We start from the raw sequence: 121,724 nt of genomic DNA on the forward strand, positions 1-121,724 counted from the left end.
CATGACAATCGAGGAGCTATTCACTGAAATTTTCACTGAATGTGAAAAATTCGAAATTTTTGAAAAAGTATCAGGGGAACATGACAATCGAGGAGCTATTCACTGAAATTTTCACTGAATGTGAAAAATTCGAAATTTTTGAAATAGTATCAGGGGAACATCAAAATCGAGGAGCTATTCACTGAAATTTTTACTGAGAGTGAAAAATTCGAAATTTCTGAAAAAGTATCAGGGGAACATGAACGTCGAGTAGGTATTCAAGTTTTAAACAATATTTCGATTGATTCACCATTTACAAAAGAAAAAATTGGAATTATTTTGAAAAAAAAAATGAATGATGGCGGGATCGAACCCTGGCCATCCGCGTGGTAGGCAAGCACGCTGCCAATGAGACCACGCGCTCATTATACGAATAAATTTTCATTAGTAGTATATCTTCAATATATTGAATAATTTTTTTCATTTGATATTCCACAAGATGTTGCTTCTCTCTTCCGCTCGTTCTGCAGTCGACTAAATTTCAGTAAAACAAATAAAAAACAAAAAGCATTCATACCGCAGAAAATAAAATTCACCCCGCCGGCTTGATGGACACCCCAGCATTGCGTGTCGCGCCCTCCTCTTCGCCCTCCTCTTGGGGTGCAGTACTACGATGCCGCCGGGGTCACTCAAACCCCCAGAACTGAGCCTCTACTTTAATCAATCCTCTTTGCTCATTACGGTCGAAATTTGCCCCCATATTCCCCCCACCTCCAAGAAAGGCTTTCTCTTTCAAATGCACTTTAGTCCACCTAAAAATTGGCATTTTTTCAATTTTGCCTCCCCCCCATGGCTGGTGCTGACGAGAGAGAAGGAACAGTTCTTCAGCCAAAAGTTTACTTAGAAACAATATTCTTATTTATTTTATTTATCACACACCAATATACAAAAATGAAACGTATTAATATTTTTTTCGGAATACAATATACTACTAGAATTCAAATATATTTCAATAAAGATAGATCTGAGTATCTTACAAGATTAGAATGATGGTTCGTCAATTCTGATTTTCTCCTTCAATATTTTTGCTCTTCAACTTGGTAAACAAAAAAAAAATTTCTACAACACTATTTCACAGTTGGCACAGAAATTTTTAGTAGAAAAGACCATTTTCTACTCATCGCTCCAGATATATTTCAGTATAAATAAAAGTATTAATTTATAATTGTTTTTTCTTAATTGATATAATCTAGAGAGTAAAATTCTCTATAGTTACTTTATGAGTCAAAATAAGGGCTCAGGTTTGTTTCCTAACTATATATATATATATATTTATATATTGTATGTATAATATAGCACACTACGCCGCTCTCTGTTTTTCACGTCGGAAATGTTGGGAATGAAATCTTTAACATCAAATTATCAATAATAAACTTTCAAGCGCGATCGACCCACTCTGTACTCTCCTGTTTGTAATAAAATAATAATTACACCATCTAATTGCGATAAATGAAACTGTCGTTTCGTCGTATATGACTCAAATCTGAGCCCAACCAATTGCTCACAATTTATTGAAAATCACTAATACCATTTTTCTAATAAAAACATGGAATGTTTAGCATTCATTTAATCCGACAACGCACGATTATATCACAAGAAAGATTCAAATGCTCTGTACATGCTCATTTTCTCCGGAACATCAGATGTTCTCCATTATTTATATAATCCATATTAATTTTTTTCTATTTTTCTCGTCAATTTTCACCAATTTCTTTCCATTCACCTTAAATTTAATCTCCTTCCTTTGTTTGCGTTCCACCCTCATTTTAATTAACGTAAATTATCTAGAGTTTAGTTACAAAGTTAGATATGTTTCAGGTGAACCTGATTAGTATTGTACTTGATACGATTCCAATGCGCTCATGATTGCTAAATTCCAATGAAACCAATGCACATTGTCGTTTTTATTTATTATACAATAAAATCGCATTATCATCGTATTTACAAATACCGATCGCAAAGAGTGATCCTTCTTCTCACTCCTTAAGACTTGTTGTAATTGGCACGAAAATTGGCACATCATTAATGGCAAATATTTTCCATTGGCACAATTATTGTTTACAGTTGTTTATAGTGTGATCCGATTAGTACGTTTTCATTCTCTTGCTGTTGCATTTGATATGGAACAAACGATGAAAAGTAAAAAAAAAAGAGAGAATAACCCGCCACCCAATTATTTCATGGGATTCACCGAGCAAAGGAGAATGACCAGATAAGTAATTCATGGAAAATGAGTAGAGATATAAATCCGAATGGATGAAGAGTTGAGTTGAGTATGTTAACAGGATAACAACATTCGCCATTCGAGTATATTTATCATCACGAGAGCTATATAAATAATAATTATTCAATAGCGGTTGAGTCCCAGGGGCGGCGAATTCACCTCCGCGAGAGGATTTTAAAATAATGATAAAAAGGAATATTTACAAGAGAAAGAGGGAAATATGAATAATTACGTATAACATGTAAAGAAAAATTGATATGGTCCAGGCTGATATGAATTTGTCTGCGCCTTTGTGGACTTGCACTAATTTGCATTATCGATAATTAAAGAATACAGCTGTTGGAGGAGAAAATGTACAATTGAGTTAAATGAGTATTCGTTGGATTTGACCAGCCAATCTCCAATCGAAGTACACAGTTGTGGTCCATACTGAGCAATAACTACACATTCGTATTGTAGGGCCAAGAGTCGCTGATTGACGTGACTACGTTAGAGATAGGCGGGTCTTCTGGTCGTCACTTTTTCATGTCATTCATCAGGGAATTGTCCTTGTTCTTGTTAGCATCTAGGCTCGACTGCTGACTGCTTGTTACTCCGCTTCCATTACCCGGATACATCTTCTCCATGTGATTTAGTGACTCGGTTAGGAACTTCTGCAACAATTACATCACCCTTTTTAATTAGACCTTGTCAATTTACATTGATTATGGACGGACAGTTGTGCAGAGACAAATCGCACGAACTTTATTTAATACGTCAAATGTTAAAACCAGATGAATTTCTTTTTCTTTTACTTCGCCACCTGTTTCTCCAGAGCCCCTCATAAATGAACGAGCATAAGCCAATGTTCATAACGTACCTCTTCATAACTCAGATTTTCCATCGCTAAAAAACTTGGCGATGAAAATTCCGCTATCTCCATTAGTACTAGAGACATTCATCAAAAACTCCACGAGCAGTTGAGCAAGTTCATCTCGTTTTACCACTTTTCTTTTATCACTTCCCTACAGGAATTATTATCATTCTCCAGGAAATAGTTTCGTACCTGAATTGCTGTGAGGGCAGCAACGATTGCTGGACTACCAAACCCATGCGATATCAACGAAAAATTCGTCAAATGTCTTTGTATGCTTGGGTCGAGAATGTGGGGTGGTCGAGTATTACACAGGGGCGATCTGTCTTGGTTCAACAGGTCCATCAGCTCTTTGGTGATTTGTCTGGTTGAAGAAAAAAAAAAAAAAGGTATCGTCAGTATGTTTTTAGCCTGAATGTTGTTCAAAGCACCAGGCTCTCAATGCGGAAGAGACTCACTTGGTGGCATGGAGCAGCTCTTTCCTCCTGTACGAGTCCTGTGGCTCACAATGCTGTCGACTCAGATATTCGGCGACTTGTTTCGCCGGGAACTCGGTCTCACAGACATACCCAAAGTCTCGGGCAAGGTGAATAGCCTCTCCTGTTGAAAATACAAATAAAAAACCATGAAAATAAAATGAAGAGAATACAAGATAAAAAGTGTGCTACTTTCGAGTCTGGTTCATACACATGATTGTTCCCTTTTTTTCCCCCAGCCAGTTCATTCATTTCTCTTTTTACCCATTTTTTTCTCGGGATTCCTTATCGCCCGACATTGGAGATTCGCTTGCTCTTCAGATCATCAATGTGATCTTAAAAATATTACATTTGCGCACTCTCTTCTATCAATTTTCAAAATGTTTTCCATTTATTTATTTATTTATTTATTTATTTATTTATTTTTTGCGGTAATGCTTGATTGTTAGATCGTCCCACGAATGTCGAAACCTCATCTCGTGTGATTTCTTACGCGTTCCAATGCCACTAACGTATATATGCTCCACATATAGAGTACAAAGTGGAGTGACACATGTCATGTTGCCGCGAGCACGACACGATAATGATGCCACTTGGCGAGTGTCGTACTCTGGCATCCTTCGATAAATTTATCCCCCCGCAAATGTTGATACAGTTTCACGTCAATTTCATATTTGTTCTTTCTTTAGGTTCATTCTCTTCCCCGTTTTTATAATCATCAATAATTTTTGTTTGTAAAATACAAAAGCTCTCAGGCCCCAGGCAAAATGTGAAAGTCTGAGATTTATTATAACGAATGAATTCTGTAACGAGCTATTATTTTTGTGTCGGTGACACTCGTCATGAATTCATTGTTGATCACATGATTTCTCTCGCTTAATTGACTTTTTTCATTTTAAGCTGTTAATATCTGGGCGTGGATTGGCAAAACGAGAGCCATGATATTTTTTCTGTTTGAAATTTCCATTAATTTCCAGCAATTGTTGATTATTCCCATTGTCGATAATTTTCAATAAAAATTCTGTAACTCCAAGGACCTGCGGAAAATTCCAAAGAGAAACTTGTACCAGCGCGTAAACAGGGATTAGTCACCAGAGACTATTATAGGGGATAGTATTCGGGGGAATGGAGAATCGAGAATAGCATATATGTATACATATATCCATACATATATATTAATGGCGCGTCATTTGCGGTCTTTGTGAACGTGATCGGCGATCTTGTATATAAACTGCCAAGGGCGCTTGAGTCTTCCCCATCCACTGGAATACAACATTATCCCCCAGGATGATTATCGATTCAAACCGAAATTCTCAAACTTTTGCAATGAAAGTTGAAAAAAATCCACCTATGAAGACTTTTACGAGTGCCCCCACCGAATAAATCCATTTAATATTCCCAACAATTTATGCCTTGTAATTGAGAAAGACTATAAAATGGTGACTGGTCGTTTCCGTGGGCTATTGAAGACACCTCATTGGATGAGACTTAACCGATAGCTTCATCCACACACCCAGTAACATCACTAATATTCACTCCAAGTGGCTGAAATGAGTACGTCATGAATGGTGACGGTAAAGACGAGTGGTTCCCACACTTTCGCGGATAAAAGCGTGGGCGGAGCGTTCTCCATAAAAAGCCTACATTTGAAAACATTTAAATTTCTTTATGTCGCTTAATTGTCCATCACTGACCTTGTCCTGCCATTGCTATTCTCTTTGAAATTCATCTCTATCCAGCAGAAATAGCGTACACATGAATAAACGGAATGATCTTGTTGAGTGGGCGCTAAAAGTGAGCAACGAGAAATAGTAAGAAAATAGCGGGGGCGTATGGCACATGCCATCGATGATGTGTCCCATAAATTGCCACATCACCGACAACTCGAGACATCCCTCTGCATCACTCTCTCAACAAAAAAACCAATAAGAGGGCAAATTAATTATTGAGCTTAACCGATATATTCAAGTACTTGCTCCCTAGTCATTGGTTGGTTGTCAGGAGAAAGAGCCTACATTGAATTTTTTCTTTTTATCGGTGCACAGCTATCATAAATTATAATCAACGTGTCAGGCGTCAGCCAACACTCTGACGAACTTCGATGATGTCGTTAAAAACGTTGTTGCGTGGCGATTGACAGGCACGGAGCACTACTCCTGATTCGCACGCCAAAAAACATTGACGACTCAATCTATTATTTTTTTTTTATCATCGATTTCTACCATGTGCCCCTATAAGACGTATTACAACGAGTCGATCCTTTCCGTCATGTTCAATATTAGATTATCTTCCAGAGGCATCATCCAGTGCCTTTGCAAAGGATCTTTTATCATTTATTGTTTATCACTATTATCAACTTTCCGCTGAATTTAACACAATTTTGAGAGTTATGATGGGAAATAATCAATTTTGATACGTACCTTCAACAAGTGATGTTAACAGCGTTACATTGGCTGCCTTCCTCCGTCCGGCGGGCAGATTCAAGCCAATCTTCTCCAACTTTTCCCTCAACAGTCGGCCACCGTTTTTCGATTTCGCCCTGTAATGATAAATCCACAAAAAAATCTCACTGCTTGACTTAATTGTTGAAATTTAATGAATCAAGTGAAATAACTTTTTATTGCAGCCTCCTAAATTTCGAAAGACATCATCAATCACTGGTTGCCATAGCCACTCGGGTATAATGCCCGCTGAGAATAAAGAAAGCATTCCAGAAATAATAATAATTAGCATAATTTGTATACGCAGTGTCATCGGAGGATTGAGCAAGTCTCGACGGAGTACACGAAGAGTTTCCATTGGTGATTCAATCATCCATCATTCCTTTTGCTCGGTCATAACGGTCCAAAAGCACATCCTCTCACTGAGAGTGCGCTAATAGTTTGTATTAAAATTCCGACAAAAGAATAACTTTTCATTTTTCTCGTCAAACGGATGAGAGAATTATTACGTATGCAGACGTGACGACGAGCGTACTTGTGTCATTACCGATGATTGTCTTGAAAACGGGCGCATTTTCTCAATCTCCAGTTGCGGAGGCTAAGGTATATATGTATCAAGGGTGTATCTCATGGTCTTTCTCACTTCTGATTACTCCAGCAGTCCCCCTCTCGACCCTCGATTGCGGATTGTTAGTCGTCTGTCGACGACGGGCACGATCATCTCGTTTACCGCCATATTCTTCGAGCATCTTCAATCTAATGAGTGGTGGGGACTTTAATCGTTGCGTTACCACGCAAGTGTTTGATGATAAAGATGTCGGAGAATTTGTCTCAATTTTCCACTTTATTTTTTACTCTCAAGAGAAATATCAATCTTGGGATTCAATCGATTGGGATTGCTTTGAGTTTAAAAATTTATCATTACTTTTTTGGTGGTCCAAAATAATCCTCTTAATCACCTCCGCATTCGAGATTAAATATGATTAATTCCAACCTTCGCTGGGGTAATGAGCGGTAGTTAATTTAATCGTGGTATTTTAAAGTAACTGTTTGATGATAAAGATGTCGTAGAATTTGTCTTAATGTCGTAATTGATTTTTTATTCTTAAATTAAGTACCCTACACCGTCGAATTTCATCTGAGAATGAATTTTTGGTCGACTCACTAGAAACGGATACATAAAATAGCCTGGAATTTCGATCCTGATGACTGCTATTTATCAAACCTAATTGGAGCCTAATCCATTGAATAGTTTTTAGATAAGATTTTTCTACCAAGTATTAAAAGATTAATTATTGAATTCCTTCGATTAATTAATCATGATTACCTCAACGACTTCTTCTGGAATTGAATGTAATCAATCAGTTCACAGCACTTTCCTCAGAGATGCTAGCGAGCCCAATTAAACTGTTTTCCCTCGTTAACATCTCACTATGAAGAGAGAGTAGTTCAAAGAAATTCCCCCAATTTCCCCAACAATTCTCCATTTTACATTATCCCTATTACTTCAAAAACTAGAAAACAAGATAATTTCAATAGAATGAACAATTGACTTACATCATGTCTTCAAGGTGTACCCATCAAATTTTGTTAATTCACTCAATTTTTCCAATAACTGAGAAACAATTATCCCGAAATAATTTATTTTATGTTAACATGGGATATTAACAGAATGATTGCATTATCTTCAATAAAATATCTGGATCTCCTTTTCCCAAGAATACCTGAGCAATTACCCACTTGTTAATCCTCGAAAAAAAGCAGCTGAGAAAATAGGAGTGAATGCGGAAGTCGGCAATATGGGACGAAATATGAGAGGCATAATAAGTGCGCATAATAAATGGATCTATATCGATGAGCGGCATGTAGACACGTTAAATTTATGAGATGCACTGTTTCTACGCCCAAGGCAAATCCCTCATCGCAGAGAGTGCAGCATCCAGCGGCTATTCGCCTACAATTACTTCAATTTGCATATCGGAATAAACGCGTTTGATAGAAAAACAATTGATACCAGAATACGGCGTGGAATAGAATAGGTGAAAAAAAAAACATAATAATAATTCATAAAGTACAAGTACCGAGTGAGTGGCTAATTTATCCATGCCTGGTGATGATAAAGGATTGCGTAATGGATAGTTTTGTGGGGCCGACGAGAGAGTGCCGCGCAAACGCTCGAGATCCGAGATAAAAGACACGATGCGAGAGAGTTTCCTCCTGGGAAAGTTATAAATCAGAGGGCTGTCTGTGCACCTTGGGCCTTACACCGTCGGGTGGATACCCAAGGCGTTACAAAAACCCGGTATATTAATTTACCGTTAGATAATACCGTTATCATAAGCCCACTCCTCGGTCCCTTTTTTTTTTAAATAAAATCTTAAGGCTAATTCGTTACATCGTCGTTTGATTTTAATTATAATGAATTGGTCGCAGGATTATTATGCGGATTCCTGCGTATGTCATATCATGGAGGATCTTGGATTCTCTTATGATTCCAGGAATGATGGAGACAAAATTCAGTTGGAGGAGATTGATATTTAGGCATAAATCATTTTTTGATTGACGGACTGACAAATTGAGGGCTCAACTGGAATTTAGTAATCTCGGGATACTGAAATGTAGATCGGAAGCACGTGGATTTTGACTGAATGGGATAATTCTAATATACATATCGTGATTGATATATTTACCTTCGTAAAACACCACCGAGTAGGCTAGCATTGAGACACTCTGGAGGTGACAGCCGTCTCTGTACCTCGGCGACCGTGACTTTGTACTTGCTGGTGCTGCTTAATAACGACAATCTTCCTGGTACCGAGCAGAAGACATCCTGAGGCTGAGTATTACCCGATAGCATTCCCTTCTCACCCCTGTCAGACTGTTTCATATCTGTCGATTAATCAGATTAAATAATTATTAAACTATTTGGATTGTCAAGGGGAATGGATGATTTTGTTTTCACCATGTACATGGGTTTGGTGAAAAATTCTATGAGAAATAGTGCACCAGCAATATTGTCTTCTGGTACGAATATAATCTTGGGGAAGCGATATTGCATCGTCGAGTGGCCAAGGAATGCTTAATATCGAAAGAGCGGGCCTATGGTCAAAGCATGTTATTACGCATTATCATGAAACGACGGAGAGCTTGACCGACTTAAAACCTTGTACATATTCCCTCCATCACGATATATATATATTCGTTGGAGGTCCGCCCGAGGGTAGTCCATACTATTAGCTTCTACCCGCCAAATCCCGCAAACTCAACAAAATACCATAAATAAAGATATGCATAATAATTTCGTCAATTCGAAAGCAAAAAATTTGGCAAAAAGTGTGGAAAAAAGGTTGGTAAAAAATCTGACAAAAAGTATTTCCCACTGCCATGAAAAATCCCTCAGTCCCCGTAGCTCATGATCGCAAATGGCTTCGAGATTTTTCTGAAATGTCTTGATTTTTTGTACAATCAAGTGACTTTTTCTCGACTGAATAATAAATCTTTTTTGTGATTACTGAGGGCTCGTGATTGAATGAGAACACATCCGAAAGCTCACATGATATAAACGACTGGTTTCGCAACAATTTGCCTGGCACAGTGAACTATACGAATGGGATAGGTAACAACCCCCCGAGGCGGATACCCCTGGGCCGAGCACGCGCGCAATTTTCTTTCTATTTTTTTTTTTATCCATTTTTCTATTAATTAATCACAGGCCAATCGATCTTGAGTGGGAACGCGTTATTCATACATCCTCCTGTTTTTTTCACTTTCTCTCTGTAATTTAATGAATTCAATTTCTCTAATATATATTTTTTTTTCCGAGAAAATAGCAAGCAGGTGTCAAAGAGGGAACAGGTATAAGATAATTGGTTGGAGATGGGCATTCATATGGCCTCCGGTGATTTTCATTCACTTAATAGATATCATTTAACGAAATCAGGGGAGAGTAAGAGATAGATGGTGGAAGGGGGGAGGGGGGGAGGGCATTTAAAAGGAGGTAAGAAGACGTACAGAAGATGGGAGGAGCTGTAGGAGCTGTAGAAGCTGCAATGCAGCTCAGTAGCTATTAGTGATTGCTGTAATTTTCATTCCATCAAGCGCTGGCGGAAACACGTTGTGTGCCGCGCGCATCAAACGGTACAACACACCCCGCAATATATAAATAAACACAATCTTGTGAATGAAGAGCCGCTCTTTCCACTTACTCATTCGCCTTTTATAATCATTGAGTTAACGCGCCAACTCCGTATTCATCGCATTTTTCATAGCGTCATTATAATTTTTCTCAACGTTCGAATCAAAAATGCAAAAGTCCCGCGGTGAAAGCGCTCATCGCAAAAATTCTGGTTTACAATAAATAAAGCTGAATTGTTAATCATTTGTTGCGCCAATGTATCGACACGGAATGAATAATAATATTCTTAATTCGAGTGATTTGTTTTCTCTATGAAAGGATGTTTTCTTTATCGCGCTGTGGGAGTGTCCGCTGACCCCAATGATATATGCGGATTTTTTTTTTTCCTCAACGAAAGGAGAGGCGTTTGCTCTCGTGCATTGGTGGTGGAATTACGCCAGAAGCCCCAAAGAGACCCACGGGCCCGTGTGTGTATGACCCGTTAAACTTTCATCGGAGTCCTGCATGACCGAGCAAACGTGTACACCACCTCACTATCCAACGTGGCCATCTGTCTTCGAGGAGAGATGAAATTCCATTTCAATCTCACCAGCCCTCTCACGTTGTCGCCATAATACTTGATCTCATTACGAAATTCTAGATATCACGATGGAGCTGTGAGTCCTCGAAGTTGATGCAAGTTTACAACTCCAATATCTGTTGTTATCATCTTCATCTATCCAGGAGAAGGTGCAATCCAATGAGTCTATTCGATTTGCACCATTGAAATATTTTCCCTTTCAATTCCCACAACGTTCTGACGAATTCCCGTTATATTCCGGTTTTATTGAAATTTTCGGAAATTTCGTAATTTAATTGATTGATAGAAAATTTAATATTCAATCTGGTGATATTACTAACAAATGCATGGCAATTTGAGTTTTTATTGGCAAATAATTTTTCATTTTTAAATGTTCTTGTTCAGTGGAAATTGAATAGGTAATTAGATTAACAAGGGCCAATGAAATAGTGCGAGTGCACAGCCGCAGGGCGTAATATATTTGACGTTGAGGCGTTTTAACTGAAAGGGGGATAAAGTACCAAAAGTCACACCCCAGTCTAGGTTGTCCCTGACCAATCGAGTGCAGTTGTATAAGTCAACTGGTGAGGATTGGCTCCTGGCTTCCGGCTGTGTTGATTGCCAAGGAAATTGTGCGTGTGCTCGATAGAACACGCGAAATATATTCTCCCTTTCAGATTCAATCGAATTTCTTTGAAATATCTTTTTTTCACATTCGATCAAACGAAAATTTCATTGAATTCGCTCAAGCTGCGAGTGTAACGCGTCTCTCTGCCCTTTCACTCGAGCCTCACACCACCGACATTTTACACTAAAAATCACTCGAACATCTGTTGAATGATTATACAGTTGTGTAATTTAATATTGTTGAGATGTCCTTGACAGGTGAGTGATCTTTGACAAAGTGCCGTGGGTGCAGCTCATGCTAGATACTAATTAATCGATACTCGATGCCTCGATAAATCATTGAAATGGCGTTGGCTTTTTATCGCAAGTATATCTCTACGTGAGGTCTCAGTTAGTTCAATAGTTTTCTCATAATATCAACGGAATCTAGGATTGTGGCCATTGAAAATTTATAAAGAATATTTCAAAATGAAGAATTAATAATTCTAATTATTAATTATCTCCGAAGAGAACTTTTTCCATCTTAATAGATTCATCTTAAAGTCCACGGATATGGGGAAAAATGAAAAAAAAATATATATATGTGTGATCCGGGTAAATATAAAGGGATATTATTATAAGAGTACACTATGGAGTTATGGAGGGGCGGGAGAGTGTGTAACGAGGCATATAATAAGCGACGTTGACGTACTCGCTGCATGAAGAAACAGCCATCTGTATGTAATACCCCTGTGGTGAAGGACCACCCCGAAAAACTAGCTACCCGCCAAGAATATTACAATGACAATAGAGAAATCGGATACGCCCGCGGGCACGTACTATTTTTTTGTCGTACGTGTTGTGTTCACACCTAGGAGCCCCGCGCAAGACTCGCACCGAATATTGGTAATTCTATAGCATTTGAATTGAAGTGCTTCCATCATCCATTGTACCAATGGCACTCTATTATACCAAGAGCGATAAGTATAACTGTTGGCCCAGTACACCAGAGAGACCAGTGTCACCTACTGTTTATTTGTCCGATTCTATTGTACATTTTAATATCTCCGATAACTAATTTCCTATCTGGAAAATTATTCTGATTACATGTTTGTGAAACGTGTGATTAACTGACACCGGTCATGCAACAAAAAATGGCGCAGTGCGATTAATTAAAATCAAGATCATTGAATAATTCCATCATACTGCGAGTTATTAACTTGAGGTGAAACATTGATAAAAATTAATTTATCTATGCAAATGAGTTTAATCAATTTCTAGTGTCATTAACAAGCTTATTTACTTCTAATGGAAGATCATGTAAATGTGTCATTAACCTTAATGGCGTAATTAGCATTGTACCATTGGGAATGGAATATTTTGAGTTGTTCTGTACGATGGGATAAAGGTGAATATGAAAACCGTTGTGGTCTAATAAGCGGGTAATCTGGCACCTCAATGCGGTAATAACATTTGTACTGCGATAGGTACCAGCCCCCTCTCCCCCCTCTCCTCCTTTCAAATTGAGTGTTGCCACCCCTTAGATGTAATTTAATGCCGGTTTATGCTGTTCGTATTACTCCATGAGAGTGTGGGTCTCTGGCAATTGTCTGGGTAGAGCATAAATCGAGAGGTGAAGAAAAATAGCTCGAAAAATAATTTTACCCATAAAATATGGGAATACATGTCATACGCTGTGATTGAATATCTGCCAGACTATTTGCCAGTCGGTAGTTGCGCAAGGACTTTTAGCCCCGTTTTAACTTGGATCAGTTCGTACCAACAGTAAAACCAGTTGGCAATTATGTATTCGAATTGCGGGAAACAAGTGTAGCGAGGTGGCCGTGCACTTTGTCGTTACTCATTCAATTTAATTTAATTAATGATTTTTTTCCATCTGTAGTTGAACTTTTGCCATTTTTTTTTTGTGAGAAGAAAGTGTCAAGTCTGGTTGGGCTGGATTTTTATGGTGTACTGGAGGTGTTTCAGTGAATGGAGGAGTGTGGGATTGATAAAATATGCAAATAGAGCATAGAAATTCCCGGTGATATTTATGGGGAGATAAATTGTTCTGTAAATCATAGTAATGAATTTGTGTTGAGGATATCGAAGTGGGGCAGCTACTGCAGTAAAAGGAATTTTTTTTCAAAATAATTTAATAATATTTTGAGAGGGAGTACTCACTTTTTAGGAGTGGAAGGTCATTCATGAAGCCCCCATCGTCGACGTTTGTATTCTGGAAATAAAAATAAAGTTCTAATGAAGCACACAATAATCAAAATTAATCTCCAATCGGTAATTTTAATTTGAGATTGACTGGGAGAAGTTGATTGATCTCGGGAATGAATATTGAGGGAGGAAAGAACATTCCAGGATGTGAACAAGAAAACCAGGATATACTTTGGAATTACTGAAGGGTTCGTTCAAGTATCTGCCGAAATTAAATTCTTCAAGCTGTATCCGAGAGTTATATCGACCAACAACGGTGCGCATATTACATTATCGATGATTCTGAATTTTCCCTTCATAACGGACACGACCCATCACTTCGATATTATTGCATATTTCCTCGGTATCGGGTGGTATATTATTAATTGTATCGATTACCAAATATTCCACTGAGGATGAAATATAATGAGAAAATTAATGAATTACGATACGTTCGAAGGGAAAAAAGAGATTTGTACATTCCGCGAAAAAATTCACCGAACTGAGTGAAAGAGTCATGAATTCACAGAGTCTCATGGTCATTCATTTTTATAAATATTGAATAAATAATTCATGAATTTTTGTCATCGTGGGTGGTTTTGCTGGATGAAAAAGAAAAAAAAACAATAATGCAAGTTGCGATTACGTACATCATCGCTCACCTGGGGGTCGTCAACGAGACTCGTGTGCAGAAGGTCAGTCTGATCGAGTCCTGGTGGTGGTAAAAGGGCGTCGGGACGTCGGACAGCTCCATAAGAGTCCACACCCCTGCCACCACCACCTCCACCACCTCCAGCGCTTCCACGACTTCCGTCGTAGGGGAATGCCGCGTGCATATTCGACTGTAAAATCAAACATCAATACATGTCAAATCATTCGCCCTTCATTAATTACGTTTTTTCTATTTCCAATTAATCTAGCGTCAACATCACACGTCATTGTGTATACAATAATAATTCTCTTTCATGAATGTTTTTTATTTGTACGATTCAATCGATTCAAATCGATCGGAAGATCGACATCTCATCGAATAGTGACAAGTAACTCGTCGATTCACGAAGCGTCATGCTGATGACTCTGAGGTATATCCGAGGGACCAATTTACTCTGCAAATGCGATTCCATTAAGATAAGACGCGATATTATATTAGGAAATTGGCGGATGTATTGCGCGGGGATTGAAAAATGCCAGCAATGTGTGCGCGGTGAAAAAATTTTTGGTAATTATTGTGGGACCATATATGAAGAACAAAGGTTGAGTTGAAAATTAATCGATTTTTCAGTCATGAAAGAAGATTGATCGACAGCAGATTCGATTATTTTGCGGGCATCTCTGCGGGATACGACTAGATAGGAATTTATTCCACCAGAATTCTTCAAAAAAATTTTCCTAGACGTGTGAGAAACTCTACTCTAAACTAAAAACAAGTATCTTTTATATTTAATATTCAAATCATAGTGCCAAGTATCACAAAACGATCAGTCACGTCCGCCAAAATTCATCCGACAGTTTTTTTTTAGTCACTGGCAACTCAAAACTGAGGACTCGTAGAAAAAAGCCTCAGTATCAATATGAAAGAATCAGGCACGTGCGTAAAATAGTTTGAGTATCAAGGGGTTATATCCACAATTGGTTTTCTCCTCGAGTTTTTTAGCAATGTTTATACATCAGCGGCTTCTCACGGTCGTATGTATAATGCCCTGATGCAGGAGAGCACGTTTTCCAGTAGCTCGAGGGCTAGCCAAGATACGCGCAAAGAGCCAGAAGATTATTTCACGTTGACGCATGATCACCACTGAAGATTATCAAATATATCTCACTCGGCAAAACTCAGAAGAGAAAAAAAAGGGGGAAATCTGTGGTTTGAAATACATATGATTTATTCTCCGGTCTACCTTAATTCCATTTATTGACTTTTTCCTTTTTTTTTTCGTTAACATTATCACGATTGCCACAGTCATATAGTCCCGAATAGGAAGTAGTTTGAGATTTTATTGGCAAATCATTGCGAAATGTGCCCCATTAAACGAGAGGAAAATTTCGAATGAACGGATTGGCGCGAACGAGATCATTATCTCGGTATGGAAAGTTGGCCCACTATGATACATTAATTTCCATGGAGACAAATCATTTAAAATGATATTCGCCGAAAACTAATTTGACACCGGTTGTACGAAATGTTCACGCGAAATTCGCAATGGCACGATGGTGGGTCGGAAGATTTTCTTTTGAAATTATGGTAATTCGGTGGTTGTCGTAAGGATAAATGACTCTCCGCGAAATGGCCACTTTTCGCATGCACCCTGAAAAGATAAACTCGTGTGTAAATATTAAGTGTGTCACGTGAAGGTAGAGGAGAATTATGATGATGTTTATGTCGATTTTGATGGGACATGGGATTGCTCGTTTGATTTACACATTTACTACAGCTGTATAATATGAGTATGACGCTGGGGCAGACCGTTCAATCCTAGAAAATTCCCTCGCGGCTCAACATGAAACGAGACAATCGGTACATATCGCCCACGAGGATCAGCGATCGCCTCCTTTTCAAGTTAATTTAATCTCTATATTACTGGCCGACCTGTTTTATTCAACTGCTCATGGAATAAACTCATGGAATGACGTGGGGCAACTGATGGAACGATAGATTCTTCAATGCACCTTGCCCCAGCAAAATCATTGTTTTCCTTACATCAATTCCACTTAATCCATTAATATCCAATAATATTTCCATTTACCCCGTGTCCCCTCAAATATTAACTCATAATTTTTAACTGTTGCAATATTGATACGAGAGAGTTGAGAGATTGTGAAAATCATTGTTTGTATTCGTCCCGAAAAATGATGAAGTAATACACGAAGAGATATCGATCACGTTTAATATTTTTTTAATCATTATGATTGCCATTATTCCAGCATGGTATAAAGACAGAGCCTGTTCCACGAAGGAAACTTTCACGTGATGAAAAAAAGAGCGGCGTTAATTAACCCGCGGGCGGTAAGTAGCCGAGGACTATTCGACTTGCATCTTGCTTGTAGTTATAAATTGATGTAACCAAGTGAGTACAGTGTGTCGACCCAACTAATGAGATGAAATGTGATCGCCTTTCTCTCGTTAAAGCCCCCTCATAGCACAACGAAATAATATAAGCCTATGATACACGTATTTCCACCCGATTATATATATAAAGACAATTTTTTCATCGTTTTATTGATTCAGCACCAGTTTGATTCCAATGACAGATAAAGGCGGATACAATTAATTCCCGATCCATCGAACAAATGAGCGAAAGAGCGTATGTTCTCTCCTCATTTAGACCCCCCGGGGGGGAAGAAAGAAAATGTTCATAAATTCAATAAATCTGATTTTATCGCCCATTAAAGCCTCCTCCATGAATTTCGTTGAATTACAACTTGAAATAATTTTTATTTACCAATCCATAAATTATCACCTAATACTATTGACCGCCGAATGTACACAGCGGTACTCCATCATTATTTTCACCGCCCAAAAGTCCAAGTCGATCGAAACTCATAACCCAAATTTCAAAATTAGAAACTCCCTCAATAATTATCCGGCGGTGGGTGTTTGGTAGTTTGTCGCTTTCAAATCCGTCAGATGGTAATTATTTTGATGTTAGAGATAATAAAATTGAATGATTTATCATCGAAATGAGAACGTGAAATTTCAACAGAGCTGTCACTCGTTGAGGATTTCTGAGATGTATACCGGGGGAATTGAGTGACTATTTTTTGATATTGTAACAGATCGAGTGAGACACGTGTACATCCGGACAATTCGTGAGATTTAACGGAGTGGTGCTTCGGGAAAGAGCCGAATGAATTTTACCCGTTTAAAAGGGGTTGGCCCGACTTTGTTGGAGAGAAGGGGCCAAGCGAGCCAACAATAATTCAAAACTAGAAGGAATGATCCTCAAAAGGGAGTAAGATAGCGCTAGCTCAGGGCATTCTATCCTCTTTATAAAGATATAATACGAAGCATGCACGTTATTCAAGGATAAAGCTATTTGTTGGGGTTCGGTGGAAAGCACTCGGCTGATTGTTGGCTATTGTGCTCGCTAGTCATGACACCACAATGTCCCCCGATGGCCCATCGGTTTATCTATTATCAAATCTCAAATGTACCCCCAAATGAAATCACAACAGTATCACAAGCTCAATGCACTTCCATTAACCGTTAAAAAGACATCGTCATGTGACAATTCTTGTGCATCTCTCATTTCAAATGATTTTTCATAATTTTCAGTCGAGTCGATGCCGATTTTTAAATGATTCACGCTCACATGAGACATGCGCAAGGGGCTAATGAGACATCTCGATGTGTCAATCCCGGTATGAAACTTCAATTAAATCAGATGATGAAACAATTTTTTTTTTACCGTCTAACAACATCCACATCCCGTTCGCCGTGTCCCTCATCCTAACGCGGGCCATTCTCTAGCATTGCGATTCTTGGAATATTTCAACTCAAAGCAAACGTTCCCGGCATCTACCTCGGGGGAATGTCGAAGCCCGGAACTTAATAAGCGAATTACTTGCGGAGACAGGAATATGTCGAGAGGGAAGGGAGTCGGGTTTTATCCAAATTTAAAATCCCGTCGTTCACGTCATCATGATTCCTCCATCGTTTTCACCGGGGGGTCATTATCTTCAGACATGACAGCGTGTATTTACACCGATCGAATCCACACAGATACCAGAATATTATCGGACAAAATTATTAGAGCAATCGTGCGACCCACCGATGGGATAAAAAATCTCTAAAAAAAAAGGACACATCCTCAGTTTACCATAAACTTCCTCCGTTCTCATGGTTAATTGTCATTAGCATTGAATTCTCGAATACCTAAATTTTCCACAAAACGAAATCTTATCTCTCCGTGATGATGGCGCGATAATGGTGGAACAGATGTGGGTATCCGAAAAATTTCGAGGGCAGAGACCGAGTGCTGGGAGTTCTCGTGTGTCTCGGGTTTCCACGGACTCGGGGTGCCTTTTATTAAGTATAAAATTTTTTTTTTACCTCACAAATTTATTTGGCAAAATGGTTACGTGACACTTGGGAGGGCAAAAAATTCCGGTCAAATGTGTAATCCCCGTCGGATTGTTACAGACACGCGCAAAAGAGCGGCGGGGATGCACTGAAGAGCGTCAATTAGAGTGAAATTTTTCGCCACGGTGCGCCACTCTCATTATCATTACCAACCCAGGAAGAGGTGAATGTGAAAGTTTTTGTTTCGGGGCTTGATTGACTTAGGTGGAGAAACGATCGAATGCGAAATATGGATGGAAGGCTGGAGTCATTATGTATTTATTGTCTACTAAAGTTTTAACTGATGGAGAGCAGGTTTGATGTATGGTTATCGTATGCGAGCCAGAAGCCCCGGACGATCATGAGGGGGTTAACGGTACTGGAATTCCATGTCCCCTGCGATATAATTTTTTTTTTCTCTGGAACAACCGCGAGGTACGCATCGAGGGCCAGAGCCGGACATTGATTGAATTTTTTGCAGATACAAATTTTTTTTCAGTGGCTCATACTCCTCACTCGCATTCTATTCGCTCAATTCGTTCTATTCGCTCCATTCGGTCAATTAAAATCCACGGGGGGTAGCTTATTAATTTGGATGCAATATTGAAGAGGACTCACCACGTGAATGCCTTCGGCGTCCCTCCTGAGATCACCACTCCTCTGTCCCGCGGAAACTGCCGCGCTCAGATGATTGTAATGATGCTGATGGAGAGTGTTTAGGGTTTGGGTATATGGATCACCAACGAGGTAATCGAGGTGTTGAGGCTGGCCAAGACCATGCTGTGGACTCGCTGGTGCATGATGATGGGTGGGAAAGGGTGGTGGAAAATAGGGTGGTTGAAAATCGGATGCCGTTGGTAAGGATGCACCAGCGTGATGGGGCATACCACCGCCACCATTGCCGTTTCCCCGATGTCCATGGTGATGGGCACCAGAATAAGGCGATGAATTTCCACCACCAAGGGAGGATATGCCCCCGTGACTCGTCAGACGGTCCTGTAACATCAAACAAACATTCCCATTAAAATTTCATCATCCTCTAACAATTACATCTATTTTTTATTCAATTCCCAATGTGAATGGCTTGTTTCATTTAATTTTTTTTTTTTTGCCGGCTTCACTCGATGTTAGATCATGTCAGATATTTCAGGAGTTACATTTGACGGCGCGAGTCAAAGTACGCGTGTTCCTTCCCTGATAGAAAAAAAAAAGCTAGCACATCCGTGCGCATCACGCAATAATCAAGAGCTTCGGCCTTCGTCGAGTCATCGCCAGGCGTTCAGCCCATAATATTCTCGTTAAATCGACAGTCAGAGATATATTTTAATACAACTTATGTAATTCTCCCCTACCCCTACACCACACGTGAGCGCTAAATGTCTGAATGAATAATCAAATGGCTATTTGGCATCGAATAGAACAGACGTTATGCTGACTGAGCGAAAAGCGCAATAACTTTAACATGATTCAACGTCTCAACTGGAGAACAATTGTACCACATCAATGCCAATCAGAGCTCATGCTTTGGATTGTAAAGAAACATTTACAATTTTCTATAGCTCGAGGCCCTCCAATGGATTTTACAACTCCGTATGTTGGAAGGTGCGCATTATGGATTATTTATTACGTTTCATTTTCCACTCACTGCCTGCAATAATTATCCCATTAAATTAGATCCAACCTGACATTATAATTCCCTACTGTGTAAACACTAACAACTCACTGGCCTGTCCCGTGATAACGCATCAATTCGGTACAAAAATTCCACGTCATTAAAAAAGTATTCCATATTTAGGAAAATCGTCTCTTTACTAATGACATAATGAGCTATAGCAACAGATAAATACCACATTCTCAAATGATTCATTTAATTACCCCTCCGTTAAAGTGTTTATTATCCAACGTATTTTTCATCGTTGAAAACTCATTGTTGCTGTAACACACAATACCTCGACCCGAATGAAAATTCTTCTCTCTCATTTTTATTATATTCCCTCCTCCCCCTGTTCGTTGATTTGTTCTTTATTTTTTCCGTGTCTCATCTTATAAATGAAAAAATGCAATTCACCTCGACCTCGATGACAGTGGTCATATCAACATGAGGAGCGTAGCAGAGTGCCAGCTTGTCGGCAGTAGGCGCCTCTGTTCGCGGTGGAAACATCTCGAGTACCTCCAGTTTGCCGGCCCTACGACGAGGTGGGCCTCTGGCCCGTACCCTCGTGCCACCGCTTATTCGCCCTCAAAATATATTCACTCAACTGATAATTCACCCCTCATATCACAGAGAACAAAACGCCCCCCATCAAATCAGCCAGTAATCACTCGATCAAGTCCCGTTTCCAGATCGTAAAATTCCAGATCTCGAAAAAAAAAGAACCAAAAAATAAAAACCACAAATCACACTAGCACACACTCACACCCGTTCAACCGAAGACCCTTAAATTCCCTCAGTCATTTTAATGTCATTCTCGCAGGGGATGCACATCGTGTCCCAATCATTCCGCAAATGACGAGTAAATGTCCCGCGCACCTCTGATTCTCCACCAGCGTTGGACAAGCTGATGTCAACAGCTGATTTGTGTTATACTGCAGTTGATGTTGCGTCGGCGACTGAGTGGAGGGCCCCGGAGCGACGGAGACGTAGGACACTAGGAGACGCTAGATCAGAGACCGAGACGTGGTATCACCTACCACCACCACCATCACCACCAACCGATACCAATCGCTGAATTGCCACCACCCTGGACACATGAGTCCGGTGATTTTTCGAGGTGTCGATGAGCCACTGCAGACCGCTCGACTACTGAATTGTGTGTAACACGCACGTGGCGCGGCTACACGCTAGATCAACCCAAACCCGCGGATCCCCCCCTTTTTCACGGGCGTTAGGCAGTGGCCTAGAGTGATTGCGCACAACCAGGCCCCATGTCAGACACTCGATGGGGCACATGGAGACGCCCCTCTAGCGAATAGCCCACAGACAAGTTGTACTCCTCGCTGAATCGCACCGCAGATCGCGGTGAGGCTTTCGCCGGTGATGATCGCCTCCGCTCCCTCAGTGGAGGGGATATACCACTTATAAACATTTCCCACGCGCCAATATTTTACTTCGCTAAACATCAATGAATTTACCACTTTATCAGAAAGATATATAAAATATATATTGAAATATATATATTTTTTTATGTATTTCTTTAGATGCATTCGCAATGGGATTGATTGGGGATTGATAATTTTTTTTTTATTTCAGCGTACCAATGAAAAAATGGACACGTGTAGCTTTCGGAATGACTCTTCAAATTTTATACCACTTTAATGAGAGATTACTTTTTTTCTGGGTGATAATATCGAAATTAAATATGACGCTTATGTCTTTCATGTAGTGAATTGATATATCGTGGTGCAAGCTTCTGCTAGTCAGACTGGTTTTATTCGGGTTCATTGAGAGCGAGTTAAAAATCCGGTGGAATAAAAAAAATCAACTCCCCTCTCGGTGATTGGAAATGCGTGTCGGAGGGAGGGAGTAAATGTAGAAGACATTCGTATAGATATGGTAGCCAACATTTTTCATCAAATTTATCGATAATCGATGCAAAGTATCGAGTATCAGTAATGAAGAGAAAAATGGATATAAATGTCTGGACACACCCGCAACGATTATGAGGTTTCACGTGGGACGTGAGAATTAAATGTATACTTGATATCACCTGCGAGCTGGTGTTATCCTCCTGATTTCCATGTGTTTCAGGTTCTCCTCAAATTCCTCGTAAAGAAAGAATTAATTGAGTGAAGTAATGAGATGCGATACAGTAGAAATATAGATTTTCCGACGGTGCCAATTCTTTATCAAATGCTGGAAAAATTTTCCACGCTTTCGCCTTAAATATATAAATTATTTAATTTAATGTTTGACACGTCATCACGGTGTTGTGGGAAATAGAAATTAATCGTTACTCACTGGCATTCGTCGATAGTAATTTGGAGATTGGAGTGGAGGCGAAGGGAAAATATATATTGAACGACGACGTGAAGTGATAAAAACGAAATAGTTAAGATGCCTCGGGTATAATGATTGTAATAATGAGAGTGCCATTAGAATTTTCCGGTCGTTAACGAAAGCGACGAAGGAGATTGACGAAACGACACAGTCGAAATAATTGTGGCAGCGTATAGTCTTCAGTGTTTTTATTTTTTATCTCTACTTAGTTTTTAATGTGTATGTATGCGTCTTGTGACAAGCACGGTTAAATTTATTGCCCGTGGCTCATATACCTCTCTCTCTCTTCTTTCTACACTCAGTAATAAAAAGCACCGTTAACTGTGCGAGTGATAGTTTGTGTATATATGTCTCGCAAAATCCGCCCGTTAGGACTTTGATTGATTTTTTTTCACTACACATGATAGAGAGCACCTAGCTTCATAATTTAAACATTTTTCTTTTGCCATAGACTCTCCTGACAATTTCTACCGGTGACGCTAAAGGGAGACGGAGGAATTCTCGAAATTTTCCCAGATATATACGCCTAATTCAAGGATTAAAGAAGGAACTGGTGATATTTATTTCTAAAATTGACTGGTTGTTGATCAATCGATATTTCATAAAACTCGAGGTTAATCTATCTCATTTTATTATTTCCCTGTTAAAATTTTGAGTTGCCCGTAATTTCCTCATGGCTCATTTTTCAATGATGATGAAATTTTGAGAAAAATTTCGAAAATATCGGAGATTTCGAAATATTTAAAATCTGACAAAGCCGATATCGTTTCGAAACTCCTCATTTTCAAGATACAAGGATTTTAACTGTGCAATTGGTCTGGAAATTTTTTTACGCGTCAGTCGCGCCAAGGAAACACCAAAAATATTTCTGTTTAGATCCACAAATCGTTCTGAGAAGGAGAATAAATTTCTTGAATTCAGAAGAGTCATTTAATTTACTCTGTATTTCCCTCAGTGAATGATTTTCCTCTTAATCCCGTCTAATAATCCACAAACACTTGCCACAAAAAAAAAAGGTAGTACGAAGAGGCACCAGAGGAATTCAACATTGTTGAATTTAAAGAGTGTAACGGGCAACGAAAATTATCCAGCGGATGAAGGAGAACAAGTCCGAAGAAAAGGTAAAGCAAAAGAAAAAAAAAATGAAGAGTCGTCGGCGTTGGTCATTGCAGAGAGAATAAAAGGTGTGGTATTCACGGATGGGACGCGGACGATAATTATATAAAAAATGTTGACAATCGGCCAACTCGGATATTTATCAAATTTATGTAAAAATATTTAGCGAAAGAGAAAATTGAGCGACGTGGGGTGGTGGGGTGCGGGTGTACCTGGGGAATGGGGCGTCATCGACGGGGTGCAATCGCGACCCTTGAAGACACACCGAAAGCCGAAGAGACACGTACAACACACGATTTGAGGAGAGGAAGCGATTGCAGGAGGATGAGATAAATACATTGCGAATAAAAGAGGTAGACGGTATAAGAGAGACGATCCGATGGATTGTGAGGGTAGTGGGAGAGAAAAGTCGCTAAACGACATTCCACTCGACCCATCCACTGCGCCACTCAACGGTAACCAACGTCCAACGCCCTTATCCCACTTTACCCCAATCCCTATTTTCCTCAGTTATCCACCTCCCTCTCCACCTCAACGTACCCCCCACACACCCCCCATTCAGTACCAAGCGCACAATTACGCGGTGGCAATTAAACCGGGGCGCACACTCCCCGCCAGGAATTCACGTGCAAATCCCTCCGAACATCAGAAGAAAAATGGAACAAGTTCTATTGAAATTTTACCTCAGAATGCTGAGATCTTTTCTAAAAGATGCAGCTGATTTGTCATAAAAAATCTGGCGATGAGGAAATTTTTTTGGAATTTCTCACGGTGAATTTTGCAGGGAAGTTCAGGGTACCAGTAGGATACTGTGTATTCTATATATTTTTTTGGATGATCGTGTGGGGCACACTGATCGGTCTGAAAAACGATGAGGACTACCATGTTATTCACCGTTAATTTGGGCTGAGAGTTGCGGTGTGTGGAGGATGGAGCTGAGAAATATATGGAGGGTTCGAGATAACGGTATCGACGTCGATCGTTGCGTGTGCACGTTATAACCATGTCCACATTATATCGACATTGGTATTCTAGAATTTTTTGATTCACTTTCCTCAAGACAGGACGTCATGCAGGCATCCAGGATGAACTCTCCCGTTTGGGAAGAATCGTGTAAATGGGGGGGATAAATGATTCTTTAATGTCGACTGATGGAAATTTCCGGAATACTTTTGACAGTAATGGGCTCATCAGTTGAGTGGGTATTTCACGTCGAATAAGGAATTGTTGAAAAGTTTATAACGGGGCGATGAGGAGAGGGAGGAGAGCAATGGCATACTGGGAATTTAGAAGCTATGGAAGTCTCTCCTTTATGGCAGGCGATAACGCGTAATGGTAGTTGAACACTTAACAGTCTGGGTAATTCGCGGGATATAATTGTCGCGAGATTGTGTATGATGGTTCCCACGTCTTGCGCACTGGGACCCACTGTGTCATTCCAATGGGATATTGACAATTGTTGGGTAAAAAGAGGGCGGGAGAGCAAATTGTAGAAATGAAATTTAGTGGTTTTGCGTTATTTCTAGGCATGTCGATGGCAGCAGTTTGAGGAGGCAACTACGTGGTCAGTATAATTGATGGCAATCGCGCGCGCGGCCGGCGAATAAAACGTGCCGCGGATCAGACGTGAGACGCGCGCTCTTTGATACCAATAGGAGATGATCGTTTTCATCTCTTTGCTGTGTCTCCACCCGAGAAAAATCCCCTATCCCCCCTACCCCCCCATCCCCCTCCCGCCCTCTTGTAACTCTTACGTTTGCTACACAAATCCATAATGGGTAGTGCGTAATTAGTTGAGGGGATCGAGCGCGCGAATCGATGGCAATGCCATTCGTGTGATTACAAAAAAAAAAAAACGTTGGGAAAAAAGAATAAAGGGAAAAACAACTTGGGAAATTGTCGCACGAAGCGCTCCTCTTTTAAGACCGGTGATCGCATCCTTTATAACATCCCGGCGAGATCTAGATCTAATGGACAATCAGAGATAAATATACGTGGGGGAAATTTATGGTTTAATCTTTTTGCTGGCAAATGAGGGATTAAAAAATCTTGCCCGAGATTTCCGGTGCATTTGAATTAAATTATTGTCGTATTTCAGTGTCGCTGAACTAGGAGAGAATTTCGCAATGAATAAGCGTATTGAGAGGCAGATAGGTGGGATAAAAATATTGTGATTAAGAAAGTCATGAAGAAAAAAAAAAACAAAGCATCGTTGAGAGAAGAGAAATCTCTGACAATCGATAGTTTCGAAAACGGTGCCGTCATCGATATCGATCAATCAAATAATTTTGTCTCGTGCCACAATCGCAAACCGAGCGAAATACATTTGCCGGAGGATTGACTATTCGAATTAGCCGGCGGCATTGCTCTCATACGATAGCCAATACCGGCGATATATCGTATTGCGATTTGAGCGGGTCTCCACGTGAAAGCTCACTATATGTACTATATATACTACATAATGTTGCAGAGATGCAGGAGACTCATGCATAAATACATGTCGGGTCCCTGTGGTGGATAAGTAGCGACGTAACAGCCAAGGGGTATAGGCCGACAGGCGTGTGCAGGTGCCTCCGAGGCATTTTTTTTTTTCCCTCCCTATTTTTTCACCCTCTATCACCTATTTTTTTCGACAAATCTAGGATAGATCACTCAAATCTCCATAGAAGGGGACTTACTTCGAAAATTGTGCTATAATAGGCATTTCACTTTGCGGAAATGTCTTGAAACCTGACGGTTGTTTTCTTTCAAGAATAATTAGTCACGTTATCTTTAACAAACCCGACCACAGCCACGGCGCCGAAATGGATATCTTCCCTGTAATATTGATATTTTCGGTGATTCCAGTGTGATGTACGATCGCAGCCTGGAAAATTTCACCCTATTACAAGAGATTTTTTTCCGTGATGCAAAAAATTTTGTTTTCTGTGCAGAAAGTATGATGACTATTCCGATGCTGATCCACCGGTTGGTAAACTCAGAGGTGAAAGTCTTGGCCCATCATTTTCGAGCGTACATTTACAAGTGCACACCTATCATTAGTTATATTGCCTTCATAATCAGCATGTAGATAAGTTTAACTTGGATAACAAAAAGGCCATTAAAAATATTTGGAAAGAGTAATTGCGAAATAAAAAGCGGTGTTGATCATTAAAAGCCATTACTACATATTCATTGAGTTGAAAAAATCCACATAGGTACATATATCCATCCGTAATTATCTCTGATCTCGATGTTGACGTGAAGCCTTCTTTTTCGAGAGAGGCGGTAACACGATAGGTCGACCCACTTTTTCTGACATTGACGAGGATGCTTGTGGTGCGTATCATCGTCATGTGTTTTCTCTCCTCTGGTAGAAATTAATTTGACCGTTTTATATTGCCCCTGCTCCCTCCCCTGCCCCCTCCCCACCCCCATTGTTTCCATCAATCCGCGAAAGAGACGAAAAAAAAAAAAAATGTCTCCACCAGGAGTGAAAACCAACGTCACTTATAATTACAATGTCAACTATCAATTTTCAACGGCGGTTTTCTCGCAATGGAAAAATATCTATACGATGAGGTTAGTAGTAGCACAAGTACCAATGGGAAAAACAATAAAATGTCTTGTCCTCTCGACTATAACTTTTCACGCAAGCGCAAAACGGTAAGAAACGTTAAGAGCGATGGTAGAAAATGTTTTTATGGTCACTCTTATACCTCGGCGTTTATTAGCATGTGCGCGGGTATGTGTATGCCTCCGCATACTTTGCCCCTACTCGCATTTCTTAAGGTAGTGCTTGGCAAATATTCTCCAAGTTCTGCAATTGCTGGTAAAAGTCATTACCGCGGTGCCGTAGAGACAGAGAATAAAAAAATGAGCGATAAAATAAGGGGACGAGAAAGATTGAGGGATAGAGGGAGAGAGCTCTGAAGAAAATACATAATAACGAGGGCATTCCTTTTTCAGAGGATGCTTAAAAATTTAACATCTGCCTTGGAGAGTAAAAAACGGCCCTCAGCATCATAAAGATTTTGAAATTTCCGGCGGATGACCTCTGGGACTCCTGGGGTGTGTGAGCATCAGATACATCATACACCTGTGCCTTTAGTTTGAGGAAGTGGCAATTCAGCGTGGGGGGGAGAAAATGACACATGCGAAATGACATGACACGACGAAGGCTAAGAGATTCGAATCGTATAGAGAGGGAGGAAGGCGTGAAAGAGGAGATTGCCCAGTGACTGGAATGCCCGCAAGCAGCGCGTGGCCAGTTGCCCACACCGCATCGCAAACCGATCCTGCATACTCTATTTCACCACCATACCAAACAAATCTTATCCACATATCACCTCCATTCGAGTTGAGAGCTTTTTTTCCTCTTCATCCACCGGGAATAAGTTTAATGAGATAAGTAAACCGGAAAGGGATAGAGCGCAAGAACTCGGCCGGATAAGGGCCCGCTGCTCCGCTCAACACATTCTACAGCTTCTTATCCCTTTCCACCCTTTTTTCTTTTTTTTCTCCTAATTTTGCAGTGTCATATTTTCCCATCCGCTTTCGACTTTTGTCTCTTAACTCAATCCGCGTAAAAACACGTGTTGGCTGTTTCTCCTTTTGGAAAATCGAGGTTTCACGAGTGAGTGAGGCGCATGCAACAGTTGGAGTCACCGGGAATGCTCATGACCAGTTGCCAACCTCTCCTCATATATCACACGTGATATATTATCGTTAAAATACCACTGGTTGATTAATCCAGTGATAATCTCAGCCCCACAATACTCGATTTTCTCGGTGATATAATCTGAGAATTAAATCTCAAAGAGAAATGATATCTGGTACCCACGAGTACCATCACTGATTTTCCTGAAAACCCGTTTGATGACCTCGTCGAGACATGCGCGTAGGCCGATATTCATTAGAGACAAGGAAAACCGAAGAATGGGTTGTGGAAAAAAAAAAAAAGTGAATAACTCGAATGCGTTCACCACGTGAATGTGAGTCAAAGACAGCGTGTACCCTGAGGGTGACTGGGGAACCCTCTTGTCCTCATATGCATATACAATAGAGGTGCCGATCGAAAAACCATGGTAAAGTATAGGCGCGGGATAAACTCGCCGGTTCGATGTGTAGAATGGCCCGAGGCGAGATGTGTTTCCTCTCCCATGCGGATACGTTTGAGGCCAAAGAAAGCGAAATACGAAAAACGGGTTTTCAACCGAGCTATTCCACGAAATATCACCAACACCTATTGATTCTCTTTGGATTGTTAATTCACCTCTGATTAACCATGCCCAATGATTTATTTATTCAAATCATCAACTTACGTCCGCGATGTCATCCTGGAGTGTGTCATCGGTGTTGTCATCCAGGACAAATGCAACATCATTGTTGTTGTTGTTGGACAGTGGGGGAAGCTTTCTCACTCCCTCGTTGTCATTATCTCGTTTCCGTTTACCAGGACTTCTCTCGTGCACCTGATCATCTAGCATGTCCGTAACCATGAGTTCTGACTCGACACTTGTTGGTGATGCTACTTCGTCAAGTGGTGACATTTCTCTGACGATCTCTCGATTATTACAAGCACCCTCGAGCACCGACATTGCTCCACAACAACGACCGATCTGCACACCGATCCATTCGTACGTACGTAGATTTATTATTATTTCGCACTCGAGATTATCTCAACACTCACTATTTATCAGTATTCATCAGCACCACTTCTCCTCGGGTATGCTCAACATCATCATTGCCGATTACAATTCAGCCGCGAGTCCCGCTGAAAATTTCACCGTCCAAATGTTTTAATTCCGAGGACGCATTCGATTGATGGCCACAAGTATCGATTTATAACGTCTCTAATCTCGTACAACTCATTCGAAACTTCAGATTCAACTTCTGTCGTACAATCTTCGTCATCACTGTCAACTCTTTCATATTTCAATGACAATCCGAGGGATTTCGAATATCTTTGGAGATCATTTCAAGCACCACTTGATCGACGAAGCCCGCGGGCTCGAAATTCAAACAGCTGATGATGATCTTGAGCAATCCTAATGAACACAACACAGCCACATGCATTGCCATACATGTGTCAGCTGATTAAGGCAGATTGGTTGATGCGAATCACTGATTTATTTCACAATTGTCACTGGATAAATCACAAATGTAAGGCACACCGTGGATTACGAACGGAGAAACGAGTAGTCACGTGGTGGATGCTGGCAGACAAGGTGAGGATCACGTGGTGGGTGTTTAGATATTTGAATAATTGATAAATGGGGATGGATCGATAAGGTTGTCAATGATAAGTTGATAGAAAGCTAGGTAAGTGAGGTGAGACGCGAGGGGGATTGTTGGTTGAGAGGTCGGTGAGAGAGAAGTAGCGGATGGTGGAGACCGCGTTGGCGCGCGCGCCTCTGGAGAATGGCCTAGAGGCGAAAGAAGGAAAGAAGGGCCGAGTGGCGCCGCCTGCGGCAGGAGGGGGCATAATCCCTCAAAGCTGTATGAGGCTGTGAGCAAGTGTCTGGACCATTCGACCGCCACCACCTCTTCCACCTCCTCCACCTCCTCCACCTCCACCATCTCCACCATCTCCTCTCTCTCTCTCTCTCTGGATTCAACCACCACCATTGCCTCCGCGATATCTTTCACTGCGTTGCGGGATTAAAAATAAAAGATGAAAAAAAAAAAGGAGCGACAACCGCCCGATCGATACCAATCGTTGGACACTACTCAGGACAAGGGTATCCAACGGAGTGACGTGGAGCCTGGACAATTCACCTGTCAGATGCATTGGCAGGAGGAGACAACCGTGCTCGGGAGTTAACAAATTGTATGGAAATGACGCGATTTGCTTGAATAGATATCAATTGACTGCGATGCATTGAATGAATGCACTTGCACCGGGTGATACTCTATACGTATCACCCCGAGATAGGTAAGACCTCGGACCTTGAAGTGTATGAGGCTTTCACCGCTGGCTAAAGTTGCGGTATCTCCGGTTTTTTATTTATTTATTTATTTTTTCACTCCGTGTCCCCACCCACTTGTGCAAGCACCGCCCGCACCTGTCCCTTGGAATTTTTATCCGGAACACCATACGCTATCTCGCAACACATTTGGATGAGACTGTATTCTATCATCCGAGTGATATTAACGAGACAACTTTTGTTATCCGTTGGGCATTATATGTTGGATAGTCGGGGTATTGGTGAGCACCGATGTTGATCGATTTGGTGAAGAGCCACCCCGGCATCCCCTGAGAAATCTCAGAGCATATTTTTCTCGGCTATTCTGGGGTATCCACTGCCGGATGCAGATAGCACTTCTATCCCCTCGCAGACTAACCGTTTGGGCTCTTTGAGGAGACACGTGTGTGATGGCATTGACAATAGAGTGGAAGGCGTCGATGATGGGAAAGGCCATCGCAGTCACTCTGATAGGACATGTGATGTATGTGAGGAATATCGTTGCTCCACGTCAACAATACCTGGTCACATCCCTTTGCTTCTCTCGTCTTGATAACTGGCACATCCCTCACCAAGATCATCAGGCATTTATGATGGAGTCCGTGACTCGATGGTTATGCCACTGCACTTATAGGACACATTTGGAATCGCGCTGTATCCTGAATTGACCAATCGGGAAAAATGGGTGTGGCTGTGTGAACTGATTTTTCGTCGTTGACTATTTGAATCACGTATCAAACTCAAATGAGGATTTGGAGTTGAGCACGTGTTTTTCACTGGGTCGCCGGATATCTGTCGAGGAGAGCTCTCCATGGCGAGCCTGATTAATTCGTTTTCTCGTTACTTTATCGCTTGGGTTGACTCTCGAGTGCTGCAACTACTCACTGTGTTTATCCTCAGCAACCAGACTCCGCACCAGGACAAGTTCTTTTTCCACAATTATACAGTTGTGTTGGTAATGACGAGTACATGTGGATGTGTACCGGGTATATTTCTTTGCGACTCGTTTCTCAGTTCGATTTCGTCGATGTTCGTTATATTTCAAACCAGGTAAAAGTCAACCATACACCATTTCCTATCATACCGCTATTCCTCCCGAGAATTCTCCTCTATATTTTCCATTTGTCTCTCATTTTATTCTTTTTAACTGCTTTTTTTTTTAATCCTTTTACGCTGTGCTGGCTTCTTTTTTTTTCTGCAGGTGGAGTACGTTGGTAGTTTTCTATTTATGCTTTCTCGAACGACTTCCATCGAGAGGAATCCCTCCAGTCAAATAGCCGATCAACGATCACGTACGATCGCAACCAACTCGCGGGCGCGTCTCGTTAGTGCTTACCGGTTATGTAGACACCGGTAATTCGACGGTTGTATTTACGTTAAATTGTTCACGATCCCGTGCGGTACAGGGATTGGTTATAATCGCATATATATGTATAAACCACAAAACGGTGGATGTAGCTGGGGGGGTAAGGGGGTTGTTTTCTCTCGGCCATTAGGCCAATATCGCCCAGTGGATCGGTGAGTTTATTATTTTTTACTTGCATTTTGTTATTCCTCTCTCAATACTTTGGTGCCTCAACTGGGTGGAACTTGAGTGGAGTTCTGCGGTTTGGTGATCATCGGAGGAAATCGTTACTCATGATATCATATTCCAGTGGGTGAGCGCACGCGTTCTCGTTATATATGTTAACATCATCCAGGTATTCGATATATCGAGGGCCCCAACGTAATGCTGGTGGTTCTTCTTAAGGTTCATTTGTTTCAGCCATTTCCTCTTATTCTAGTTTGTTTCATCGGTATATTATACGAATGATCTTGCATGATCGATTGATCTCGTTAGCCGTCTCGTTGTGGTGCTCTGTAAAATATCGATCGATTTGCCATTAAATATGAAGAATGTTATTTGTGTTTACGAGAGCTCTGGTAATTGTCGGTGAGGGAATGGAGTTGGTTGATACTTGGAGTGTTCGGCGGGATCAAAAGGACAAAGAGTTTTTGGCGTAACGAGGACACACGTCACCGTTGGATCGACGACAGTAAATCAAGTTCCGGAAGGGCAGGCAGAGGCAGAGGCAGAGGCAGAGGCAGAGGTAGAGGTAGAGGTAGAGGTAGAGGATGAAGATGAGGATGAGGAGGGCTTGACAATGTCGGGTGTATTCAGTATACATAGTGGTACGGTGGGTTTCGTCGTCACGCTCCAATTGGCTGGTCATCGAAAGTGAATGAGTCTCTGTGCAGGTGCACACAAGTCATACCTGTGAAGTTTAAGTGCATTATACGTATGCCACGTAACATCCTGATTATTTCCATCTCATTTCACCCGTGTATACATTTGAGAAGAAGCACCTCCTGATGAATAACTCTGGTATTTATGCAGAGTGCCGGTGATAAATAAAATCCATTGAGTTTGGATCTTCATACCGGATGACTCTTCTCTCCCTCTTCTTAGCCATCTCTCTTCCACTGATGCGGCCTTCTTTTCAATCCCGCACTCTCCTCACTCCCTCTTTTATTTTTCTTTTCCGTTCGGGTTTCACTCCTTCTTCCTCACTCCCTCTCACTCTTTCTCTTAAAGTCCCTCGACTAGTGGCATTTTTTTTTTCTCCTCTTGAATAAATTTTTGTGCCTTTTTATTTTTCGTTTGGAAAGAGGCGCGCGCTCTTGTCCCTCCCTTAACCCGAGAGATTCCGTTGTGCTCACACACTCGTTTGGTCCGGACCCAGCGGCATCAGGTCAACGCCCCAGTGACCAGCGCACCTTGTCCATCCACTCTCCACATCTTCCTCCTCACACTCTCGTCATGTGTGATATCTCTCTCTCCTCTCGTTTCCATTGAAATTTTGGAAACTGACGCTGTCGAGACCCTTAATCCAGTCACTACACCCAAAACATTTATCATCTTCAGGAAAATTCATGCAACTCCGGAATTCTATGATAATGAAAATTAATGAGCACGAAGTTGGACGAATGCATAATTTTTTTCAACTACTCTAACGATATTCATGGAGTCACCGTGATAGACACTCCATCGGAATGTGTGATAAATCGATTTCAGTAAATACTGACCATTTTTCTGCAATCGATTATGATTGTGATTTATTGATGACTTTTAATAATGTTGTGATAGCAAGTACTCGAAGCTTAATGAATCCGCCATTCATTCATTAATCGTAGAGAAGTAATTCAGGCTTTTACAAGAATGGACTGATTTACCTGTATGTGAATTTTGGGGAAGAATTACCACTGGAAATAATTTTTTCTCATGGAATAAAAAATATTTCCACTCTGTGCGGATTTTTTCCGTGGTTTGACGATGTCTGATAATGAATGATGCTGCAATGACCAACAGCTATTTATCAAGCGGTGGTCAGGTCGACAGAGAGGCTCGTTATCCTGCCGAACGACGGCCCATTCATAAAGATGATCTGTTACAATGCCAACATACATAAAAATTCGAAAAAAAGAGTCAGAGAATAAAGATTTCTCGGAATAAAAGAGGATAAAAATTTATTCGAGAATATAAAGATCTTGAAATGTAGTTTGTGTTGCTGTATAGGTGGTCATGAAGTCACAAAGGGATCACAGATTGTCCTCTGGATTGAATTGCAGTGTCCAGTTGTCTCGCACGATTCTCCACCGGCCATTACCGATTTCACAATTTTTATGATTCAAACAATTTTCCCTTGACCAAAGTGTCGTACCAGTAGACGTGTCTGCAGCTCGATTCGATCTCTCTGATTCCCTCTCTGTTGCTCCATCACGTATGTAAGAGATTTACCGGCTATTACTCGGCGAGTGACGCCCCGGTAAATAGTAATTACCTCGGGATGACCACCCCCGCGGATCGTGCAATTGAAGAAACACCCGGTGAATTTAATTCCAAAGTGCCGCGGTCCAACTCTGATACGGCACTTTATTTTGTCATTGGTAGATTTTATTTAGTCCATACACCGCGAGAATTATGGTGTACTGTTGGGTTATATGGAGTTGTATCAACTCCCGCACCAGTTGCGTGCAATTCTCGAGGACGATACGCACGTTTCATCATGTGGAATCCCTCCCCAGTCACCGGTGCAGGTCTGCATGTCACTTTTCTCTCACTGTACATCGTCGACAGCATCCGGCTCGTAAATTCCCCCGGCTGTCTTGTACTACTAATAATGACCACCCGTGACACTCAACCCACCTGGGATTTCCTACAGAAAATTTCAACGTAATGACCTTTGCCAGAGCTATGCTAATCAACTTGATTGTTAAAAATTTTATTGATCTTTAATTGCGTTGATAAAATTCTCGTGTGCTTCAGCGAGGATCACTTGTGAAAGGTGAAGCGTTGAATTTTTATCCACTCATCGATAGACGTATTCAATCCGTTGAAAATGCTTAACGGTACGGATTATTTATCACTGGTCTGTTGTATAATATTTTTAAATCATACCTGAAAATTATTTTACATTTACACGGACACCTGTTTTAGCGCCATTCAAAAATTTCTCTCTTTGGCAGTATCCGTTAAAACGTTTATACCCAGCCATTATGTATATTTCCTGCTGGATTTTGATAAGCTACGATAAACAATATGATTAATCCTGTGTTCACATGTACATGCCATACACAGGCTTACTCCTATTCCAACGATTTTACGATGGAAACTGAATAAAATAAGAAGTCAAAAGAATTGAAGAAATAAAAGAAATGGAGAGAAGGCACCCCACGGGGATTAAAGGTCAAATGTTTATCGTCTAGTCGGCATCGTGTAGTCAGTGCCAGTTTCCGTGTGAATCATCGAAGCCTTGGAGATTTGTGTATGCGCACAGGTGGTGGTGATTGCCAGAGTGGGAGAAAACGCAGATTAAACCGAGAATATACAAGTAAAAGGTTGCATTATTGACTGGTTATGGTTTATATATAACCACCGAGATATGCATGTTGAACAATCTCGCCTGAGCTTGCCAGTACCGTTATTACATCCATTACAACAGCTCTTATGACCAACAATAGGCACTCAATTACTCCCCGATATAATAGGTTACCTCAATCATTAATTAATTATTCAACGAGCCACGACACCGTTTAATGAGAGAAAATCGCGGTGTGACTCGACCGTGTGTAAATGATAATTCCATCGGGCTCTGGCCAACAATTGGCTACAGATTCACCGTCATTCATTCAATTCACGTATATATACTTGATTCGCTAATAGTCGCCAGTTTATCTACCTCATACACAGGTACTTGACACGCGTGTGTGCCATTTGAGATTCCTTCTCCCCCTCGTGATTCGCAATATCGAAACCACAGATGATTAATGCATGAGAGATATTTTCGATCTCAAATCCAACTGATAGGCTGTACAACACCCGTCGCAGGGGACTTTCTATCGCCTGCGCTTCCAATCGCGGTACCAACGCACCGCTCTTGGCCCCAGCTTTATTTGATTATACGCGTGTCAGTTGGGGGGGAAGGGGGGCAGGAGGGGGGAGGGGAGGCTTTCCAATCGATGATCGATCGCACTTACCACGGGATACATAATGCCATTCACGTACATCATATTTTTTCAAAAGGCTAATAATCCTCAGCCGATGTGTACTGGAATAATATTGACCGGTCAATCTCCGCGAGTCAATGCAACAAATTGCTCTTCCAGTGCATTATTAAGGGTTTTGCTCTGTTTTTCATTGTCCCAGGGGACTTGGATTTTATGGAGATGTTGAGAGGTGATTGGTGAAAAACTCAGTGACTCTAGGTGATGGGGATATTCTCGTTGATGAGGCTTGTAAGTCGTCAGCGATGAGATCAACACGCTATTAGCAACAAATCAACGCCGTCTTGATTGCGACGGCTCTCTCTCTCTCTCTCTCTCGCTCTCTCTTTCTTTCTATCGGTGATCATCAATGACGCCTTGACTCTGCTACTTTGTAACGGCTAATTGCCACCCGGTAACGAGGGACCGCTGAATTACGTCGTGTTATTGATAGCTTCTCGGTGGAATTATCAGGGGATTATCCGGAGAGAGGTATTCTTTATTAAATGCGTCACCTCGATTTATTATTTCAATTATAGTTGAGGTTCTGATGTAATTGGAAATAGTTTGATATTTTTTTTTTTTTTCATCGTTTTGAATAATGAGGTTGAAGGAGAAAAATGCGAAATACTCGCGCGAGTTGGGAACCATCTGGTGGAGTGCGAATGATGCACTACGTGTTTTCTGTACGGGATTTCTGTTTTACCGATCCCCGTACCGACGCAGTTCTCGTCAAGATGTGATTTTCCTCCGAGGATCCCACTGCGGAGGCTGCAGAGAACCACATCTCCTGGTGATCATTCAATCCCGCTGTTATCTCCCGAGATGCAAACGACTCGACCATCGGTAAAGGCGCATTACGATCTGGTAATAGTCTCGAGGGTGCAGTTTAGTCGATTTTCGAGGCTGATGCATAAATTCTCAGACCCTATAATTTAGGGTCATTAGGGAGGAATGCACGACTGGAGGAAGATATTTAGGATCGTAAAGCAAATGATTACCGCATTGTTGGAGTGCGCGAAATATCTAGGAATATAATGTATGAATTTATTGAAATTTTGAAAGGCTGAAATAGGCTGAGGATTTTTACGCCGTTTTCATTTAGCACGAGCGTTAAAGGGGTATAAAAGTTGGAACAATTAATGGCCTTACCGACACGGATCTTGGAGCGGAGGAGACGATGATTTACAGCCTTGGCCCCTCCTCCAGGCAGTAAGAAAATGAGGGATGAAAAAATGATGAAAACGAGAGTTGAAAAAAATTTGACAGATAACTGCCAGAGCGAGAGGATATGAATAGCATTTCCCGTGTCGGTTGGATCGTCGCTGGAGTCGTTGGAGAAGTTGTTCATGCTCCAGTGAAAGGTAGGGGGAGGTAGAAATTGGTCGTCTATATGGGATGTGGACATTGGTAAGTTGAGAACCCCAGGATGGGTGGCTCGTGCTGGAGGATGACCTCTGACCGTGAAGAGAGTGGAGCGAAGAGGATGCCATGGGCCGGGCACGCGAGGTCCGAAGATCCAACATCTCTTGGTCTTGTGGCCTCAGGCACGCGCTCCTCCACCACTTCTCTCTCTTCAACCATTCCTCTTTCTCATTTTTCTTTACCTCCCCATTCCCTCCACCACTGTGGAATGGATAATTCCATGCGATTGGCTGGGGTGTCGTGCCAATGCAGCTCGTGCAAACCAACTTGGGGATCTACTTTGAATCGGCGTAATGCAACCAAACGCAATCTTATCGTATGTAATACCCCATGATGGTGGGTAGAGGTGGATGATGTCTCGCAAAATGGAACCAATACTTGGATATAATGGGCACTTGTTTCGTGCATGAAATGATGCCACCACCTTCGATCATTTGAATAAACGCGTGCGGAGTTGAGATACTCCTCGTTCTTTTAGCCACATACAAAAGCCCGAATGATTCGACCTCCGGGCGTTTTCACATTCCGCCGAGAATTCCCGGGGGATGGGGTTTGTGAATTTTTTTTTTAAACTCACTACGCAGCTTCTCCTGTAAAGCCTCGATCCAACCACTCAAACGCATATCCATTGCGCGTTTCAAACAAAACCCTAAAGAGATCTGAAATATAGCAGCTGGGCGGTAACAGGGCGGTCCTCACTAATTATAATTGCAAGACGGCGGCATTGGCCCATAGGCTAATTGCTACGTTGTCTGACTAAACTCGGATCAGCCTCCTGAATCGGAGAATCCGAGGGGTCTTATCAGCGTCATCGCTCGAGGATTTTTCCACAAGAAACAAATACGAAATTATCAACAGGAGAGGGTTAAAAGTGACGAATCGGTGAATGAGAAATAAACGCCCTGGAATTTATACCGCGCTGAGAGCAAGAGTGTGTTATGAAAAAGGAAAGGAAATTGGGATTGAAAAGCAATTTATACGTGTGCTCTTTGAGCGTTAACCTGTAGTGCTCTCTTCGTCATGATCATGAATATGATAATTGAGAAACTGGCCTACAGTGCGGGCGTAGAATGAACGCGTTGTACTTCTCTCTCATTGGTATCCCCCTGAATTTTTAGCCTCGTTTTGCGCTTGTCGATCATCCCCCCTCCCCCCCTCAAAGTACTAAATGCACTGGATAAATTACCATATAATTAAATGAATAAAAAGTAGGTGACGGTGATTAAAGCGCGTCAATAGAAGAAGTCAGGTATTTTCCAATAAAATGTAGTGTGCGCATAAATTGGAGTAACAAAAGTGGAACAAATGCCCGTGACAACGAGGATGGATGGCTTTCTAGTGCAACAGGTACAACACCCAGGGCTCTCTATGTAACCTGTACAATTCTGTAAACTGATAACAGTAATTATCGTGTGTATATGGGTATGTTTATGTGTGTATATGTCACTTTGAGCAAGAGCCTCCCGCTTGGCCTGGAGCTAAACAGACAGTGCTGGATGCTGGGTGTGCTGGGTGTGCTGGGTGTGTTGCGGTTTGCTGTAGAGTAGAGCATAACAGAAACAGTGGACACGGTATTTATCAAGTGGGTGACTTAGGTGAAGCTGCGTTGGACCCTGGGCTTTGGCCTCTGCTCGGGTTAGTTTTCGCCTCCGGCGGCATACAAAACCGCGCCGGGCGGTTTCGCCTAATGCACTAATAACATACTGCCGCCGTCGATGATAATTAATAATGTATCGTTGCTCATTCTCCCGTGAGACTGTTCAGAGAGGTGAAAACACAAAAGGCTATCGCGGCCAAGTTACATCCTCCCATATTCCCGAGGTTTCCTATTTTTCTCATCTCACCAAATGTGAAAATCAAATCAACCGCCTAGCTCGGGGTGAAAATGCAATTTTCCTCTTGGCATTTTTCGCCGCTTTGAAAATTTTATAATGATCTAGCAACTGTATGTGAAATCAGCGCTCGTCCCCAGCCGACGGAAGAATAAGAATTTCTCCGTGACAAGTCCATTTTCCTCTGATTTCAATTGCAATAATTTTTAAGGGGTAAGTACTAAAAATATCAGTGTATTTTGCTGACTTCGTATTGATAGTTTTGTTCTTTTATGTGTCACAAGCTGCGACGGAGCTAAACGCAAATAAGATAATCTCCATTATAAACTGAGAAGGTAACGGCAAGTAAACGCGCCGTTGGAGATTATTTACTTGGCCGGAAGACAGTCAGGAAAATAGGTATACAACAATTCAAGCTCAACAATAAAGACAAGGGTGGAAGAGAAAAGGGTAAAAATAAAGAGTACAGGGTTGTCTGCTGTGCGCCTGTGGACCTCTCAACTGCTGCCAGTTTATATTGAAATTCTTGAGCTCACTCTGCAAGTTTGTTTGCATTTTCGTGGAAAACTCCTAGAGCAGGAGTCGCTGCCACTCGTCAGCACAAACTCGGCATAATTTTTCCCAACTCAAGGAAAATAGAGAAAAATTGATGTGAGCCTGAGGAGTCCAGGCTATGATTGAGAATTAATAGATATATAATTGAGGAGAAATTGTGATGATGTATTAAACTCGCACTTAATGACACTGTAATAGATCCGTAATAGATCCGTAATGGATCATTACAGTGAGTCGAAATAGAGGAGATAGTGTACGTAGATACGAGAAAATGGTGCAGATATAGAGGGGTCCGTTGGGCACTAACAATTCATTGTTGTTATCTTGGTTGTGGCTCCTCTGTCTCTGCATCTACATCTACATATATACCCATTATGGCATATGTATTATTGTCCTGGCGATAGAGAGGTGCAGATTGTACTTGGTAGATAGGCGAAATTGAGATGGCGTGGGTGCGATATTCTCTGGGGTGGGTCAAAGGGCGTGACACTCGTTAGGCCGCTTATTAACAAAAACTCGTAGACACGTGCCTCATATTCTTCATCACTCAAGGTATACCCTATTCCTTTAATGAGAATCATCAGAGAAATAAAATTCAATTGGACTGACTACTGTTTGGAAATTTCGAAATTCATCTAACGGAATTCGCGGAATTCGCGAAATTCGCGGAATTCGCGGATTTGGCGTAAAATTCAGTGGAAATTTTTCAACAGCGACGGAACTATAAAATTTGGATCTATGAATTTGATTTGATTTGTATAAATAGTGAATGGGGAAAATAGGTAGCCCCGTGGGGTGATGGGTGAATTTTTTTGGTGTTGTTGTGTGGAATGAGAGGAGAGATGAGCGCGATGGTGCCACGGAAATGAATAATGGATCTGAAAGCAGCCATGCCAGCGCCAACTTGAATATTCATAATGTGCCGCTATGTTCTGCGGCGCGCGAGAAACTCTATATGTATTTCAGTCTCTGTTTCTATATACATATACATGAATGTATAAATGTGCAACCAGAACGATGAGACGAGGAGGAGAGCTACCTGGTTGAATATGGAGCGGTCCGGGCGTTAGCCGCTCCAATGGGTCTCCAATACGTATTTTCATCTCAACTCGCAAAATTCCATATCCACATTCAAACTCCATTCCATATCATTATTATATCGCTACTATTCTTTTTGACTTTTGTCCTCCAGCCACATCACTAGCTATTCCAAGTTGATTGATTTGTGATTGAAAAATTGTTGGCCCAGGGTTCACCAATCCTTTGAAAAAATATTGCAGTGATAAATTCTCAAAAAATCAATTTAGTCAAGATTACATCCGGTCTTCAGACAGTTTGACAACTGAAAGTTGCAGGTCTTGCCAAATTTTTCGTGTTTAACGTTGATGGAAAATTACATCAATGAAAAATTAAAGAAAATCAATAAAATCCGGTGGTGATTTATGTGAGTAGCTTTTCTAACAGTGAATCAGGATGGAGAGAAGATGACATTAAAGGATTGCAAATGAAGAATTTTCTCCTCTCACTGTATGAATTTTCTCACATTGAAAACATCCCCCTTGGGGATGGATTTTACAGCTGCTCCAATTTCCTCAAAACAATTAACAATTCCGGTATTAAAAAGGAAAGCCGGTTTATTCGATCGTTCCACGGGTATTTTATTGTCTCCAGGATACAACTCCTAACGACGGGTCATCGAGCCGCGGTTGTAACCCGTATAAAAGCCCGAGGATGTTGGCCAAGTTTATTCAAAATCATCACCGCAGCACACCACTTGAGCCTTGTAAACCGTCGATCGGTACCATCTAATTGCTCGCGTGATTTGTTGCATTTCTCGGTTTATGGATTGCGTACGTACACCGCATAGGACACTTGGTGTACATGAGGACTCGCATTAGAGGGCGTTCCCCATTTTCACCCGCTTATTAGCGCCTGTTTTATCCCCGATAGTCCGATACTCAATCCAATATCCGCGGAGCCCACTGTCACGCCCGAATATTGAATATCGAAAGAGAAATTATATTTTTCAGTCGGAGTATATCGAGGATTGAAGAAGATTTACCGCCTCAGACAGGGACGAGAGCAAAAAATAAAGATTGAAGAAATAAAAAAAAGTATTGAACGTTGCGGCGAATGAAGGCGGAGAGGAATCGATATACGAATGCTAGTGGTGGTAGCAACCGAACGCGCAACATTCCAATCCGTTACAATTACCGAATAACTCGGATGTTGGCCAACATTGAGCGAAAAAGGGCCAACCTCAAATTAAGTTGATTAGAGGCTACCGGTACGTAACGATGCCCACTACTGGAATTTAACCAGTTATTATAGAGATACCGCTAGCATGTATGCGCGTCGAGGAAAAATGCCCCGTCCCGAAATTAGTTTCTCAACGTATCGTGCACCCCCACCTCAAATAATCCACACCTTCGCCTGGTATTGGCTCTATTTCCAGGGTTTTATTGAGGCAAATGTTTGGTGGTTCAGTGGTGAGGGGGAAAAAAAATAAAGGGAATTAATCGAGCGGTGGATGACCCGCACGAGATTGAGTGTAGGAAGGGCTCTCTGCGGCGATTAAACTATTCCTATATACGGTGCAGGATACCGTCCGACGGGGAGAGGAACACCATCCGCAGGGATGATCAAATTAAAATTCGACCGTGAGGCCCCAAGAATTATGGCAATTACTCCTCGATATAACCCTGTCATTAAAATTCTTCTTTGATTAATTTGTCCGGGTGTTATTTAACCGCACGTAATTCAAGCGGGCGTTAGTTTTTCGAGGTGAATTTTTAAACAATTCACGAGTGATAAATGGTTTTGGTTGGAGAATCACGCAGATGCAATTTTTAGAAAATGGTCTAAAATGGCCTAACCGAGGGAATTCGATAGGTAAGGGGAAATATGACATGAGAAATACGACATGAGTAACAGAAAGACGTCATTCAAAATATTTTAAATACGCGTCGAAGAGGTTTCGTGATGCGTTCAAAGGTTAACCAGGGTCCGGCACTCTGTCTGGGTGTAACGGCTAGTTAGCACGAAGATTGGCTATCGTGGTGTTATTGGAGATGGTCGAGTGAAGAAAGGAGGAGGAGGGAAGGATTGTTATTGGGATCAGTGAAACAGAGCGCGAAAAGGCAGTAAAATAGTGCGAACCTAAGAGCCATGTTATTTATTGCCTTTGCGGTGGCACAGGTGAAAAGAAAACGAACGCATTTATTTTCTCGCTCCTCGAGACCGAGTGGAGGACTGAGTGCATTTTCATATGTTCCATTAAATTTCAACGCCCACATGTGCCTCGTGACGAGCAGCTCGATATGTCCAAAACCCTCTATCCAACCCTATCCAATTGAATTTGTAGAAAATCAATGAGAGAATCGAGGAGCGTCTTGATGGCAAAACGACAAGTTTATTCGCCAACTTGTGGTGGTGTGAAAAGCGATAAAGCATTCTCCCTGTATTCATTATAGCAAACATGCAGTACGAGGAGTTGTATATGAAGTAAAAAGGCTCAAGTTCATGAGTTGCTTGTTCAAGCTAATCGCAGCTCAACTTTAACGATCGACAATTCCTATAATTTTCGCAATAAAAATAACCTCCCACCTCTTGTGACACGAGTCATGAGCAATTTACCGTGTTATTATTATGATTTTTTTTTTTTTTTTCACTGGTTTATCGATATATACGCGCGGATTTATGGGCACATGGCAAACAGTTCTTTATGTATACAGAGGGCATGGGGATGGTGAGTGCACATCTAGAAGTCGTAAGGAGACTCGTGGAATGATTCCATTGTGCCAAGATTTTACGAGTTACTTCTCCCGAGGCCTGTCATTACGGCGTTTGCGGTTGGCCGGGGCTCGCGCCGCAGAATTTCACAGTGATTTACGGCTCAATATCTGTAAATTTATATTCCATAAGGCTTTTAACGTATCTATTTCACTTGTATGACCACTTACGCTCGTTGACGAGATTTTCCTCAAGTTTTTGTCGAATTACGGTGCCACTCTCTCATTATGCCCGGGATAATGCGCAGGGCACGCGTGGATAACGACTCGGAGGTAAATATTTTAGGTGAGAGGTGCACGAATGCCAGACCCCCACGACCACCCACCTGAGCGTGACGAGCTACTCTTCCGTACACCAAGTCAATTAAGCCCCACTATACAACTATATATCCACCGAGAATTTTGGACCTCTGGTGCCTCGGTAATTTGCCCCATGATTTATTATCCACGAGTATCTCATAAAGCCGCATTAAGAATCGCATTAAATACGACGTTGCCGCACAAATCCGCGTCTCATACTATTATTTTACCCAAAATTATCAAGAATAAAGAGAAATTAAAAAAGGGAAATGAAGTTGAGAAGTTCAAGTCTTAACATTACCATTTGGTGCATCCTGGCTGTGTTGTAGTAATCTAGATTCGGCATTTGGTTACTTTCGTTGATGAAACCTTAACCACAAAGTACTATCAACAACTTGTCAATTCGAGGCTAAACGAGTGTTCAATCACTAATCACCGACGGGCCATATTACTCACGAAACAATCACCACAACAGAATTCTATAATCACTGAAACTATAACTGAGGAGTGTCAGATTGTGAATGAGAACATTACGCGAACAATGTGTTAAATGTTGAAATAATGAGTGAGGGAGATCCCCGTTGGGCCCCCCCGAGGTGAGAGTACTTGAATTACCAAAAGGGCTCACTTGTTCTGACAAGCCGGATATGACGTTAACCCGAGTGTATTGTTTGACGATATGTCTCGTACGTTTGAGGTTTTGGTATTGTGTAGGTTGGAGGCTTTAACCGTCGTACAGAAGGACTCGAGGGTTACTGCGCCCGCGGGGCCTTAGCTACCAGAAAGACGGGGCCCCAGCTTCCAGAGCCTGTCCGCTGGGGTGGGGAAGGTGGGTGCGGCCCCCACGGCTTCTCGCGGCTCCCCACGGCTCACCACCAGCTCCCCACGACTTCCCTCAAGCAACATTGAGCGTTGGGATTGGTCGGGGCTGGTGCACCGCCACCCAATGGTTTACCTTCTCCCTGGCCCCATCGAGGGGCCCACAAGACGCCCGCGCCACCGTATTGGATGAAAACTATGGGTACCTCCTGGCAATGTCAGTCTATTCTCGCATAATCCACGATTATCCATTAATTTGTTATTGATTGTTTATGAGAATTTTGAGGGATTATTATGAAATACGTGGGATAAAATAATCGGTGGAATTATTGATTGACCGGGGGTACTGTTGGTCTTTAACTTTTCTACTTTGTTATCTTTACACAGCTAATTGTGTTTGCCCGAGCGTCCTAATGATGAGAACGTCCCCTGGAGCGGTGTATGTCCTCGTTGGAGAGAAATGTACTTTTGTTTTTTACAGGCAAATCATCGCCTTTGCCAGTTTAAATGCACTCTTACCAGGAAAACCATAACCGCAGATTGTTTTTTTTAGCGACCTACATCCTGAGATCGGGGCGAATGGTGCCATCAGGGTGATGGAGTTTTGAAGATTCAAGGGGATTTTTAATGGTGCTGAGCCAATCAGAGATGGAAATAAATGTCGGTGGGGTTACGGTTTTGCACACCCCTCGGTCATATTCGACCACCACCGAGTAGATCATGATCATGGACCGTCATGGTGAAAATTCCCACGAGCCACTCCTACATTTACACTCGACCTTTTCTCCGTGTACTCATGAGCTCGTACACATGAAATATATTTTAAATTGAACGAGAGGAGGCAGCTGCTTTTCAATCGTCAGTCTAATAACTGTTACAACGTCACGTTAAATCACATCGTAAACATTGTTCTCGGTTGTTGTTGGTGTTGTTGGTGTTGTTGGTGTTATTTTGGTGTGAGCGGGGAGAGGAAGGCCGTATGTGTGAAATTGTTACGAGCGAGCTCGGTGGAATACAAAATAGTGTGGTGTAAAGAGTTGGCCGGCTCTATTAACATGTGCAGGTGATATGTACTTGTTGCACCTCTCGTAACGATCGTCGGGCTCGGTTAGCGGCCATTGGCAATCTTGTCAGTAGAAATGCACAGTGCATCCCAAAAGGGGAGACCGCAGAGCAACAATTTTCTCGGTGAATCAACGTCAGAAGGTGAATTGAGAATAAGAGACCAGACGAAAACGTCAAATTAAAGGTAAATGTCGTATCGTGCATTGAGCTTCTTTCTTATGTCTCGACATGACCGTGAGTTATGCACCAATGGCTGCAACTTCATGTCTCAGCTGAGGGCGTGTGTAGAGTGAGTTTGGGCCCGTGAGCAAGGGCGTGAAAGGAATCCCGACGATGAAATTGCTTTTACGAGGAATTTCGGAATCGGTTATACTGAATACCGCTGTTAACGTTCAATCGTGACAGCCCAGGGCACACACGCGAGCTTACCAGAAAATTTACGATTGACCCGCGCACAACGAAAATTGGTGGCATACAGCAATACCAGGTTCAAGTACAGACCTCTCCACCGCACCGGACACACACGGACAACTTTTTAACGAGATGCTACACGCTGCACAGCTCTTTTCACCACTAGAGGATCGATCGAGATAATAAGATCAGCGCTGGATACTCGCTTCACTCCATACCCAGAGATATGAGCTTCAACCACCTTTCTCACCACGTTAATTTTGTTTAACCTCCGCTGGCATCTCTATTCAATCTCGCCACTTCATCCCCTCGCAATTCAATATGCATCATTATTTTTATCGAACAGGTGGATTTTGTTATTGATAACTGGCCAGCAAGTTAAATTTTTACCGGATAAATTTAATTTATCTGTTGTCCATTTATTGTCTTTAAGGGATGATATGCTGAAATGGCGGTGAGACTTTTGAAAATAAGGCTGGTGTTGTGAAAATTTGGGGTGAATTTTCAGGGCGTAACCAAAGAGGTCGACTGGTGGATTATATGGGGAATAGATGGTGTAGGGTATAAGGTATCTTATTGATCTGGTAGCCCGGGGCGTGTCATCCTGGGCTGTTTAGCCGCAGGGAGGACCGCAGCTAACCCTAAAGCAAAGGGGATCGTGGTGGTTGGCGCATGCGTACCTCCTGCAGAGCGTTTTCCCTGCCCGGAGGGGTGACTCCCAATCACCAGGAGCTAGAAACACACTCTACGCCTGAGGGGTTGTCAAGACTTTTTCCAGAGGGATGAGAAAAAAAAGAACTGAAGAAATGAGGGGAGTAGAGCTAGAGCCCTCGCGCTTGCGCCAACACTTGTCAAAAAATTAATCAATTTATTTGTTCTTAATGAGATTTGACGGATCATATCGACTTGCACCTTCTTGGGAATATCATTTGGTCTGTTGAGACGCAGAAGAGATTGAGCAGACGATTGAATAGTAGATGGTAAAAGGGAACGTACGCGCCAGTGAGTACAGGGGGTTTGATGGAAGGAAAAAAAGAAGAGAAAAAAGTGGAAAGTGGGGAAAATGGTGGAATTCGGTTTGGAACGCACAGAATTGCCGAGGAGTAGAGGAGTAGAGGAGTAGAGGAGCAGAGGAGCAGAGGAGGAAAGTGAATTTCCATCCATCGAACGCAAACGCCAACGCCGACTCATGAATGTTCGCATACATTATGCAATTGGAAAAGAGGGGTTTTTCAGGAGGAGATGGAGGCAGCAGTTGGTACGATATCCACTCAAGTTCAAGATTTTTCCTACCTCGAATCTGTAGATGTTTTATTCATTGAAAATGAGAAATCGTACGGACTGGCAATAAAGATTGTTATCCGTCGAATAAACGTGATACAGCTCTGATCGCCAGTCTCGGCAATATGCTAAACTGCTGTGTCTGGCCTGTTGCTCAGCAAGACTAAATAAAGATAATAAAGATTAAAATAACAAAGCGAGAGGAGAAAAAAAAAAGAGAAGAGTTAAATTCGCAACGGAATTTTCGGTGGGGTATTCCCCTTCAGCGTAATCCAATACACGCGCGGGGTGCTGTCGATGAGGATATGAAATGAGGAATAAAATAAAAAGGATGTCGGTGCATAATCGATGATCACAGTCATAATAAATGAAGTATGCCTCGGTAGGTGGTGGGTAGGGTATAGGGTTATGCAGAGAGTACCTGACGACGGCCTGGGGCACATCCACGGGAGGATCATCCGAGGCCGTAATCCGAGGTGTATACGCCAGTATCGCGTATCCCATCGGAATCTCTCGTTCGTCTTCTCCAAGCGGATTCGTTGGATCTCTTGTGCACCTAAAATTCTATCCCCCTCTGGCTCTGGTGGAGAGCTCCACCGAGGGACGACTCCGCCGGCTGGGACGAAAAGTAGCTGATCGTAATAAACGTGAGCGCGAGACGTACGTAAAAAAAACGCTTGAAAAAAATCATGTAAAATAAAACAAAAAAAAATAAAATAAAATAAAAATGAAGAGCCAGGTGCGTGCACGCCCTGGACCGAGACGCGCGATTATCCGAGTTATAAATTTCGATGAAGGTGACGGCAAAATGCGTACAGCATGCCGGCCACTAGCCAATAAAGCTCAGGAGGTGGTGAGGATAAATAAAAAAAATATACTGCTGGTACCAAGGTGCGTATGTAAAAGTTTGAATTGATCGAGAGGGTGGATGGAGGGCCGCCGGCGCAAGCGCCCCTCCAGGCGACGTCACATCGATTCCACCGGGAAGTGAGCTTACAAAATGGCCGACGGCACTTTCATTCCTTGGCGCGTACTGTTCGGCACAAGGGCACAACCACGTTGGGGGCTTCCTCCTATCTGGCTCCTCTTTGTCCTCACTTCCATGACATTTTCCATTTGAGCAATGGATGGGGAGGAGGGGGTATTGCGCGTCGCAACCCTCTCACCCCCTCACTCCCCTTTCTCATATTTCCACGAGAGGGTATGAGTAAAATCGATGCACCTTGGGATCAAGCGTTTGAGGCCTGGCACAGTAGCCCTTCACTGTCGTCACTCTAAAGGAGACAAGAGGGAAAACCTTGTGGCCCTCAACGACACGGAAGAAATTGAATTATTAACTGAACCACAAGGTGGCTACACGCTCCAAACTACCTCACCATTATAATAACACTCTGTTATGCTTGTGTAATCATATTGCTGCATCAATAATTCATAGGCTCACTCAGTCTGACATCTCGGTCGTTGTTTTCACTGGCAGTGAAATTTCAGTTGAAAGATAAACTCTATTCAATTATCACTCCCGGAAATAACAACAGCCAATGATAAATGTAAACGCAAAGACGATAAGTAGTTGGATGAATTCGACGCAGCAATGGGTGAATATATATGTACGGTGGGGCATTTACAGAGTGTATAAATAAGCCATTGGGGGCTTGCATGTAGCACCGATCAAGCGAATTTCCTGTTTCGAGGAACTCTATTGTATATTCACATGGAGTGGTCGAGTGCACAGCAAACCACCACTCAGGGAAACTCAATGGCTCGTCTACTCACTATGAAATTACATGCATGCCTCGCGACAGCTAAATGTCCAGTCGACTACCAAAATCAACCCCCGCGAACAACCCAACCCCGTTTAACCATCGTACCGGGCTCTCGTATAATATATACAATGTGTTTCGTCTCATTTCCTCTCATCAAACGTTATGTATCCGTGATTTTCCATTTCACCCCGCCAGCCCACTGTGTAAATCAAAAACGATACCATGAGAGCGTGGCCAGATGTGACTACATACATTCCACCTCGGCCTCCGGCTCCTCCAAATTCATTGCCTCCAGTCATACAGTCCGATTTTTCATCCATTTTAAAAACTCTTTTTTCAACTATCACTCCGTTGCCAAAATCACCGAACCCAAGTGAATGCAAAATACATTATTTCCCATGGAAAATCCATTCGCTATTCAATATCGCACCTTTCACATATTTTTCCCGCATACAAGAAAAACTTTCTACTTTCACCGACTAATTCCTAATTTTAGGATTGCTGTATTACTCCCATTTTTTCCATGACGACTCAATTAAATTACTAGCGAAACATAATTAGCCGTAATTTCCGAGAGAAAATTTGTTTCACTCACTCTCTCTCTCTCGTCTCTTATCCTTTAAATTTTCTTTGACAAAATCCAGAATAATTGAGGGAATAAAATAGCGTGTTCAGTACGCCTGAAAATTAAAATTCTTTTTGCTGTGTGGGGTTGATCGAGTGTTTTTGTTACATTTTTTTTCTCATCCGGAGATTGACCAGGTGCAATGGGAGCCGACGGTAGTCGCAATACGCTGTAGGCCCTGGTCGTCCTCAGTCGAAAACCTGGGATCGAAAGGATTAGAATCCGGCCCCTCTTTCCGTACATCCCGGGGCTATCCTCGGCTGCGCCATCTGTTTTCGGGTAAACAGACGCAGATCCCAGTTCCATTCTCGTTTTTGGCCTCAGGACAATATTCAATTTAGCAGGATGAAGCGTAAACACAGCAGCATCAGTTTAAAAAAAAAAAAATTTCACGGGGAAACATCGCCCAGCGTTAGAACCCATTGAGGCTTGCAGAGGACAGTTACTGTATGTATCCCTGTTATACCGATGTACGGAATATCCCTCCATTAGCGATAGGCAAAACAATCTCTCCCGCGCCCATGAAAGGCATCAAGAACTTGATTGAATTCGTACTCTAATTGCTTCATACGTGATGATCATTAAAGTGCACTAATGATTCTTCATTCTTCATCAGGTTTATGTGGAATTCCCTTGACCCCCGATTGACGATTGCCCCCTGGAAGGACTAGAGGATTGCTCTCCTGAAAATGACTACTAAACCGTCCATGAAATTTCAATTTAGCTCGGTTGCGCAGTGCAGTCTACATGAGATTGTGATGATTGGCAAGCTGTTTGAGGAACGTAGCCTTGTCTTGGCATCCACTTCCGGTGGTTGTTTCGAGTGTGAGTAGTTGTGCAGACAGCTAGAATGATCTTCCAGCTCATCGAAGCACACAACCACGTGCTCTGAAGATTGATGCGCACGGTGTCAGCGTCATAATTGAATGAGCACCGGCATTGCCTGTGTCGGCACACACTCTTCAGCATCCCCCTCTCGACTGTCCCTTGGTCTGCCACCACTAGCTTTTGATGCTGAAGCCGCTCCGGGCCTCGAGAGCCTAGACCTTCGATTAATTACTCGCGCAGAGAGAGCACCTGGGATAGCCCCCCTCCCCCTCCCCCCTCTACCCCTCCACCCGCCAAATCCCAACACATTATTCTCCACCTCCGCTTCATAATCCACGAGCCATCACCAGCCATTAATCGGATCCCTTTGTTTTTACATAAAAACTCGTCTTGTTCTTCTCTTTGACCGATTCCTTTTTTGCCTGAGTCTAGGTACCCTCTTTCCTTGTGCTCGACTTGATTGGTTGTCTACTGCAAAGGTCTCGCGTTTTTGAAAGAGGTGAAATATGAAAGAATCAACTGGCGTCTAGAAAATTCCTTCAGTGCTTTTGCCACGATGCCGCCTCCATGTTGAAGAATGTTGATTCACAAGCTCATGCCAGCCTGTGTCTTGATGCCTTTGACGCAGGGCCCAACGTGACCTACAATCTCACCTAAAAAAAAACTCGTCTATTTTGAGACCGGCCCTTAAGATCTTTCGCACTCAACATCCCCAACACACACATGACATACACCTCTCTCGTACATCAAGTACAACCAGGCCTAGGTGCTCGCCTTCGTCGCAGTCAAACACGTCTCTTGTTTGTCATTTTTTTTTTTCTTCAGCTTTTGAAAAAATGTGAATGCCCATCTGGTTGAAATGACTCGTGTGCCCTCATGAGGAAATATTTATTCGTCATAGATATTTTGCCCTGGAAAATGCCGCGCGAGGGAGGATTTTACAAGAAATCTGCTTGCAAGTAATATTTCTCTTTGTACCTGCTAAAATTTATGGATTTAAATATACCCCTAAATTATCAATTAAATGATCACTCGATATAATTTACCCCGGAATATTCATGTTTCATGTGAAAAAAAAAATTCACATGCAAATTTCATTGAATTTTCAATATGACCATGAATATTCACCACTAAATTACATTGAGTGTTCAATAAATTGAACATTTAACAACATATTATTTAGCTTTGTCCCCCCCTCGTCTCCCCCAACTATCACGGATTAATTGAATAAACTCGAACACCAAAGTGATAAGTCGGGAATCGAAAAACCTATCGCAACCCCAGGGGTTGAGGATCTGTTGAATCCCGAGGGTTGAAAAACCGGTGAAATTTTTCGCCAGAAGATGACGAAGAAGAACAAAAACCTACAGACCATATAAAGATTAAGTGTGGGAATTTCACGTACTCGCGGTGGTATGCACGGAATGAAGGGCACGCGATGCACCAAACCCATCCATTAGGCGTTAGCCCCTAATCTCTAATTATTTAATAAAAAAATGTTTACGACGTGGCGCATTGTACGCCCATCCGCGCGCCGACTCTGGGGTCTGTACCGTTTAAGTTCTCTCTTTTGTAGTCCTGTCTGGACGAAAGCCCACGAGAGAGGTGAAAGAATTTAGAAGGTCAGAGGTCAGTGTGCATCCTCAATGGGTATTGAACACCGGTCAGTGAAAATTCTCTCAAATACAGTACTCCTCGAAGTTGACCAACGAGACGTCTCCCAGTCTCTCCAAATATACATCCAAGGTGCCGGGGTATGTGTACACTGGGTGGAGTCCACAGCTTCAGCTTCTGTCCTCCAACCCATATCGATCATCACCGTGAATTCAATATCGTACCAAGCCAAAGGCTTTTGTCGTCTTTGTATGCTCTCCCTCTCGACACGTCCCCGTACTTTTTCACTTCTCCACTTCCACAACCTGTACCCCTCCATCGTACTAACCCATTAATGTTCATTCACACATCCACCCCATTTGTTCGCATTTTTTTTTTCCAACGAGATAATTTTTTTAATTATGCAGACTCCAGGGAAGTGACCGCGAGACTCGGGTGATGATTTGAGAAAGATATTATGGAGAGACACAAATTTATTCCAAACGTACGGAATAGGGAAAAAAAAGAGCGTGTGAACTGGTGAAACTGCACGCAAGAGAGTGATCCTAGAAGTAATTCGACAAAGCTATAAGTCATTTGTTCTCTCGGGGAATCAGAGGTCGAACGATTCCGGGAGATTTTTTTTTTGCGAAAAAGCGGATTGCCTAGTAGACTGCCCTGACTTGGTCCTCCACCAAACTCTCAGTGGAGAGAGAAAATTTGTAGTTATGCTGGATACTCAAGAGCCACTAAAAGGGCGCCTACCTGCCAGGAACCATTGATTACCGAAACGCTTCCCACACAGTCCCATGAACGTTGAGATTATTCGGGGCTGAAAAAAAAAGCCGCGTGAAGAATTCAACTCTTTCTCAGTGGATTCGAAAATTCCACAATAAGAATGGTAATTTTGACAAATTCCAGATAACGCTTCCCCGATGATTGTGCACCGGTGCATCACAGCTTTTGTTTTTGTTTTTATTGGTTGGCAGAGGATTGTTGTGAAATTGGAAGAAGTGAGTGGTAAAGATGGATATCGATTGAAATATCGGTGATACGGGTGTTTGATGTTGAGAGATGAGGGAAGAAGTGGGCAAATCCTTGGAAAAGAGGATAGGTACGAGGGGCAAGGAAGGAGGCGCCAGGGCGGTGTTTTTTTCGGCCGGGGTCAACTAACCTTTTCATTAGCTAACCCCGAGACCGGGGCCGACGGTGTGCGCGGCATCGCTGCCTATAAAAGCCCTCTCCTGCCCTCACCATCCCCTTGAAAACATTGACGCAAGCAATGATTCGCCTTTCTGCCAAAGAGCGAGTATAAATGTGAAAATGTGGGTGCGAGGGAGAGAAACCCAGTGGGCCTAACATACAAAGTGTATAATTATTATTGGCGAGGGCTATATAATTTTCGTGGCGCCATAAAAACTCGCCAGACTTTGGAGACACGTAAATGGCAATTATGAACGAGGTGAAATGTCTGTTGAGGAGTAATGCCGCTTCATCCGACACTAGACGACCCTCGTCATGGTCCTCTCCCATTGGATGTTGGCGTCGACAATTTGCATTCGCCGGATGTAATGGCATTTCACCATTGGAGAGCCAACAGATATCTCCATTGACATGTGGTTAACAGGGTAGAATGGTGAAACTATTACTGTACTCATCTCCTCTGACATTGTCCGCCTGACATTCGCATTGAAATTCGATATTGCCATGGTGTACAAAATTATTTTTCACCGCAATTGTTGATGTAGATGAAAATTCAGAGACTCCTCTGCTCCACCTCATCTCTCCAAGTCGAGTGTTATAAACAGCTTGCAATCTTATGCGAAACGTGAAACGCCTGGGGTTCATTGAGCATTCCACAGTGGTGAAACGACGCACAAAGTTGCCACGAATGTCACATCAGCCACTCCCCAGCCGTTCTCACTGAATTATCAAGAGGAGAATGAAAAGCTGTTCGATGAAGTTCTTCATATGGTGATCAACAGATGTTGCGCGATTAATGGAAAAAAATAAGAGTGCGGGAATGTTCATGGGAGGGAGGAGGAGGATTTTAAAAATTGGCGGGTGATGTGCGAGGACATCCGACATTCTATACCATCCACTGGGACAGGAGAGGATGCAAGGAGGTGGAGAAGGTGAAATGAGTGCGTGGGTTGAGAAAAACTCATACGATGATTCTCAAGAGTCATGTGCATACACAGATCTAGGGGAGTTGGTGTACCTGATGCAAAAGATTGCCGCAGGCTGGAAGACGAGAAGTGGTTTCGCAACAAGCGACCACTGTTATGGGAGCCCCCTCCTCCATTTGCCTGCATCACCCAGTGAGAAAGAGAGGGACTGGATCATGCCGAAGGGCCTCCTCGTTCCTTCGAAAAGTCCCCGTGGTTCGCGTGGCATGCGCACCTTGCGCATAATTAATAATTGCCCGGTGATATCGTGCGTAGGACGAGGATCGGCCAAGTCCTACCACCGAGACATCCTCCAATCTCATACCACTATTGCCAGGATTGCCAGGATTGCCAGATTGTCAGGATGATAAATCATATGTTTTCATATGTTTTTGTTATAATATTTTTTTTCGGACAGGTCAATCTTTCCGCGATTTTGGGAGCGTGATTTACAGGTGGACAATGATTTATATAGACGAACATGGGGAATGTGGGATGTGGGATGGATAAGCGGAAAAGGGCCAAAGTGGAAGATTAGAGGCGATTATCCTCTGGTGCTGGATCATCGGGTGATCTCTCGATCGCGCATACACCCTCGACCGTAACTCAAGTTCACGTCTGTTGTATGGGTTGCGTGGGTGGTTTGACCCTTGACGAGATATAATTAAATGAAAGTAATTTAAGGCCTCTTGCTACAAATACCCTCGACTCTCGCTCTCTCGACGGTTTCTTTTTTACCTGCAGCTTTCAATTTCTCGGGGTTTATTCCGTCCTTCGGTGTACGTCGAGGGGACACTGATACCATAAGTTTTGTAACAAAGTTAACCCGACGAAATTTCACTCGTGGGTAATGAGAGAGGGAAACGAGAGCCCAGTGCAAATACTTAAAAGGGAAGAGACGGAATAACTCCGCCCGCAAGTTCTTGGTAGTATAATGTGGCCTCGGAAAGGAGGGGAAAGAGAGAAAGGGCGAGCATCCAAAACCGCAAATGTATAATTTGCCATTCGCGAATCCGTATAATCATTGAATACCAGAAACTATCCTATTCATTATTTCGTTTCTCTGCCGTTTGCTACCAGCGTAGATTCTTGATACGCAAAAACGTATGAGATCGCGTACGAATCCATGTTATTATGCTAATTCATACCGAAAATCATACGTGATTTTATCATTTGAAATTTCTTTTTGCTGCCAGTCAGTCGCATTCTTCGACTAATCTCGGTGAATTTAGTTACATCGTGAAATGTGTCTCGGGAGAAAAAAAATGTATCAATTATCAGATATTGAAGTGTAATTTCTGCAGGTGGATAAAAATAGTCGATGAAATATAACAGTGGGAATGTGAGTTAACGTGAGTTAAAGTGTTGAATAGAGTAACGACATCCTTATGTGAAGAGGATGAGTCTTACGGATGCTCACCTCGAGGGAGTTAGCACTGAACTGATGTCGGGTGACTGGGGATTTGCAGGTGTACAGTCGGATCTCCTGGTGGGCGGCAACACCAGGGGGACTCGCGAGTCACCTCTGAGGACCTCAAAGTTCCAACCGAGGGAGATAGATCAGCTGGATTAATACGAGAGTGACGAGGTGAGATGTTGGGATGAGTTGAGGATTTGATTCGGATGAAAATACCAGACATTAACTCACGACGAATCCGAGAAAATGAGAGTTTACATTCGCTCATGTTGCAATTATTATCGAATGAAGAGTCGTTTATAGGAACCAGCCCAGCAAATGACACGCAATTTAACCAAAAGTTGGCAATTTTCGGGAGAATAATGAGTTGGAGAAAAAGTCCATCATCTCAAGTGCAAAAGCATGGATTTCGTAAGGGAATAGTTTAGTGCTTTTTTGGTTGAATTTTTAGACGGTACTGGTGATGCTGGAGTGGAGTCCAAACCTGTCATGACAGGAGAGGAAGACGAGGGTGGAGCCATTAGCGCATTATCGAGGCAATGAAATTGGAAAATTACAGACACGAAGGAACCAGCGTGCTGGCAATCGCCATTTCGTAATAGTTCTATGGTCTTGGCTGGATTTTTTTTTCAATCCCTTTTGATTTGAGGAGACATCTGATTAATTGAAGGTCAAACAGCATGACGAGGACCATTCCCACGTCAAAAAAGTGTCAGAGGAGATCTATCATTATTGCATGCCAATGAGAAAGAAATTTGAATTCTCAAGGATAAGCTTGTCCCATTGCACAATCATCCCCGGTGATGGAAAGACCCACGGCGAGTGAACTTGGCAGTGACCCTGGTGGATTATAGTCAAGCGTGGGCGAATGTAATATTCACTTTTCACGCTGCAACTCGCGTTGCTCGCGGTACACCCAGACCGCTCATCTCCAAGCCCCTTGCAAAATCAAATAAAACTCATCGCCATTTCAATTTTTTTTCTCATATCATTGAAAAGCTCCTTACTCGACTATTTTTTGTAGAGCTTCCCATGATTTTCCGGAGAAGCGCACACCCTAAATACCCTAAATACCCCTAAAGCATGCAGTAGAAATATTGAGGCATTGATTGTCGGGCGTGGTGAAAATCTCAAATACCCTTGAATAGCCACAAGAAACAAATAAATCCAAAGCTGAGAACCAATAATTCTACGGCAAATCGAGCGAGGATAATGAGTCGGCGCGAAGCTCTTCCTCTAATTAACCGTCTGCAAGAGCGTGATAGTTTTTCCCGAGGGTGGAGCGAGGATTGAAATCGACAAATAACAAAAACAAAAGGAAAATTAAAGAGGTGAAGTGCAGGAGGTAGAAAAAAAGAAGGTAAATAAGAATGCAGCGGAGGTATATAGATGCAGGATCGCGCGACGGCCAGAGGGGGCAATCGGAGAGAGGGTGGTGTAAGAGGACTCTGACACGCGATGCCTCCTGCCCTCGAGGGAGCAATCACGCGGCGGGGGCGGCACAAGGGGGCTAAAGGGGCCACAAGACCCCCTCAACTGTAGCTCAACCTGCCAGGGCCTCAGTCCGATCTCTACTCTGTACTTCACTGACCAATCCTCTCTCCCTGCTGATGGCGCTCTTTCAAAAACCAAAAAAAAAGAAAAAAAAACGATGGAGACGTGAGGGAGGGGGAGTGGAAAAAGAAATTCATGAAAAAATATTCATCTCTGGTTTGGTCTTGCCTTACCAAACCAAAAGTCCCCTTTTACCCTGCGCAATCGCTAGGGGGCACTGTGATTACGAGGATGGTGCATTGGCCAGTGCAAACGCTCAAGAAAACGCTACGTTATGTGATGAGAATTCCAAAACGCAAGACTGTCGTTTCTGCATCCAGCCAATTATTTCTATCCTTCTCGGAGAGCCATCAGGGCATTCTCCAGGTTCACGCAACGATTGATGTGTGTGAATGCGATTGTCTCTGCACGAGAGAGATTTTCGTATTTCTTGGAGAAATTTCTTTATCCTAGAAACGTATGCTCCGGCGAATCCAGTGAGTTGGCCCGCGACATTTGAATCGAGGAGTGATTTCAGCGAAACGAGAATGAGTGTGTATGACGGTCGCAGAAGATCGGCAGCTTGCGGGACCGACTATGTAAATGAGACATGGAGGAACGAATTGCTTCGGTTCAATAGACCTTCGACCCTTGGGTCCGGATAATTTGTTTACGAGGAACGCACACGCGGCCCCGAGGCAACCCTCGCTGGATGTTATCCACATCCAGAGAGAGCAAATGCCGCAATGGCCGTACACCAGGGCTATTTTTCCGGAGTAGAAATTCACCTCATCATAATCCCGATGTCGCGCGATGAAGACGTTCCTCAATCCTCTTCATCATTCTCGAGGGGTTGATACTCTTCCTGAGAGTTGACCCGAAGTGCATATGTAATCCGCAAAATGTATCCGCGCCCGGACCAGAGTCCCGAGGGCCCTCTCAGGATGTCGATGAACGGCAGTCGGCGTGGGCCGCTCAGTAGGACGCCAGCACTCTGAAGAAGCCACTCCACACCCTCCAGGCGAACCATCCAATCTGAACAATGGATGACTCTCTCAAAAAATCAAAACAATTTCAATTGCTAGAGAGAGGTATCAACATCCTTGGTGCTGTTGAATCATCAACCACCCAGTGGGGTGACACGAGAATTCGGATCAATTAACCCAAATTCATTTTCATCCGGTGGTAGCCCCACTGGTGGCAAACCCCAAGCAACCATGCTCCATCGTCTGTTTGGTCTCCTGCGGTTGGACGCCATACGGACGCATCCGCCATCTTGTAATTAGGGAATCAAGGAGGCATCGCGATTCAATGAGCCCCGGGCTGTACGAGCAACCAGTAAAAATGTCCATTTTCTTAACCTTTTTTTCCCATCGTCAGGCCGAAGCCAACGGGGATGAGGGATACGTTGAGCATGAAAAATAAAAAAAAATAAATAAAAAAAAACGTGTGATGGTGGAGCAATATATATTTGAGATATCTGCTCCGGTTGCATGTAACAGAGACGAATGGAATGGGGGGGGGAAGGTGGGAAGGTATATGAAAGTACATCCGACAAAAGTGTACGGTTGTATCGCTGGCTGATGGTAGGGGGTGGGTTGTAGATAGCCAGATCGTCGGGGGCCAGTCGACGGAGGGAGGGATTCAATTGCAATAAAAGCACCAAGTGCAACGAGTAATGTTAGACGGGGCTCTGACTCCTCTTGGTTGAAACTCAGTGTAGGAGAAGGAGAAGGTGGTCTGGTAGGTCGAGCCACCGCACGAGTTACGTATCAAGAATCCGCCACGGGCGTGGCCACCATCGCAACGAGTGTGCTTCATCTTTATTATTTATTTTTTATTGTATTTTTCATCCAACTTTCTTTTATTATTCCACTCTGTCTTTTTATCAAAATGATTTTTTCTTCTCATTGCTACTTGCCCTCCTCCAACATCCACTCGATGCATATATCGCTGCACGTCGCTGCAGTCAGGCGTTTAGAGGATGCGCAATTATGGGATTATGTTCCTGAGGCCACTTGGCACTAGCCTCGGGATTTTTTGGGCCTTCGAAAAATTTTTTTCCTTTCCCCGTGCCTCGTATTACTATTTTTACTCGTTCTTTATTTTTCCATCTCGGTGTGGATCAACTTCTAACGTGGCAGAGTGAGGAAATAAAAAAAACGTCACTCCGTTTACGCCGCAGTGTTTCACCTCGTGAATCAGATACAGGTATCTGAAGTATAATATATCACACTCGGAGGGGGGTGGGGAGGGAAACGTCGGCCAGGGGAATGTGGAGGGGCCCCCTCGGGACATGCGGGTGTGTAATCTTTGGTTTTCGTCGGGGCCATGGGGCCCTCTCTGTCTCTCTCTCTCTCTCTCTCGCTCTCTCTCTCCCTTTCCTTCGTGAGCCTTAGAGTTTTTGGGCCCAATTACAGGGCCAGTACCACCGAAACCAAACGCCTCCACCTTATATTCACCGCAGGTTTTTTTCAAGCTACACAAATACAAAACATGTTGTTGTGTTATAAGCTTAAAAATTCAAGGTCAGGGTGGAGGGGGAGGAGGATGAGGAGGAGTGGGTGTTGAATGCCAATTCACTGGAAAAACGCATTATGCTTCCACGAAAAATAATGGCTATAGGGGGTTAAATAACCGTCTATTCCGTCATCATGAGCTGGAATATTACGCTCTCCAGGACGTGTTTCACCAATGATGGATATAAATTAAATCGCTGGTATTCACGAAGAGGAAAGTGCGGGCGTCTCTCACAGGGATAAGTCCAAACTAAAATAAACGAGAGACGTGGTGAAGGGTGGGGTATGGAGAGAGAAAAAAAAGTGAAAATAAAAAGTTCGGATAAAAAATAAAGAGGACGAAAGAAAAACGTTTCCTAACTGAAAGGCATCCGCAACGATGCCCAAGGGGGACGCACGGACTTATGGACCAACTCCAATGTAACGCCTGCAAGATGCGAAATTACAAATCCCTATCCCGTTTGCGCTACTTCCCCGGGTTGACTCCTCGCAATCTCCATCATCCCGTATGCAATCCCATTGTAATTAATCCTCCCGCGATAATTCGATACGCACCGGAGTATTATAATTTGAGGTATAAATTTATAATTGACCGGTTGGCTTGCAGCGGTGTATGACACGATGATTTTCTTTTTTCGACAATGAAAATGATTTTTTTTTTGCCAAGTGATTCGATGGGTGGTCGCGTGCACCAGAGGTACCGGTGGTTGTGGTGGTTGTGGCGGTTGTGGGGGAGTGCGAGGGTGAAAGAGGATGGCGAAGGCAAAAGGGGAGATATTCTTGAGGGCAAGCAAAGAGGCCAAGCACACTCTCCAAGGATTTCTCGGGCACATAATTAGCCAACATCTATCAGCCCGAAGGTATCGGCACCGGCAGTATATCCGTTGACTCGCGGTGAACGGAGCCACCCTCTCTCCAACGAGAACCCACCGACGTTATCATCCCATATACATTTCTATATATTTCTATATATTCGTGCGTGTGGAGTGCGGTGAATATGCAGAGGTATTTAACTGGTGTATCCGCTGGGCTCAAAACCGAACGTTTAATCCAGGGACATTCATCATTGATCGGAATGGAGAAGCGTGTGGCGTGTTGTCCAGAGACTGAATGCCCAGCATAGAGGTGTGGACAAGCGCTGTGCATTTTGTGGTAGACGGAGAATCCACTGGGATTTTCATTGGCAATAGCGAATTACGACTGTGTAATTACTCCATAGTCCTCCAGGCGATTATTAATTCATCGATTAATTTTTCGACTATTAATCAAAACAGCATAGACACCTGTTGTCATAACAGCCAATTGAGAATAGAGATGAAATAAGAAAAAAGGATTTCAAAAACAAAATGTGCTATTGGGGATTTGGATGTGCATGCCCAACGGGTAGTGCACAGTTTCCCCTCCTCGATGTTCTACCCGGGGTAGAAGCGTTTAGCATAATTCTACGTTTAATGGTTTTTGCCCCAGTGGTGAATGCACGATGCAGCTGTCCCAAATCCCACGCGTCCCGTGATTGCCACTTTTGCTCCCGGGATGAAAAAAAAAAAAAGGCGAAGAGCATTTTTGGAATTGGTGTACAGTGCGCTGTAGTTTTCTCTCTTGTCAGTGGTGAGATATCGGGGCGTCAAAAATTATCCAGGTAACACCTTTCACCCTCGGGGTGTCTATGAGACGCACATTGCAGGTCCGTTGGCTCCACCGACGGTGGAAAAGTTTTTGCGAAAGATATTGTGCACATTGGCTCGTTACTCTCCCATCGGTATGCCCTCATTTTTGGGGTTATACTGTACTCCTTGTCCATCTCGTCTGCCTCTTTCATTCTCATTTTTCTGGCGAGTCCCTTTGGATACTTGTGCAAGCACATTGCCGGTAATTGGCGTTGTTCAGGGCCGATCCCGCGGCTCATGGAGTAGGAGGAGCCCTCGTAAATCCAATGGGGCATTTGATTACTTAATTATTTAATCTTGCCGCGTGAGGATAGGGAAAAAAAGTTAGTGAACGATTTAATTATTTAATCTTCAGGGCGTTGGGCAGTCGGAGGGAGAGCAACGACGACGGCATCGAGAGATGATCCCTTTTGTTATTATGACACGAGAGGAGAAAACTATCGGTAACACACACTTTGAGATCTCGAGATCTCTCCAAATGCCGAGTCCAAACACGGTGTTCGTTTCCTTTTTACCGCGGGCACAACCCTCAGCCTGGGACACGTGGCGGCGCGTGGCGCCAAACCTAAAAAAGAGAGTCGAGGGAAAAAAAAGAGGAAAACGAGGTGAGGTGAGCCCTTTTCGTGTTATGGCCAACGTTCCACGGAGATTGACCGTCGCTCGGTGAAAATAATTAACCATTAGTTTAGGGTTTCTCTTCGCATTGAAATTAGAAGGAAGTGGAGCGTCAGGAGGCATTAGGATCATCACCAAGCGACAGCTCGTTCATTCCCTCTTTTATGAAAAAATCACATCGTCACCCTTGGACGATAATTCCAAATTTCAATGAAAATGTGGAATTTTTGGTAATCGATTATATTGAATTGCCACCGCAATCATTAGAATGGCAATGACGTGAATCGGTGCAGATTTCATGTGTTAATTTGTGCCGAGCAAATAGCTACCACAAAGACGATATTGATTCAATTAACTGGTTAATTGCAGAGTCGAAAAATTCGGTATAGCTCTGGGGGACGTTGACGAGTTGATTGAAATGTTATCCGAAAAAATAACCCAATTGGTCAGGGCGGTAGTTAGAGGATTAATTACGGGTAATCATTGCTAAGGCACCGGTTGATATCGCTCACTTTTTACTTCTAATGCACAGCGAGGTGTACACTTAACACTTGTGGCAACTTGCTACCTATTAATTTTTCCCTTGAGCGATGAATAAATTTTTTTTATGAAATTCACCAGAATATATTCAGGAATCAATTGAATTGGGTAACCGATATACCGATATACATACTCTCGGGGCGTGTTGCCTCCTCGTTCACCAACTGGATAATTCGTGGTTTCGCCCTTCGGGAAAATTTACACACACCGAATTAATCTGTTTTCAGCGCATCTCAATGACTCCAGTCATTAATCACTCTATCGTATTCTAGATAAATATGGCTCACGGGCCCAGTGAAAGTTCTGAAGGAGTCACGTTATTTTGACAGCACCTTCAATCGCCATTAAAATTTCCAGAGGGGCCCAAAATTATTGAAAATAATTCAACAGAAAATTTTGCTCTCCTGAATTTCTCGCAATTAATGGTACTGACTAATAAATCGAGACTAGTGGTACATAAAATATGAAGTACTCTTTCGCTTAGGCAAACAAAAAGTCGTCGGTGGACACGTGCCACTGGTAAAATCATGATTATGTCGGGGGGGAATAGTCTGAGGCACTTGAGTGTTGACAGTGTATCAGGGCTTAGGGTTCAGTGTTTGAGAGCAAAGAATGCAAGAGAAGATTTCCATTTTTAATTACAGCAAGTCGATAGGAACAGTATACGAAATAATATCCCTATAAAAATCATCGATTCGTCATGAAAATTTCCCCCGATCCTATGTAAAAGGAAGATGGATATTTAATTCGGATCGAATCGGAAACTCCGGAAAATTTATTTAATGTATGAATGTTTTTCCTGATGTTCCTCGAACCCTCCAGATGGTAACAATCGAAATTTCGTGATTTGGCGGTCAATTAGTGGTAATTACTGATTTTTAATCCACGGACTAGCCGACTTTCGTAAATGCAGATTAGTAAACACAAGAGTTTGGAAATTCTCTCTGGTCGCATGACGAATGGCGAGCTACAAGGATTGAAAGCTAATCGTCCATGCATAATAATTGAACGAGATGAATAATTAATGACGCGATGGGGAGGAGTGAAACGGCAATGATATTGGTAATTTGCGATTGGCGATTGAAGGAGGGGGTGAGGTGCACGCGAGATGGCACGCGATGGTAAAGATTTTTTCGTTAATCTCATTTGCAGAGTTACTTCCGTTTTCCGGTATCGGAGGAAGATTGGCCGGGGGCTGTTGGTGCTGGAGGCGGGTCCCGGCCCCCTCGAAAAATAACCAATATAAACGGCCAATAAACGGGCCAGGTTAAACGGTCAGACTTGCTCACTCTCACGAGTAAAAGAGCTACCGGTTAATTACAGGGAAGCCACGGAGCCTCAACCCTTGCACCAAGACTCGAGTGAGATTCAGTGCATTTGAGGTATTCAGCGATGTGATTATTTTTATTAACGACGTGCAAAACGCTTCATTTAGGTGAAGACAAAGTGGTGGGGCTTGGTGCACCTGACAAAGATGATCTGGTAAAGAAACAGAGGCTCTCACGGGAGTCGTGTGTTCGCCGCGGGGGTCGGTATCCCGTGGGGCTTCAAAACTCTCCGACACCTTTCACATTATTTTTTATCCATTTGTTAGAGGGACTTGTAAGAAACGCGGAAGCACTATTTTTACAACATTTTAGGAAGACTTTTACGAGCCTTTATTCAACTGAGAAAAATAATAGTGGGCTTGAATTTTTAGTGGAAAGGGATAAGGGTACAATTTTTTGATTAAAACTCAAGCCAGACGATTGGAAATTAATATTTGCACTCTTTGGTCTTGTTGTAGAATGTTAACAAACCAAGAGTAGAATCGGCAAACCCGTTAAACGACTCGTTAATTGTATTTTTAGGGGGCTCCCGCTCGATGAAGAGTTGGAGAGGAGAAAGAGAAAGTTTGGCTTGGTCTAATTTAGCGACTACAGGGGTTTTGGTTTATTGTGGAGTGAGGGGGCCCCCAAGTCCCCCAGATAGTGCACATAACCGACACCACGGGCTCGTTAAATCAAAAGTCCCGAAGACACCGGTATATATACGTGAAGGATATACGCAACTTGTGGCTCGCCATGAAATATCGTAAAACAATCGTCTATTCAAAACAAGTTTGAAGTATTCGATAGTAAATTGTACAGGAGTTGGCCGAAAACGGAAGATGATAAAAAAAATCTAAAAAGAGTTGACGACGTTTGGAGCATTGGCTGGGTCCATATGGACTTGTCCAGGGCACCGAAAATAATAAATCTCTGAGCGGTGCTCTCGAGGATTATTAAAAGCGTCCATGAGTTTCGTTCCTCAACGCTCCAATGTGAACGAGAGAGGGATGGAGATGGGTATGAATAAGAAAAACAAAAGGCATTACCGTTTCTTAATGAAGCTGAGGGTTACCAACGAAAACGAATACTCGCGCGTGCAACACACCGTTCTCGAGACGTCGGGACGAACGCTCAGAACTAATTGGAGCCACGAGATATTGGACCGACGCGCCGGATACAGCATCTCCAAGGTGAGGAGAGAAAAAATACTTGGACGACTTGAAACCCGGAGAATGAGTTGAGACCAGCGAGAAGCATTTACCAGTTTGTTAAACCACACCTTCTATCTATCTTCTCATCAGTTTCACCCAATAATGTCCTCTTTAGGCAATTGACAGTATATTATAAATATTATTCACCAAATATTATCTCCTGCGGCACCAATGATCTTTTAATACCCACTTTTTTAACAGAATCAAGATTATAGTCATCTTCGGTTACAACTAATGCTGGGATTAGCATGTTTTTATCATAAAAATTCCCTCGCCCTCGTATCATTATCGAATTATACTACGCGGAAGATCGTAATCGTCTCAAGAAACTTTCGTCTATGAAATACGCCTACTCGAGATGTTAGGGGGCTTTTTCGAATTTCATTTTTTTTTTCTTCAAACCCCTGCATATTTTTCACCAGTCCTCCCAAGTGAGGTACACAGATAAAAAATTACCATTTTCGGGGACTAATGCTATGTTTTTAGGAATTCCCTAGTCTACGACGCAACCAATGGGGAATCGGAAATTTCAAGTAATTATTCCAGCTATATTGCATAATTGGTAAATTTCATTACTCCCTCCTATGTTTTTTGCAACTTGGCTCCAACAATTTTTAATACAAATAAATGACATTCAACTATCTTTGGTTGCGATAAAAATGCAGTGATAAAAAACTCCATTGATTAATATTTGTTTTTCAAGTGACAGTTCAAAATTGGTGATTCCAGTTTACATGGGTTTACTCTCTTTGTTGGTATACACCCATCAGATGACCAAATAAATAGACCCAAAAAATGAGTTGAAAAAAAAACACAATAAATAGTTAACGGGAATCTCGACGAATGTGAATGCAAAAGGAAATGGGAAATTTCCGTGAAAAATCGGGATTTACTTATTATTTCGTTTGCCTTGGACAGTTGAATAGAAAAGGCCTGCTGTTGAGTCCATTTGGCTCGTCACTTTAAAACCATATATTCCTTCAATTTTACGGTCGACTAAGCGGACTCCGCTGAAGGGTCCTCGTGAGTCTGGCAAAGCGTGCACTATCCTGTTACGCGATCTCTCCTGGCCCCCGCAATCAAAATTCAAATCACACTTTTGCAATTCAACATAAAATCAATATCCAAGCTTTTTTCACGAAAAGAATTCCCCTAAATTCCATTGGAAAAAAAAAAAAAATCACATCACCCCCTCAACAGTTCCTGCACCGGTGAATCGACAAACAGCAATCAAAATAAGAAAATGAATAAGACAAAGGAGATTAAAAATGAATAAGAATACGTAGCACACGTGAATCGAATGGAATGGTCTTATAAATGGTTTTTCTATATTGGCCCGTGCCTGGGCTGACGCTGGACATGGGTTTACCAGTTGATTTGAATAAGTTAAGGGGTCTCTTCGCTTATAGTGCCTTCGCGGATCCATTACAGCTGGGCAAAACCGGCTAATTACCTGCCTGACGTGAGTTATAAACCCCCTCTTCCACCTCCCTCTCATCTCCACCACAAAAAATACCTACTCTGAATATTTTTTAAAGGCTATCCGAATTTTTACAACGAAAAAAACGAATCTGGAGTTCCCAATAGAATGGGGTCAACGTTTACGGCATTATACGATGTAGAGACCACCGAGGGGATTCAACGAAAAAAACCATCCACCTCGGATGGTGAATAAAATAAATAAAATAAAAAGATGGAGATATCATGCGAACCTGTGGACAAAACTTGTCACAACAGACCATATTCTATCCTCGTGTCCATGAATATGTGGACAGGTGCAGTTGTATTACATTCATCGTCGAGACCCTGACAGTTGTAATTCTGTAATAAACGATGCCAGACCCTGGAGAAGACCCACCAACGCTATCCGGCAAATTAATCTAGTTTGTCATAACGTGGGCGGGTTTTGCTCAAAGTGCCGCTAATGAGAAAGAGGCCGGGCCCTTCTTATTTGTCAATGGGTTAGATTGTTGGGACGTGTGTGCTCGTGAATCAAAATGTTGTGGATCCTCGTCGAGTCAAGAGGTACTCTATTATATACCTTCAGGCTATTTTCTTGTACACCTGGGATGTGTTGAACAATTATTGCCGAGATATGGTGAAGTTGCCAGAGAGAAAACGTTAAGTGATTCTACGCTCGGTTTAGTGGATTTTACCCGACGATGGCACAGCCCTTTGCTCAGATGGGGGAGACGGACACTAAAGGGCGGAGGGAGTCTATTTCATGGTTAATTTGGCTAACGTTATTCTACCACCCAGCATCAGCTCAACCAGGGGCTCGATAAGGCGCCTTCTGCCCCTATGTACTCTATTTTCAAGCTTTCAGGGGGTTGAAACCTTGGGGATGAGTCAATTGTCTCGTCAGGGCAAACCAATTTTTAATCGTCCAAATTTTTATCCATATTTCCAAGATAAATTCTCTGAGAATATTTTCATCAAAGTTTTAAATAATTGCAGGAGTAGAATTTCAAGATCGGTATTCCTCCCCCGCGATTAGAGATTCTCAAAGTCTGACAATCTCGAGTCTTTCAAAAAATCTCGAGAAAGTAGCGAGCAAATATTAGTTCAACACTAGACTTGTCATTATATCTCTTTGTCTCGAAATACAGTGTGCAGATACTCCGCGTATTTTTTTCCGTGGAAAAAGAAAATATGAGAGATGAGGAAGCGAAAAAGGGCTGAACAAAGGAATAGGTGTCATCGTGACACCAACCCTCCACCCCTCCGTCTTCCACTATTAAAAAAAAAAATTTTGCAGAGAGAAATATCCAGGAAAAATAATGGAACTCGAGATATTATTACCCACCTAATTCACTGCCTTAATTTCGAGAAATTAAACGGAATATTTGAGTGCGGCGGTGAGTTTATTTTGGATTACTTTTTTTTTTCTCTCTGTGTGCACCGCATATTTCTCGCCGCATGGCAATGAAGGAAAATGAGAACCATATCTATAAAACCTCTCGCTGTCTCTCCTCCTTCCCCTCCCCCGAGTTCTTAATTACTGGAAGCAGAACGGCTTAAACATAAAAAACGAACCGATGGGGATGAGGGAAGGAGGCTGACTGATCACGACTAAACCCGTGTCTGATGGCTGTGCCGAATTAAACAGCGACTAGGAAAATTATAACTCCCTACCTCCTCTTCATTCTCCGCGATTCCTCATCAAGTGATAAAAACGAGAATAAAAAATTCATCATTAAATTAATTTTCTGTTCCTTTGTTCATCAAATAACTCGATTGACTCAGATTGGCTAGAAAATTATATTTCTTCAAGACATTAAAAATATAATTCGCATTCGTTTTTCTTTAAGATTCAAGATTTCAGATTTTCTCGTGAATAAAAGAGAAGAAATGGAGAAAAATTGGCGTTTCCGAGTGACAAAAAACGACGACATTGTTCTCGATTGAAGAATTATAATATTCTATTCTATTCATAAAAAGGCGATACCCGAGAATTCGAGAATTAATGGTGTGTTGAAATAAGAAGAAAAAGCGACGATTGAAAGAAATTTCTCTCCATAAATACAGAGAGAATAGAAAAATCATGGAATCTCTGTTCTCAGTGTCTTCTCTCTGCCCATTCTTCATTATCTCTCCCCAATACTCAAGGATGCTTGAATGAATACTGTGGGACCATAGACCAACAGGATTTGTCATCTGTATTATTCAAGAATGTACACCGACACTCTGGTGCCGTAGTACCAAGCCCTCCAACATTGTAACCCGTCATACAGCCGAATATGTTCCAGCTGAATGGTGCATACACCACCTCGTCCACTCGGCATTGTCGTTAGGGTTTAAACAACGGACCACCAACCAGTATATCGCCTACGAATCACCATCGCACCGTTCCAACAATTCACCCATCATTTATTCACCTTGTACTCCCTCTACTGAATCATACAGACCCCTTGCATCCACCCGCAAACACAAACGTAAATCCATCCACGAAAATCGACGAGGAATCGACGAGATTTCATTGGATATTTCCAATAAAAAATTTATCAAAATAATTTACCAAAGTAATACGTCCACAAGACTGAATTTCATCGAAATGGAAAAATTCCCCAGAACTTGAATTTTAAAATTTCAATGGAAGAAGAATGACAAAAAATGACCGATTGAAAAATTCAAAGATGAAGAGCATCCCTTTGAAATCCATGATGCATCGTCGTAGTTATTTCAAACCAAAATTGAATTCAAAGGCAATTTGTCGTCCCCTACGATTCCAACCTCCACGGTGAAGCCAACCCTGCGTATTTCTCTTGCAAACCATCACGCGATTATCCTAATTCAGGTATCATTTATTTTTCGTTCACCCTTCTCCATCAGTCGACTCGTCTCCCCCAATACCTCATCTCTCGCATTTGCTAGATTGCCCAACGAGTACAGAGAACTTGTGTACAACTCCCCCTCCTCTCTATAAACTACTCCTGCAACGTGTAACTTTGAAGTGCCGGTGGATTTTTTATAGTCACCAACTGTTCCCCATCTACTCCACCATGCAAAGCAGTGAATCACGTATTAGTTGTTGGATTCATTGTCAAATTGTCTGGATTTTAAAGGCATCTTTGAACCGGAGTTGTTAGAAGTTGGTTGGAGTGTCGTCATAGACACTCTCACACTCTTTGTGGTCAATAATATATGAAGCCCTTGTTTGTACAGAGTACCAAAGTACCCCCGTGTTATTCCAAGACCAAGTGACACGACCCAGCACTCGCGCCAGCCACGCGACCACCATCATGCTTATTGGAGAATGTGCAAATAGATATTTCATTCCACTGGCAGTTCACAAAATCCCCTTGACTCCGGTGAAACGAGAGTTACCGCACTTCCACGGGAATTTGTCTATCAAGCACAAGGGCAAATTCGTCAATAACATCGTGACAATCACTTGGTTTGCTCGAGGGCCATTGAGAGGCTTGCCGCACAAAGGGATGAACTGAGTTTGTTCTTCTGTATTTAAAGTCAATGGGTGCTTGAGTCTGGGGTGCCAGCATTGGGGTCCATCCACGGTAAATCCGTTGGGTTTACTGGAAATTGAGTTTTCCCAAGGGCTAGTAACTTCGTTCCCTCATTCACCTCAGCATTTCCGCTGGTCTTTACTCCATTTTTGGGCTGTTTGACGTGCCACAGATGCGATATATTTTAATATCATCTCCACCCACTCTGCAATTGACTTTACGATGCACTCGTTTTGATAAAAAAAAATCAGGGCTTATGATACAAATGAATTTCGAGATACTTCAGGAATTTCCCTCCGAAATACTCAACATTGCAACAATTTCCTGGGGGAGCTTGGGAAATTGAGTGAAAAACCGATGGTGCAACTGGAATGGGCATTTCGAAAAGAAGTAGTAACATATTGCGGTGGAATTGTGGTATTTTTTTTTGGGTGAAATGTTTTTGCTGGGAGGTCTTGTGGAGAATTGGGCCCCAGTATGCTTCACCCTTGGTCCAATATTTCACGGTTTGCTCTGGCTGCTGCCTGTACAGCCCATTCTCGCTATCTCACTTCTATAATTCTGTGAAGTGGTCTATCGATTGTCGCCCCAGGTGTAGAATTTCCAGACAACGACGATTCGCAACAAAGTACACACCACCAATACGAAATATTCACCGATTTTCAGTATCCACAAGTGAGGATGGAATAACATCTTCATATAATTCATAAATTTATTTCGGGCGGATGAGGGGAGGATATTTGCAGACATTTCGTGCCTTCTCTCCACCAGGATCATAGTCACGAAAGGCAGAATTTTCTCACGGGCTAGGAGATATAGTTTAGCGATGGACGGTTGTATAAATATTCATGCGGCATTTAAGAGAACTTCGTGTATTCGAGTATAAAGGGAGGGGTGGAGGAGATCCGTTTAACGTTTCGACAACGAGATGCGATGAGAGCAACTGAGGAAACCTATACCGATACACCGGCTACAGAGTGCTTTACTCTATCAGAGAAGTTTCAGGCAATAATCGCGTGAGGCTCCTTCAACACTGCTCAGCTACCAATCTAACCGACAGAATCGGGCTAACTGAATAAATCTAGGTGGATCTAGTTTGCAGGTTATAGAGAGATTAATCGTGCATACGCTCATCGAATTACTAGGGATCGGTGCATTCTTTCCGGATGGCGGGAACTCTCCGACGAGCAATTCAATTGGGGAAAGTGAACAGACCGGGCAAGAAAGTTATCGTTAAAATTCACCTTTTCACGCGTCAATCAGTTGAGACTGATGGAGAGAAATTTCAGGAGTTTTGTAATGAGAAAAATATATTTCTCTAAGGAATAATCTCATTGAATTTTACGACGTGGAGAGAAATTATTATTTTTCTTTTCTTTTGAATTATGTCAAGGGAATTTTATCGGCGAGAAAACTAACTTTTTCGCGAAAGCGGGATAAATAGAATTTAAGTTTTGTTTAACACTGAACTGATTTAATCAGATTTAATCAGCTGTAGAAATTCAATATCGTCATGGATTGATAGGCTAAGGAGACCGCGAACTCGACGAACTTTCTTCCTGAACTTTTTCGAAAGAAAATAAAAGAAATTTGGACTCACCTGCCAGGCGTTGGAGTCCAGGGCTAGATAAGACATGGTAGTGCCGGTGTCCCACGTTGCCGTTGTAGTTGTCCCGTGTCACGATAAATAAACAAATCACCAGATCAAACGTTCTGTCTCTCACAATGCACTCACGTGTCCGGTAAAAACGACATCTCCGCTCTAATTGATCTGGAAAATAAAAAAAAAATTACATTTTCCTCAAACAATCACAGTTTACTCGTCAACGACATTCAAAGTGATAAATGGGATGAACAACGGGGGTTTCCACACGGCAAAGAAAAACCCCGGTGAAAATAAGAGATGGGGGGATTAGGGAGTAAAAAGTAAATGAAAGTCAGAGGAGAGGTAAAAAGGTGGAAGTGAGTTGAAAGAAGGAAGAGAGAGGCCAGGATTACACGAGCCACGACGTTTCGGCTCCCTGGGGCGTTCCGTCAACTGAATTTAGTTAAGCAAAGTTAAATACGACTCCCAGAGGTGCGACAACTGACTTTTAATTGCAAAAACTTTGCCAAGTCAGTCCCAACAGTGCCACGTAGCAAACCACCCTCCACCCACCCCCTCGAGCCCTTAAAAAATCCCATCCTCATCTACCCACCTGTACACCTCTTATTTTTCCCTCTATTTTTTTCTCCTCATTATTATTCCATACACACGCAGTAACTCGGCACAACCAAAAATTCAATTAACAATTTCCCCACCCTCGCAAACAATACTTTCAGTATTTACACTCTCTCATTTACACACAACATTATGTTATCCCCGTTTCCAGTTCACTGTCAGTTCACGATTCGCCATTTCATCTGTCATAAAACAAATGAACACAGTCTCCCTCTGAGCTGCAATGGCAATAAGCTCGAGCCGACGGCGGAATTTCCGATGCCTCCAATCACCTTCAATCCTCATTCTCCCCCCAACACCATTATTCAAACCAAAACAATCCCTCTCATTACTCGATAAATACCGAGCTCTCCACAAAATGTCACCCACCCAACTCACCTTACATGGTGCCATCCTAGCCTTCACAGCGACACGTGTCGAGACAAATGACCATCACAATGCATTCAAGGACAACTTCAGTACAAACGAAATATAAAACTCGATAATCAACGGGTGAATAGAAATAAAAAACAAAATAATCAACCAATAATAAAAAAAAAACACAATATCGCTGAATGGAAAATCGCGGATGACGCGGCAACGACGCTCGTGCGCTCGTCAACAATACATTGAATCCCTGGGGTATCGCGTGGTTAATACCGCTGGAGAATGTGACGAGAGGGGGAGGGGAGAGGGGTGGAGGTAAAGGGGGCCCAAGGGGGGAGGAGACTTGATCTCCGTATAAACTCGTACGTACGAATTAATCGTACACCGGTTAAATCGTATATCTGGCAACCAGCAATCGTTGGATTTGACCGGGATAATCGCGAGGCACAAAATGAGAGGAGGAAGAAGGAAGGAAGGAAGGAAGGAAGTGATTTTCGTGTTGTATAGCCAAAAGTGGACCGCACGTGGCGCGTCGCGACGTCGCACTGTGGCTCGAGGCGAGAGGCGCCGTGGCGCCCCCACCCTCTCAACCCCTCAGCCTCTCAGCCCCTCTTTCACCCCTCGTTCCCATGGTGGCATTGGCGCCCCTCCTCACCCCTTTTCCCACCAAACATCCACCCCCTCCACAATCTCCACCACCTCCAACCCTGCCAGGGGGTGTGGTACCGCCTCCAGTCACATGACGGTTACCCTCTTCCTCGTCGCACCCAAGGGGCAAAATATAAAGTCCACTGTGTTGGCTTGCACCGAGTGCGCGCCAGTGGCAGAACCTATAAACCAGTGATACTGGACCGGCGCAAAACGTCAAAGCAGGGGTAAATTTAGTCTCCCCTCCGGAGGCAAAGCTATTCCTTCCCCAGTTACCGATGTGCCACACCACACCCTCTACCCTCCAACCGGTATGATGGTTATACACTACTCCTACATACTCTCCCAAATTCCTCCCCCGGATTCCCCTCACCGTGCGAGTGCTGCGCATGACCAATCAATTCCCCCACTATCACTCAATTCTTCTTGGAACCCTCTCCTTCCTCTCCTCTCTTCATCGTTTGCACACCAACACTCAACCTCTAACGTTGTCTTTCAATCTCACCCTCACGTTTTTCCTCATCCAGGGATGTCTCCATCTTATATTTCTTATTGGCACATTTTTCTTCGGTGGTCACATGCTAATATCCCACCACCTATTTTATTCTCATGTGGGATAATAGTCCCCCTTTAGTCTTTCGATCACCGGGAATTATTCATGCTTCTATCAAGTATGTGACACACCGGGGAAAGCGTTTAAAATGAGTGTATGAATTGAGTATGGAGGGTAGATTCTCCGAAGGCACTAAATACAATTTATTGCGCGTGCCTCTTGGCTAAATTCGTGGCCATCTAGATATTGAGGGCGCCTCGAGAGTATATCCCGGAAAGCGGGATACTACCTCTTGGGTTTAGCTCTTGGTTAAGTACAAAATACTTGTTGCCCCGTGTGCAACGATCAAAACGTCGGGGGATATAATGGACATAAACAACTTACGAGTCTTGAATAATCGATAGAGTCGATCGGTCCAGTGGGTGGGGAGGGGTGGTAAGGGGTGGGGTGGCTGTGCTGTTATACACACAGATGGCGAGGAATCGTAAAGCATCTCTCGAGGCACGCGGAACGTTTGAGAGGTCAGAACCGTCCATCTTCGTAGAAAGTATAAAATCCACCACGCCTATGTCGAGTCGTGACTTGATTGCGCCGTTCCTCGATCTTGGAAATGAGAATAAATAAATAAAAATCATCAAGTGAAAATGTGTGCAAGATTTACCGGTTCGACACGACTGCAAATGTGGATTTTCCAGATTGTCTAATTGATAAGGAAGCCATCGAGCCAATCGTCAATGATGAATTGTTAGAGACTCGAGGTGGGTCTTGAGGCATTCTAGACATTTCAAAATAACTTTTTTCACTTCGCCAACTTGATTTTAAACGCGATCAAACTTTTTCCCTCTGTGTGGGAAAAGGTGGATTGGGAATAGAGATATAAATTGATTGGGAAAATGCCGCGGACAAACTCGATGAGAGCTTGGCAAATAATTACCGTTTAATGGATAATGGCTGCCAGGTGGCTCCACTAACGGCTATTTCCCGCGCCATTTAAACCGATTACATGAGCCAATGAAAAGATCCAATAGTTAACATAATCCATAAATATTGATTGATATTGGACTGAGGGCTAATAACAACTTTCGTGCAATTTTCATTGGATATTTCAAAGTTGAGCTAATAAATCGTGATTCAGCCACACGATGACAGATACTCAGTGGTAAACGCCTATAATTCCGTAATATTCAATTAATCTGCCGCATTCAATGAAAATTAAAGCTCATTAAAAAGCGATGATACTTGTACGATTGGTTGATTTGCGGTTATCGTATGGGGGAATTAAACACGAGATAGAAATAGCTGATGAATATCGAAATATCAATCAGGGTAATAGTATATAGTATACATCTGGTTGTTGGATGAAAGTACTTGGTTCACCGAGTGCACATAAATACACGTATGGAGTGGAAACTGGTGTGATTGGTATCGTCATGGAGTAACTCCACTAGGTGGGATAGACTCCGCTGGGTTAGCTATCCAATAACTCCATAAACTCGGTCGTGTGATGTAATTTACTTACTATATGATTACCCCAAAAGTTAAGCCGATGTAAGTTTGAAATTAATAGTTAGATTGCATAGACCTAGGGAAGAGCGATGCTCAGAGTCCTCCATAATCTCCTTAGGTCGTTGTCTATTGATTCTAAATAGGACGACCTACTTCACCCAAGATTTTCAAACTAGATTTTCTAGAAATCTCTAGCTAGACCGATTGAAATTAAACATCTCTATATCTAGAATATATTCTTCAGTATAAAATAATGAGCCAATAATTTCCATAATATTGCAGATGGATGACTTTTCTCGGCGGATTATTGTGGTGACTGTAATCAATTTGGCCGGCTAATGTCAACCTCTTGATTATCACAACTGGAAAATTCCGGTTGACGTGTTGGCCAGTTGGTGGAGCAAATTTCATGAGCAATTCAAACGAACGATCACGTTAACCGTCGGCATAACGTGCCGTATAATGCTGAGAGGCTATGTACCTGACCGTGACACGACAAAACAAGCAGCAACCGAGGTACCAACGAGGTACCAACGAGGCACACCCGCTCAGCAAACATTATAACCCCGGGTACCAGGGACTTGTCCCAAACCCACCTCGGTTTGTGTATTTTATCGTCAATATATACCCAAGATTTTTTCATTCATTCAACTATTCTTTGAAGCTCCATTTCATCCCAGTGATTTGAGTTTATTGATCCCTCGATCGATACTAATTCCCATTGATTTTTCAGCATGGGCTCGGGGATTGATCGGGTTTTTTTTTTCCTCTCCACTGTGATGAGATGCTCCCTCCCATGAAATCGAGTGCCCCAAGCCAATTTCTGGGAAAACACACCACCCGATACTGCTCGAGGAAAAAAAGAAGGATACCAATGAAATCCTTTCTTGAGAGTTTAATAGCTGCACGGGGTGGATTGTTGACTCAAGCGCGTGGCGAATTCACCTTTCAAAACATGATACAAATATTTTCTCCCAATTTTTTTCCCCCATTATTTTCCCTTTCTACTATGGATTTACGGAGCTTGTGGTGATGGAATTACACTTTGAACAAGTACTCGTCGGGATGAAAAAATATCTATTGAGCTCGCTCCTCTCCATTTCGTTTGTCAAAATTCTGACGTACAAGAGATTCTTCATAAACTTGAGGACCAGCTACATTTCCATAAAAAAAAGAAGAAAAACCACTGAATTTATTCCATCTCTCATTTAATTTATAAAAAAATCGGGAGGGATTGTAACGAGAAATGAAAAGAGATGCAAAACCAAAGGGGAGCTCACTGAACCCGATATTCTCCCTCTCCATGTACAAAATAAATTTACAGTGGCATAAAATGGCAATAAACCACCGTCCAATAGTGAATGAAAGTTAGAAGTAGGACTGAGTAAAATATCCAAGATTATTGGGGCATAGCGTGATGAAACGGCATTTGAATCTTAAAATGCCCAGTGCACAGTATAAACCCAAAAATCGAAGAAACAACATCGTAAAAGTCACGCGGAATGGGATAATCTCATCCCTCTACAGCTCTTAATTCGTGATAAAACATTAGTTCGGAACTTATTAGGGATCCCAGTGAACACCCATGGTGCCAACATGTGCCGAAACTCACCACCGCATGGGCAAGCCAAAAACTGGCAATACCAGCCCGAGTCATTGGACCCACTGGCCATCCATCCTCTTTTCACTCGAGCCAACCACTGATTTATCTCCAAGAATTTACTCGAATAAAGCCATTTCCGATTAAAAGATCGCGCTCACAAATTTAAAAAAAAAAATGGCCCGTGTACCGAGAGAGCCATCCGTTACCACCCGCAGTCGATGACTACCCACAGCCCACAACCCTTTCCCATTCATTCTCCCGTCTTTTGAGAAAATAATCACAAATACGAATGAGGCATGCAGCAATATGCTGCATATGCTGTTTTCTTATTAAACCACGTAAAAAAGTATAAGAGTAAAAAAGCAGGAACCAATCGACGAGTGTCTTATGCAGTGTCATGTACCGAGCCATGACAGAGGACACTCGTTGAAGAAGCGAGGAAAATATTAAAACCGGCTGGGATGATATCTGAGCAAATCCAAGGGACTTTATCATCGGGTATTCGTCGAGGCTCTCTCTCTCTCTCCCTCTCTCATTCTCTCTCTCATTAGTTGGTACGCCGCCTCGGGCCTCTCTGTGCGTGAGTTTAATTTGTTGCGCGTATATGCGTGGACGCGCGGGGGCGCAGTGGCGCACCCTCCCCTCACCCTTTATCTGTCTTTGGGATTCCCTCTTTTGCCTGTTGCATGTGTGGCGTATGGCGAATGCCGCAAATAAGAGGTGGACGCGTAGGCGGCACACACGCAACATTCCGGGGGGAGAATTCGCCAAGAAAAAATGTACAATTTGGGATTTTTTAAAAATGAGGAAAGCATTGCAAGTATTCCGGCATTTTTTATGCTCGTGGGGAATTTTTTGAAGAGTGGAATTAGAGAGGTTAGAGGAAAATTGGGGGGATTTATTGTCAGTGTTGGTCAGTCGAATGGTCTTGACGGATCGACGCGCAATTCGCGAATCGTCAAACATTGGCGATATGGTGGGTGGACGGTCAATGGTTCGGTGGCTAGGCTCTCATACCGCAGCAAACTCCTCTAGGTTTGGGATCGTTGTGTGTGCACACAAAGGAGGAACGTCTCACTGGATATTGAGGGGTGATATTGAGTGTGGGTTAGTTGTGCCTTAGATAGGGGAAATTTCGGCTGGAATATAGAGCGATCCCCCTCCTCGGATTTCCTCTTCTCTGTCTTGGCCTCGGGGCAGGTTTACAGCCCTCCTTGTGAATCTGGCCGTGTGCGCATACATTTTCGCCAACTCGTTTTTGTTGAGACTGTGTATACCAGTTTGCCAGCCGAGGGATATATTCCATTGTCAAATGTTCGCATTTTTTTTTTTTCATTTCGTTTAGACAGGGCGGGGTTGGTGGAGTTGCGTAATTACGTCAGGGCGAGTAGAGTTTCAGATTGAAGCTGCAGCTTCAATAATTGATTGATCAAGTATGAGAAAAAATTTCACACCATGGCTTCCTGGAATTCAATGAGAAGCTTCTTTGAAATTATCCAAACTGGTACTCCCTGTCAGTGGTGACCTCCGCCTCTTTATCATCAAGCCACTGACGAAAATTGATCAGGGCGATGTCAAACAGCGACACACCAGGGAGTTACACGATCGTTTGCTGATTCAAGCTCCAATGGAGCTTCAGGCATAAATTGAAAGTAATGGGCGCACGTTCTGGATATACCCGGAGAAAAAAAAAAACACACGAAACGAATGGAATGTATACACACGCGTGCCATCGCGTGAGTGAATTTCTCTCGAAGATGTTTTACCAAGTATCATATCCAACTGCAGGGTAGAATCCAGGGGAAGTCGGCGAAACACAGGGGAGGGAGAGTTCTGAGTGAAGGAAGAAGAGAGACGTTATAGCCGTTGGCGCGATAAGGTGTCTCAAACCCCGCAGGTGGTGGCCAACCACCTACTGCGACGTTAAGAACTCTAAATTACGCATGGACATGGAGCTTTACGTCTTCTTTGGCTTATGGGGTTACTGGTTATGTCCTATTGAGTCAGAGATGTGTCGGGTATAATTATTCCTTCCACGTGCACTCAGAAAAATATTCAAGAATAATGACCAAACAATTGCGGTGATTTTTCTAGCGAGTCATTTTCATTGGACATTTATCATCTACTTGTCGCCAATTTATCTATTTACCATTTTTTTTTTTCGTGCATTTATTTTTTATCGGTAAAAATAACTGCATATATCGCTCGGAGAGGAAAACGTTTTGAGGATTCTCATGCGTTACGATATTGTTATGGTCAAGTATGTAAGGCTGACTGGCGGTTAGTGGGTCGATCTTGGAGGTATCCTTCTCAGGGTAAAGAGAGAGTTGGACCGACGTAACGCAATATCCTAAACGTAGTTCAGTCATTTCCTGGTTGGTCCGTTACCCAGCCACCGCATTTCACCCTCCCTAAAGCACCTCCCGGGGGAGAATTTTGTCAAAGGATCTTTATTCTACGAGCGACGAGCGACGTAGGTATAATACACTATTATGCCGGCGGGCAACTGTGTGGGAAATGTGATGCCCGGGCAATGCCCAAGCATTTGACTCGTGATCATTGCATCCGCGTGCCACGCAATATTTCTTTCTCCATGTCATCTATATTTTCTCGTTTTTTCTGCAACTCCAAAATTTTTCAGTACATGAAATGACATGACAATGTTACGGGCAATCGAAAATTTTGGGTCTCACTGATTAAAAATCGAGTAAATGATCTGACGATTTGTGATGGTAGATTTATCCGGCCTTTCTCGGTGGGATAGATTGAAGAGGGGGTGGGGTATAAATATACTGGTGAGTTTTAGTTTTCATGCTGAATATTGAAAACGTCAGGCCTTTGATACACGATGGGCAGCTGGCCACGGCAGACACAAGCTCGAGTCCTCTCTCGAGTGGTGTATTCCGTTTGACGTTCAGTATCAATTTTTGTTCACTATTTCGTTTTTTTTTTTTCATACGATTTTTTCCCCGTTGTTTTCAATTCTATTCTCTCGTTTATGAATTTTCGGATATTGGAGGGGTTGATTGGAAATTTATACCGGGATCAATATAGTCAATGCAGACGCGATATTTAAAAATATTAAAAATTCATAAATAAAATATCATCAGATATCAATAAAATATAAATAATATCAATATCAAGATAAATTATCGCTAAAAAATAAAAAATTGAATTCCCCATTACTCGTGTAGATTTTGCATCTACCCCCATATCTAGACACTACATCGTTCATTACCGAGTGATTCTCTCTTCCCGTAAAACTCAATCGCACGTAAAAATGACAATCGGCACGTACGCGGTGAATAGCGCTCCTTTTACATCCTCCTTTCGCAATTTGTTTTCTCCTCTTTTCAATAATTACAGAAATGAGTGAAGAAGAACGAAAAAAAAAAAAAAAACAATAGTCCCCAATCACGCGGTGAGAACAATGGCCGAATGTACAACAATTGCGTGTGCGACCCCCCACGAAGATACGCGCCCAGTTGGTAATTGGACGGTGGGCCCTGCAAAGACTTCTGTACAAACCACCCCCTCCCTCCTCCCCCACGTGACAAGTACTTCAACCCTCTTCATAGCAGACGTGCAGACACTTGCATCGCAGAATTCTCTCATATATACACAGAAAAAGCATTTTTTTTTCCTTTCCACAAGCAATCCCTCAGAATCCATCTCAACAAAATTAATTAATTAACCGTAAAATTTTTATTAAAAAATGAATGATTTCTAGTTTTTCTGAAATACAATAAAAAATATATTCTATACACAGAAAGAAAAATACCGGGAAAATTACGGAACTTTCACGTATTCATGGGGTGACCTTGGTTTTCGGGGAAAAATACTGTAACTTCCGGAAAAAAATTTCGTAATGGGCAGGAATTTTTACGAAACTTTCAGGACAATTTTACAGAACCTCCAGTACTTTTTCCCGAAAAGCAATGTCACCCCACGAATACGTGAAAGTTCCGTAATTTTTTCGGTATTTTTTTCTGCGTGTAGTCGAAATTTTTTCCTTTGGTATTTTCTGCTTTGCAGCATGCGTCATGCCCGAAATTTCCAATTTTTTGTATCAGAATGAGTAATTTTGGTCTCGCCTTGGGCTTGCTGTGGTACTTGCTGGTGATCAACCCCCGTTATGCTAGACAAGCTGAATTTTTCCGGGTAGACGAGCAATATAACATTTCTGTATTAATGCTGGTATAATGTCACGACTGGGCGTGTTATTATGAACGGAAGTGGGATCACTCTCATGAGTGGTAAAAAAATGGATAAAAAATATATTATTGAGCCGGGTATATACCAGATGGGTAAAAAAGGGAAAAGGCTAGGACCTGTGATTTTTTTTCTCCACCGACCGATACCCCAAGGCGTCTCCAACGACGAGGGGGAGTCCATGGGCACTCTCGCCTACGTTTCTGATATCCATAATAAATCATAACAATAGAGCGTTAAAATGGGTGGTTTGGCTTACCACATGGTGCACTCTCGGGGCGCTTTTGATAACCGTATCAACTTTCCCGGTGAATTTCAATTTCTCTGGTGTTTAATAGCGGGTGGGCTTTAGTTTAAATCACAGTTGTAGCCTCACTCGGCTGTCAAAGGTCCAATCAAAGTTTCAATCGTTGGAATAAAAAAGAAAAAGCTAGGAAAAAAATTTCAATCCACTCAATTTTATATTCTCGACGGTGAAGTAAAAAAAAAAAAATCCCTGGGATTGAGAGAATGATTTTGCGGTGCTAACGATAAAACGAGGGGAGTTCAATCCCTTCGACCACCATAACGAAGGGAAAACTTTGTCTGGGTGAATTAAGTGTAACTCGCGTAAGGAGAGAAAACGGAAAAACATTTTTCTTCTGGGCGTCTAAATTGCAGGCATACTTCAAAGCTTGTTATCCAGTTCGTGGTCCTCTCTTCGTTGTCTCCACTCCTCCACTCGCGAGGAAGGAACGGGGAATAAAAACCTGGAGCAAAAACTTGAGGGAAAAATAAATTAAAGGTAAGTTTGCGGGGGAGCATTTCAAACGGACCATAAAATTGTTCCCTCCAATTAATGAAAAAAAAAAAAAGAAAAAACTCCACGAGATTATTTTCCCTGCGTAGAGACAGTTTTAGTAATTTCACGGTGGAATTCATAGCGCAAGTTTTTTAAAATGCCGGTGGTTCATCAAACTTCCCTGGAGACTGGCATTTTTTTTTTAATATAACAAGCGACAAATTTCATTTGCCAACAATAATGTTTAACTTTGTTTCACTCGAGCCGTCAGTTTGCGCTTGTTATCTCTCCGTATGATTTCCACGTCGAGATTACGTGGCGGGAACGTACCGAAAATTCCAATATATGTAACAAGAGTTAAAGAAATTGGAGTAAAATTTTGAGTGGAGATTGTACCCATAGTAGTTGAGACGAGGCCATTAACATGGGAAGCTGGGTGCCAAATTCGTTAAACTCATCAACGCTCGTCGAGAGGGTACCCGTTGAATATTCATGGGCCACGGAAATTGTTCGGTGACTTTGGGCTGCAGTACACCATCCAAGAGCTCCACGAATCCATTATCCCCGGGTAGTTCGAGACATTGGCATTACATACAATAAGCACACTTCACTCAAAACTCAAGATAAAAAAGAATAAGAAAGGGTTGAAAAAAAAAAACGGATAAAAATGGGCACGACGAGGATTCCGAATCGTAATGAATTCCCCGGAATGGAACAGCTCCTCACTCAATCCTCAAAATTTATGTCCCCCCTGGACTACCATCCCGACTTGAGACTCGTTGTCATGAAGTTTATTGAAAATCAGAGGAAACAAATATCAGGCGATATATCATGAGAGATTTTTAATGCTCCGCCTTGCTAACACAGCATAACGACCATCTTAATCACTCGCACGAGAGGAGAGGACCCGAGAGCGGACAGAGGGAATGAAAAAAAATAGTGGAGATGTAGGAGGAGCATTACATTGGCATGGGGGGGTCACCCTCTTTTCCTCCCTCTTGGTTGGGCTAATGAGCTCAGTGCAAAGCAAACAGACGCCCGCGCACAAAGAAAAGAAATAGTAAAAGGAAACTAGAAGAGAGAAGAAACCGAGGGAATAAAAGCGCACGTCTGGATGCTGCGAGAGGACCAGTCTCTTATTCTTCTGTCCATCCTCTTACACTATCTCCAGCGTTTTTCTACCAGTTTTTTTCACCTTACTCTGAGTTAGTCTTTCTCACTTGGATGGACGTACTGCCACGAGATTTCTACGAAAAGAAAAAAAAAAGAAATCAGTTGAAAAAACGTACGAGCCAAACTACCTGGGGTTCATTCGTCACGCGAGTGGGCTTTTACCGGATTATTAAGCAATTCGCGGTACTCAGCTGTCCTTAAGTATCACCCCTGTCTATCATGGGACTTTTAAACGATAAAGGGAAGTAAGTGGAGTGGAATCGATTGCCGATGTGGCAATCCATTTCCGCAAATCTCAGTGGGAAATATCGTTTAAAAAACGTTAAGTAGAAGGGCTTGGGATTTTTTAATTATTTATGTCTCATTTTTTGAGGAAGATTGAATATTTCTTCTGCATGTCCAGGACGTATTGAACTGCGTGGAGAATAAATAAAAAATTGAATCGAAAGAGGAACACCGTACAATCTAATCCCTGAAATTTGAAAAAGTTGTTTCACCGTGAAATTGGTTCGCGCTCGTGGGAGAAATATCACAATTCGCCACTAGGCGACGGGAAAAACGCATTCACTCGTGCAGCTTTTTTTTAACTCCCACAATTTTTTTATTTCTCCCCCTTTATTTTGTGCTTTTTTTTTATTTTTCGATTCGTCAGAGAATGTCGGCAGCCAAAAAACAGAGTGGAGCACTCTGAGGGATGCAACTTTTCCATCGGCGCCACCCACCCTGGGGCTAAAAATCGTCGAGTTGGACGAGCAGAGGTGGGACAGAGGTGGAAAATTTCGGTGTCCATATTACCTCTCTTCTTTCTTCACTCACTGAGACCCGAGACATCTGTCGCGTATCGTGATTTTACATTTCTCCTCTTTCTCGGGGCTGGTTCGTAATGCGAATTGACGAGTGCTCGAATAAAATAACGAGAGTCAGCTATACAACGGAGTTTAATGTTAACCAAAAAGAACTGAGTACGAGGCGAATTATTTTTTAATCCCCAAAACATCGCAATTATACGAAAAATGAATTTAAAATTGTACAGAGAATTTACACTCTAGAAAAAAAATACCTGAAACACGTAAATTTACTTAGCAAAATTTTAAATGAACACCCCGTGATTAAATACCATCGGGAAATATCAAAAGTGGATTTTACAAAATAATAAAGATGGTTTTGTGATTTTTAAAATAACGAATGAAATAATTACTCCGTAAATTTGTTGATGAACAATAATCTGGGTAATTATTGAATCAAAAGGGATAATGGAAATCACGAGCGTTAATACTGAGCATACCTTGATGGGAATTGTCAGTCACCACTCCTCGAAATGATGGTGACGGATCGTTTAATTAATAATGATCCAAGCCGGCACAAAGGGAAAGAGCGCCACGAGGGCACAAACGCCGTTTGCGATCTTGAAGGCGCTCCGGGTGCCCCATGAAACACGTCCGGGACACCAGTTTCGAACTTGGGTAATCATTCGGCCCAGTGCACCACAAAGGGAATTCCATCCGCTTCTCATCTCTACTCGAGAGCACATAAGATGTTTCCGTCAAACTTCCAGTGTCAAGCATTAAAAAGTCGAAACACCACTTAACAAAAACAATTGCCAAAAGTCCAAATAACCGGCCAAAATAATTATTACAATAATTATAATTCAATGATATTTTTTTAAAATTCATTTTGATTAATTAATTGAATTAATTATAACACAACGATAATTCAAATCATATTAATATCGTATAAATTACAGGTTTTGAGATTTAACGTTTAATGAAATTGACTCGATTAATTAATGATTGATTTTTTTTCCTAGAATATCTCTTATGATCTACGAAAAAAAAAAAATAGGAGAAAGAAAATCGATCTCAAAGATTTCGAGTGAATAACGATTTCCGCCGATCTTCCAAATAATTTTAATGTCCGGTGAAGGATTAGGTGAAGCTCCCCAGTAATGATAAAACCTAATTACTTATTTTGTATTGACTATCTCAAGCAATCTCTTCCACCCCGTCCATTAATTTTCCGAAAAATAATAATCTCCAGTGGTTGAGGATAATCGATCGCTAACATTTGCAGTAGTAAGTCCCACCTCGGTGGTAGATAAAGAGGAATGGGCAGAGGGGATGATGGGGCGATAGAGTAGAGGAAAAAAGGGGTGCATGGAACGTATGAGAGTAGTAAGTGAAGAGGACAATCGTGACTGATTGTGGTTACGGCGATCCTGACGTATTCTAGAAATCCCAAGCTCCCTCACGCCGAATGATACTTCTCCATTTCCTTGTATATTTATCCCAGTGCCTCGTGAATGGAAGAGCTGAAAAAAAAACAATCCAAAGAATAGATGAGAGACAAATAATTAAAATATATTGAAAAACGCGCGTGGAATCAAGTAATAGACGTTCATTAAAAGAAAGGATTGGGAAGAAAGGAACATATCGGAAGGATAAAAATTACAAGTAAAAAAAAATCATCGGACACTAGAATCAATGAAGGGAAGATTTCTGGAAAATAAAAGGGGGAGTGCTAACTTCAGAGGAGAGATTTTAGAGGGAGAATTTTGAAAGAACATGAAGACGAAAGACTTTAATTTGTAGGAGACGGAACGCGCGCTCCGCCCCCGAGATTTAATTCCGTTGTGATGATGATGACATCAATTGATGAAGTCAATTGACCAATGAAAAAAGAGTTTTATTCGGAATGGTCAATGAGAAAAAGTCTTACTATAGATTGGTGTTTGGAATATCTGATATTGTGTGCGAGAGATTAACGAGTTAAGCAAAGTATATTGGCAAGTCGGCTCGGATGATTAAAATGCTCGTGAAATATGAAAATAAAGATAAAAAAAAAGGAATGTTGCGAGCAAGAGGGCAGAAATAAAGAGCAGGAGAGTAGTGGAGAGTTGATTACTAGCCCGTTGCGTGCCATTGGCGTTAAGCGTAAAAGGGTACATAAACCAAAACCGGGGGGTATTCAAAACACAGCGTAATGCCGGACAGCGGAGATGTGCCTTAGGCAGAAAACCCCAGCTTTGACCTTTGTGCCACACTGCTCAAAGTCCGATGCAGCAATATTATATCCAACTATCTGCTGTCGCACAACAAAAGCACCGCACTCCTGTAGTCCGACTCCCGTTCGAGATAAAACAATTTTCCAAATTAACGTGAAATTCATTTTTATAAAAATAACCAAGGAAGTGTATTTCCCCGAGTGATCGTCAATTCCTCTGGTTTTAACTTCAACTTGTCTTATTCTTTTTATGAAAAACCAAAAAAAAAAAAAACAAATTGTTTATCAGCTGGAAATACTGGAGTAAAAGACTGGATTGGTTGACCGGTCAAAGGAATCTTCTCATTCTGGTAATTTTCGATGAAGCAACAGGAATAATCGGAAGATGGGGAAGAAATACTTCTGGGGGAAAAAATACTTCTGAAATATTATTTCTCAGGGAAATATTTGAGACGAATCCCTCCTCGCGATCCACCCTCACTTTTTGACGTTAGAGGCGACCAACTGCTAACCTAGCATTTTATACGCAAGATCTATGGAGTCTAGGCAATAACGTTTAACGATAATTCTAGGGTCTCCTCGGCCTCGTTGTACCCTCCGGCATTCACCTCGATGACTTATGTTTTGGCTTGCGGTGAATTAAACCGACGAGTTATCCTACACCCATTTCTCGATTACATATCGGCCAAATATATATCACACAGGCACAACCACACAATTCCCCGATCGAATCCAAATCGATGAAAAAAAAGTCATTTCTTATTTCAGCATTATCCTCACTCGGTCATTTTCTCCCACTGGCGTTTCCAATTTATTAGCATTTTAAGTGAGAATATTCGAGAAAGTATAAAATTCTCAAAATCGCTAGGAAATTTTTTAAATAATTAACTTGTCCATCAGTGCAGCTTGAAATTTATTAGGCAATCCACACTCTCCACGTGAGAAAAAGAAAAATGAAGACAGGGACACGTAGACTGGGAAGGCAATAAAGATAATGAGAATGTAATCCAGGGACCAGGGACCAGAGACCAGAGGGAGATGAGCAGTACAAAATAGAGTGAAGGGGTATGGAGTGGATGACAATGTCCTCCATGTAGAGTACACGTAAATGTACTCTCCCTTGTGGCGCAATCCTGGGGCCGTATGACAAGGCGGGCTGAGGTTGAGGAGAAAATACAAGGGGGAGGGGTGGTTGTGGGTGGAAAATAGGAGGTTGAGTGTAGCGAAACGACGGGCACACATACGATAGTACAGTTGGTACAGGGACAGGTGCTACTGACGCCTTTGATCTTTTCCGCGTTACACGCGACGTAGCATCCCCCAGCAGACGAAAAAGGGAATTATCGAAATATTCCCTGAGTCTGTGTGCCATGCTATCTCGTGCACTCAGATATATCCTCCACTGGTTTGAAATAAAACGCTCCAGGCGCTGTTCGTCACTCTGACTCTTTTGCCAAATGAGAAATATCCTTTTTACGGGTACTGCGGAGGTCTCTGTGTCTTTTTGAGAAAAATTCCGCAAGAAAGAGCTAGCCATATGTATAAATACGAAGATAGCAAAATAGGGGGGGAATTCACCTGCTCATTGGCACATTTTTTTTCACATTTTTTTCCACATTTTTTTTCGCATTTTTTTGGGGCGGAACTAGCTTTATATTTACATTTATTTTCAGCCTAACACATTGGTTTTATCTCGGCTTAGCAACAAAATATATTATATATATATATATATATTGTCGATTCCACATATTGAACTGATAAGAATGTGCGTTTAATTGAAATTAAGGTAATGAGGCTGGGGATGAGGATGAAGTTTCTCATTGAGAATGTTTTTTTTTTCTCAATGGGAATGAGTTTTGGTGGGGAAAGTGGGGAAGGTGGGGAAGAGGTTTAAATAGATGCGAGAGACATACGCACATTGAGATTCCCAATGGATATGAAAGGCTGTTGACGACAAATCGAGGGTTAAAATACCATTGGTAAATAGCCCACCCCCTCGTGTTAGCTAGATCCCTATCGTTGCGGTGCATCCAAGGGGCTGAGGCTGGATTATAGCCCCAATTTGAGACTCAACTATCTCCTCTATTCGAGGGCGACAGGCCGAATACAAAAATACATGCAGACAAATGGTGGAAATGAGCCCGTGAGAGAAACGAGAGAATTGGGAGATTGATAATTCGCGTATTGGTAATTCGTGTATTCCACTTAGTCCGGGTATGGGTAATTATAGTCAAGAGGGGGAGGATTTTCTAAAAATTCCAGAGTTGAAGAAGATCGGTAACTCCCATGCGGATCTCTCTATCACTCGTGGAAATGAGAGAGAGATGTGGGAGCACACACACGGGCGGTACCCTCTTTGGTACATTGAGGGCCCACGAAAAGTTAAGGGATTCGGGGAAAAAGAGGTGGAGGATAGCCAGAGAGAGGGCGAGAAGGCAGCGAAACGAGAAAGAGATTAGTACTTATAAACGTTTTCGTGTTTCTACTCTCGGTTTAGTGGGTTGAGGGGGTTTCACCTCTAAAAATCCCGTAGATCACGATAATTGTGAGAACAATGCCGGGAGGAAATTTCACGGTATGGTTTATCTCTGTCTGACTCTCTGGAGTTCAAGGCATTGGGTTAAACATTCCGCAGAAGCTGGGGCAACTCATACCCCACCTCGGTGTATCGATGATGCCTCACGGAAGCGTCTCCTATATCCTCTAAAATATGTAATTAAGCATGAGGTGAAGTTCACGGGCTAAACACACGGAGACACGAAAGACAGATTAATCTATTTAACTGTTTTCGTGAGACCACTGGCGTAACGGGGTCTGGGATAAAATAATTCTTCAAGTTGTTAAAGAAGAGGAAGTATATAAGTATGTCCGTGACGATGGGACAAATAATTATTTCTTCAATATGTTTTTTGTCCCCGGTGCAGGTACTTTGTTACAGATTCTCTTGGACAACCCCGGGGACGAGGTCGTGGGAGAAACACGTGCCAGTTCTGTATTCCGAGACTCAACCATACCTCCAATGGTCCACCTAAATGTAACCTCTAAAAATCCTCGCGGTTTGGCAGAATGTATAATTACGAGGCATAAAAGTAACAATCGCCCACGAAAAGTGCAGGCACTCGCTATGCCAAAGCACTGAGTCTGGCCGAGTTTAGTGGTTCTGCACCCACAATTCGCTGAGGGAAAATATTTTTCGGCGTTCCCATCGATCTTCCATTCCATCGAGGAAGAGTTGAAAAAAAAAAGATATTTCGTTATTTAGCTAATTCCTTTTCTTCGTTCTCCCCTGGGCTTTCAACCGATTATCTCTCTGGTGGAGAAGAGTGCAGTTTTTGCTGCTATAAAAGCGGAGGAGTAATAGCCCAAGCGGTGGAGCCTTTTTGTCTCCTCGTTCACTTCCTTCTGCCTAAAATTTTTCACCGAGTGGGGGAGAAATGAGCGTAAGTACGTGTACTGTTGTTAAATCAACCTGTCTCGACTTTTAAAGGTACTCCAAGTGGGTATTTTGAATAAATTCGTTTAGTTTGAACAGCCAAAAACGATAATTACTGAATTACGGTGCAAAACTCCATCTTTCAAGCAACACCTCTAATTCTTTAGTCTCGAAATTGCTCTTGTGAATTTTCAAGTAAAAAATCAGGGAGAAAAACGAAGAAATGGGAATAATAGACTGATGGGAGTTCATCCATGATAAATCGAAACGTCTGGAAAACAATAAAATTTCTTCTTGCATCGGCAATATAAATAATTTCCTCAGTATTACAATGTAACTAGGAAATCACAAAAATGAAGATCTTCCGAGTCTTTCGTTTCCGGAGTATAGCGGAAAAATTATTAAATGAATCATAACGATTCTCCCGGTGATAAAAAAAGAGTGAAGAAAAACCACTAGAAATGTCAATGAAAAAGTGGCATTTTACCAGATCAATGAATAATTTCCCACAGTTAAAAAATGAATAAAAGAAATAATAACTCACCAGTAGAAGAGAATAACCATGGCTAAACGATAACCGCCATCTGTCATTCTGCCGGGTCTAACTCAATTACTCCACGCATATCAAATCGTCTAACTGGCTGTGGGGTGAGGTGAACGAGGCACTGGTATTCTGGCCAGCAAACGTTAATGCGATTTGGATACGTAGAGAGTCCTTTGGGAGATTGTTCCCAAGTGTATATCTTTCCCTCAGTGAGATACCATAAATGATGATATGCATATGTAAATATTGTGACTGAGCGTTACCAATTGGCTTTTCCAGTCTCCCCCTTGTGCCCTAGCCCTAGATTTTCATAGCTTCCTTGCGTGGGAGAAAATTTTCAACTTCACAGGTAAACGTTTTCCCAAATACCTGCTCACTCTTCTCTCAATTAAAAACAAGAACTAATTAAATGGTCATCACTGTTAAAAATTCATTTAATTTTTTATGACACTTGTGCAGATTTTTTTAATTTTCAGTAATGGAAATGGCGAATACTTGAATCATGAATGTCATGGTGACGCCGGAGGATTGGTTATGCCAGGATGATCCCGTTAACAGGATCAGAACTCGTGCGAAACGAGGGGTTCTTCGTTATTAGAGACTATAGACCGGTTGTCAGCTCCTCTGGGATACGATGAATTGCTTTCCGAAAACGTGGAATTATCCCCTTGCTACCTCTCTCTCGCGCAGAAATGTTTGTACAACCTGTCGACACAATGGGGAAGGGTGGATTTATTGGTGATGTTCATTTACCCGGAATCTTCATAGAAACGTTAACGTAATTCAGCGTACGAATTGACAGGTCTCTTTGTCCCGAATACACGAGGGCCAAAGAAATTCTTGTTCCAATAACTTATACCCCATACCAAAAAATCAATGGGTTATTGATTTTTTTCGATTTCGATCAGTCGATCAGTCGATTTTTATTCAATGCTCGATGCTTGCTCAATAATTGATTTAGCTTCAATCGAAAAAATTTTATTTTGACTAATTACGCAGGAGATCTCTTAAATTCTCTTGTTAAATTTTTTTTTTTTGGGAATAACTTATTATTTATGAATAAGAGAAACACTTGGATGACTGAAGTATGACTGTCGAGCACTCGACTTCTTGTGTCAGTGTTTGGTCTTTGGGTTGTTCTTCGTGAGACACTAATGATTTTCAAACACTGCCCTGTAGCATATCAGTCATTAGAACTTCTTTTGCTGGCATGTTAGATGGGAAAGTATGAGGCTGACATCGTTTGAATTAACGAGACTGAATATTAAGAGACTCATCTGTGCAAATCAAGAGAATTTTTAATATAAAAAAGTGGGGAATTGCTCCTATATCGCATATCATATAACTGTCTTTACAGATAAATTAGCAATATGTTTCTGAATGTTTATTTTTCGTATTATTTTTCCCTTTTGTAAATAAGCTTTCATTTTTATTTCATCAAATTGAATGATTCGGTAACAGTGCATTTTTATGACCCAAAATTCAAGTTAATGGTGTTGAGGAAATTTTTTTAGATAGCAGTAAGAAAAGAAGAAAGTTTGATTTTTCCTCTGCACTATATATCAACTTTCCCAGTGCTGAAAATTCCCGGGAAAACTCGAGAGTTCCATTCGCATGAAAAAAGGGAAACCCCAGGGAGAGCAGACGGTGATATCTGGGGACTTGAAGAATAACTCGATTGCTTCCAACACCAAATCTCGACTGTCGATAAATACGTACACCATTTCTATCCCACACAGCTGTAGATAAATTTCTAAATCAGTCAAGGCAGTATACGTAATAAATGCACGAAGAATATTAATCCTTGTAGCAGAAGAAAGTGTTTATTTTTTCACCTATTTATTTAATTATCTCACGTTTGAAATTTCCGTCTTGACAGTTGATGTGCTTTAGATTGTGAAATGTGCAGTAGAAAAGGCATATTTTATTTTTGCGTAATTAAACTCTCCCGATTATTATTCGTTACTGAAAGCTAATTATCATGTTCGAAGTAATAAAGCCCTGTAATTTTTACCCTTGGAATTTTTAATCCAAATTCAAGGGACTCCAAGGATTTTAGGGGACAAAAATCACAAAAAATTGAGAAGGCCAGGCTTTAACGCCAATTTTTTTATTTATGTCACATCGGTCGCAAGGAGTGTCAACACCACCAGAATCTTCTTCAATTTCCACGTCCAGTCGATCCTACATCACGAAGAATTTGAATGGTTGTGTGTATTACACCTGCAGCTACTGCTGTCTCATATCTCTGGACCAGAGAGTCATTGAACAGCATATACAGGGAGAAGATGTTTCCATTCATTGTCATAAGAAATTGCAGTTACAGTGTTTCGGCTGTGAAAATGTATTCTTTTCAAGGAACTCATTATTGTCTCATGCCATACACGACCACCAGGTATTCAATTATTTCGTTGTTTCAGCAATAATTATGGAAATCGGAGAATGATTTATGTTTAATCGAAAAGGGGACGTAATTTGTTTTGCAGATGACAGAATCATGTGCAGTCAGATTGATCAGTAAAATACCCCAACCAGATGGAGAAGGAAATACTTTACCTGGAGAGCCTGAAATTAATAAACAAGATAAAAATATTGAGATCCTAAGAGAAACTCATGAATCTGCAATTACTGACGGAAGACTGGACATTTCGATTCCTTTGGAACAGGAAATAATAAATGACTTGAATGACTGTGAAGATGATTCGGATGAAGACGACTACAGAACTCCAGGAACACCTGAGAAATGCAGCAGGAAAAAAAATCCCACGAAGAAGACTAGAGTCCAGGGGTTCAGATGTGAGACTGAGGGCTGCAATGTTCGTCTACTGGTGGAGGAAAATATTTTGTACCATGAGAGGTGTCACAATGCTGAGAGTAGAGGAGAGGCAGAGGCCTTCAAGTGTCCTGAATGTCAAGAGTTTCTCTGCAACCGATGGAATACCATGGCTGGACACCTCTGGAGATCGCATTTAGTTGATGTTGAGCTACACACCTGCGACTTGTGCAACTACAAAACTCCTAGTCTGAGTAGATTGATCAATCAACACCGGGGAATTCATGGGGATGAGAGGCCTTTTGTGTGTGAGTACTGTGGGAAAGGGTTCAAGACCTCCAAACAATTGAGAACTCATAGAACATCACACAAGTCTGACGAGCAGAACACCTTCGAGTGTGATAAGTGCCAAAGAGTATTTAAGACTTGTAGATTACTCAAATTACATTGTAATTCCGTGCATAGGGATTGTAAACCATTCACTTGTCATTTTTGTGATTTCTCCGCTGCTACTAGGAGTGGACTGAAGCTCCATTTAAGAAGACATACCGGTAATTATTTCAATTAGCCGATATGGTGTAAAGAGAATCCAGGAATATTGTGTAATTATTCACGAATTTTTATCTCCAGGAGAAAAGCCTTTTTCTTGTGATCAATGTGCCTACTCAACTGGAGACCACAATTCTATAAGAAGACATAAATTACGCCATTTGGGATTAAAACCGTATAATTGTCCACACTGCAATTACGCCTGCATACAATCATCTACTTACAAAGTTCATCTGAAAAATAAACATCCGGGTAAAATAAAAACGAAGCTATTGCTCTTGAAAAATGAAAAATTCGGGAGTAATGAATTAATTGAATTTGTAGGTCTCAATGATGGAATTATGTTTTCCTGCAAATACTGCCCCTACCGCACAGTAAAGCAGGAAAAACTGTTGACACATATCACAATACATACAGAGTCATCAGATCAAACTGGAAATGATAAAGATTGAGGAGGTAATGGAATTAATCCAAACATTGTTTATTATGTGGCGATCTTAATCGAACATACACGGTGAAAAAATCTTTCTTATTATCCAACTTTCGGGCTCGGCTAAGTCTCCATCCGAGCTCGTTCAATTTTCCATCGAAGGGCAGTGGATCTGTGCATCGATTCTGGTCTTTATCTGGTCCAATGATGAAAATTATTCTTCCAGAGTAGTTTATCATGTATTTGTAAAAAGCTTCACCGTCATTGAAGTAACAAAACAACATGGCATAATTGGGGGGAATGTCGACTGTGGAATTGTCTTCACCGATGAACAGGACTCTGTCCAGATATATTGTGGGTGAGTACTTGCTTTGCCACCAGCATTTATCTGCTTCCACTCCGATGACATCGCATTCTTCAATTCAAATACGAAAATTAATAAACGACAGCAATTAATCCCAATAAAAATCACGCGACAATTTCATCAATTAAATTTTTCAGAAATTGTCTCTATTTAATTTCTATAGTATTTCTGAGATCTGAAATAATAAAAATGAGTTTCATTTTACTCACTAGTGTACTGTTTTATAATCCATTCTAATAATCCGGTTCCACATCCAATACTGACGATCCCGTGGACCCCGTGCTCCAGAATGGTTCCCTCGATCCATTCCAAGTCACTCATGGACGGCCAAACCCATAAAATTCTCCAAGTTTCATAATTCCAGTTTTCTCCAAAACGTATGATATCCTTCCACTTTCCCTCCCTCCACAGGGAATTAATCTGACTCTCCATTTGAGAATCTTACAATCACTAATCAACGAAAAGCCTAGAAACTTGTCATCATCGTTAATGCTGATCGGCGAAGGTCAAGACTACTGATGAAAATAGCCAGAGGCAGAACCAAGTGATTAGTTTTCAGCGTCGTGACGTAAATGGAAGCTGGCAAAATTTCTCATTCAAGTTTAGAGCCTATCGTAACAGGCGTGTTGCCAAGGCTCATTAAGCGATCATTCAATTCAATTGAAAGCAGCAAAATCCTTATTAAAAGCCGACACTTTCAGCTCTTCAAGTCCTCTATTCTTTCGGTTGAGAAATATATAAGCTGTACCATTTTGACTCTGGTGAGATAATTAAACAGAGAAAGGGATATTTTTTTCCCTTTCTCGTGAAAAATACAAATATAATGGAAGATAGTAAAACTTGAGAACACTGTTAAGGAAGAGAACATCCATAAAAAATTAATTAGAAATACCATATTTATTAAACGAGAATTTTTCGTACAATCGAAGATCTTATTGTGGCATTAAGTATAATCGTCAAAATAATAATAAAAAAAAAAAACACTACAATAATCCAGAAAAAATTTATAACTTCCGACATCTAATCCATATCGTCGTTTGTATTTGTAGTAAAATGCATTGAGTCGATTTCTACTTTTGCAATAATCCTGTATTAAATTCATATAAGAATGATGGATTTGAGAAAAAAAAAGAGATTTGTCGATCTTGTCTTTGAAATTCCTTATTATTTAAACAAGTCGATTCTCAGTCGAGCGCAAGAAATGAGCTGTTACGCTTTACCACTCCGCTGAATCATGAAAAAAAAAATTATCAAATCTGAATACTTTGAAGAGCGAAATGTATATCATCAGGAGAGACATTGAGGAGTATCCTCTGCATGATATCCATTCTGGAGTGTTCGCCGAGGAGAAGCCTATTAGCACTGAGCCGAGAGCAGATTTCGAGGGCCTGACTAATATTAGGAGTCTTAACTCCCTCAAAAGAACAGAGCGCCTCGAACTGCTTGTAGACACTGTGGAAAGTGGCCTCCTCGACTCCAGTGCGCGAAATCTCAGCGCAAACAGCTTGAAGAAAAACTTTTTCCATCTCTGAACAATGTTTTATAGCCTGCACCTTAGCACTTGCGATCATCTCAGTGAGAGCCTCATTGACGTCCTGCATCGATACTATTTTTCCCCCATTGGATTCGGCGATTTCTGTAGCCCTTCTGCAGATATCTAAGGCCCTTCTAGCATCCCCAGAGACAGCCGCCACTTTTCTGGCGACCAGCTGAATAGCTTCACTCCTGAATGCATCCGAGTCCTTCAGCCTGGTGGTGACAATCTCCTGGAGCTGTTTGTGATTATAAGGCTGGAAGGTGAGGCGAGTTAGCCCCAACCTCGAAGTGACTCTCCCCATCAGAACCCTTTCGGGGAGGTCCATGGTGTTAGCAATGGTCAGGACGACGAGTTGAGCTCCTTGCTTGGCAGGCCAGTCCAGCAAATTGTAAACAACGTCCTGACGTTTATTACACAGGAGATCCAGCTCATCAACTAAAAGAAGGGTGATGGGTCTGTGTCCAGGGGATTTAGTGAATCGCTTCTCAAGATTTTGGTAGGCTTGCTCCCAGGTCAAGCTCTGTCCACTCAGCTGTTTGAGGATCTGCACGTAAGCCTGCCTGGGTTCGGTCAGTTTCATTCCATTAATTTCCAAGAAATTGAACTCTTCCAGCTCTCCCTTTGACACCAATTTTCTCAGGCACCTGATTACCTCGTTTACTGTTGCTGTCTTTCCAGTGCCAGGTACACCACTGATGTAGATGCATCCGCTGCTGTGATCCAACAGCTTTCGCTGGAGAAAAGTGAAGATATTGTTGAACTCTTCCTCCCTGCAAGGAAGGGACTTGGGAACTGCACTGACGTGGAGCTGGGCTCGTGCTTCTTGAAGAGCTGTCTTCGGTTTCCCCACGTTTGCAGACCTCTGGTGCATGGAGGGAGTCAGTGCTCCATGTCGCAGGGACGGAGTCTGCGGTTTAGATCTTCCTCTTGTTTTCGGAGTTACTGGTTCTTCCACGACGGATGTCAGTCTGGTGACGCGTTTGGGGGTTGTTGGTTCATCCTCTGAGGAGGACAATTTTCGAGTCCTTCTGGGTGTTTTAACCCCTTCAGCCATGGCCACTGATTTCCTGGGAGTTTTCATTTCTTCGACAATTGTCACTGATTTTTTCGGGGTCATCGGGGTATCCAGCGAGATGAGTCTTCTCTTTTTATCCAGGGCTCGCCTGGAGGGAACTTCGCTATCACTCTCATCCGTATTTCCTTTGTTCGTGTCGTTCTCGTTCCCCTCGTCTTCATGAAAATCTACGTATTGGGATGTTCTCGAGCTTCTTCGAGGTCTTCCACTGGGAGTTGTGGGGACAGACTTGAGAATGCTAGATCTAGGAGTTTTAGGGTGATTCGAGCGGGTCGTAGGAGTGGAAATCTCGTGAGAGGGTTCATCTTTCTTCGGAGTTTTAGTCTGTCGAGTCTGTCGCTTTGTGGTTGGAGAATCCTCTGTATCAATCGGTGATTCAAAGTACTGCACGGGTTTCGTGTGTCTCGAAGGAGTTTTCCTAGTCGATTTAGCTTCTTCCTGCTTGGATGATTTATTCGGGGTCTTGATGGAGTCGTCCAGGTCACTAGATTCCCCATAATACTGCACAGGTTTTTTACTCCTGGTGGGAATCCTCCTGCTTGGACTTTCCTCCACCTCCATTTCGGCGTACCTTTTTGGGAGGAAAATTGTCGTTCTCAAGGACGCCCTTCTCTCACTTGACTCAGACTCCAAAGCCTCCACTTTGTAGTTGCTCTGCTCTGTCGAACGTCTGAATTTCATCCTCAGGGACACTTCCTCTTTGTTAGGTGTCTCTGTAATTTTCCCTCGAGTTCTTGGAGAGCTTTGAGGCGTATTTGCTCTAGCAATCCTTGTAGCATTCCTGAGGGGCCGTTTGGGGGTAGTAATAGCCTCTGGATTCTTCTTCGGCCTGTCAAAAATCTCCTCATCATCATCTGAATTTACGAGAGAGCTTAATTCTTTTTCAGAGACCTTCTTCAGTCTCGTCTCTGGCTTTTTCACACTCATTGATTTTTTTATTATTATCTTCGTGTTGTTGGTTTCGTAAAGTTGATAAATCACTGGTGAACCTGAAAAAATAGAGTTCAAATACAAAATAGGGTTTTCTATTTTTTTTCAATGAGTTCCATAAAATGTATAATCACCAGTGAATGGGATTTCAGGTGAGCAAAGTGAATTGTCTTCAATGGAACTGTCACTCTTCGATCTCCTTCGTTTAGATATCTTGGGAGGAGTCCTCAATGATTCCTCTCCCCCCTCAATTATCTCAACTGAATCCTGAGATACAGACAACTCCTGCTCAATGATTCTCCTCCCAAAATTTCTCACCTCTCCAATTAACTCGATAGAACGATCAGATTCCAGTCCCAATTCCTGACTAATCTCTATAATGCTATCCGAGAGGTTAGACTCTTCCTCACTGCTGCTGATCTCCAGCAATTCCCTCACATTCTTCGGGGAGCTGAATTCTATATTCATCTTGTTTTTGTTGTGACCATAACGGTCACTCGAGTGATAACCATTGTCACTGCAAACAATCACTGACATTATCGAGTAGTCCTGCTGTTTATGAGGGATTTGCAGGCACCTGTTGAGCCACAACACGAATTCAAAGAATGAAATACCATTCGCAGGTGAAATGTCAATGAAAAAATATCACGATTGTGGGTGTATCAAGAATACAACCGAGTCAGCTAATTGTTCACTTCCACATAGATAATAATTGTCAACAAGTCTTTAGAGTTTGGCGGGAAATATTAGAGGAAATACCGAAGAGTATAAACCTTCGTAGTGACCCCGAATGAGGTGTCAGGGTGACTCCAAGAATTATAGTGCCGATCTCACCTCCTGGAGGGCGCGATAATCTATTCTTTGGGTATTCTCGGGTATTTTAAAAATTCAAGTCAAGAAAAATTTGAAATTCTTCCTCAAAAAGTTATAAATCCTCATTCGGAGCAGCGGTGAAATTTTTTTTGTTCGGTTTAAAATTTTTCTCACAATTCAGAGAAATGTGGAAAATATGCAAAATCAACGATTGGATGATGGAAAAATTAAATTATTAAAAAAAATTTCACTTTCCTCCCCCAAAATTTAGAGATCAGGCCTCTGGAGCGATGAAAACATTTCCGAATACTTATTCTCTTTTTTTTCAACCGGTTTCGTGGGAGGATAAAGTCAACGTACGCTTTATAGTAGTCAATCCAGCCATCCCAATGGACCGTGAGTATTTAATGAGATTACAAGTGATAAAAAAAATAGTCATTGAAAATGTTAAATTATTTTCAACGCTCCAATTGACATCGAGGGAGAAAAATCTCAATATTTACTAGAAGAGTAAATAAAATTACCGAATGATTTTTAATAATCGAAGTATTAGTTTCATCGAGAAAAAAAAGGATAAATATCAGGACGAGGATGATCTCATGGTATGCGCTAAAAATCAACATTTTTTCAAAGCCATAATTTTCTCTTCCTTCAAACCGCATCGAGATTGAGAAAAAATTAGGTGGGGAAATTTCAATGGGATGTATAAATGTCGACACAGCCCGAATAGAAAAACAGTTGAAGGCGAACCTTGGTCGCTGATAAAGGTGTCTTGCTGGAAGGATCGTGGAGAAAATGAGGTTTCTGTAAGTACTGAAGAAATTAAACGATTAATTAATTCTAGAAGTCTTTCAAAATATGAATTTAACTATCCTAAGAACTATCATTTTGAATTTATTCTCTAGAGTGATACAGCGAATCGAATCGATTTTCCCTTCAATTGAATGTTTTCTAAATTTTGTCGAGGGTATATTAATAGTATAAACAATAGAAATGAATATATAATTTCAGCTTCTCTGTGGCAATTTTCATCATTGTGGCTTTGACCTCTTGGTCAAAGTCAGTGGGCGGTTTGACAGCGGTAGACGATAAAATAAATATTGATGGCAATGACAATAATGATTCTGTACTATTGGCACGTGCAAAAGAACTCTTGAATAAAATTCATGGTGAATATGGTAGTTGGAATAATAAATTGACCCTTGCCTTGTGGAACTACTCATCGAATTTAACAGACGTAAATCTTGAAAGGCAGCTCAATGTATCGGCGCAATTTGCAAATTACGTGAGACAATTGACAATGGAAATCAATGATTTCCCGTGGCACACAATAAAAGATGAAAATGTTAAGAGGCAATTTGAAAAATTATCAACCCCTGGAGCATCGGCCTTGCCCAAGGACAAATATAAAGAGTACGGTGAGGTAACCAGTAGAATGGAAAATACATACGCAACAGCTAAAATTTGCGATTTTAAAAATTCATCTAATTGCAATTTGGCATTGGAGCCGCACTTGACTGAAATATTAATAAAGAGTCGTGATCCCGATGAATTAAAGTACGTGTGGAAGGAGTGGCGAGATGCAAGTGGAAAAAAAATGAAAAATGATTTCATACGATACGTTGAGTTGAGCAATGAAATTGCCAAATTGAATAATTATAGTGATATGGCAGCTTTTTGGATGAAAGATTATGAGGATGATGATTTCACTGAACATATTGAAATACTCTGGCAACAAGTTAAACCACTTTATCTGGAAATACACGCTTATGTTCGACATGCCTTACGTTTAAAATACGGAGAGGATCTGGTTCCCAGAGATAAGCCTATTCCAGCTCATCTTTTTGGCAATATGTGGGCACAAACGTGGGGAAATATTGCAGACATGGCGATCCCCTACCCAGGTAAACAATTGCCAGATGTTACCGACACAATGATTAAGCAAGGTAAATTAATACATACACATTAAAGAAGAATTACATGGAGAAATGCATTCAATTATAAAACGTATACGTATACGTTTATCATTATGTTTCAGGATATAATGCCACAACTATTTTCCGTACTGCTGAGAATTTCTTCACGTCTGTTAATCTAAGTGCAATGCCCGATACATTCTGGAAGAATTCCATTCTCGAAAAACCAGATAACGTCGAATTAGTTTGTCACGCAAGTGCTTGGGACTTTTACGATGGAAAGGATTTTCGCATAAAACAATGCACAAGAATTAACATGGAAGATTTATTGACTGCCCATCACGAGATGGGACACATTCAGTATTTTATTCAATACAAAAATCAACCGACAGTTTTTAAAGAGGGGGCCAATCCCGGATTTCACGAGGCAGTTGGAGATACTATTGCACTGAGTGCATCAACTCCAGAGCATTTGAAACAAATTGGACTTCTCGATAATGTAACAGCGGACAAAGAAGCTGCTCTCAATCATCTCTACATTAATGGCCTCGAAAAAATAGTATTTCTTCCTTTTGCTTATGCTATGGATAAGTGGCGGTGGGGTGTATTCCAATCACATATTCTCCCTGATACTTATAACTGTCAATGGTGGAATCTCGTTGAAGAATTCCAAGGAATTGTTCCACCGGTTCCACGAAGTGAGAACGATTTCGATCCCGGGGCTAAATATCACATCATCGCTAATGTTGAGTACATCAGGTACTTTGTTAGCTTCATAATTCAATTTCAGTTTCACAAAGCACTCTGTATTGAAGCTGGACAGTATAATCCAGATGATCAAGGAGCCAAATTATTGAGTGAGTGCAACATTTATGGGAGTACTAAAGCGGGAAATTTGTACAGGTATTTATACATCCCCGATTAAGGCAATAATCAGTTTAATTTGACGTACTACCCGAGACTCTATGATTTTAGATCCATGTTGGAGCTCGGAGCCTCTCAGCCGTGGCAAGATGCCATGGAGAAAATAACAGGACAGAGAAATATGGATGCAAGTGGACTCTTGGAGTACTTTAAACCTTTGCAATTGTGGCTTGAGTCTGAGAATAGGAAGAACGGTGAACGCATTGGATGGACTGCAAATAGCAAAAGTAAAACCCAAGAAATATAAATAATATCCATTTTTCCTAATTCAAATGATTTTTTTTTATTTTTTCTTCCAGTTTGCACAGCAAAACACTAGACCTGTCCAATCACGTAATGAGCCAACTTCTTTTAATTAATATGATGACTGAGATTTTACAACTGGAGATTCGATTTTTTGTTTATCTTACTTTTTTTGTTCAAAACGGAAGAATAAATTACAACGAACAATAATGATTGTAAACGCAAAATACAATGAGTTGAGGGAAATCGTACGATAATTATTTTCCACGTCCTCGGCCGCGTCCTCGGCTACCTCCTCGTTTACTCGGTGGTTTCACCTGGCCTTTACTGGTCGACGCGGTTGCACTACTCGTTGATTTTTTGGCCTTGATCATTTTGTCAACATCGAGATCATCGTCCTCTACATCCGAGCCATCGATACCTTCCTCATCATCGTCGACAAATCCGTCATCCTGGCTAGCCTGCCCCCTCTTCTTCGAAACAGTTGTTTTAACAACAAATGGTACTGGTGCTGAATTTTTATTGTAAGTCCTTGTGAAAGCCGCTTTGACTTTAGATTCAACGGACTGCATGGGATCACGATCTCCAGGCCAGAGAGAAATCTCAACGAGTGAATCTAAATCCTCTCTCAGCAAATGATAATGATTCATTATTTGCATTGAACGTTCAATCCCATCGGTCCCATCAACACCCAGTGGCGTCACAACAGCATCCCTAAGGGGTTTGAGATAATCCATATTGACAGCTTCTTTACTGGCACCAGTGACTAATCTTGTGTGAGCTGTGATTTCTTGGAGTAATCTGTCGAATTTACCGCGCCTGGAATTCCTGCCAAGCCAAGATGGGAAGTTTATCTGACTTGCAATGTGTCCAGACATAAGTGACCCAGGTATAACAGAAGAATAACATGCTTGCATTGGTAGCAGAGACCAAGCAGTTTGTGAACGAATGGCTTTTTCCACCTGATCACCCAAAGATAGTGAATCTGCAGTGGCCGCTACTCTATCCAATAGCTCGGAATTTGGAGCTTTTGGAATGACCGATAAATAATTCTCTTGGACAAACAGACCAGCAATATTGTAATCGTGGAAAAAGAGATCACTTTTATCATGAATTGTCATTTTTTTGTGCTCTTCAGCGGTAAAAACCTTTTTTACTACCTCCCAAGGCCCCAGTTTGAGGTCCTTATTCAGCTTGGATGATGATTTTTCTCCCTGATTTTTTTTGACGCCATGATTATCACCAATTAAAATAGCCAGATGGTTGATAACTTGTCGAATATCTTGATTAGTGGCTTCAATAAGTCGATCGAGATCATCATTTGATATATTAATATTTTCTTTGCAGCACAGAGTTTTCATGGCTCCTCTAATTTGCTCGGATCTGGGCTTTTGAAATCGCAAGTCAAAAACATAATTCGCCAGAGTTCTCATCTTTGGATGATTTCTGTCATTGCAAATGCAGACAATGGGTATATCTGTTGTTTTAATCAGAGCAATCAATTCTTGAAGGCCACCGCGATCCTCGTTCCCCGCCATTCCATCGACCTCATCCATGAGAAGAACGTGTTTAATACTCGGTTTTGCCTCGGCATTCCCACTAAAATATCCCTTCACTGTCTTATTAGAAAGAAGTCCTGATATTTCATCTTTCAATAATTTCTTGCTTCGAGTATCTGATGCATTGAATTCTAATAAATCAAAGCCTAATTCGTTACAAACAACTTGCACAGTTGTTGTTTTTCCCACACCTGGTGGACCTGACAGAAGACAAGCCTTGAAATACGCGCCGTTATCGTTTTTAGCGTACAATGAAGGTTTCGCATTCTTGACATTGCTGCCACGATTCTTATGCCAGTTGAGTAACCACGTGTGTAATTTTTTGGCATTACTGTTATCTCCATGCTGTCCGATTATTTGTTTCATTTGTTTTGGTCGGTACTTCTCAACGAGTGCGCTAGCATCACTAAAATATTGGGAATTTTCAGTAAACGACTCACCAGATTCCATTGTCTTCAATTGTCGTGGCTCTGGTGCTGCTGCTACAGCTGGTATCGATGATGATAATGACTTCATCGGAGAATTCCCTCGTTTTTCCACTTTCGCCGGTGATACAGATTTTTTTTTCTTGGGTGAATCTGAACCTGAGATTCTACTATTATCTGAAAATTTGTCCTTTTCCCTTCCTTTGCTGTGGATGATATCACGAGAATTACCCGGTGGTCTTTCACGAATTAAAGTCAATAATTCGTCTTCAGATATTTGTTTGATCTTCAATGATGTTGCCTTGGCGATTTTCGACTGGCCTGCTTCCTCTCCCACCACGATGTAATCAATTTTTTTGGAAATTCCTGCTGTTACACGTCCACCGTATTTTTTTATCAATTCACTAGCCTCTTCTCTTTCCAACGAATCGAACACTCCAGTCAGAACGAAACTTAAACCAGCCAGACAATTTGTGGCACCTTCTGGAATTGGTTTAGATCCAGGATTCCTTGCCCCACCTCTGGATAGATAAGATTGATATAATGCTGCTGATTGCTTTTTCTTCGCTGCACGCTCCTCGAGAAACTCTGCTTCTTGCTCTGCAGCTTTTTTCTTGGTATCAATCTTCTTCTTCATCTCTAGATTTATCTCAACATTGAAAGTATTCTTCTTTTTTGAAGCGACTGCCTTTTGATCCACCTCTTCGACTTCATCATTCTTACTTCTTCTCTCTTTATGATCGCTAGAAACCTGTTGCTGGAGTTTAGGTTTTTTTAGAGTAATATCATCAGCATCCGTATCATCCTCACTCCTCGTATTTTTCTTTCTCTTGCCACTTCCATTTTTTGTTTCTTCAGATTTTTGGCAGATTGCATCAGCTTCCTCAGACGCGTCATAGTACTTCCAAAAATCATTGACAACCTCTTTAATGTCATCATCATAGCCGTCACCAGCAGCTTCAGATGACGGCTTTTTTGAACCACGAACTCTTTTCACTGGAGTGGATCCAAGCATGTTACTGATATCGACGATTTTCATTTCACTTTTCTCTTCAGGCTTTTTTTTTTCTTTATCTTTGTTTTTAGATGAACCACTTTTCTTACTCAATGCAGAAACCCCACCGTCTTCCGAATCATCAGAAAGAATTTGTTTTTTAGTTGTTTTCTTGCTAGATTTTTCAGTTTTTTTCATACTGATTATTTTCACATCGTCTTCCTCGTCGGATGATATAATTGCTCGTTTCTTAACTGATGCTGGTTGAACATTACGATTGGAGGCTGCTCCTGCCCTGGGAGATTTTGTAAAATACGATCTTATGTCCTGAAAGAATATTCGTGAATTGAATGAATGAATATTAATCCGTTATTATCTAGAATTAATTCTTCTGTATTTATAACCTGTCAATGCACCATTTAAATATTCTGAGAGAAAAATTAATTTACCTTCGACATTTTGTCCTAATCACGAAGCGATCAAATTTATCTTGTTTACACGAGCATACAAGTTTAATGACAAATCACTGGATATTTAATAACAAATAATAATGTGATGGCATTTGTCACTAAAATGCGTCATCGCCTTTGCAAACATAATGGAGCGATTTTGCGCGTTTTTCTTTCAACTAGCGCCGTTAAAGCGGCCGGGACGTTCATGAAATTCCTCTTTTCAAATGCATTTGCGGATGTTTTATGAAAAGTATAATTGCTGTTTCGACAATTACTCATTAATCACCACATACAGATCCTCTGCGATATCTCCATCTAGATATATATCACAGTTATTCATATTAAATATTTCATCCTCAACAGATAATAGAAATTCTGCGAATTCAGTTTCTTACCGTAAGGCATGCGTATTGCCATCACAAAATGGCGGCAATTTCGACCGAGTCGTTCCGTCATAATCACTCCGGTAAAAGTATGAGTTTCTGTCAGTCTTTTTGAATTTATTTTTCATGTCTATTGAAATAATTCGATACCAACGAAATAGTTTCCCAGGGAAAATAAACGGGAAGACAATGAAAATGAAGCTATCGATAGCATGAGGTCTCGTTCATCGAGTCTATGATCGATCGGATGTGTTCCCGCGCTTTATGTAGACCGGTTGACGATCCGTTGTGATGTTCATGAAAGAAAGTGTTGTGATAAAATAAAAAGTGTTTCAAGTGTCTCGTGAAGTGCCAAAAAAATAGACTAGGATTATTTCTCCCGGGGAAAGGTAAGAATAATTTAATAAGTCGAGAATCCAAGGTTTAGACGTTTATTCTAACCTACGCATAATAATCTCCCCAATCTCCATGACAAAATACACATGAACGAAATCTCGAAAACAATCCGAGTAATACTAGCATTCAAACAATAATAAAAAAAACGAGAATATGTAATTTGAACAATTTAACAAGTGATCGAATAATATATTCAGCTACAGCGTAATTATACTTCAGCGCAAGAAAATAGTCTCGTTATTATTCAACATGAGTCTCAATAATCAATCATCTATCGACATTCAATGCTTTAAATGCGTGTGAATAAATAGCTCTAAGCGTATTTATTTGCAGAATTGCCAGTTTGTGGTGGCAGTCTTGTGCAGGGTAAAATGCGCTTGTATATCTTTTAATGATTCGATAGATTGAACAAATGGGGAGATATTCGTGTAGTGGATAAAGGGATCAGCACAAGCCACCCTCGTACTCATCCTCCTCCTCTTCTTGTTTTTTCTCTTCGGGTGGTGTCTCGGGGGTCCTCTGGGGCTCGTTAGAGGGTTCACTCGATAAATTTGTCGAGGCAAGACCCTTTTCTATTGACGCAGTGTCATGATTGACTTCAGCCTCAACAGTCTCACGACTGGCAGAGGGTTTATCAAGGTTTGGTGATACGTATGGTGGGGCAGCATTTGCCCTGACACCAGCAGGAGGTACCGCGTACTCCTGCTGAGGCAGTGGAAGTCCCCTAGCTAATTTCGCGTACTCCACGTCCATGTGCTTGATGAATGGACTGTTGAGGGCTGCCCTGGCGGCATTAGCGTCCTCGTTATCGTAAGCCTGGAGGAGCATCTCCAGAGTTTGAATCTCTGGAGCATCACAGTAATTTCCCCATTCTCTGAAAGCTTTCTCAGCGGCTACCTGATCGCCTCTGGCCAATTGAACAAGCACCAATACCACAGCAAGTCTTCCAACTGATGGGGTGTGCTCAATACGCTGATGACAGCTTATTTCCCTTCGAATAGCATTGGCTGCCTCATCGTAGTTCTTTAGTTTCACTAAGATTTTTGCTACTCTACTCAGGTACTCGGCTGCCTGTCTTGGGCTGTCTTCGCCCATGACAATCTCCGCTGCTCTTTGAAAAAGTGGTAATGCCTCAGCTGGATTAGAGTTCTCGATCATTTTACCAGCTTTATCGAGAACGTTAGCCCCTGATTCTGGTGATCCGTGCTGCTGATACCACGTGCAAGAAGAATGCGCCAATTTTGGAATCTCCGATAGGTCCCCCAGATCTCTCGTTATCAAAACCACTTGCTCCAAGCTCCTAAAAAAGGAATAAATTCATTTCCATCCACCCCAACACTGCGAATTGATTATTCTACTTCATAATCAGACGGGACTTACTTCGCCGCGTGAAACCATCTACACGTTATCAATTAAAGTCAAGAAAAACCATATCTGGGTATTTTTAAAATATTTCTTCGATAGTCAGCACCTCATTTTTTAATTTCACTCTGATCTTATCTAAAAAAGGATACGATCGATTCTCCTTATAGCAATCTGCAGCTTTGATGAGGGCCTCCTTGCACTGCTTCAGGGATTTGGCGATTCGAAAGCATGTGGCTTAACCATCGTCAAGAAAAGACATCATTCCAATGAATATATATAACAGATGTCCCAATTTAATCAATTACAAATTAATCTACACTCCAAAAGGTGTAATAATACCTGCTTGGTTGTACTCGTCAGCTGCGACCTCATAATCCGGTCTCCACTTGAGCAAAGTTGTTTTCAAGCTAGATAAAAGATGAAGGAACGATAAATCCCATCATTTAACAGGCAAATGTCATCATTACCCAAAAATTCTACCCCCCTAACGTTCAATACCTCTTTTCAGCTGCGCGAATGTGCGCGTTTCCCTCCTCTATTTTTGACATTTTCCTTCGAATGGTGTCTGATCTCCGGACAAATCAGCTTGATACGCAAATAGTTGACAATTTAAAATGAGCAAGTCCACTGAATTCGGGAATTATTTTCCACCCCTGTCAGCTGTCAAATGGCCTCTGCTACGCAAATCACACCCCACTTTTACCCCTTTACTTTTTTTTCGACACATCCAACACAGTCGAGACACAAACACAAGTGAAGAAACATCTGGGAATATTTCGTTGTCTTCCTGCGACTATCGTGTTGGTATTCTCGATCTGGGGAATTCCCCGGGCACTAGTGTAATTGTGAAAATCGAATACATTGGCGGGAAAGAGTTGTTTAGGCGTTGTTCATCAACCGAAAGTTATAAACAACACAGGAAATATAGTCTAGTGAATCTGAAAGTGTTGTTGGTTATCCTAAATCAATAAAAATGTAAGTATTGTTTTTTAATTAATAAGAGGAGCTATTTGAAGTTCTCTACTGTTAGTTAACCTGTCTTTACTGGTCACTTCCATTGTTTATGTGATGATTATGTCGACTTTATAATTCCTGATTGTCCGATATGAATCCGATCAATAATAACAGGTTTCCTAGAATATTGTTTATATAATTCTGCAAATGGAATTATTTTGAAAAAGGGGATTATTCGCTCTAGTATGTAAATAACGTTTAAATGATGCATATTATCTCGTCAGATGGCTGAAAAATTGGAAGACCTGAATCTTCCGAATGCAGTCGTTACCCGAATTATCAAGGAAGCCCTTCCGGATGGTGTGACAGTGGGAAAAGAGGCGAGAGTTGCTGTGGCTAAGGCTGCATCGATATTCATCCTCTACCTGACGACAACAGCTAATACAATTGCTAAAAAAGGTAACAGGAAGACGATAAGTGGGCCTGATGTACTCCAGGCCATGGAGGACATCGAGTTCGACAGGTTCATCGAGCCCCTCAGGGAAGCCCTCGAGAATTTCAAAAAATCACAGAGAGAGAAGAAAGACGCCAACACCAAGAAAAAACAACAGAGGAAGGATGAGGAGGACGGCAACGACATGATTGAGGATGAATAAAAATGTCTTTAATTTACTTGAAATTTAAACATTAAGATTAAAATTTTATACATATTTATAAACAATTAAAATTAAATAATTTCATGGAGTTCTTGAATTCTAGGGGTTCATATCATAGAAGATAAGGAGATAAGCGTGTGGCATCCTTTAGAATTTTTTTTTATTCAATTAAATGAACAGTTTAATTAATTTGTGCTTTAGGCTCGAAACTCATTCTTATCCCCTTATTCATCAGTTATAAGTTGAATTTTACAATCAATAATTGATATTAAATGTGCTAGTCTGCCTCTCCTAATCTAAATAATAATCCCATAAAATGAACGGTAGGCACATGATAACAAAGTCAATACCACTTGGTTTACAATCACGTGGAAGCAGTATACAATTCGTGTAAAATTCTCGATATTGGAAAACTGTACTCGACAATTCGAAGAAAAAATGAGGTACTTGATATACAATGGTATAAAATCACGTGGCAATAACTTTGAAAATTCTCATCTCACTTCGTACTCGATTATCTAATTGTAATAAAAAGCCAACGGGAAATTAATCCCCAAGCAATTCAACGGTGAAGCGTGACGTAGTGAAATTTTAAAAACAATGCTCAATTCATTTCGTAGTTTTTGTTTCAAGGCTTTATGACTGGAATTTTGCGCTGTATAGAGCCGCGGCACATAGGGCATTCGGTTGTTACCATATTTGAGCATGTTGCACAGCAACATAAGTGCCCACATGGCAAAAAAATTACTTCGCACTGCAAGCAAAAAATAAAATCACCAATTAATACAATAAAAACCCAAAAATCTAGCTTCTCATAAATTAACTAAGATTTTCACATAACAGAATGGATAAAAGATGGAATAATAATTGAGAGATCGACTCACTTGTGAATCCATACAGACTACACACTCAGTCGTATCGATACTGGATATAGTCCTCGTGAGGATATTTGTACTGCTGGTAGAAGGCTCATCGACAGGTGCTGTGGGTGCCGATGATCCCGGTTCCTCATCCATTTTCCTCTCGGCTAGATAATTCTCAGCGGCGAGTATTATCGCTTGCCTGTCGTTCTCATTGTGAATACCAATCTACAACAAAATGAATCGTTCCACTCGATTGATCTCAGGGTCGGTATTTTTTCATCGAAATTCACAGTTTATTTTTTTTGTCACCTCTTCCAATTGCTGGTGGTCGACGTGAGGTAGCATTGACGGCAAAGATGCCAGGAATGGTAGGCAGTGTAGAGCTCCAGCGATGGCTACGTGCCTCACTAGGGTAGGCTCCAGGCCCTCAAGCAGGCCCTGGGGTCGCTGGTCCATCAGGGACTGATACTGCATCAGCCAGAATAAACTGTCTCTCCTCGTCTGTCTTTGCTGCTCAATTTGATTTATCGTCTCCAGGAGTTCTGCACGTCTTTTCTCTTGTTGCGCCAGAAGGCTCTCCAGGATTCCACTTAAAATTACTCTCCTTTGAGCAATATCATTCTGAAACCAATGAGAAAAATCTAGCGGCTAGAAAATTTCTTGTCTGAGGGGAATACAGTCCCTGCGAAACCATTTGATTGTTTATTTTTTCATCTTTGCACTCACGATTTGTTGATTAATTTCCAGTTTCTTCCTCTCAAGTTCGATATTAGTCAGCACCACTAATTGCGATTGGACAAGATTAACTTGTTGCACGATACTCCACGATCTAGCATCACTCCTCTCCAGGAGTGCTGCAAGGGCTGCTTTCTGGAGGACTTCATCCTTTCTCAGTCTCTCCAGAAGCCCCTCTCGATCTCTCTTCTGGTCCTTAGCTACTGATGCCAGGTGCTCGTTACTTCTCAACTCGAGACTGAGTAATGACTGAGCTGTGCACTCTCGAAATTTCGTGTATTCCTCGACCTTTTTCTGATTCAGGAGTTCCTTCTCCAGTAATTCTTCCATTGCAACTGTGAAAAAAAAATTCATTCTCATTTCGGATAAAATAATTCTAAATGCAAGTGTTATTTCGCTAATTTACTGAGAGTCTCTCGTGTTCTGCAGCTAGACTGATCGGAGTGACACTGGGACAGCAATTCCAATTCCTCTTTGATTTCACGCTCGTGGAGTTCAGCTTGTGCTTGCCTCTCAGCCTCAGAGCTCCTCAAAAACTCTTTGATAACATTATCAGCTTCTCTCTCAGCATCGTAAATACCTGAAAGTAATCTGACCCTATTGACTTCCCTCTCCTGCTGAACCTTCTCGATTTGCTCCGCTAATTTCGACTGCTGGATGGCCAAGTCCTCCAGTAATTTTTTTCTCTGATCTTTATACATCGATTGCAACCCCAGTTCATACTCTTGCTGCTCCCTTATCATCCTCTCGACTTCCAATAACGCATTCTGTCTTCGCTCCTAAGGAATAATAAAACGTCAGGATTTTAGGAAAAATTCGGAGGACTTAAGCAGACTATGCGGCAGGCGATAAAAAAGCGTAGATGATACAATGAAATGATTACGATAAACGAGTGATTGTGTCACGTGCCTTTTCTCTGTCTAGCTTCGTTAATGTTGCCTAAATAAACAAAAAAAGTGATAAATAAAAATTGCGTTTACAACAGTGAGCGCTTTATTTGCATTCATTTTTTATTTATTTAATGAATGGATAAACAGAAATCGCAGATGTCAGGATTCACTTGAATCCACTTCCTTTCGATTTCTTTATTCCATTCATTCCTCAATTCCATCCGAATAATCTTCAAACCTGCACGTCGTCGTCTTTCTTAGTGCCACAATTTTCCGACTCGTCGAATTTCAATCTTCCCATCTCCACCTGGCCGTCTAAAAATTCATCCCTTGCCCTGGAGTCTAATCCTAACTCGAGAGCCAGAAAGGCAATAATTGCTATTGCCCCACCCTGGGTGACATAATCTGGTGGATAACTCAGAGTCAATCCATCCAGATTTACATGCACCAGACGCTCAGCAAGAGCCAGGGACTTTGGAAGCTGAGTGATCCCCTGGTTCTTGCTGATGTCGAGGATATTTAGAGTCTTCAGGTTCCCCATCGTCTCCGGTAACGATTTCAACTTGTTGTTGGAGAGATTTAATGAAATTAAATTGGGAAGCTCTGTCAACTCTTCCGGCAGCTTTCTTAAACCATTATTTTGCAGATACAATTCCTACCGAATTAAAGACAGCTGGACAATGATCTCTTTTTAAATAAATAAATACTGTTATTATTGGGGATAATTTCAATGGAAATATCTTTTTGAACTGTCAGAAATAATTGCAGAAATAACAAACAGAAGAGAAAGACTGTTAATTTGTTTACCTCTAGAGACGTGAGAAAAGAAATTTCCGAGGGTAAACTCGTGAATTCATTATCACTGAGGTCAAGGACAGTGAGAAGAGAAAGATCACTGAGAGCACCACCCCCTGTCAATGACGAGAGTCGATTTTTTCCAAGTTTAAGCTCCCTTTTCCTGAAAACCTTGCACAACGAGTACACCCCCGATGGAACACTCTTCAATCCACAATCAGAAACATCGAAAATTGGTTCCGGTGTCTCCCTAGCCTGTGAATAATCATCAAATCATTTATGAGATATGCCCCTCGTTTAACAAATCGTCCGTAATTACTTCAATTTACGTACTAGATACAATTTGTGCTCCAAACGCGCCTTGTAGTCCACGTTACCCTTAGTCCCATGTTTCCTAAACGACATTATCGTATTCCTGTCATGACAGTGGTTTCTCGTCCAAGGGTGTGATCATCTCAGTTGATTTTCCTCTATTGTTATCATGATAGTTGGATCTTCACCATTCAACACATTGTTTGTCGGATTCTGTCACTGGGAACATTATCAGTGACTCATTGTCTCAATGTCATGGCAATTTATACCTGGGAATTGTCAGCCAGCGCAGCTGTGGCAGCTCCAGATATTATTTCAATTTTTATGTAAACAATTGAGTCCCATGAGACATTTAACCGATAAATGGTGGCTTAAATGGTTTTAAAGAGGAATCCATTGAAAAATATATTATTTACTCGAAAACACGAAAATTTTATTCATCCAACAAAAATAAGTCCTCAAAAATTCATCTCTTTGTTATTAAAGTTCATTATCTACAATAGATGTAGTTTAACAATTACGGGTAATATCAGTTGAAGTCGGAAATTATTGGCATTATGTCAGAGCCAGTTTTCTAGGTCTTCGTCAGTTACATAAATCCTCTATCAGGGTTAACAGTCACTACTTGCAGTCATTGGAGGGATGGTTCACCCTTCCGCGACCCCTTCTCCTAGGTGGGCTCTCGTTTTCGTAGTCTGTATTCCGTTGGTGTCAACATTCCCCTAAAAATCAATGTAACGAATTGAAATATTACAATTTAACATTGAAAACGCCCTGATTGAAGCCCTGAGTAATTACCTCAAAACCGTATCAAAAGAGACACAAACTCCCTTATCGCACATTCTCCTGTAAAGATGCCAGCACTCTTTTTCCTTAGTAGTCCTGAGGAGAGGCTCAACGTCCTCGATATTCACCTCGACAGTCTCGATATCAACCGATGTCATTCTGAAGCCCTCGGATTCGATCAATTTCGTCACCGAACCCTGAAGAGCTGCCCCAATACTGCCATTCCCCCTGCACTCCACCTGTTCCCTGGTATCAGTTCTTGCCGACGATGCAGACTCCTTGATCTCCATCTGGACTGCACTCAAGCCGCGTTCCTCGCAGGAACTGAATCATCAAATAAACAAAATATCCATGTCAAGTTCAGGGATTTCAATATCAGACCAATCTCCCCATTATCCCATCCATCTCCACTGTAAAACAAAACGAATTGAAATGATAGTTGACACCCCAGCATAAAAGCACAGATATAGAGATCTCAATTTCGACAAATGTGTTGCCTCAACATGAATCCAAATGCTAATATATACGTCATCCTTAAGCTCGGGCACTAGATGGTACCGACGACGAGCCTCCACCCCCTATCAGATATGTGCCCTCCTTTGGCCTAGTCCACCCCTCATTCCTCCACCCCCTGGGGCACAAAAAGAAAAATCCAGTCCTTCTCTTGACTCGCCCCGATATAATAAATCTCGGAGAAATCGAAATTGGTTCGTGCCCACGAATATCAGTCGCAAGTGGGTATTGTACAAGCTTTCATGAAGCAAATGGAATTGTGGTTCACTTCTGTCTTTATTTTGTTAAAAAGTACACGGTAAAAAAAAAAACGAGTCGTGGTTATGAGACATTTAACTTCCTCTCATTTCTTTTATCGTTGCTCTTTTCACCGTGTAATGATGCCAAGATCCCGGGGATTCGAAATGAAGGTCGAGGTACATTTATTAGTTTCTCTTTTCTCGGGAGGCACGAAACGGTATTTAGGCTTCATATAATATTGACATTGGCATTTTAATCGATTGACACATATTGACTCATATTGACTCTCGGTTCTCAAGAATTTTCGAAATATTAAATATTCCCCTTACCCTCCGGTAATTACCAGAAATATTTAATAACCGATAAAAAAAACTCACTCTGTCCTCGCTGGTACACTTTTGATCCGTTGAAGCAACAACTTGCGTTTTTTATCCTGTGAATCACCGATGGGTACGACGAGACAGCGTTTTTCGCGATCAGTGAGTCCTTGATTGAGGTCTATGGAGTCCTCCCAGTACTTTGGAGACGCTGGAGAGATCGGGCTGTGAGAATTTGTGGAGGAAATCTCCTGCCAGGCCGCCCTCATCTCCTCACCGGAGTTCCGCAGGGTGACCTGGGGGATAACCGTCGGTTGAACATCCGTAAACGACTTCCGGTCTGCACTCCGCGGTCGCAGATGCAGCTCCCCATCGATGGAGTCCTGCTGAAACGACACTGTACCCGCACCCGATTCATTAACACTTTTACCATTTTTTAAATCCCTTGTCTTGATTTCATAGAGAACACACATGCGACCACAAATACTCGGGATAACGTGGATGATCGCGTGTCTCTAGTCTACTCTAATTAGTTGGGATGCCGTGCAAGCCTCTTGACTATCACCTAATACCACTAGGCGTCATAGTGACAAGACATGCATCATCTTTCCATTCACAATGAAATAATTCTCCCACATGTACCTCTAAAGTCCGATAAAATAATGCATTTAATGCAGTAATTACCCTATTACTAGTCTTATTACTTCTGTAGTTCATAGAGATAAGGAAAGTTAACGAGGATAATTGCAAAATTAAAAGTTTCTTTGGTGCAACCGTACGTTCCAGATTAATTAAAATCCGGAATAATCTAGTTACTTCTTCAGATGACAAACAAAAGGAATTTCATCACAGTAGACTCTCTTACCAGACTTAATGACCCTCCTGGGTATCAATCCGTTACTCCTACAATTATCCACATTTCCTGTACTTAAATTAGTCACGTTCATCATCATTGGTGAACAACTCTTGATAATCGGAGTTGTGGACAAGTGATTCCGCAATTGACGAACGAGTTTGTCATCCCTCGGGGAATTTTTCTCAACCTCGCTGTCACTGTCCGCATCACTGACTAGTGACACCATAGTGACAACATCGGGATTAGTTTTGGATAACTCACTCTTTCGTCCAGTCTCATCGACCCTTCGTTTGCCACTCCTCGATCTCTTTTTATTACCCATTGACTTGTGCTTTTCGGGTGGCATTGAGTCATCATGAGGACTCGTCAGAGTCGATGATTTTCCCTGATTGATGGAGTTCCTCCGTTCGAACCTGAATGGCACCAAGGGATTCGAGTCCCTGGGTTTGTTCATCTTAGGCGTGTCGATGATGATGTTGACCCTGGGCCGGACCGAGGGTCCTGGGGGATTACCAGGACTGGATAGGGCTCCCCTCCGCTGCAACGGAGGGGCCGAGTTCGTTCTCTTGGCTCTCATATCCCCCACCGGCCTCATGTCCTTAATCACCGGAGACACTAGGGTGTTCTTCTGGACGGGACCATTAAACGCGACATTGGTCCCACTTTGGAAACCCGCACGCTTTGCCCTCGCATCGGTCACCAAATTGACCTTCACCTCTTTCTCGTTGCCAGCAAGCTTAAGCTTGCCTCTGTCTAAATGACGATGGGGATCCTCCAGGGCACAGTTCTCCAAGCCATCATCATCGATAACGCCATCCCTCTCTTGCTCATCCTCGAGAGTTTTAGGCTCTGCACAACTGGACGTCGACAGTCTCGATTCGCACCGATCCTCGGCTGTCTCATGGGCAAGAAAAATATCAATGTTGGACTTGTTGGCTTCCCTCTGCTTCCAAGCCAGCCGGAGCCGCTCAGCAAGTTCCTGTCTTGAGTACAAAATGGCAGCTTTATCCGCAGCAATGACCGACGACGCCGCGAACGTAGTCCTCCCAGATTTACTAGCGGAAGTCGTCCCTATCCGAGAAGCAATCACCTCCACCTTCGGACTATCCTCCACCTGCGAGCTCCAGGCGATTCTCACCTTGGGCCTCTCCACCGATGCCCACGTGCTCTTCTCCCTTCTAGCCTTGACGGGCTGCTCCACGTGATACATATTCGATCCAGGTCGATTATCATCCGCCGATCTCTGTCTTCTCACCTGCGTCCTCTTGGGTGGCTGCTGCAGGGACAGCTGTCTCGTTGGCTGTCTCGACATCATTCAACTCGATACTCAAAAAATTCGAATCAATGGCACAATCGATGCATTCTCACCTGAAAACGATAAGTCATTATCAACGGTGATGAGATCAATCTCACGAACCAACTCCATTCAAGTTTGAAACTTGCCCTGGGACCAAGTGGATTTCCAGCAAGCGTGAACACTCACGTCGGCTCACGCCGGCTGACTGAATCCATCCATTGCCCTCAGCCCAATAGAATCACCTCATCCATAGTAATACTGTAGTATCTACCTTCAAACATTAACCCACCCCCTGATTTACCCCCTCTTCTTCAGACCCCCTTAACTCCAGTCACCCATTATTGATCAAAACTTTGCCTATCATCTGACAGCTTGTTGTCCGCAGTTACCATGGCAGTTAAACTACCCCTCGGGCCCGTTCTTCCGCCGATCATTCGAATTCGTTGAACCTGCCGCACATACAGACAACTATCGCATTCAACCCCCAACTTCTAAGTGCACCTTTTTTTCCTGATTCCTCGAGGGGGAGAAGTTTTCAACTTTCCAAGCATTGTATTTGGAATTCAGCCACGTGGGCTATTGAAGGGTTCCAGGTCTATCATCGTGGGGGAGTAATTACTCGTGGAATCGGCTGGATTCCCTCGATATCGCGTTTTTTCGCGGGGGGTGGGAATTTTTTTTTATTGAGAACTTTGAGATTTTGAGGGATCGTAAGCTAACAATTATTTCTGACGGTTAGACTGGTACTCGTATACAGACAGAAATTTTGTGATTAATATTCTAGTTCGGGGGATGATAAGGGATATCTGAAAATAATTCTTTCAAGTTTTTTTTCTTGGATTTTATTACAAAATGTTTGTGATTACAGGATGTCGATTGGAGACAGTTCCATCGACGATAATTTCGTCTTCGGGGAAGACATGGATATGTCCATTGTTTCCAATTCGGATAACTCGAGTAAAGAAGGGAAAGCAAGAGGGATAATCGAAGAGAATCTAGGAACCTGCGGAATAGCTGATTTAGAGGAGAGAGTCCTGAAACCCGTGTGTCCCATTCTCAAGGAGAATCTGATTGAAATTATTGACGAGATCGAGAGCAAGCTGGGGCGGAGTAAGAGTGCACGAGTCTTCGATGACCTCTTCATCAAGTGTCAGAGTGCACTTGAACCCTGGAATGAACTGATGACTCACGTGGAGTTGCTGGGAAAGTCCCTTAACCCGGCGAGCTTGAAGAGTTTGATCGATAATTTTCCGAATGCAGTCATCAGAGTCTCAGGACATTGCAAGAGTAATAGACACGTGTATCCCAAAGAGCAATTACCACCGCTTCTGTCCGACGTTTTCAGGAAGGCCTGCGGTCTCGTCAAGGTCTTCTGCAATCTCGTCACCTCGAGGATTAGCTTCTCACCTCAGGATGATCAAGCCGTTCTCAAGAGGATCATCTCGGATGTCGGAGAGATTGCGAGGCTGACGACTTACGATCTCGTGACGATGGGCCACGCCTGGAAGACTTTCACGAAGCTGACGATCATGCACAAGGACATCCTCATCCGCGAAGACTGCATCGATAACGTCAGGAGTCATTTCAAGCATTTAACCATGATCATTAACTCTCTGTACAATAATATTATAAAATCCTCAGTGGGTGTATTCGAGAAACGAGCGAAGTGCACTGTCTTCCTTCTATCCATTCTGGAGCGTCTTCAGTCGGTCTTCTGCAAGGATCATCCTCTGAAGGACGACTTCATCAGGAAAATGATGGAGAACTTGATCAACTTGTCTGCAAACCACGTCATGTGCACTGGGGCGAGGCTCGAGGACCAGAAGGATCTTTATAAAGCAAGAGCGAAAATCATCACTTCCAACCATGTGGAATCGATAATAAACTGCTACACGGACTCAGATATATTCTGGAGAATATTCTTGGAGGAATTTGAGGAAGTGAAGAAAAGAAAGGATCTCAAATACGCGATGGGATACCACTCGATTGTCTTGTTGACGAGCCAGAAATGGAAACCTGAAGATCTGTTCTTTCAAATAGCAATTGAAAATATTAATAATCTCCAGGAGGAAGTGCTTGTTAGATCCCTGGATTTCCCAGTGCTGGATGATGAAGATAAGAGTGTATATGAAATGACGCTGTCAGCTCTGATGAATTTTTTAATCAGGCGGATCGATGATTTCAAGGTTTACGAGAGAATGCTCCTGAAGAATCTCATGAGCGAGAGTTTGTGGCCCTCGCTGATGGCCCATGACGTTTTGCAGGGGATTTATAGGATCTCCAGTGAGGAACTCCTGGTGATTCACATCCGCCAGTTCATGGGGGCCTACGAGGTGCTGGAGGAACGAGGTGATAGCCTCTCTGGCGTTATCCTCGGAAGATTGATTCTTGATATTTATGAGAGGCTTTCTACTGAGGGAAGGGAGACGGCATTGAGGAATTGTACTAGTCCGAGAAGTCTTCGGGTGATACTAAAAAGTGGATCATCCGACGATTCTATCCGGGCCAGACAAATGGCCTTGTACAGGAAAATTACAGCTGTCGAGCCAGTCAATAGTCTTCCAGAAGTTATTGCGGATTTACGTCGGCAGCCGACTGTTAAAAATTGGAATCGCATGGTTTGTTGATTAGATTTTTTCCCAGCATGTTAAATTTCGTTTTACAGCATTTTTACTATTTTTATTGTCTTCCGCAATATAATTCGGTAATCAATGTTAACATTTTGTGAAACGTATTAAGTTGATGTTATCAATTATCAGGTGGAGATATTAAAATTGATGGGAATTGTGAAGGAAATTACAAATCGAACGAATACGGAAAAACTCTGCGAAGTTTCTTCTCTGGTAATGAATGCTGTTGAAGACGCTACTGGATGCAGGAAGATTATGCTGTTAGATGTGATTTTGCTGTTGTTCGATTGTGCGGAGATCAATGCTGGGGATCAGTCCTTTAATTGGTCTTTGATTTCGGTAATGACAAACAAAAATAAGCAACAACTTTTGTAATAATGCTCTAATTAGGAATACATTGTTTAATTTGGATATTTTTTTTTCTACTAGGTATTATTCTCGAGAGTGACACATAATTCAGACCTCCCCCTCGATTTTCTGATTAAAATTTGTCATTATTTAACGAAAAATGCGCATCGATTGAATTCCACGAGTAAAGAGAACATGCCAGTTCTATCGAATGTGTTCTGTTATTTATTGAATCACAGGAATGATTTCGTTCGTCAGGAGGCACTCGAGGCCTACGATCACATCGTCGAAACGTGTGGTAATGATGATTTAGTCGGGAATATAACCAGAGTAATCGCACAGCATCCTGAACTCCGAGACATGGTCTCGGCGTACTTGAAAAAGCAATTGCTGGTGGAAATTCCTTGGATCGAATATTTGAGAAGTCTGTCAAGGAATACTCTACAGTTTTGTACGCTTCATCCCCACCAGTGTCGGGAAGAAGAAGAAGAGATTGAACACGAGGAGAAGAGATTCAAATCCGACCGCCAAGATTTAGACGCAAAAGGAGAGAACATTTACGAACAATTGAAGCTGTTGTGTAATGAAAAAAGTGATCTAAGGCCTGAGATACTCGAAAAATTAAAAAATGCCTGTCGAAGATTTCTAACCGAATGAAATCCTTTTTTCATTTCGTTAATTTTCTAATTTAAAATCAAACGGTCTGATAAAATCAGGGGAATAACGAACAATTGGAAGTTTCAGGATGTGACTATTGGACCAAATCAATAAATTTTACAAATTAATAATTAATTATAATAAATTAATAAATAATTTATTGATACTAATTAATAAAAATATGAATATGAATACAATTATGACAAATACAACTAGTATTAATAAATTAATAGTTCTCAGATTAATGAATTAAAAATAGATTATTTCTTTGAGTCGATTAGGTATTTTTTATGCTGATTGATTATTTCCTGGAAAGGGTACGGGTAAAATCAAGGAGGATTGGCTAAAGTAGAGGCTCAGTTCTGGGGGTTGGAATGACCCCACAGTACTGCACCCCAAGAGAGGGAGGGCGCTACACGCAATGCTGGGGTGTCCATCAAGTCGACGGGGTGAATTTTATTTTCTGCGGCAGGAATGCTTTTTGTTTTTTATTTGTTATTGTATTTGTTTATTGCATTTTATTGTTACTGTATTTATATTCTATGTATTTTTTATTTGTAACTGAAATTTAGCCGACTGTAGAACGAGCGGAAGGGGGAAACCACATTTTTTGAAATTTTTAATGGAAAAAATTATTTAATAGGTAGAAGATATACTCCTATTGAAATAAATTATTTTAATGAGCGCGATGTCCTATCGGTAACGTGCTCGATTAGCACGCCGACGGCTGGGATTCGATCCCGCCAACATTAATTTTTTTTTTTTAAATAATTGCTATTTTTTTTTTTTTTGTAAATGGCTAATTAAAGGAAATATTGTTTAAAAACTGAATATTTGAAAATCGAGAAGATATCCAGTGAAATTGAAAAAATTAGCAATTTTTTAAAACGATACTTTTGCAATATATATACTCCTAATGAAATTTTATTATTATAAAAGTGCGTTATCCTAGCGGTAACGTGCTCGGCTAGCACGCCGACGGCCCGGGTTCGATCCCGCCGTCATTCATTTTTTTTTTTAATAAATAATTCTAATTTTTTCTTTTGTAAATGGCTAATCAATTGAAATATTGGTTAAAAACTGAATAGCTCTTCGATTGTCATGTTCCCCTGATACTTTCACAAAAATTTCGAATTTTTCACTTTCAGTGAAAATTTCAGTGAATAGCTCCTTGATTGTCATGTTCCCCTGATACTTTTACAAAAATTTCGAATTTTTCACCTTCAGTGAAAATTTCAGTGAATAGCTCCTCGGTTGTCATGTTCTCCTGATACTTTGACAAAAATTTCGAATTT

The 121,724-nt window shown here is 41.8% G+C and overlaps 11 protein-coding genes across 21 annotated transcripts; 4 read left to right on the top strand and 7 right to left on the bottom strand.

Moving 5' to 3' along the window:
• Positions 1–915: 915 nt before the first annotated feature.
• On the bottom strand, positions 916–74,602 carry TfAP-2 (transcription factor AP-2). Of its 7 annotated transcripts, none has more exons than XM_011315604.1 (10): positions 74,585–74,602; positions 72,013–72,183; positions 19,216–19,593; positions 14,192–14,383; positions 13,518–13,569; positions 8,724–8,922; positions 6,013–6,131; positions 3,575–3,716; positions 3,309–3,480; positions 916–2,916 (listed from the first exon to the last, which is right to left on the bottom strand). In XM_011315604.1, exons 2-10 carry the CDS (start codon positions 72,046–72,048, stop codon positions 2,779–2,781), a joined length of 1,428 nt encoding a protein of 475 aa, XP_011313906.1. In that variant the 5' UTR covers positions 72,049–72,183; positions 74,585–74,602; the 3' UTR covers positions 916–2,778. The 7 variants fall into 7 exon arrangements, with proteins under 7 accessions (XP_011313906.1, XP_011313907.1, XP_011313905.1 ...); XM_011315605.1 differs by lacking the exon at positions 74,585–74,602 and adding an exon at positions 73,012–73,143 and having other exon boundaries at positions 14,204–14,383; XM_011315603.1 differs by lacking the exon at positions 74,585–74,602 and adding an exon at positions 73,012–73,142.
• Positions 74,603–92,214: 17,612 nt separating this feature from the next.
• Positions 92,215–94,522, top strand: LOC105273272 (zinc finger protein 62). Of its 2 annotated transcripts, XM_011315609.1 has the most exons (5): positions 92,215–92,847; positions 92,939–93,776; positions 93,856–94,026; positions 94,099–94,230; positions 94,431–94,522. In XM_011315609.1, exons 1-4 carry the CDS (start codon positions 92,569–92,571, stop codon positions 94,224–94,226), a joined length of 1,416 nt encoding a protein of 471 aa, XP_011313911.1. In that variant the 5' UTR covers positions 92,215–92,568; the 3' UTR covers positions 94,227–94,230; positions 94,431–94,522. The 2 variants fall into 2 exon arrangements, with proteins under 2 accessions (XP_011313911.1, XP_011313910.1); XM_011315608.1 differs by lacking the exon at positions 94,431–94,522 and having other exon boundaries at positions 94,099–94,244.
• On the bottom strand, positions 94,237–95,101 carry LOC105273271 (uncharacterized). The gene is made up of 2 exons (XM_011315606.1): positions 94,778–95,101; positions 94,237–94,619 (listed from the first exon to the last, which is right to left on the bottom strand). The coding sequence occupies exons 1-2, from the start codon at positions 94,998–95,000 to the stop codon at positions 94,240–94,242; spliced, it is 603 nt and encodes a 200-aa protein (XP_011313908.1). The 5' UTR covers positions 95,001–95,101; the 3' UTR covers positions 94,237–94,239.
• A 375-nt stretch (positions 95,102–95,476) lies between these two features.
• LOC105273273 (origin recognition complex subunit 1) lies at positions 95,477–98,882 on the bottom strand. 2 transcript variants are annotated; one of them, XM_011315610.1, is made up of 2 exons: positions 98,245–98,882; positions 95,477–98,169 (listed from the first exon to the last, which is right to left on the bottom strand). In XM_011315610.1, exons 1-2 carry the CDS (start codon positions 98,645–98,647, stop codon positions 95,819–95,821), a joined length of 2,754 nt encoding a protein of 917 aa, XP_011313912.1. In that variant the 5' UTR covers positions 98,648–98,882; the 3' UTR covers positions 95,477–95,818. The 2 variants fall into 2 exon arrangements, with proteins under 2 accessions (XP_011313912.1, XP_011313913.1); XM_011315611.1 differs by having other exon boundaries at positions 98,429–98,513.
• Positions 98,883–99,492: 610 nt separating this feature from the next.
• On the top strand, positions 99,493–102,252 carry LOC105273275 (angiotensin-converting enzyme). The gene is made up of 5 exons (XM_011315613.1): positions 99,493–99,729; positions 99,935–100,869; positions 100,962–101,742; positions 101,815–101,990; positions 102,063–102,252. The coding sequence occupies exons 1-5, from the start codon at positions 99,719–99,721 to the stop codon at positions 102,080–102,082; spliced, it is 1,923 nt and encodes a 640-aa protein (XP_011313915.1). The 5' UTR covers positions 99,493–99,718; the 3' UTR covers positions 102,083–102,252.
• Gnf1 (germ line transcription factor 1) lies at positions 102,098–105,598 on the bottom strand. The gene is made up of 2 exons (XM_011315612.1): positions 105,434–105,598; positions 102,098–105,311 (listed from the first exon to the last, which is right to left on the bottom strand). Exons 1-2 carry the CDS (start codon positions 105,440–105,442, stop codon positions 102,264–102,266), a joined length of 3,057 nt encoding a protein of 1,018 aa, XP_011313914.1. The 5' UTR covers positions 105,443–105,598; the 3' UTR covers positions 102,098–102,263.
• A 273-nt stretch (positions 105,599–105,871) lies between these two features.
• LOC105273279 (uncharacterized) lies at positions 105,872–120,540 on the top strand. The gene is made up of 4 exons (XM_011315620.1): positions 105,872–106,208; positions 117,663–119,412; positions 119,554–119,763; positions 119,854–120,540. The coding sequence occupies exons 2-4, from the start codon at positions 117,664–117,666 to the stop codon at positions 120,427–120,429; spliced, it is 2,535 nt and encodes an 844-aa protein (XP_011313922.1). The 5' UTR covers positions 105,872–106,208; position 117,663; the 3' UTR covers positions 120,430–120,540.
• On the bottom strand, positions 106,237–108,316 carry LOC105273278 (gamma-soluble NSF attachment protein). The gene is made up of 5 exons (XM_011315619.1): positions 108,079–108,316; positions 107,920–107,987; positions 107,730–107,814; positions 107,596–107,613; positions 106,237–107,515 (listed from the first exon to the last, which is right to left on the bottom strand). Exons 1-5 carry the CDS (start codon positions 108,126–108,128, stop codon positions 106,660–106,662), a joined length of 1,077 nt encoding a protein of 358 aa, XP_011313921.1. The 5' UTR covers positions 108,129–108,316; the 3' UTR covers positions 106,237–106,659.
• Positions 108,403–109,379, top strand: Chrac-14 (DNA polymerase epsilon subunit 3 Chrac-14). 2 transcript variants are annotated; one of them, XM_011315617.1, is made up of 2 exons: positions 108,403–108,555; positions 108,819–109,379. In XM_011315617.1, the coding sequence occupies exon 2, from the start codon at positions 108,819–108,821 to the stop codon at positions 109,188–109,190; it is 372 nt and encodes a 123-aa protein (XP_011313919.1). In that variant the 5' UTR covers positions 108,403–108,555; the 3' UTR covers positions 109,191–109,379. The 2 variants fall into 2 exon arrangements, with proteins under 2 accessions (XP_011313919.1, XP_011313920.1); XM_011315618.1 differs by lacking the exon at positions 108,403–108,555 and adding an exon at positions 108,628–108,708.
• On the bottom strand, positions 109,334–113,016 carry LOC105273276 (E3 ubiquitin-protein ligase LRSAM1). 2 transcript variants are annotated; one of them, XM_011315614.1, is made up of 9 exons: positions 112,807–113,016; positions 112,486–112,728; positions 111,917–112,333; positions 111,698–111,727; positions 111,195–111,567; positions 110,780–111,123; positions 110,363–110,674; positions 110,075–110,278; positions 109,334–109,944 (listed from the first exon to the last, which is right to left on the bottom strand). In XM_011315614.1, the coding sequence occupies exons 1-9, from the start codon at positions 112,876–112,878 to the stop codon at positions 109,819–109,821; spliced, it is 2,121 nt and encodes a 706-aa protein (XP_011313916.1). In that variant the 5' UTR covers positions 112,879–113,016; the 3' UTR covers positions 109,334–109,818. The 2 variants fall into 2 exon arrangements, with proteins under 2 accessions (XP_011313916.1, XP_011313917.1); XM_011315615.1 differs by lacking the exon at positions 111,698–111,727.
• Positions 113,252–116,849, bottom strand: LOC105273533 (uncharacterized). The gene is made up of 4 exons (XM_011316029.1): positions 115,507–116,849; positions 114,702–115,038; positions 113,584–113,895; positions 113,252–113,507 (listed from the first exon to the last, which is right to left on the bottom strand). Exons 1-4 carry the CDS (start codon positions 116,810–116,812, stop codon positions 113,456–113,458), a joined length of 2,007 nt encoding a protein of 668 aa, XP_011314331.1. The 5' UTR covers positions 116,813–116,849; the 3' UTR covers positions 113,252–113,455.
• Positions 120,541–121,724: the final 1,184 nt, after the last annotated feature.

The sequence above is a fragment of the Fopius arisanus genome, unplaced genomic scaffold (assembly GCF_000806365.1).
Source record: "Fopius arisanus strain USDA-PBARC FA_bdor unplaced genomic scaffold, ASM80636v1 scaffold00005, whole genome shotgun sequence".
Lineage (NCBI taxonomy): Eukaryota > Metazoa > Arthropoda > Insecta > Hymenoptera > Braconidae > Fopius > Fopius arisanus.

Bases quoted from the DNA above. Each gene is read 5' to 3' on its own strand.
- TfAP-2 (XM_011315599.1), bottom strand. From the start codon at position 29,289: ATGTCGGTGCTCGAGGGTGCTTGTAATAATCGAGAGATCGTCAGAGAA. The intron at 8,923-13,517 runs GTGAGTACTCCC...ATTAATCGACAG, and splicing joins TGACCTTCCACTCCTAAAAA to ATATGAAACAGTCTGACAGG. The intron at 2,917-3,308 runs GTACGAAACTAT...TAATTGTTGCAG, and splicing joins CTGCCCTCACAGCAATTCAG to AAGTTCCTAACCGAGTCACT.
- LOC105273272 (XM_011315609.1), top strand. From the start codon at position 92,569: ATGTCACATCGGTCGCAAGGAGTGTCAACACCACCAGAATCTTCTTCA. The intron at 92,848-92,938 runs GTATTCAATTAT...TTTGTTTTGCAG, and splicing joins ATGCCATACACGACCACCAG to ATGACAGAATCATGTGCAGT. The intron at 94,027-94,098 runs GTAAAATAAAAA...TTGAATTTGTAG, and splicing joins TCTGAAAAATAAACATCCGG to GTCTCAATGATGGAATTATG.
- LOC105273271 (XM_011315606.1), bottom strand. From the start codon at position 95,000: ATGGAGAGTCAGATTAATTCCCTGTGGAGGGAGGGAAAGTGGAAGGAT. The intron at 94,620-94,777 runs GTGAGTAAAATG...TTTGAATTGAAG, and splicing joins GATTATAAAACAGTACACTA to AATGCGATGTCATCGGAGTG.
- LOC105273273 (XM_011315610.1), bottom strand. From the start codon at position 98,647: ATGTCAGTGATTGTTTGCAGTGACAATGGTTATCACTCGAGTGACCGT. The intron at 98,170-98,244 runs GTGATTATACAT...CTATTTTTTCAG, and splicing joins ACCTGAAATCCCATTCACTG to GTTCACCAGTGATTTATCAA.
- LOC105273275 (XM_011315613.1), top strand. The intron at 101,743-101,814 runs GTATTTATACAT...CTATGATTTTAG, and splicing joins AAAGCGGGAAATTTGTACAG to ATCCATGTTGGAGCTCGGAG. The intron at 101,991-102,062 runs GTAAAACCCAAG...TTTTTCTTCCAG, and splicing joins ATGGACTGCAAATAGCAAAA to TTTGCACAGCAAAACACTAG.
- LOC105273278 (XM_011315619.1), bottom strand. From the start codon at position 108,128: ATGTCAAAAATAGAGGAGGGAAACGCGCACATTCGCGCAGCTGAAAAG. The intron at 107,988-108,078 runs GTATTGAACGTT...TCTTTTATCTAG, and splicing joins ATTCGCGCAGCTGAAAAGAG to CTTGAAAACAACTTTGCTCA. The intron at 107,815-107,919 runs GTATTATTACAC...ACGATGGTTAAG, and splicing joins TGACGAGTACAACCAAGCAG to CCACATGCTTTCGAATCGCC.
- Chrac-14 (XM_011315617.1), top strand. From the start codon at position 108,819: ATGGCTGAAAAATTGGAAGACCTGAATCTTCCGAATGCAGTCGTTACC.
- LOC105273276 (XM_011315614.1), bottom strand. From the start codon at position 112,878: ATGTCGTTTAGGAAACATGGGACTAAGGGTAACGTGGACTACAAGGCG. The intron at 111,728-111,916 runs GTTTGAAGATTA...TTGTTTATTTAG, and splicing joins AGAAAGACGACGACGTGCAG to GCAACATTAACGAAGCTAGA. The intron at 111,568-111,697 runs GCACGTGACACA...ATTATTCCTTAG, and splicing joins CGAAGCTAGACAGAGAAAAG to GAGCGAAGACAGAATGCGTT.
- LOC105273533 (XM_011316029.1), bottom strand. From the start codon at position 116,812: ATGATGTCGAGACAGCCAACGAGACAGCTGTCCCTGCAGCAGCCACCC. The intron at 115,039-115,506 runs GTAAGAGAGTCT...GTGCGGGTACAG, and splicing joins CAGGAGGGTCATTAAGTCTG to TGTCGTTTCAGCAGGACTCC. The intron at 113,508-113,583 runs GTAATTACTCAG...ATTGATTTTTAG, and splicing joins TCTTTTGATACGGTTTTGAG to GGGAATGTTGACACCAACGG.
- LOC105273279 (XM_011315620.1), top strand. From the start codon at position 117,664: ATGTCGATTGGAGACAGTTCCATCGACGATAATTTCGTCTTCGGGGAA. The intron at 119,413-119,553 runs GTTTGTTGATTA...ATCAATTATCAG, and splicing joins TTAAAAATTGGAATCGCATG to GTGGAGATATTAAAATTGAT. The intron at 119,764-119,853 runs GTAATGACAAAC...TTTTTCTACTAG, and splicing joins TTAATTGGTCTTTGATTTCG to GTATTATTCTCGAGAGTGAC.